Source organism: Pelobates fuscus, chromosome 8 (assembly GCF_036172605.1).
Source record: "Pelobates fuscus isolate aPelFus1 chromosome 8, aPelFus1.pri, whole genome shotgun sequence".
Classification (NCBI taxonomy): domain Eukaryota; kingdom Metazoa; phylum Chordata; class Amphibia; order Anura; family Pelobatidae; genus Pelobates; species Pelobates fuscus.
In genome coordinates, this window is record NC_086324.1 from 8,134,109 (window position 1) to 8,278,287 (window position 144,179).

A 144,179-nucleotide genomic window follows, 5' to 3' on the forward strand; every position below is an offset into this window, starting at 1 on the left:
ACGCCAGCAAGGTGGAGGTGGAGTACTGGTTTGGGCTGGTATCATCAAAGATGAGCTTGTGGGGCCTTTTCGGGTTGAGGATGGAGTCAAGCTCAACTCCCAGTCCTACTGCCAGTTTCTGGAAGACACCTTCTTCAAGCAGTGGTACAGGAAGAAGTCTGCATCCTTCAAGAAAAACATGATTTTCATGCAGGGCAATGCTCCATCACACGCGTCCAAGTACTCCACAGCGTGGCTGGCAAGAAAGGGTATAAAAGAAGAAAATCTAATGACATGGCCTCCTTGTTCACCTGATCTGAACCCCATTGAGAACCTGTGGTCCATCATCAAATGTGAGATTTACAAGGAGGGAAAACAGTACACCTCTCTGAACAGTGTCTGGGAGGTTGTGGTTGCTGATGCACGCAATGTTGATCGTGAACAGATCAAAACACTGACAGAATCCATGGATGGCAGGCTTTTGAGTGTCCTTGCAAAGAAAGGTGGCTATATTGGTCACTGATTTGTTTTTGTTATGTTTTTGAATGTCAGAAATGTATATTTGTGAATGTTGAGATGTTATATTGGTTTCACTGGTAAAAATAAATAATTGAAATGGGTATATATTTGTTTTTTGTTAAGTTGCCTAATAATTATGCACAGTAATAGTCACCTGCACACACAGATATCCCCCTAAAATAGCTATAACTAAAAACAAACTAAAAACTACTTCCAAAAATATTCAGCTTTGATATTAATGAGTTTTTTGGGTTCATTGAGAACATGGTTGTTGTTCAATAATAAAATTAATCCTCAAAAATACAACTTGCCTAATAATTCTGCACTCCCTGTATAAAAAAATAAAAAAAAATAACACTGTGTCGGGGGCGGGGCTTAACATGCAGCAGGGGCGGGGTCCAACTGCGGTGAGGGCGGGGTTAAATGTGCCCGCCTACTTTTGTCCCTGGCGCACCATGTGCCCCCCCTAAAAATGAATCCTAGAGACGCCACTGCTCCTGCTCTGTAAATTGAACTTGAATTACATACAAGAGGCTCATGCAGGGTCTAGAAAGCTATTAACAGAGAAGGAGATATGAAATTCTAAGTGTAAACATTAGATGACTCTTTACAGGAAGTGTTTAGAAAGGCTGTATAAGTCACATGCAGGGAGGTGTGACTGCATAAACAAAGTGATTTAACTCCCAAATGGCAGAGAATTGAGCAGTGAGACTGCAGCGGCATGATCTACACACCAAAACGGCTTAATTGAGCTAAAGTTGTTTTGCTGACTATAATGTCACTTTAACTGAGAAAAGGCTGTGTTATACAAATCTACAGTTTACTATAATAGAAACTCCTAAATGGCAGATAATTGAGCGGTAAGACTGCAGGGGCATGATCTTTACACCAAAACTGCTTCATGAAGCTAAAACTGCTTTGGTGTCTATAGTGTCCCTTTAATTACAACCATAATGCACTGTAAAACTGCCAATGTAGAACTTTCAAACTCCATGACTTCTACAGCTTATTGTATCATTACATGTTATTGTATCATTACAGTTTATTGAATTATAGCAGCTCATTGTATTATTATAGCTCATTTTATTACAGCTCATTGTATTATTACACCTTATTGCGTCATTGTCAGGCTTATAATTGACCCAGCACGCAGAATTGTATCACACCTAGGACTAAGGATAATGTCTAAACGGACCTTCGAATGGCCGGACCTAACGTACCAGAGAATAGTCAAAATACTTGCCGAGGTTAGGAACACAGAACGAGGAACAGCGATAAGGAAAAGCCAAAAGTCAAGGGTACCAGAAATCAGGGAAGTCAAAACGAAGCCAAAGTCAAATACCAGAAAAATGCAATCAGGAACACACTCTCGGATAACCAGCTAGTGGAAACCACGACATGGCACTGACAAAAAGGTAATTTGGGTTTAAATAACCCTCCTTAGGCTTTAATTGGCTGTCTCTGACCTCTGACCCCAAAATATGCGTGCCCGTCTATGATATGACGTCGCACGCACGTCGGCGCCATATTTGATGTGGGCGAAGGTACGTTTATAATAAAAGTCTGGTCCGCAGCGGCTGGCGTTCCTAAGAACGTCACATCCGCTGGGGACTGGAACGGAGGGAGACCGGGTAGCTGCCTGCCGAGCCCCAGATAAGTTGGAAACATTACTGATGGCGTGGCTGCTGTGTTTGAGTGTAGTGACGCCGGCAGAGATGTCGAGAGCCGTGACAGTCATTACAGCTTATTGAATTATTATAGTTTATTGAATTAGTACACCTTATTTTATCATTACATTTTATTGTATTGTTACAGTTTATTGAATTATCACAGCTCAGTGTATTATTACAGCTTATTGTATTATTACACCTTATTGAATTATTACAGCGTATTGAATTATTATAACTCATTGAATTATTACAGCTCGGTGTATTATTACAACTTATTGTATTAGTACACCTTATTGTATCATTACAGCTTTTTGTATTATTACAGTTTATTGAGTTATTACACCTTATTGTATCATTACATGTTATTGTATTATTACAGCTTATTGAATTATCACAGCTCAGTATAATATTACAGCTTATTGTATTATTACACCTTATTGAATTATTACAGCGTATTGAATTATTATAACTCATTGAATTATTACAGCTCATTGTATTATTACAGCTTATTGTATCATTACAGCTTATTGTATTATTACGGTTTATTGAATTATTACACCTTATTGTATCATTACATGTTATTGTATTATTACAGCTTATTGAATTATCACAGCTCAGTATATTATTACAGCTTATTGTATTAGTACACCTTACTGAATTATTACAGCGTATTGAATTATTATAACTCATTGAATTAATACAGCTCATTGTATTATTACAGCTTATTGCATCATCACACCTTATTGTATCATTACAGCTTATTGTATTATTACGGTTTATTGAATTATTACACCTTATTGTATCATTCCATGTTATTGTATAATTACAGCTTATTGAATTATCACAGCTCAGTATATTATTATCACTGAGCTGTGATAATTCAATAAACTGTAACAATACAATAAAATGTAATGATAAAATAAGGTGTACTAATTCAATAAACTATAATAATTCAATAAGCTGTAATGACTGTCACGGCTCTCGACATCTCTGCCGGCGTCACTACACTCAAACACACTCAAACTCTGATCTGTGAGGATCAAGCTGTTTTAGTCAGATAGGGACCAAATACCATCGGTATAGCAATTTCCTGGAGAGCTCCACATGGGAGTTGCACAGGGTCAAGTGTTTGTGAGCTTGGAGTATTGTTCGTCTTTGGGAATCTGTGAATTTTATTTATAAATCCTTTTCCCATTTTCAAAGGTAAGAGATGTCGCAAACATAAAATTTTCCGTTCGCGAACGCGGACCTCCGCAAATGTTCGCGAACGGGCGAACCGCCATAGACTTCAATAGGCAGGCGAATTTTAAAACCCACAGGGACTCTTTCTGGCCACAATAGTGATGGAAAAGTTGTTTCAAGGGAACTAACACCTGGACTGTGGCATGCCGGAGGGGGATCCATGGCAAAACTCCCATGGAAAATTACATAGTTGATGCAGAGTCTGGTTTTAATCCATAAAGGGCATAAATCACCTAACATTCCTAAATTGTTTGGAATAACGTGCTTTAACCCCTTCACGACGGGTGACGGACGAGGTCCGTCATCCTGGGGATGCCCTTAACGACGGGTGACGGACCTCGTCCGTCACGCGGTAAAATTAACCCCAGATCGCCGCAATCGTGGCGATCGTGGGGTTAATGGTGCTCCGGTCTGCCTCTGCATTAGAGGCAGACCGGGAGCACCGGATCGGGCTGTCAGAGTACATGTGCCCGCTCTGACAGCATGCCAGAGCGGGCACATGTGCTCTCTATACTCACCTCCGCCTCCCTGCACTTCCGGGTTCAGTGTGAAGTGCAGGGAGACGGATCTTCAGTGATCCTGCCCCCTGCTGTTAAAAAAAAAAGTTACATTAAAATCCCACCCCCCCTTTACCCATATTAATAAAAAATTAACCCCTTCCCTGCCAATTGATCACTGACTACAGTGATCAATTGGCAGGGATTACATTTTAATATGATCTGATTTTTTTTTTTAACCCCTGAGGTTTAATTCTTTTTTTTTTTAACCCTCAGGGGTTAAATTTATTTTATTAATTAATTTAAATATTTTAAAATTATAAATTTAGCTAGCTGGGGAGGGTGGAAGTTAGTGGGGAATTGGGGGATTTAGTGTTAGGCTAACTAGGGGTTAACGTTAAAAAAAGTTTTAAAATAAGCTTTAAAAAGTTAAAAAATTAAGTAAAAAAAAGTTTTAATAACGTTTAAGTAAAAAATTAAAAATAAATAAACCCTTTACCCAGTCCAAATAAAAATTAACCCCTTGCCTGCCAGTCTATCACTGCCTACAGTGATCAAAATACAGATCACAGTATTATACTGTGATCTAATTTTTTTTTAACCCCTGACGATTAACTTTTATTTATTTTTTAACCCTCAGGGGTTAAATTAATTTAATTAACTAATTTAAATATTGTATAATTAAATATTTTGCTAGCTGGGGTGGGTGGGAGTTATGGGAAAATGGGGAATTTACTGTTAGTGCTGCTTACTGCTAGTTAGGGGTTAACGGTAAAAGAAAAAGCTTAGAAAAATGTTAAATCTGTAAAAAAAAGTTTTACGAAAGTTTAGGAAACTTTAAAAAAATGAATAAGCAAAACAAAAATTTAAAAAATAGTTTTAAAAAGTAAAAAAAGTTTTAAAAAGTAAAAAAATACATTTAATAACGCTCATTACCACTACACCTGGTACAAGCTAGCGGAAAAATGATCCCACGCTAAGGTTCAAAATATGCCTTTTGAAATACCCTGGGATGTCTTCTTTAAGAAATGGTATGGCTTTATGGGGTATTTGGATTATATAGCCTGGTAAAATACTCTAAAATGGGACATGGGCACAGCGTAAAAATTTAAAGTTTGAAAAAAATGGAATGGCTGTGTCCCAAATGTGCCCCTCCGATGTCCACATATACCTGGCAAAGGTACATACGGGGGTATTTTTGTACTCAGCCGACATAGCTGAGCAACATATAAAGTATTATAGAGTGGTGGTACACAAAATGTTTGCAAAATATACTGTGCAAACTCACTTTGTGTGTCAAAAAGGCAGAAAAAACGCTTATTACCACTACACCTGGTACAAGCTAGCGGAAAAATTATCCCACACTAATTTTCAAAATATGCCTTTTGAAATACCCTGGGATGTCTTCTTTAAGAAATGGTATGGCTTTATGGAGTATTTGGATTATATAGCCTGGTAAAATACTCTAAAATGGGACATGGGCACAGCGTAAAAATGTAAAGTTTGAAAAAAAATGGAATGGCTGTGTCCCAAATGTGCCCCTCCGATGTCCACATATACCTGGCAAAGGTACATACGGGGGTATTTTTGTACTCAGCCGACATAGCTGAGCAACATATAAAGTATTATAGAGTGGTGGTACACATAAGGTTTGCAAAATATACTGTGCAAACTCACTTTGTGTGTCAAAAAGGCAGAAAAAACGCTTATTACCACTACACCTGGTACAAGCTAGCGGAAAAATTATCCCACGCTAAGGTTCAAAATATGCCTTTTGAAATACCCTGGGGTGTCTACTTTAAGAAATGGTAGGCCTTTGTGGGGTAGTTTGAATTTAAAACTTACGAAGATGCTTGGAAATTGCACATAGGTCCAGCGTCAAAATTCAAAGTTCTGTAAAAACTGATATGGCTTGGTCTCCAATATGCCACTGTAGCTTCACAAAATAGTGCCAAAGACATTCATTGGGGATGACTTTTTACTCAGAAGACTTAGCTGAGCATAATTTGAAGGTTTTGAACTTAGTGGCACATATGAAATATACAAAATGCCCAGCAAAAATGCAATCCGTATGTCAAAAAATGCACAAAATTATTTTTTACCACATACTTTGGCATATATTGGTGAATAAATGGGGGCATGCTAAGGCACAATATGCACCTTATGATATACCCTGGAGTGTCTACTTTTACAAATGGTAGGCCTTTGTGTTTTTTTTTTTTGAACAGTCAAACTGTTATAATACCCCAAATGGAAGCATAGGCTCATTAAATCCGTCTCTCAAAATTCGACTGTGAATACTGAAAAGGACAGGTCTCCTGTATGGCACTGTAGCTTCACGAAATAGTGCCATAGACATACAATGGGGGTGTCCTTTTACTCAGAAGACTTAGCTGAGCATAATTTGGATGGTTTGAACTTAGTGGCACATATGAAATATACAAAATGCCCAGCAAAAATGCAATCCGTATGTAAAAAATGCACACAATTATTTTTTACCACATACTTTGGCATGTAATGGTAAAAAAATGGGGGCATGTTAAGGCACAATATGCACCTTATGAGATACCCTGGAGTGTCTACTTTTACAAATGGTAGGCCTTTGTGGGGGTTTTTGAACAGTCAAACTGTTATAATATCCCAAATGGAAGCATAGGCTCATTAAATCCGTCTCTCAAAATTCTACTGTGAATACTGAAAAGGACAGGTCTCCTGTATGGCACTGTAGCTTCACGAAATAGTGCCATAGACATACAATGGGGGTGTCCTTTTACTCAGAAGACTTAGCTGAGCATAATTTGGGGGGTTTGAACTTAGTGGCACATATGAAATATACAAAATGCCCAGCAAAAATGCAATCCGTATGTAAAAAATGCACACAATTATTTTTTACCACATACTTTGGCATGTAATGGTAAAAAAATGGGGGCATGTTAAGGCACAATATGCACCTTATGAGATACCCTGGAGTGTCTACTTTTACAAATGGTAGGCCTTTGTGGGGGTTTTTGAACAGTCAAACTGTTATAATACCCCAAATGGAAGCATAGGCTCATTATATCCGTCTCTCAAAATTCTACTGTGAATACTGAAAAGGACAGGTCTCCTATATGGCACTGTAGCTTCACAAAATAGTGCCAAAGACATACAATGGGGGTACCGTTGTACTCAGCAGAAGTAACTGAACACATAATAAAACTTTGTACAGGAATAGCACACAACAACTTTACAAAATACACATGAGAAGTTCTTTGTTATACGTTTGTGTGCGAAAACCCCCCCAAAACACAATTTTACTCCAATATTTAGCAGAGGTTGGCGGTAAAATGGCTACGTAGAAAGTGTCAAAACAACCTTAGGTAAATAGCCTGTGATGTCTACTTTATATAAATATATACTTTTGTGTGGCAATTTTGTTTTATTTTATGGCTATTAGGCTTACAAGACAAACATACCAAATTCTAAAATCGCTCCATATTAAAATTTTATTTTACTCCTTGTGCTTTGTGACCTGTAACTACCAAAAAAAACTTAAAATCCCAGACACATTATATATTCTGTAAATCAGAACAAATAAATGAATTTATTTTTAATTACTTTCCTTAACCTGCACTAATTATGCACACATTATGATTGCAAAAACTGTAAAAAAAAACAATATTTTTCATTTTTTTTGCATTTTTCTGTATTTTTTTTTATAATAAGTAAGCATTTATATATTTATATGTTATATCAAATTAAAGCCCTTTCTGTCCTTTAAAAAACAGTATATAATATGTGTCGGTGCAATAAATGAGAGAGATGCAAATTGCAGTTGAACGCAAACAGCAAGAAAATGCAAAAATTGCTTGTGTCATTAAGCGTAAGTCAAGCTTCTGAAGCTCTGTCCTTAAGGGGTTAAAACATCAGGTATGATGTTGTATCGATCAGGTAGTGTAAGGGTTACGCCCGCTTCACAGTGACAGACCAAACTCCCCGTTTAACGCACCGCAAACAACCGCAAACAGTCCATTTGCACAACCGCAAACTCCCCATTTGCACAAGGTTGGATACCAAGCTAGCCATGTCCCGTTCCTTGTTCTCACTGATGACATCATCATCATCACACCGTACGTCCATGTGTGTAATGCTGCCTGAAAGAGACATATCCCTGTTATCTACATCCTCTGGCAATAATGGTTGTGCATCACTCATTTCTTCCAACTGATGTGTAAATAACTCCTCTGACAGAGCAAGTGAAGCGGCTGTTGTGCTAGTGTTGGTGGCGGCGGCAGGCGGGCGAGTGGTAACTTGAGAGGTGCCCGAAGCTAAGCTGGAGGAGGATGATGCGTCAAGGTTCCGAGCAGAAGCTGTAGAAGATTGGGTGTCCTGTGTTAGCCAGTCAACTATGTCCTCAGAACTTTTCGAGTTCAGGGTACGTGGCCTCTGAACACTGGGCATTATTCTAGGGCCAAAGGCCTGCCTCTGCCTGTCATTTTTTTTTTCAATTAGTGGTACTATGCGTGCAAGCTACTGTGACAACAGATATGAGTGGCACTGTGCACTGGCAGAAGTTGGCAGAGTAGACGCTGTAGGCCTGACACACACGCTTGCAGACAACTAACTGCTATTCAATCTATTACAGTCAAAATTGTACTGTTACACCAGATATGAGTTCCACTGGTGTGACACTGTGCCCTGGCAGGCCCTGAAACGCACACGTGTGAAGGAAACTGACTGCTATTATTTCACAGTCAAATTTCTATTTGTTTTTTTTTAAATGTACACTACTGTTACACCAGATATGAGTTGCACTGGTGTGACACTGTGCCTTGGCAGACCCTGAAACGCACACGTGTGAAGGAAACTGACTGCTATTATATTACAGTCAAAAAAGTTTTTTTTCTTTTAAATGCAAGCTATTGTGATACCAGATATGAGTGGTGGCACTGGGCAAGTGGGCACAGTATACGCTGTGAGCCTGACACACACGCTGGCAAGCAGGCAACTGCAATAAGATTACACAGGAAAAAAAAAAAAAGCAGACCGATGTTCTAGCCCTAAAAAGGGCTTTTTGGGGTGCTGTCCTTACAGCAGAGATCAGATGAGTCCTTCAGGACTGTAGTGGACACTGAATACACTAGCCTAGCTATCGATTTCCCTATTAAATCAGCAGCAGCTACACTGTCCCTCCTCTCACTAAGAATGCTGTCATGGAGGAAAGACGCACTTCGTGTGAGCTCCCTCACAGCTATCAACAAGCGAATTTCACCCCAGAAGGGGATGACCCAGCAATGTTGCTCCTACCTGACCGACCCGACATGCTTAATAGCGGTCAGCAACTCGACAGAGTCTTACCTCCGCGTGGCAAGTGTGGCCTGGTGCTCACCGGGCGGGAGAGGCGGACAATCTCCCGATCCTGGGATGCCCAGGAGCAGCTACCTTCCGGCAGGAGCTCCGTTACCCCCCCCCCTCGGACCGGTGGGGGTTATCCCGGTCCACCCCTGAGAGGCTGTCTGGAGCTAATGGACGCACAGAGCACAGCCGCCCAGGCTGACATACTCATCTGCGACTCTCCCAATATGGCGGCAGCCGTGCGTCCTCCTGGTACCAGCAAAGCATGGCAGGATGTTGAGTCTAAGCTGGACAGACTCTTTAATCAATTTTGGAAGCAAATAACAAGCAGGAAGCCCCAACAAGCTCCACCACAGCCCCAACAAGCTCCACCACAGCTAAGCGAAGCAGTACCCATTAAAATCCACCAACGCAAAAGGCGTCGAAGACGGGACCGGAGTCACAAACAGAAATGCAGAGCCTGTCCCACGTCAAGCACTCGCCTCCACCTTAAGCCACCACAATCCCGCACCAGACGTGAAGCACCACCGGGACATATCCGACCACCCGACAAAACAAGCTTCCACCACCTCAAGCCGCGAAACCGGCACTCAGCCAGAGACTTGCCTTTGTTGTTCCAGGGACTCCCAGGGTCTGCACCTGGCGCCCAGAAGGGATCGGATGAGCACAAGCAGTAAACAGCAGCCTGCCAAGCATGTCCCACTATAGCCGATCCTCCACACCATGCCTTTGATCACATGAACTGCTCTCTGCACATTAACTAATCGTAAAGTAGCAAGCGTTTAAACATGTCATTATTTCACCTCCTAAAGAGTTTATTGTCGTAGTTCCTTTCATGCCTTTACCGTTCATGTATTATGTTATTCACTAGTCTCATCTCATGGGGCGACTCACACTTGATTTATAACTAGTGGTGGAGCTGCTGATATAAATACACAGTTGATAACCTGCAAGCTACACCCTAAACATGACAGCCATCTTTCACAACAATGTACTGCTATATACTCATACCCTGAGTGCAACTAGCCATGATATACGCACGTTCAGCCTAGCATGCTCAAATATAACACACTTCTGTCTAAAAAAAAAAAAGAATGCAGCTTCCGAATGAATCTAAAATGGATGCTGTCCAGGAGGTGGGAGGGTCTGTGAGGGAGGGTCTGCTGCTGATTGGCTGGAATGTGTCTGCTGACTGTGAGGTACAGGGTCAAAGTTTACTCAATGATGACGAATAGGGGGCGGACCGAACATCGCATATGTTCGCCATCCGTGGTGAACGCGAATGTTCGCCAGGAACTATTCGCAACGAACCGTTCGGGACATCTCTATATAGGATGGAGATGAACTTCTTAGGGGGTGTTTGTTTCAGGCATATTTTTTTCTTCGTCCATCAGCTGTCGTCCATGCACAGACACTTTACATTGTTTATAGTTTTTGGAACCACGAGTTTATAGGAAAAGCGAGCAATGTTGGATATTTATTTATTTATTTATTTATTATTGTAATTTATATAGCGCCAACTATATAGCGGATATGTGATATTGTGTTTGCAACATTTCATAATCTTTAAGTTTGCCCTCATGAACTAAGTGATACAGGGAGGTGATGCTGTACCTTTGCCATATTTTGGCATTAAAGCCTGGGATCAAGGATGTGAGTGCTTGGATTGGCAATGCCAACTAAATTTGTTCTGATTTGTCTTTTGTATGTGCTTGTCCCTATGTCTTAGTGTATGTGCTGACGTTGGGTATTTGGTGTTCAAAAATAAGCTAATTTTATCATTTTTATTCTCAGTTCCAGCACCAAAAATGTAGAAAGCTTCCAAAGTTGTTGTTTTTTGCTACTATGGCAAAAAGGTCATCCAACTTACCACTTCCCTCTGATGTCACATGGCTATAATTAGCCTGGCCAGAAAAATATGATTGCATTGAATGTGTGAATTTGTGGAAAAAAAATGTATTAGGTTACCTGCAGATCTCCAGCTGAGGGTTAACTACAATGTGTTGCAATGTCGGTGCTTGATAAATGTCAATAATAATAATAATAATGCAAATGATCCCAAATCACAGTAATTGTAGATTATTTGTGTATTATTGCAGGTTATTTGTCATAGGTTGAGTTTAGCCTTTTTGAAGTATTGTTATATATTTTTGTATCAAGACAATAATAATTTTCTATATATTAATAATATATAATTTATATTTGCAGTCATGTTGCATGCCAACGGCAGTGGGTGGCGAGAACAATTAAGGCTGTGTGCCAATGCTATGGCTTTACAGGTATGTCTCAATGTCGCAATCTTCATTTTATTATTCAGTTTAATCCAATACATTCTCCAAACTTCATCCTTCTATCTTTTTAAGCTTTTTCCTATGGTTTGTTGTAAGTGTCGAGTTGAATCTTAACGAATCTTATTTATTCACATTAATTACATTGTAAAAACAGATGACTTGGCACAATTTGGGATAAAATGGCATCATTTATTTGCTCTGCTTGATGACGTGACGTCTTACATGGTCTCTTTGTGACTTACATAGTTTTTGATTCACCTTAAAAATGTTGATTTGCAAAGTGTGCTTATTTGTCACTTTTTATAATGGTGCAAATCATTGTAGCATAACATAAATTAGTGTATCCCACTCTGTGACGCTGCGTTTTCACATCCTGTCAGACTAGAGGTGTAACCCCTTACCTCGCGGACACATGAAATTCTGTGAACTATAAATCTCAATCACATTGGCTTACAATAATAGGAGTTACAGTTCGTAACGCTTGAAATGCATGTTCCCACTTAGCCCAAGCCTTATTTGACAGTGTTGTACTGACACAGCGCACACAGCACTAATTAAGCATCTCTCGACCAGTGCTCACCATTTTTATGGCAATGTTTTACATTTATAGCAAGGTATACCACCAACATCAAAGCCAAACTGCAGGACACACAGTCTTGCACTGCGCAAAGAATGCCAGTGTTCTGGGGCAAAGTGCTAAAATGGATCAATCAGCAGTAACATTCTCTTGGTTTCCATGGAGACCGCAATTTCGAATTTATCCATAACTATATAATACACATAATAAGAGAGCTATACTGGGAGATATTTATTGAGATCTTCTAATAGTGGAGAAGTGAATAAACATTCCATTTTACAAGGTGACTGCTCCATTTTTAAAACTTTGCCTGTATTTTCTTAGTCTATTAGACTGTCCTTTAATACAAGGGGGCTCATAATTGAGGACATGCTGGAAGCCTGGCAGCCACTGGCCCTCCCTGGCCTCTGGGGGCCACTTCCAGTAGGTGTCAGTGCCATCCTGTCCTGCAGCACTGTGCACAGAGGACACAGAATCAGTTGAAGGGAGCCATGTGTTTGTCACCCATCCCAGGGTAAAGGATCCAGCCAGACCCCTGCTCTAACAGCAGTCCTGCATCTTGCTCACCCCTCTTCCCTCCCCATCTGGAGCAGCAAATGGTTGCAGTCACCAGGGGGAAGCCAGGATTGGGGGGAGGTGCAGGCAGGGGGAGGAGGAGGGGGATTGAAAACAGATCACTCATGGATTGAAGCAATGGGTTCAGATCATCTGACTGCACTCAGCAGCAGGAGCAGGGAGAAGAGACAGGGGGAACACTCCAAACTTTCCTGGGACCCCAAACTGAGTCTGCACTCCCCTCAATACTCAGGAGGAGGGGGAGCACTCCAAACTTTCCTGGGCCCCCAAACTGAGTGTGCACTCCACTCAATACTCAGGAGGAGGGGGAGCACACCAAACTTTCCTGGGACCCCAAACTGAGTGTGCACTCTCCTCAATACTCAGTAGGAGGGGGGGCACACCAAACTTTCCTGGGACCCCAAACTGAGTGTGCACTCTCCTCAATACTCAGGAGGAGGGGGAGCACACCAAACTTTCCTGGGACCCCAAACTGAGTGTGCACTCCCCCCAAAATACTCAGGAGAAGGGGGAGCACTCCAAACTTTCTGGGGCCCCAAGCTAAGTGTGCACTCCCCTAATACTTTTAACTTCCCAAGGACCCCAGGGTGTGTGCGCACTTCTCCCCATACTCGGGAGAAGAAGGGGTTCTCTAAACTTTCCAAGGACCCCAGAGTGTGTGTGCACCCCCACTCCCCCTTCATTCTCGGGAGAAGAAGGGGTTCTCTAAACTTTCCAAGGACCCCGACTGACTGTTCAATCCCCCCATTGGGGGGGAGAGGCACTCCAGATTTCTCCCTCTGTTCGCTATAGTCAGGCGGCGTGGTCCCCCAGAACCCGCGGACCCCCCACCCCCAGCAAGGTTGGGAATATATATTGCGGGGATGGAACCCTGACTCTCCCGCTGGACACATTGTATCCGCTGTGACCTGCCATTCCCAGAGGTAAGTGTCCTGGCCCCTCACTCAGTGTGACCCCCCAGGCTGAACTTTACACTTTAACATGTTATCTATTCCGCCTCCATTCTCTCCCCATCTTCAATAGTTATGGTGTCTATGTGGGGGCCACATGGTGTGTGTGTATGGGGGTGACATGGTGTGTATATGGGGGCCACATGGTGTGTGTGTATGGGGGTTACATGGTGTGTGTGTATGGGGGTTACATGGTGTGTGTATATGGGGGTTACATGGTGTGTGTATATGGGGGTTACATGGTGTGTGTATATGGGGGTGACATGGTGTATGTATATGGGGGTGACATGGTGTGTATATGGGGGCCACATGGTGTGTGTATGGGGGTGACATGGTGTGTATATGGGGGCCACATGGTGTGTGTTTGGGGGTGACATGGTGTGTATATGGGGGCCACATGGTGTGTGTGTATGGGGGTGACATAGTGTGTGTGTATGGGGGCCACATGGTGTGTTTATGGGGGTGACATGGTGTGTGTATGGGGGTGACATGGTGTGTATATGGGGGTGACATGGTGTGTGTGTATATGGAGGTGACATAATGTGTGTGTATATGGGGGTGACATGGTGTGTATATGGGGGTGACATGGTGTGTATATGGTATTAGGGGTGCACAAAGTGAATATGGGGGTGACATGGTGTGTGTGTGTATATGGTATTATGGGAGCACAGAGTGTATATGGGGGTGACATGATATGTATATGGGGGTGACATTGTATGTGTATATGGTATTATGGGAGCACAGAGTGTATATGGAGTTACATTATGTTTATGTGGGGGTATCATGGTGTATATAAGGAATTAGGAGAGTATAGAGTAAATTGGGGTGACATGGTGTGTATATGGTATTAGGGGTGCACAAAGTGTATATGGGGTTGACATGGTGTGTGTGTATATGGTATTATGGGAGCACAGAGTGTATATGGAGTTACATTATGTTTATATGAGGGTGGCATGGTGTATATAAGGAATTAGGGGAGTATAGAGTATATGGGGGTGACATGGTGTGTATGATATTAGGGAAGCATACAGTGTATGTTGTGACATCGTGTCTATGGTATTAGGGAAGCAGAGTGTATATGGGGTCACGTTGTATGTATATGGGGGGGACATGGTGTGTGTGTGTATGGTATTAGGGGAGCACCGAGTATATGGGGTGACATGGTGTTTATATAGTGTTAGGGAAGCACATAGTATGTATGGGGTGACATTGTGTGTATATGGTATTAAGGGAGTGCAGAGTGTATATGGGGTGGCATGGTGTGTATATGGTATTAGGGGAGCACAAAGCATAAATGGGGTGACATGTGTATACGGAGGTCACATGGTATGTGTATATAGTATTAGGGGAGCACACAGTGTATATGGGGGTCACATAATGTTTGTATATAGTATTAGGGGAGCACAGAGCGTAGATGGGGTGACAATGGTTGTATATAGTATTAGGGGAGCACAGAGTGCAGATGGGGTGACAATGTTTGTATATAGTATTAGGGGAGCACAGAGTGCAGATGGGGTGACAATGTTTGTATATAGTATTAGGGGAGCACAGAGTGCAGATGGGGTGACAATGTTTGTATATAGTATTAGGGGAGCACAGAGTGCAGATGAAGTGACAATGTTTGTATATAGTATTAGGGGAGCACAGAGTGCAGATGGGGTGACAATGGTTGTATATAGTATTAGGGGAGCACAGAGTGCAGATGAAGTGACAATGTTTGTATATAGTATTAGGGGAGCACAGAGTGCAGATGGGGTGACAATGTTTGTATATAGTATTAGGGGAGCACAGAGTGCAGATGGGGTGACAATGTTTGTATATAGTATTAGGGGAGCACAGGGTGCAGATGGGGTGACAATGTTTGTATATAGTATTAGGGGAGCACAGAGTGCAGATGGGGTGACAATGTTTGTATATAGTATTAGGGGAGCACAGAGTGCAGATGGGGTGACAATGTTTGTATATAGTATTAGGGGAGCACATAGTGCAGATGGGGTGACAATGTTTGTATATAGTATTAGGGGAGCACAGAGTGCAGATGGGGTGACAATGTTTGTATATAGTATTAGGGTAGCACAGAGTGCAGATGGGGTGACAGTGTTTGTATATAGTATTAGGGGAGCACAGAGTGCAGATGGGGTGACAATGTTTGACTGGTCTTGTGGGAGGGGGACAGTGTGATGTCCCAGTCCCATTCGGTAATGGTTGGTTGGTGAGTACAGTGAGAAATCTGGTTATTGCAGAGTAAAAGTAAATTCACAGCTCCATCATCAGGAGTTTAATAGAGAACTTTAGGTGCCTCTCTTTCTGACTATCATTGTGTCTCCCAAAGCTGTGTTCCCTGTAGACTGTAAGCTCTTGTACTCATGCCCTTGCATGCCAGGTGTCTGCCAGATGTGCCTTTTCTTCAGGTAAAGCAATGTCTGAAGGGGGGGCATTTTTTAATACTTGTGGAGGTATGTGAAGAGAAGGAATGTCATTGTGCCCCTGGCATGGTGTGGGTTAATGCCCAGGCACACGTACGGTGCTGGCCTTCTGTGTGTAAACATGGCATCCAGCAGGGCACAGAAGAGGGCCACATGTTGAGGCTGCCAGGGGAAGAGTCACACAGGGTGAGTCTGTACACAGAGGAATCACTTCCTATTCAGAGCTGTCTGCAGATGTTTTAACTATTTCACCCCAGTGGGAGCCCCCACGCCAGGACTGCACGAAGAACTGTGTGTCTGTGCGAGGCAGGAATCTGCAGATCTAATACTATATAACCGGTTTATTATTATTATTATGTTATTATTTATATAGCGCCGTCAGACTCCGTAGCGCTGTACAATTATCACTATTATTAGGAGCATTTATAAATTCGTACAGCACCAGTTTATTTGTAGTGCTTTACTATTGCACGTTGCGATGTATAACAGGTAAATGACCAGCAAAATAAATGTTGGAAGATACAAGAGGTGAATAGAGCTCTGCTCAAAGAAGCTTACATTCATTGTTCCACTGTTGCGATTTACTGTGTATCATACACATTGCTCTAATGTTGCACATGGGAATGTTTTCAAAATAATTTAATTTCACATTTTCTCTGCTGCAAACCCCCATCACGTTCTGTAACCCACTGAGTTACTCTTCCCTGCAGACCATGTATCCCACTCAGTGTATTTTACCGGCAGAGTTACTCTTCCCTGCAGACCGTCATGTATCACACTCAGTGTATTTTACCTACTAAATTACTCTTCCCTTTAGACGTTTTTATCTCCTGCTATGTAAATTGAACTTTAATCTCACACGGGATTCTCCTGTAGGGTCTAGCAAGCTATTAACAGAGCAGGAGATAAATTATGATATATTAAATAGAATGTGTGATAAAGGAAGTGTAAACATTAGATGTCTTTTTACAGGAAGTGTTTAGGAAAGCTGTGGCAAGAGCTGTGTAAACAAAGTGATTTAACTCCTAAATGGCAGAAAAACAAAAAACAGAATTGACTTAAATACATTTTCTAATTTACATATTTTGGTATAAATGTTAACATTTCCAATGCCTCCCAGTTTAGAGAATTGGCCTGATAGAGTTAAATCTATAAAAAAAAAAAAAATCAGACTAATGCCGTCTTTCTCCTCTCTACACCTACATACAGTAACGCTAGGGAAGAAGATCTATTTGTTTCCAAACTTTTTACGGAGTGCCAAAGGTGAAGGGAGGGGTAGGAATTGAGAGTTTGGGAAAAGGCATAGGTAATTAGCTGCCTCACCCTGTGCTGCACAAACTTGGAATAATTAGTCCTGCAGACCTGGCAAGGACACTACTTTCACTCCAGATGTAGATAGATTTCTGCCTATATCTAAAGATCCCCAGGTCACTGATTTACTACCAGGGCATACATTCAGATACCAGAAATTACTATATTTATCCTGGCTTTATGTACCTTTCACCAGCATCACATATCAACCAAATCAGCCATATTTTGTACTGCTTGTACCGTTACCAATGTGCGCCACCGGTCAGTTTGGTCACAGCTGTTGCCGTCTTGTGCGATAAAACCGGACAGTGTTCAGTGTTAATTACATCTCTCCGGTTTGACATAATCTGTCTCCTCATCTGTGCTCAGTTTTCATTGATTTCTAAACTCCACTTCCTGGATGTAGTTAGTTAGTGACATCCTTATGTCCCTTCAGGACTTGTCCCTGCATCCTTTAAACTACAGCTCCCAGCAAGCAGAGCCAGCAGATCACAGCTGGAAAGCTACCGCTGAATTTAGATATTTCTTTGCCATAGAAACCCAGAGAGGGACGGTACGTATGATGCCTTTGTACAGGTACACTATAGCCACCCGATGTTTCCATCGATACAGACTTCCCCGGTGTTTTCCCCATGTTTTTATCATGCGGTTTCAATGATCGTGCCATTTGATGCACATGGATTGAGGTGTGTTCTGTGTTGGGGTGCACCATTTACTTTTGTAGATTTAAGTACTAAAAATAAATATTACAATACATTTACCTAAAGTTGCCTTATCTAGTTTGCAGCTGTATCATTTTATTGCACTTTGTTGTTGTTTTGCCCAGATTCTAATAAATGGTCCATGTAGCCCGAAGATGTTCGTAGGTTGCGGTCAGTGATCTACAGATTGCGGCAGGATGGGGCGCAGTGCAGTGGGATAGGTGATGGTCTTAAAAACGCAAACTTGTGGCTTTTAGTGAAGCCTCTGTCCCTTAATGCTTCCTGGCCCTGTGATTGCCAATTACTCGTGCCATGCCCGTGTCATATTTCCCAGTGCCCAGCCTTGAAACGCAGAACAATGTAGACATACTGTCAGATAGCCTTCAGTTATCCTTTGTTACTTGCAAAATGAGCTGAGTATGACAGTAAATTATTACACTACTGGCTGAGCTTTTGGTGTTTTTAAACAGGGGTGATGTTTTTTAAGGAGTCATTTTGCTGTGGAATGCTAAAAATCCCCACAGCTGCAACCTGATACGAGTGATGGGGCTGGGGGGCTGGTAGTGCTATGTTACCGTTGCCTTTTTTTTAGCATTCCTGACACTCTGACATCCTCTTACATGGCTCGGCAGCAGCACATCGCACACAATTCTCATATGTTGTTATACATTTAATAGACTCTCCCAAACTATAGGAAATGTTTTTTTTTTGTGTAGACCGTAGAGGCACACAATGCAGAATAGAGCGATTTTTTGAGAATTATATTTTTGTGCGTTTAGGAGGGCTGCATGCAAAATCCTAAGTCATTCTTGAAACAGAGAGACATCTCAATGTATCCTTCCTGGTAAAATATTTTATAAATAAATAAAATAAAATAAATTGACTCTTTGATTGTGCGAGAATCCGGGGGGGGGGGGGATGTTGTTTTTGCACACTGCATGAAAGCGTGTTTAGACAAATATTGTACTGGCATGCTGGCAACTGTTTGTGCCAAAAAAGTTAGTAAGTCTTGAAATCTAATATATACGGCAGTGAGAGAAGAGGCAAGGATTGATTGGTTAGTTTGTTTCAGAGTTCTCCAGAAATGGTAACCTTTATCCTCTGTCTATCAGAATGTAGTGCTTGATCCACGATTAATCAAACATGGCAAGAAGGAACAAAGCTGGCAAGTTTATTAAGGCAGGCCTAGTGAATCATACTAGCCACATATCACGATAACAGTAGCCATTCTTCTGTAGTCTTTTAGAGCACAGGGGAAGTCTGAAGTAAGGGACCCACAGTACATATCGGGACCCACAGTAAATCTTGGGACCCACAGTAAATCTTGGGACCCACAGTAAATCTTGGGACCCACAGTACATCCCGGGACCCACAGTACATCTTGGGATCCACAGTACATCTTGGGATCCACAGAACATCTCAGGTACATCTTTGGACCCACAGTACATCTTGGGTACACCTTGGGACCCACAGTACATCTCGGGTACATCTTGGGATCCACAGTACATCTCAGGTACATCTTGGGACCCACAGTACATCTCGGGTACATCTTGGGATCCACAGTACATCTTGGGATCCACAGTTCATCTCGGGTACATCTCGGGACCCACAGTACATCTTGGGATCCACAGTTCATCTCGGGTACATCTCGGGACCCACAGTACATCTTGGGACCCACAGTACATCTCGGGTGCATCTTGGGACCCACAGTTCATCTCTGGTACATCTTGGGACCCACAGTACATCTCGGGTACATCTTGGGACCCACAGTTCATTTTTTCCCTTGTGCCGATCTCAATACCTGGGCGCTGCCATTTTGTTCTCCTTTGCCCGTTATGTCTTCTGTTAGCCTTCTGTGGGATTCAGTTTACTGTGGGATTGTGGGTGAACCTAATTGACAACTAAAACAGCACTTTGGTTACGTTCTGCCTATTTTGAAGTTCTGTCAGCTTATCTGCTGTACATATGGAAAACCCTTTTATCATGTCGTTTATGGGGGGTTGGGGGGAATCCAGGAATTCCAGGGATTTATGACGTATGACAGAGAGGATCCAGGAATTCCAGGGATTTACGACGTATGACGGAGAGGATCCAGGGATTTATGACGTATGACAGAGAGGATCCAGGAATTCCAGGGATTTACGACGTATGACAGAGAGGATCCAGGAATTCCAGGGATTTACAACGTATGACAGAGAGGATCCAGGAATTCCAGGGATTTACGACGTATGACAGAGAGGATCCAGGAATTCCAGGGATTTACGACGTATGACAGAGAGGATCCAGGAATTCCAGGGATTTACGACGTATGACAGAGAGGATCCAGGAGCTCCAGGGATTTACGACGTATGACAGAGAGGATCCAGGAGTTCCAGGGATTTACATCGTATGACAGAGAGGATCCAGGAATTCCAGGGATTTACAATGTATGACGGAGAGGATCCAGGTATTCCAGGTATTTATGACGTATGATGACAGAGAGGATCCAGGTATTCCAGGGATTTACGACGTATGACAGAGAGGATCCAAAAATTCCAGGGATTTACGATGTGTGACTGAGAGGATCCAGGAATTCCAGGGATTTACGACGTATGACAGAGAAGATCCAGGTATTCCATGGATTTACAACGTATGACAGAGAGGATCCAGGAATTCCAGGGATTTACAACGTATGACAGAGAAGATCCAGGAATTCCAGGGATTTACGATGTGTGACAGAGAGGATCCAAGAATTCCAGGGATTTATGACTTATGACAGAGAGGATCCAGGAATTCCAGGGATTTACGACGTATGACAGAGAGGATCCAGGAATTCCAGGGATTTACAACGTATGACGGAGAGGATCCAGGTATTCTAGGGATTTATGACGTATGATGACAGAGAGGATCCAGGTATTCCAGGGATTTACATTGTATGACAGAGAGGATCCAGGTATTCCAGGGATTTATGATGTATGACAGAGAGGATCCAGGTATTCCAGGGATTTATGATGTATGACAGAGAGGATCCAGGAATTCCAGGGATTTACGACGTATGACAGAGAGGATCCAGGGATTCCAGGGATTTACGATGTATGACAGAAAGGATCCAGGAATTCCAGGGATTTATGATGTATGACAGAGAGGATCCAGGTATTCCAGGGATTTATGATGTATGACAGAGAGGATCCAGGTATTCCAGGGATTTACGATGTATGACAGAGAGGATCCAGGAATTCCAGGGATTTACGATGTATGACAGAGAGGATCCAGGAATTCCAGGGATTTACGACATATGACAGAGAGGATCCAGGTATTCCAGGGATTTATGACGTATGACAGAAAGGATCCAGGAATTCCAGGGCTTTATGACGTATGACAGAGAGGATCCAGGAAATCCAGGGATTTACGGTGTATGACAGAGAGGAACCAGGAATCCCAGGGTTTTACGGCATACATCAGGAAGAAACCAGGAATTCTAGTGTTTCACAGCTTATAATAAAGAGGATCCAGGAATTCCAGGTATTTACGGAGTATAATTCAGAGGATCCAGGAATTCTGGTTTTATACAGCTGGAAGGAACCTGGAATATAGGAGAAAGGAACTAACAAATTCAGGGATATACAGCAGAAATTGACCAGGTATTTAGGGGATATACGGCAGAAAGGAACCAGGTATTCAAAGGATATACAGCAGAAAGAAACCAGGAATTCAGGGGATATAAGACAAAAAAAGAACCAGGCATTCATGGTGTGTAAGGCAGGAAGGAATCAGGAATTCAGGAGATATACGGCAGGAAGGAACCTGGAATTCATGGGCTATATGGCAGGAAGGAACCAGGAATTAAGGGGATATACGGCAGGAAGGAACCAGGAATTCAGGGGTTATACAGCAGGAAGGAACCAGGAATTCAGGGGAAATACTGCAGGAAGGAATCTGGGATTTCTAAAATATAATTCCCTGCTGTATCCTGGGTGTAGGGATATGGGTGTTATTATAGATCATTACTACAGTGTTAAAGTGATTGCTATTTGTTGTGGTGTATCTTTTTAAACTTAGGAAGTCTTGTTGCTGGACAGTCCTATTGATGGATAGTCTTGTTGTTGGAAAGTCTTGTTGCTGCACAGTCTTGTTGCTGGATAGTCTTGTTGCTGGATAGTCTTGTTGATGGATAGTCTTGTTGATGGATAGTCTTGGTGCTGGTTAGTCTTGGTGCTGGATAGTCTTGTTGATGGATAGTCTTGTTGCTGGATAGTCTTGTTGCTGGATAGTCTTGTTGCTGGATAGTCTTGTTGCTGGATAGTCTTGTTGCTGGTTAGTCTTGGTGCTGGTTAGTCTTGGTGCTGGATAGTTTTATAGTTGGAGAGTCTAATAGCTGGATAGTCTTGGTGCTGGATAGTCTTGTTGATGGATAGTCTTGGTGCTGGATAGTCTTGGTGCTGGTTAGTCTTGTTGCTGGATAGTCTTGGTGCAGGTTAGTCTTGGTGCTGGTTAGTCTTGGTGCTGGTTAGTCTTGGTGCTGGTTAGTCTTGGTGCTGGATAGTTTTATAGTTGGAGAGTCTAATAGCTGGATAGTCTTGGTGCTGGATAGTCTTGTTGATGGATAGTCTTGGTGCTGGATAGTCTTGGTGCTGGTTAGTCTTGTTGCTGGATAGTCTTGGTGCTGGTTAGTCTTGGTGCTGGTTAGCCTTGGTGCTGGTTAGTCTTGGTGCTGGTTAGTCTTGTTGCTGGATAGTCTTGTTGCTGGATAGTCTTGTGCTGGATAGTCTTGGTGCTAGTTAGTCTTGTTGCTGGATAGTTTTATAGTTGGAGAGTCTAATTGCTGGATAGTCTTGGTGCTGGATAGACTTGTTGCTGGATAGACTTGTTGCTGGTTAGTCTTGGTGCTGGTTAGTCTTGGTGCTGGTTAGTCTTGTTGCTGGATAGTTTTATAGTTGGAGAGTCTAATTGCTGGATAGTCTAATTGCTGGATAGTCTTGGTGCTGGTTAGTCTTGGTGCTGGATAGACTTGTTGCTGGATAGTCTTGTTGCTGGATAGTTTTATAGTTGGAGAGTCTAATTGCTGGATAGTCTTGTTGCTGGATAGACTTGTTGCTGGTTAGTCTTGTTGCTGGTTAGTCTCGGTGCTGGTTAGTATTGTTGCTGGATAGTTTTATAGTTGGAGAGTCTAATTGCTGGATACTCTTGGTGCTGGTTAGTCTTTTTGCTGGATATTTGTGAAGTAAACCGCATGTCTCGTTCTGCTGTTCCCATTCCATGTAGCTGGGGCTTTGAGAACTAATTCCTTAAATTGGGTGTTGTTAACCACTCTGTTACTGGTGGATTGTCACTTCCCGGAAAATGACAAGTCTACTCCCCCAGATTAGCATTACAAAAAGGCTGGTGACATTTCTATTGTGTTGAATTCAGAGATCCAGCGGTTCTGGAGAAAAGCCTGAGGGCAGTAAAGAAATTACGTTCTATTCACTTCTCCTGGCATTCCCATCCCCTGAACCTGCACTTTCCATGGAGCCTGAGTCACAGGACGCCTCGTTAGCATGTACTCCGATAAGTCAGTCCCGATCGTCCTGTGCGAGAGCTTCGCTAAGAATAGTTTAATGTTTCTCTGTGTTCCCAAACCATAGCGGAGCCAGCAAGCTACCTCTCAGAGATGCAGAGTACTAAAGAGGCAGATTTAACTCTTGTAGCGTCCTTGACATAGTATTTTCCAGCAATGCCACTTTTCTGTTTTTTTGGACACTGCAACTCCTAATAAATTCAGCCAGCATGACTGCAAGATCTTGGTTTCACTGTTGAAGATTTTTTAGATGAGTATTGGAAGTGGTCACTGGAAACGTTGAACTGGAAAAGGTAAAGTGTTTGTAACATATTCAGTGTCCCTTATTTTGTGTAGACTCCCAAGTGTAAGTTCCGTAAGCTTTAAAATGCTAGATATATTATATCTCATTGTGAGTTTTACGTTTCTCCTGTCCTCCATAGACAAATTGGCTTTACTAATGAGCCTCCAGCTTTGTTACAGGATTTACGGTATGTTTTAGGTGGTGATGATACATTCTGGAGAATTGAAAACCAAATTGCAGTATTAAGGCCGAAACGGCTGAACTGATTTGTAGTTTGGCTCAGTTGTATCACATCTTTGTATTTTAGGCCAAACTTTGCAATCTGTTTCTCATACCACAATCACTGTTTAATACAAACAGACAAAAAAAATGCCTGACAGTGGAATCCTTCATTCTAGTTATACACATACATTTATAAAATAATTATTCTGTGCAATATTCTGCAAGTTGTGTTGGCTAAACATCTAATATCACTTTTTATTTTTAGTTTAAAGTTGACATATCTCTGCTTTGTTGGCATTTAGGTAAAGGGTTTTGAAAGCGGTTCAAAGAGAAATTTTGGGGGAAATTGGATCAATGAACTGGAACTATTCTTTAGTTTCCATGGTTACTGCTCACATTTCACACTCTCTCTCAGAATAGCTTTTTTTAAATACCCAGAATGGTGACCGCCATGAGCGGGAACCGCCGTCCACTCAACACAAGGTCTGTCTAGCACATGACAGCACAAATCGTCGGGTTGAATGCCACATTATGGTGCCCATTTAGTCAGTATAATGCTTAAACTGTAGTAGTAGAGTAATTTACGTTTAAATACGCTGATAAATATTCCAGCTTTTTGTCTAGAACCTATATCAGTATAGTCTTCACTTCCTTCTATGTCTCCATGTCCAACTTGTTGCAGCTATTTGTTTGTTAGTCCGCCGATTGTACAGCGCTGCAGAATACGTTGGTGCTTTATTAATAACAATAATAACAGGAGCATAACAAATAACCTATAATAGAGAGACAGATACACACAGCCTAAATGTGTTAACATTGCTTTCCATACTTTGTATAACAATGTGTCACAGTTATACCTGACGCTGTTTACGGGATCACACTTTTTGCACATGGATTTATCATACTCTGGTATCGGCTCTCCTGCGCACTGTGAATGGGATCGCGCTGAGGGAGCCCCAGGTGAAATGAGTTTGTATCAGGTCAGCATAATAAAATGACGTTCTGGAAACACTTCCTATAAATTCCCTGTGCTAGCCATTTCCATGAACTCACAGCGCTGTGCTTCTTATCCACGCTCTGCGGTTTGGAACATGCCGCAGTGTAGCTGGTGTTTCGGAGAGTATCAGCTCTGGCATTTGACGAGGGCTCCTGGGTATTTTGGCCTCTGCTAACGTCGTACTTTAATCCCTGACTGTGATCGCTTTCAGTCAAAGCTTTAGAAACCCACACATTGTGTCTTACAGTCATGTTAACCCTTCGTCGGCATGCTGAAGGAGTTATTATTTGCAAGTTGTGCTAGTATTACCATTTGCCATTTTTCATACATTTCTGGTGCGCATTTTTAGTGTTTTTGGATTTAGGTCTGCTTTAGGGATTGAATGGAGCTTCACATCAAATGTTATAGGAACCAGGAAAGAATCAGCGACACAATTAATAAATTTAATTGTTAGGCTTCCTTACTGAGAGTATTATTATTATTATTGCCATTTATATAGCGCCAACAGATTCCGTAGCGCTTTACAATATTATAAGAGGGGGGATTTGACAATACAAACAATTACAATTACAAAAATCTTACAGGAACGATAGGTTGAAGAGGACCCTGCTCAAACCAGCTTACAGTCTATAGGATTGAGAGTGACAGTCCAACCCACGAACGTCCTGCTAGGAGCCACAAACCTCTCACTATCGCTATGTCCCCTAAACACCAAGTCACCTCAGCTGACCTACCGGATTGTGTGACTGTAACGGTACTGCGCTCCTATCAATGCAGAAGGCATAAAACTCTGAGCACTTCATATTCCACCATCATATCATATATACAGACTGCATGCCAGCGTGATTGCCCACTTTCGCTTTCTGTCATTCATTGAATAAAGGGTAAATGGCGTATAACGCGTTTTGCTGTATTTGCATACCTGGTGTGGTATGTATGCATTGCCGCAGGGGAATCTGCACACACTGTCCGTGACAGTTTAACTCTTCCCTTGCTAGGTAACCGGTGTGAGTAGTATCAGTTCTGATTGCTAGAATGCTTCCCTTGTGTACAGGGGCTCTCCGCAGTGGCCCTTTGTGGGTTAGACAATGCAATAAGTCAAACAGGACTACAGAGAACACATCCAGAGGGGAGATTGAAGATGCCTGGAGTACACTTGTGTAAAGCTGAATTGATTGAAATGTAATGGCTATTAGACGCAATGAATGGCAATGATTTTATGGAGTGTCTGGCTCAGCCTTGACATTCACGACCAGAGAAGGACAAAGTGCTTGCAGCTGTACGGCGATTTTTATGGAGCATTTAGTTTGCTCCTTTTCTCTATTTGTGTTCCGTGCTCTTACAGTCTCAGCGATACTGCTCGTAATGCTATTGATGTCCTGCTTGTTGTCCCTGTACACAAAGACAAACATGATACTGCCGTTTGATTAAAGATCGTGGAACTGTAGTTCACAAACACCAGGGTTGGTACAGTTATCCGTAGCTGCTCTAGGTGGCTCCAGGAGCCATAATTCCTATAACAGGAATTATTAGATACATCTAGGTGTATCAGAGGTGCCTTTACTAATGTGGCCCGGTCCTTTTTTTATTATCCAAAATCCTTTCTAGTTTGGTCTTTTTAATGTTATTGATTGAAGACAGTAGTCCTTTGCTTGGGAAACGTGTGTGGAACTTACTGGTTGAAGGAGGAGGTGGACAGCAAGAGCTGCTAAGTTGGCATGGTAATAAGTCTTTTAAAATGTCCTTTACAATGAATGATTAGGTTGAGCCTCGCCATCTTCAATGGCTTTCTTTCATTAAGAGCTAAATTTAGGAGCTTTTAGAGTCTCCCAGGGTCATGTGAGTGGTGGGTGTTTGGGGTCAAAGGCTAATGTTCATGACATCATATCGTTTTTAAATTCACATTTGGAGACGAGACGCAGACCCCATGATTCATTTTAAAAACTGAGAAACTAACTGGCATTTCACATCACTTTTTATGTCCCGGATGTAGCCAGCCTTTGAAAGAATGAGCATTATTCATCATTTTATTCCTCAAATAAACACATTTTAAGTGTCTACATTTGTTACACTGTGTCTGGAATCCATTGAAGGTTCTGTTACAATGGGTTGAAGTAGATTAAAGGGTAAAGTTTTCTGTATACATATCTTAGAATGGGATGGTGATCCAAAACATTGGGATAATTCTGGGAGGACTTGGAGGCACTCTCTACCTGCATTTTAAGGAAATTTATAAATCAGACCAAAGTAGGAAAACAAAAAAACTGTTTTATTCCTGTCCAGCCCTTTTATCTAGATAGTAAAAAAGGCTCCAGATGTGGCATAAAATGCAGCTTTTAATTTATACCCACAAACAATGAAGTATTTGTATGTAGAAAAGTGCACAGATATAATATAATAATATGGTATAGCCATTCTGGTTTGAAATGGATCCCAGCAAGCGTTTAGTAATCTCACATATTAAATCCCTGCAGATGTGCGCTGCGTTCATTTAAACGTTTTCCTTTCTCAGACAGAGGTAGGGAGAATGGCCCCAGTGGGGGGCTATATACTTAAATGCTAGTGGGAGTGACGTGAGTTCCCGCATGCAAAATGTAGGATTAGATAGTTGGGGGATAAAATGTCAGACTTGGCTGTTTTGCCAAAAAGTTGGATGTTTATTTAGAATTGCCAACAATTTACACTTTAGTAAGTAACACAGACAGTGACTTTCCCAGAGGGCAGATATAAGGAACAAAATATAATTGTCATTGGCAAATGTCCAACCAAAACATAAAGTGCGCTTGTGCCTTTAAAATCGGACATTTTAAATATAAATGTTTTTAAAATATCACAAACTGTTAAAAAGCAGCAAACAGTGCTTATTAATTATTGTGCAAATAACACTTAAAATTATGCTTCAATTAAAGTGCAATTTCAAATTTGTGTATATGTGCAAAAAACATAAATACTGCATCCCACATGGGCATATCAGTAAATACATTACATTCCTAGTAAAACACCTGATAAAATCCCTAATTAAAAATTCATACTTTGTTTTGAATTTATTTGGTTGCTTGGAAAATGTCAATTTTTATATACTTGAATTTGAGAAGCAGCCCCTGATATTGTGTTACTATGTATTTATTATCCTTAGGTGCATAGAAAGCTGCCCACATTCAAATAATTCTAACTTTTATTCTCGTTGAATATTAATATCCGTGGTAGGTCACGGACACGTGGAAGGGTCATCCACCTCGTGACATCCAGGGGAGCATTTATGTTTTATAAAATAAATATTAAACATTTGCAGAGTGTAATATCAGAATAGCAGGGCCCTGGGCAGATATTTAGGGCTGGCCCCACCACCCTTACTGAACACCATCCCATGTTTGGAGACCGTCATTTCTTCTGTATTTACTTATGTGAACAATGGCTGTTGTTTTTTCCTCCACAGATCATATGTAAACTGAGATTAATTGCATTATATTCTGAATGTTCTGTGGTTTCCAAGTTCAAATAGCTGTGATTGCTTATGAAATGAAAAGCAGATAAAGAGAGCTGTGTGCCAGTCCCCCGTCTCCTCTCTAATTCACTGCGAGTTGTGAGTCAACCCATTTAAACCACATGTAATGCGTCCTGCAAGTTACAGTATCACAACCGGCTACAGTTTATTGAAATGGATGAAACTGGATAGGATTTTTATTCCATTTATATTACGTTGTTCCTGCTGCAGAGACGGCTACGTCCCTGTTCTGGGGCTTTTAACAATGCAACCTTGTAAATTCCAGTGCCTCTTGCTTCCTATTGGCTGAGCTGGCAGCCGTGGACAGGTAAAGCTGCAGCAAGTACAATTTCCCAGAGAAAACATTTATAACTTTTTATTTTGTTCGATATGCCAGAAAAATATTATTATCTAAAGGCAGGAAACTGTCCCACTTCTGGAAATGACACCACTGACTTAACGTTAAAAATCACCTATTACTTGTGTTAACCTTTTTTACATGAGATTCTTTATTTTCTATTCAATACATTCTAATGATTAGCAAATTACATCAGAATCCAGTTGAGGCCTGGGCAGCCATAAACACAGTTGTTGGAATTTTTACTTTGATTTAATGTTTCAGACCTCACAAACACATTTGTTAAAGGGACGCTGTAGGGACTGTAACTTCTTCATCTCATTGAAGTGGTTATAGTGTCTGCAGTTCCCTGACGCTGTCTTTCTATTCAGTGTTAATCCGATTTTAATGGTAAACGAGAGTCCCCAGCAGCCCATTACCTCTGTGCTGTATGGACTAATGAGAACGCATTAATCTGCGTAATTGGCTGGGAGTGTCAGCTGACTGCTTTCAGCCTATCATAGTGCCCAGTGCACGTATAAATTAGTGTTAACCCCTTAAGGACCAAACCTCTGGAATAAAAGGGAATGATGACATGTCACATGTCATGTGTTCTTAAGGGGTTAAACTGCTTAAAATTGTTTAATTTGAGATGAAATAGTTATAGTGCCTACAGTGTCCATTTAAATATAGGGAATAAATAAATATCATATTAAAAAATATTGGGAAGGGACAGTCCCTCCTTAAAATTGCTGTGTTTATGTTAGAACAGGTATAATAAATTAAGTGCGTGTAGTTTTTACGAGCCATGCCTGGAAACACTCTGACGCCTTTCCGTTAAAGAAGCAAAAGTAAAAAAAAAAATGCATGCACCATGACAACTTTGCATTAATGTATAGGGCTTAGTGCAAACAGCACCTGGCACCCTGTTGAGAGTGTTTTACAATTTCACCAATTTATAAAAATCTCAAAGCTATAAACCTGCCCCCCATGATCAGTGACGTCAAATGAAGAATTGTATCCACTCTTTTGCCAAAATCTATCCCATTTATGTGTAAAACCACTAATGTGGTTTGTTTGTATTAAAGGTTACTGTCTCTTTAAAGCCCCATTCTCATTCATTGAGAGGTAAGCAAGATATTTTTAAAGGAGGATAAAGTTGCTGATTGTTAATATAAAGCACAAAATGCTTCCCGAGCCAGATCAGTCACTATGGTTCCAGAGATATTTTCTTTTTCCTTTTCAGTACCCCCTGGTGAGTAAAGCACGATAGGGTTTTTTTTTTTTTTTTTTTAAGAATAGCTTTGAGATGTTCACCTTTTCTCCTGGTTTATGGCCAGACTGTTAGTGTCCCTTTAAACATTAATCATTAGAATAAACCTGTCTGATTCCTATTCAGACCGGCATCCAATACCGCTTAACATGTTTCCCATAACACGCTCCTTGGCTTGGGTGCGTAAAACACGTTTCCCTGCATGCACCACACCGCTTTTTTAATTGGCTACTCATTCTGGATACATTTTATAATTTGTTTTAGAATTGGATGGCTTACATATGTGACCTGGTTGCCCCTAGGGCAGAGTTGCAGCGAGGATCACCCAATTAATTACAGTAGATTGATTACTGTTTTAATTAGCTTGAGTATCAACTTACTTAAAACAGCGCACATACGTTTAGTAGTAATAAGACTTTTATCGACTGCATGCAAGTCTAATATCCCTTGTTTTTAGTTATTGACATGCAGTGCAAAATAAAAGTTAGCGCGTTTTGTGTGGGAATGGCTTCATTCTGGGGCAAAATTATAAAAAAAAAAACCTGATGACATTTGACAGTGGAGAGCTAGTGTTGCGCTTTTTAGGAATTTCTGGGACATTGTGAGATTTAGCTGTGACTGATCCTGCAATTAGTTATCGAGCAGGTACTTCGCCAACTGTCCCATGGTCCAGTGCCATTTGAACAGCCATGTTTCATCAGCTTGTGAGTAGTCCCAAAAACCGTGTGCAAGGAAGTGATAGAACATAGATCACAGGACACTGCGGATAATTTGTAACGTTATACGTGCTCCTCCATGTTCCGCGCAAATACTGCTTTATCCCTTCCAGAATCTCACTTAGAAAATAATAATCTAAACAAATCATTTTTGTTGCCTTCTAGTTTTCCTATAGAATCGTTCAGATATCACTGAGCAGCTGCTAGACTTGTTTAATATTATTTTCAATCAAAACACAAATGGTGCAGCACAGTGAACTCAGAATAGGTTTACGTGGCCTGATGCCAACTTTGAAATCAAAAGGGAACAAGCCAAAACGGAGCCATAGTTAAATGCCACTCCCCCTGTAATTTCGTTTTTTCCAGTCTCTGGATATTTCCATGATTTTAACACGCCTTCTACGTGTATTTTTTGCACTGCCTGTGCCAAGAGTATGACTATTTGCTCATTCTTCATGAGCCGCATGCAACATTTACCAATTACTTCTACACCCTGGCGGGTACTCCCCTCGGCATTCACACCTACAAACTACATGAACATAATAACCTTCTCACTGCTGGGAGTTGGCAGAGGTTAACGTCACTTCCTAGGTATCACTAAGATCTAGCGGTGTATTTACATAATCAAGAATTACGGAAAATTCTGTAGATTCATTTCTACCTCAGCTGTCGCTGTTTTAGTTGGAAATTTAAATGTAATTGTCATTTTGCACAGTTTTCAGTTCCGTGTATATTCCCCAGGCTGTGGTCAGGGTGATTTTTATACACGCTGCGGCACTTCCTCCTGGAGAGAGACGAAATCACAGAATATAAGGCGCTTCACCCCAAAATAGTCCACGTGCATCGAAATCACTTGATATTACATCCATGAAAATCCCAGCAGCAGTTGGTTTTGTCTTTTTTAATTAAAGATCTTCACCAATTCTGGCTGTTTGCCCATGTGGCTATCTAGCGCCGCCCAGGTTACTGAGTTTGGGAAGGGCTCGTCCTGGTCACTATACAAAATGGCCGCTAAGTCAGAACCTTTTGTCTTGTGTTTGTAGTTTCTGGGTTTATCATAGAATTAGGTGTCTGAATTAAATAAATAGTAATTTAACCATTTAACCTTGTTTTGTTTTGTACTGCCTGCTTTTTCCTGCATCTCATACATAGCATCCAAATTGCAGGACTGTGACACATCTCCTGTACTGTGTGGATTGCAATATGATGGATCACACCCTGAGCTGGACACCTCATTCTGCAGACAGTTGGATTGAAGGACCCTTCCCTTTTATGGTTACGGAGAGTCTCGGCTGATGGGAGAGTGAATGAGTCAGTGACGAGTTGGATACTGTAATCTGTGCTGTTATGAGTTCAGGAGTTCAGCAGGAGAATCTGCACCCCACACAGTCCTGGACTGCCAGCTGTAGGTCTTTAACTTCGCCAAAGACTTGTCACTAAATCCCGTAAACCTCATGAGAGGCTCATGGCCTCTGCTGTCCCAGGGGGCTACATCTCTTCAAACCCCAAAGCTATTGTGATATGAACCATCCACTCAGACCCTTCTTCTAGAGGAAATTGGTGTCTAGATTAACAGGATCTTCTCCAGAATATTTAGGGGGAAAAAAATCTTCAATATATTCAGGGATTCAAGGCATTCTTTCATATGTTGTTCATTTATTTTATGAGTTTTAAGAGTCCTGACTGCCGTGACCAGACGCACACAATCTTTGATTACCGGCATATTTCTTTTTCGTGATTCTGCGATTCTCGCTTGCTAGCCTGAAGCAGGCAATATCTACTGGCATGTTTCAAAATATTTATATTATCCTAACGTAATGCAGTTAAAATATCTATTGTAAAACTGTTTTCAAGATGGTTAGTTCGTAGGATGGTATGGAGTATAGTGAGACAAAGAACAAACCAAATAAAATGTACGTTACTGTAATACAGAGCTCCAAGTTGTGCTGCAGAGCATCGAAAGAGTTTATTATGACATGGTCCCTTTAAGAGTAGCTAGACTGCGTAGTTTTCGTGAGTACGATTGCCCTGATACAGTTTATTGGAGGCTGTTGGGAGGTGTACATGTTTAACACAGCCTCCTCTCCACCCTAGTTATTAAGTATTAAAACATTTAGCCTCTCTATCTACACTGTGTTAGTAAAATCAAATTGTCTGCATATTTATTATTGTCTACAAAATGCTGCAACGTCCTGCATTATTTGTTATTTTTTGGGGGAGTTTTCCAGAAATTGGCACATTCTCTGGTCCCTGCTTTGGAAACTAAGTTTTAGAGGCACAGAGTCCGTTAAGCCATGACTGCTGACCCATTTCTCCTTTTTCCTGTTGTCCCCCCCCCCAATAAGACACCACACATAATTTCTGTGAATAAGTGCAATGGCCACAGCTTTATTAAATTCAACTCCTTTCAAATAACCTGTCAGCTGTTGGGCGGTTAACCAAACAGACAGTTCTCCACCTCTTTTTCCCAAGAGCCTGCCCTCGTTCGGTCTGCCGTCTCCCCAATTCGTCTCTGTGTCTTCCTCCTTTATTCCCAGTTGTGCTGTCCATGGATTCCTAGTTGCGCTGTCTAGGGATCCTTTGGTTTATTTTGATTGGTTTTATGATTTAACCTTTTAGTAGGAGAGTTAGTACGCGTTCACAGTGAGGCGGTGTATGTAAAATGTGTCCTGGGCTAGGTAAGTGGGTCTTCATTTACCAGCCAGAACACTTAATGACAGCGGTATAGTTTTGGATTGCTCCAAAACCTTTCTTGAGTGGTTCCTTCATCCAGGAACATGGTTTTAATTAAACACTATTTTGAATGGAGTAACCTTTCTGGTAAAACATAACTGCGCTAAGGCCAAGTTCTACTTCCAGCCCGATCCTCGTTCAGTGGCGTCACTTCCTGTAGCTGCAGGGGAGGAAATGTCCTGGGGGCAGGGCAGAGAGAGGAATTAGGACTGCATTGATGGGGGAGCTTACCGCCATTTAGCGTCTGTCACCAGCACGCTATGCGTGGTGACAACAAATGCCTTTTATGCACAGAATTCACATGAGCAATCCAGAACGCTCACGCTGAGGTGGTCATGGTGCTTGGAGTAAATAACTGAATCTCTCTGCCAGTTCCACTGGCTTCTTCCTGTCGTGCCCTCTGTGGACATTGTCCTGTAAGTGACTCTATGTCTAAGCTATCTTATTCACGAAAGAGTGAATTGTAGAGAATTACATTTTTAGGCCAACGTGTAAACTGGAAGCATTGTCCGATTTAGCTGTACTTTTTGTTCAGTTATTTTGACTTCAGATTTGAAATAGATTTTGAAGTACTAACAATTCTCACTTTAGTGAATAATGCTTAGACTCTTGGGAAGTTGTAATTCTATCCACACGAGAGCTAGCGAAGCTCACAACGCCATCTTAGACTGTTACCTTATCATCTCATCATTTTAAGGAAAAAATATCCAAACCATTTGCATAGCAGCTTTACATTTTAAATCCACTTTGAGTTCCCTTAGAATTCTCACTTCAGTGAATAACCCTGTTAGTCTGCCTTCTGAAATGTCGTGGGCTCCTTCCAGAATCTAATATCTATTGACTAAGCTCCCAGCATGCTCAGCCAGCAGTCAGTCAGATTTTCTTTTCCATATAATAATTTGTTTAGATCCAGACTTGCATTCTGTGCGCTCTGTCAATCATCGACAATAAATATTTATTGTGCTTTCTCAAAACACAGGAATTTCAAACAAAAGGAAAACGTTTTAAAAGCCTTATTGGGAAGTAAGTGGTGTGAAAATCCTGCCTGCAAGTGGTTTATTTTTCCCCTTTTGTTCTTGTCCTGTAAAGTAATTAGGAGCACATCGTTAGTCAAACAGATAAACCTAATTACTGATAAGGAAGATCTTAATCCAGGGATTCCGTGATGGGACGTTGGGAAGGCTTTTTGGAATAAACGAGCCGCCATTGTTGGTTATCCTTCTTTTATTCACAGGCTGGGATTTTTTTAATACTAAACAAATTAGATGGTGGTGTATTAATTAAAGCTGACACTTACTTTAAGCGTCATCAATAAAACTACAGAGATAAATGGCAGTGAAAGTCCTGGAGTGACTGGGATTAATGAGCGCTGTGCAGTAGGACTGCACTTCTTCTCTCTATCTTTTTACCTCTAATACCGAGTCTTCCATCATACGCTAAATCCTTTAGGGACAGAGCGCCATTTGGTACGTTGGTGGATACGGGGGACATTTAGCTACGCCAAGTAATGAGTAAATATGCCACTTGTAAAGATTTTATGTATATTATTGTACCATGGTTTGTGGATCGCCTATTAACCCTTCTGCTAGCGAGTACTGGCAACCAGCACCTGGTTGTTGTCTTGGAAAATTATAACCGCCGGTGTTTTTTAAACACAATTCTGGATAGACCGTTGTTTGAAACAACAAAAAAAAGAACTGTAAGTATTTTTTACAGAAAAATATATTTTTTCAATTATTTTTTACACATTGCAGAATTATAAAGCAATTGCCTGGCGAGCAGTGATACCACATACACAGACATGCACAGTTACGCCAAATGCCTCTAAGGCAGTGAGTCACGCAATTGACCAATCCAGTTCTACTCTTAGAGAAGACAAGTAATGATTGACACTAGTTATTGCTATTTGCCCCGATAAATAGGACTGAGAAGTAGTGAACCCTCAACAAGGTGCATTTAAGTCCTTAAGACAGCATTGGGCATCAGTACACTTTGAATGATGATTCTCCAAATTAAATATAGACAAAATTAATTCATCTTTCAGGGTTTAGGGTTTAGTGTTAAGTGTGGCTGTTTGACAGCTGGGGGAGAGTGAGGCTAAAAACTTATTGACAAAGGCTAAAAATTATACAGAGGGAGACTGCGGGGCAAGACATGTGCACCATAACTACGTCAGTGAGCTGAAGTGTTGTTTGGTTTGCTTAGAGTGACCTTTTAGTGTTTCAATAATGATTGTGCAGTTGTTTTTTTAAAGGACAATCTTTAAAAATACATTTTTTATCCATGGATATATATTTTAGCTATGCTGATAACAGTAAAGGTACAGTTTGCTTAACCCATTCAGTGACATTGGATTCAGTCCAGCATTGGATTGAATTGATATGTTAGCACACACGTTTTAAGCCATGTGTCTCTTGCCAAATGGCTTGTGCGCTGTGCCTCTGAAGTGGGAGACAGGAGGTGACACTTTGTCCTTTTAGGAAATTCCAGGACCTCGATCCCTGCTGAGAGCTGGACTCCAATCATTATGACTTCCTCAGGAGTAAAGTGTCACCCTGACAGCTGGTGCTACGCGTGGCTATTAACCCATTCATTGCCTTAAATACGTGGGTTCATACCATGTTTACCACAGACTCAGTTCTTTAAGGAGGGGTCTGAGTTGTCTTGAAAGCTTGCTCTGTAAAACGACATACAGGGTTATTCTGAAAAATTAGAATTAAAGTAAATTTCAATTTTAAGGACAACATTTCCGAAACTTTTGCCTATCAGCTTTGCATTCAATTAGGTGATTTTCTCTTAAAATTTTAAATTCACTGCATTTTAAGTTCACTTGGAATTCTCACTTTAGCAAATAACCTTGGCAGATTGCGGGATGCAGTACAGATTGGGGTACACTGGGCAGATTGTGGGGTGCAGTACAGATTGGGGTACACTGGGCAGATTGAGGGCTGCAGTACAGGTTGGGGTACACACGACAGATTGAGGGCTGCAGTACAGTTTGGGGTACACACGGCAGATTGAGGGCTGCAGTACAGGTTGGGGTACACTGGGCAGATTGTGGGGTGCAGTACAGGTTGGGGTACACACGACAGATTGAGGGCTGCAGTACAGTTTGGGGTACACACGGCAGATTGAGGGCTGCAGTACAGGTTGGGGTACACTGGGCAGATTGTGGGGTGCAGTACAGGTTGAGGTACACTGGGCAGATTGTGGGGTGCAGTACAGGTTGGGGTACACACGGCAGATTGTGGGGTGCAGTACAGGTTGGGGTACACTGGGCAGATTGCGGGCTGCAGTACAGGTTGGGGTACACACGGCAGATTGCGGGATGCAGTACAAGTTGAGGTACACTGGTCAGATTGCAGGATGCAATACAAGTTGGGGTACACTAGGGTGCAGTACAGGATGGGGTACACTGGGCAGATTGCGGGCAACAGTACAGGTTGGGGTACACACGGCAGATTGTGGGGTGCAGTACAGGTTGGGGTACACTGGGCAGATTGTGGGGTGCAGTACAGGTTGGGGTACACTGGGCAGATTGTGGGGTGCAGTACAGGTTGGGGTACACTGGGCAGATTGACGGCTGCAGTACAGGTTGGGGTACACACGACAGATTGAGGGCTGCAGTACAGTTTGGGGTACACACGGCAGATTGAGGGCTGCAGTACAGGTTGGGGTACACTGGGCAGATTGTGGGGTGCAGTACAGGTTGGGGTACACTGGGCAGATTGCAGGCTGCAGTACAGGTTGGGGTACACACGGCAGATTGTGGGGTGCAGTACAGGTTGGGGTACACTGGGCAGATTGCGGGCTGCAGTACAGGTTGGGGTACACACGGCAGATTGCGGGATGCAGTACAAGTTGAGGTACACTGGTCAGATTGCAGGATGCAATACAAGTTGGGGTACACTAGGGTGCAGTACAAGTTGAGGTACACTGGTCAGATTGCAGGATGCAATACAAGTTGGGGTACACTAGGCAGATTGCGGGATGCAGTACAGGTTGGAATAAACTAGGCAGATTGCAGGAAGTAGTACAGGTTGGGGTACACTAGGCAGATTGAGGGATGTAGTACGTGTTGGGGTACACTAGGCAGATTGCAGGATCTAGTACAGGTTGGGGTACACTAGGCAGATTGTGCCATGCAGAACAGGTTGGGGTACACTGGGCAGATTGTGGGGTGCAGTACAGGTTGGGGTACACACGGCAGATTGAGGGCTGCAGTACATGTTGGGGTACACTGGGCAGATTGTGGGCTGCAGTACAGGTTGGGGTACACGGGGCAGATTGTGGGCTGCAGTACAGGTTGGGGTACACGGGGCAGATTGTGGGTGTAAGTACATCTTGGGGTTCAGTAATCTGTATTCAGTGTGTACTCAGCTGTCTCGGCTGGCTCCATCCCCCCCCCCCCTCTCTCTCTCTCTCTCTCTCTCTCTCTCTCTCTCTATATATATATATATATATATATATATATATATATATATATATATAGTGTGTGGACTGCTGGATTTGCTGACATGTGGAGGTTAACTGCCTCTTGAGCTATTTCAAAAGGTGGAAACAACTAAATAAACAGGGAGGGGGGGGGGGGGTGCATTTAATCCTCAGACAGAAAGAAAGGTCAGACCCTGAGGGTGAAATCCTAAATCCAGTGATACAGACCAGAAATAGTGTACGTTTCTTGTTTACTACTTTATTTTTTTTTGTGTGTTTTCATTTTTCTACGTCTGCATGTGTTCGATATGTGTCTTGCTATATTGGGAAACTAAACATAATTTTGATTCACAAAAATATAATACTAAAATCCAGCACAAAGCAAACATAGAAACATAGAATGTGACGGCAGATCAGAACCATTCGGCCCATCTAGTCGGTAAGCAGAGGGTTAATGTAATCTCACAGTCACAAAATCAGATCACATTTTATTTTTGTAGAAAGTATTTTACCAGGAAGACTACAGCCGCATCCAAGCCCCTTCTAATGGTATCCTCACTCAACAGAACTCCAGGACCAACAATATTCTGATAAAGCACTATCCATCTCTATGGATCAGATTAGAAGCTGATTCTCAGATGGGTTTTGCTGCACTGTAGGGTCACACTGCAGATACACTTATTGGCGCCTGCTGGGGAGATAAACCTGTATTAGCCAGGCAAACCCTCTGAAATGCGAATCCTCAGTAGTCGGGTTGTACATGCACTTAGGAAGTCAGAAGACACTGTGCAAATAATGTAAGTTAACTTCCCTTAATGATCTTAATTACCTTGCTGCAGCACAGGGCTGTGTGCACTCTGGGTCTGGTAATCCCTAAAAAGTCAGTATCCCATACCACAGAGTGTAAAGGGAGACAAGCTGTATGTGTAATGGTTTCTGTGCGAGGGAGGCAAGCTATTCATTGCAGGGACTATCACCATTTCATCTCATTGAATTAGTTATAGTACCTGCAGTCTCGTGTGTCTCCAATTAGTGTAAAACCATTTTCGAGCAGTTTAACACTGAATGAGGGTCTCTGGCCACCCACAGCCCTATCCCTACTCCAGGTATGGCTGAGGCTAAGATTATATACTTCCTCCTAGCCATACCAACAATGAGTGTTGTGAGAGGCTGAAAGTGGTATATCACCCCACTTGACAGTGTCTATGAATATACGCTCTACATCCCGCTTGTCTGTGTAACTGTAGGTTCAAAGAGCTAGGTTAGAGGGACGCTACGGATTCCTAAAGTACTTTGTCTTACTGCTTTTCCGTTCTTTATGTGGGGAGGGTATGAGTTTGTCATTTTGCTAAAACTGCAGATTTCAGTAGAAATTGGCACATTTATAAATTAACCTGATTACACCCCCCCTTGCTGTCAATCAGATTACCGGTCCTGTTACTTCCTGGTTTGGTGAGCTCAATGGAGCACCTGCCTTGTAAAGACTTCTCATTGAACTGCATTGGGAAGTCTGTGATTGGACAGCCACAGACAGTCTGGGCGGGGTTAGACGGGGAGGGCCTGCAAAGCCTACAAAGAAGATATATGCAGTTTTTGCAAGCTGTTTTTCGATATACTCCAATGAAAACAAATGTATAATAAGATGCACGCATGTTTTCGTTGGGGTATATTATCTACTAAACAGTGGTTTTTATTTATTTTGGATTGGGGCAGTGGAATATCTTTTTTTTTTTTTTTAATTCTTAATTTTGTTAAGGCATATATGAAGGGTACAGAATAAAGAGAGGGGAAATGCAAGGGTGTTCCACATTTATGGATTAGTACATAGATATTATCATTAATTAAATTTCCGGGTAGTAAGTGCCTCATTTTTCGTTTTATAGGTCATTCAATATTAACAGGAACGTTATTCAAACAGTATAGATCAACGTAAAGCATGATGTCACAAACTAGTGTAATAAACTGGTGAGTGTCATTTTATTGTTTGAGCGTCGACGTTAATACCTTACAAGGAGTAACCCGGTTAGGCTATTGATTTCAGGCAGAGGTATATTATAACGTCTTGTCGTGTGGGGTGTGCGTTAAGGGCTTCCGTGGCGATCGGGGTATGGTAAGTGGGTTCCTGGCGGAGTCGTGCCAGGGGTCGGCTGCCTTCGTGGGTCATACCTTCTGGCCACCTAGTAGGAGTTTAAGGGTGGGTAAGTCAGTGGTACAGTGTGTATGTAAGCGTGTGTCTCTTAGGTAGGTAGTCGGTAAGGGGCAGTGGCAGAGGCCTCTGTCGTTCTTGTGTTCCCCTAACCTATGGGGTGAGGGGGGGGGGGAGGGGGAATATCTTATTAACACTCTATGCCATTGTATAGGGAAAATGTATGATAGCACGTCCTCCGAGAAGTGGATCAGAGCATTGTGTGGTATTCAACTTTAATGATACATGTTCTTTCTCTCTTTACAGATCCTGCCTCTGGAACATGAGTTACTGACATGGAGAATTCTGGAGCAGTGGCTGCAGCACTCAAGAAAGAAACAAAAACCTCCATTCTGGAAGGAAATGGGTTTCCAGAATCCATCAAGAAATCAGTGGGCATGACTGCTTCACAAGGAGGTACAGTGAGCTTTGCTGAAAGAGTAGTAGATTATGGGCCAGTTTACAGCTGAGGTGGTACTGGCTGGCAGTTCCAGGGTTTGCAACTTTGTGATTTAGTTTAAAGGGGGCACCTTTTAGTGTGATTGTGGTTGTGTGGTTTTACCAGGTGAAGATATACTCTGTATGTATTGTCTATAGTCTTGTTGTTTTATTTATATACAGATTGCTCAGCGAGACGATTTCTAGTTTTAATTGTTTCCCGTAGGAATCTCCTGCCCCTAATTCTGTCTCTGCTCCCTGTCTCTGTGCATCCACCTATAGTCCCTGACTGACGTGTCTCATACACTGGGAATTCCAAGTTTCTGTGCTCCTGGCTTAGACTGGCTGAGAATGGGTGACGTGATACAGGGCAGATGGACCACCCTCCTCTAATACGTTATGTTACATACGGTCATGGTTAGAGATATATAGTCAGCGAGAGAATTAACAGAAGCTGAATCCCAGGATCCTTCTTTCTTCTTCTCAGATATATACAGCGTATTCACTAAAGCTAATGGCTGGGAATTCAAAGTGAATTTTAGCTTTTAGGGCGAACCTTTCTCCAGTGATCAGTTTGACTGTTTTGGTGTAAAATTTTGAATTTACTTTGAATTCCCGCTAATTCTCACCCTGGTATTGCTGTCAGTAATGAGCTCTCCTCTTTATATATTGCATGCTGGTGTATTGATGGTGAGTGAGCGGTTTGAGCTGCTGGGATGCTCAGTCGGTGATGAATATTTAGCGTTGGTTGGATGGGTTCTCTTCGTAGACTGCCTAGTGGCGATAGGGACATGGAGGAGGATCTATGTTTTGCTATTAAGGTGGCTGTGTCTGATCATTGGGTTCTGTACCTCTTGTAATGAAGAAACGTATTATGATCTCCTAACATACAGGGCATTTATATCAGTGAATGATAACGTCTTCAAGTCGACTTGAAAGAGCAGACAGACAGTAGGCAGCACAAAGCTCTGCGCAGAACAGCAAGGCAGCACCAGGCTCTGCGCAGAGCAACAAGGCAGCACCAGGCTCTGCGCAGAGCAGCAAGGCAGCACCAGGCTCTGCGTAGAGCAACAAGGCAGCACGAAGCTCTGCGCAGAGCAGCAAGGCAGCACCAGGCTCTGCGTAGAGCAACAAGGCAGCACGAGGCTCTGCGCAGAGCAGCAAGGCAGCACCAGGCTCTGCGTAGAGCAACAAGGCAGCACCAGGCTCTGCGCAGAGCAACAAGGCAGCACGAGGCTCTGCGCAGAGCAACAAGGCAGCACCAGGCTCTGCAGAGAGGAATGGAGGCACAAATGGCTGTGTATTGAAATAGACAGAGCTATTTCTGGGGGCTAATACTATAGGTTCTGGGCCCTAAATAAATCATTGATTACTAAAAGTAAATCCCAGACAAAAAATATAAAAACACCTCTGGTTTTCAAACTTTTCCAGACGATCTAATCTCTCCAAATAAAACTCTAATTCGTGGTGAAAATGTAGCTTAGTTTGTGGAGGAAATCTGGGAGATTCTTTTATATCCCACAAACAGGAAATTTTGAATGTTTAACCCATTCTGGGGCCCCTGAGAGCCGATTGATGGCCAATTATTGGGGAAAGTTACAATCTGAGTGTTAGCGGCAGAGCGGGGGAAGACTAGGCTTTTGAACGCGGCAGGGGTTCCTTTCCTGAGACCTGTAGGGATTTAATTACCTCTGTGACAGATGCCGAGGTGTGATCGCTGGGAGCTTGTTAAACGTTATTGCTGGATGGGGCCTGAGTCTCTAATTGATTGTTTCCAGGTCCTGCATTACCTGCCTTTCCCAGAGCTCCCAGTTTGCTGCGGCTGAGACGACATCATTCACACGCCCCCGGCGGCACGTAAATAACACGCCATTACACGGTGTAAGGAAAGCATTGAGAGCGTCTGTAGATTGAGAGACTGGTCACGGGTGACATTGCCAGATACTTGGTACATAGCAATGTGCCCACAGTATGCACATTAGGAATACTACACGCTTACAGTGTCACCTTTATCTCAGACATTTTTACAGCTCATCTATTTTGGCTAAAATGTACTACTATCTTGACAAATGTTTACCGTTTCTTTGTTTAGTGTCTACACTCCCGTTACTCGCCATGTTGCTTTGCTTTGTGTATACTGTCCACACGTCTGTCTCTGTATAACACAGGCCTCTGAGCTATTGCTCCAAGTCTCTCTCTGTGAATAAACATCTGATTTCTGCAGCCTATTGTCCTGTATCAGTGATGAACAAGATTGGCAGAGCAGATATTTGATATGTATGTGGCCATCACCTTCAAATTCTCCCCTTTACCTATTGTCTCAGCTCCCCCTAATAACCTCTAGATTGTAAGTTCGCAGGCTATCTAGTTAAGTACTTTGTATAAAAGCCCTTTAATCGATAGAACTCAGTTCACGGGTACCATTTACCGTTTTGTGTCGATTTGACGAATTTGTTGGTGCTGTTTAAATGCCAATAATAATAAAATCCCATGATGCTTGTGGACGCGATCTAGATAATGTATAATGGCTGTCAGTTGGTGAGGCCTAAAGCCTATCCACAGACCAATGCTTATTACGTGCCCCCTATTTATTAATGCAGATATAGCTGTTTGCGCCAAGTATTTTCCTCCAGAAGTGTCAAACATTTTTGTCAGGGACCCAAGTTACCTACAAGGGTTTACAGTGTGCCACTATTCAATTTCACAGTTAGCTAATTCTTCAATTATAAAGTAAAAAGAAGACAACATAAATTCTGTGTTTATTAGAGCCTTCCCAGTGTCCGGGCTCTCCTTATCGCTGCAGATTCCTAGGGTCTGTTCCAAGCAATGAAGATAAACTGACTTATTATGGGAGCAAATCACGGTTTCTGATCTAGAGATTCTAAGCCATTGCGATTCAGCGATTCTAAGCCATTGCGACCCAGCGATTCTAAGCCATTGCGATCCATCGATTCTAAGCCATTGCGACCCAGCGATTCTAAGCCATTGCGACCCAGCGATTCTAAGCCATTGCGACCCAGCAATTCTAAGCCATTGCGATCCATCGATTCTAAGCCATTGCGATCCATCGATTCTAAGCCATTGCGACCCAGCGTTTCTAAGCCATTGCGACCCAGCGATTCTAAGCCATTGCAACCCAGCGATTCTAAGCCATTGCGACCCAGTGATTCTAAGCCATTGCGACCCAGTGGTTCTAAGCCACTCCGATTCTAAGCCACTCCGATTTTAAGCCATTGCGATCCAGCTGTTCTAAGCCACTGCGATTCTAAGCCACTGCGATTCTAAGCCATTGCGATTCTAAGCAATTGTGATCCAGCCATTCTAAGCCATTGCGATTCTAAGCCACTGCGATTCTAAGCCACTGCGATTCTAAGCCACTGCGATTCTAAGCCACTGCGATTCTAAGCCATTGCGATCCAGCTATTCTAAACCACTGCGATTCTAAGCCACTGCGATTCTAAGCCATTTCGATCCAGCCATTCTAAGCCATTGCGATCCAGCCATTCTAAGCCATTGCAATCCAGCTATTCTAAGCCACTGCGATTCTAAGCCATTGCAATTCTAAGCCATTGCGATTCTTAGCCATTCTAAGCCATTGCGATTCTAAGCCATTGCAATCCAGCTATTCTAAGCCACTGCGATTCTAAGCCATTGCGATTCTAAGCCACTGCGATTCTAAGCCATTGCGATCCAGCTATTCTAAGCCATTGTGATTCTAAGCCATTGCGATCCAGCTATTCTAAGCCACTGCAATTCTAAGCCATTGCGATCCAGCCATTCTAAGCCATTGCGATCCAGCCATTCTAAGCCATTACGATTCTAAGCCATTGCAATCCAGCTATTCTAAGCCACTGCGATTCTAAGCCATTGCGATTCTAAGCCACTGCGATTCTTAGCCATTCTAAGCCATTGCGATTCTAAGCCACTGCGATTCTAAGCCATTGCGATCCAGCTATTCTAAGCCACTGCGATTCTAAGCAATTGTGATCCAGCCATTCTAAGCCATTGCGATTCTAAGCAATTGTGATCCAGCTATTGCAATCCAGCCATTGTAAGCCATTGAGATTCTTAGCCACTGCGATTCTTAGCCATTCTAAGCCATTGCGGTTCTAAGCCACTGCGATTCTTAGCCATTGCGGTCAAGCGATTCTAAGCCATTGTGATTCTAAGCCATTGCTATTCTAAGCCATTGTGATCCAGCTATTCTAAGCCACTGCGATTCTAAGCCATTGTGATCCAGCGATTCTAAGCCACTGGGATTCTAAGCCACTGGGATTCTAAGCTTGCGGTCCAGCGATTCTAAGCCATTGCTTTATAAATGCTCCTTTTTACGGTTAGTTTGTGCAACGTTCTGCTCATGGAACGCCTTATTGTACAGTGTCTGATGATTAAATAGGACGATACACTCTGTGATTTGAACGGAATCTGAATGATCACATACATGGATGGTCTGGCTGAGAGTAATGATCGTGCCCACCATGTAACATAATACCATTGTAGTCTTCTTTCTTGCCAAGACTCGGTACACCGCCCAGTGCCATGCTTCGGTGGGTCCCCAGATCCAGGAGACAAGGTGTAAATGTCCTTATCTGTAGTGCTGAATGCATGATGAAAGAAAGCTATGGTGTCCTGGCGAGGAGCTGGGCGAGACATTACAGGATTTGTGATGAAAGACTCTTCTAATCACTCGTAAAAAGGCCCTTAAAGGCCGGCTAATAAATTACTTACAGGACCAGCGGGAAAATCAGCCTGACAAGCCTCTTGTTTTGAAGTCGTTTTATGATAAGACGCATTCAGGGTGGAAAATGGAGATTAATTCTCGCTGAATGTGACCAATGTCATGGGACTCAGGAAATGCTTCCGTGGTATCCTTCAATAATGGCACACGATGCCCGAGGCACAGGCCACCAATAGTCAAAAGGTGGGACAATAGAGCAGAACATGCATTCATTCATACAGACATGAGAAAAGAACCTTAATAAATCAGTTATTATTGTTAACATGTATTTAACATGTATTTAGCCTGGAACAATATTATAACACGGTTATTATGTACTCTGTTTAATAGATATAGCGGGGATTATTTCCCTGTATATATAGCGGGGATTATTTCCCTGTATATATAGCTGGGATTATTTCCCTGTATATATAGCTGTGGATTATTGCTCTGTATATATAGCTGGGTTTATATCTCTGTATATATAGCTGTGGATTATTGCTCTGTATATATAGCTGATATTATTGCCCTGTATATATAGCTGGGATTATTGCTCTGTATATATAGCTGGGATTATTTCCCTGTATATATAGCTGGGATTATTTCCCTGTATATATAGCTGGGATTATTGCCCTATATATATAGCTGGAATTATTGCCCTGTATATATAGCTGGGATTATTTCCCTGTATATATAGCTGGGATTATTTCCCTGTATATATAGCTGGGATTATTGCCCTGTATATATAGCTGGGATTATTGCCCTGTATATATAGCTGGGATTATTTCCCTGTATATATAGCTGGGATTATTGCCCTGTATATATAGCGGGGATTATTGCCCTGTATATATAGCTGGGGATTATTTCCCTGTATATATAGCTGGGATTATTGCCCTGTATATATGGCTGGGATTATTGCCCTGTATATATAGCTGGGATTATATCTCTGTATATATAGCTGGGATTATTGCTCTGTATATATAGCTGGGATTATTGCTCTGTATATATAGCTGGGATTATTGCCCTGTATATATAGCTGGGATTATATCTCTGTATATATAGCTGGGATTATTTCCCTGTATATATAGCTGGGATTATTGCCCTGTATATATAGCTGGGGATTATTGCCCTGTATATATAGCGGGGATTATTGCCCTGTATATATAGCTGGGATTATTGCCCTGTATATATAGCTGGGATTATTGCCCTGTATATATAGCGGGGATTATTGCCCTGTATATATAGCTGGGGATTATTGCCCTGTATATATAGCTGTGGATTATTTCCCTGTATATATAGCTGGGATTATTGCTCTGTATATATAGCTGGGATTATTTCCCTGTATATATAGCTGGGATTATTGCCCTGTATATATAGCGGGGATTATTGCCCTGTATATATAGCTGGGATTATTGCTCTGTATATATAGCTGGGATTATTGCCCTGTATATATAGCTGGTATTATTTCCCTGTATATATAGCTGGGATTATTGCCCTGTATATATAGCTGGGATTATTGCCCTGTATATATAGCGGGGATTATTGCTCTGTATATATAGCTGGGATTATTGCCCTGTATATATAGCTGGGATTATTGCCCTGTATATATAGCTGGGATTATTGCTCTGTATATATAGCTGGGATTATTGCCCTGTATATATAGCTGGGATTATTGCCCTGTATATATAGCTGGGATTATTGCCCTGTATATATAGCTGGGATTATTGCCCTGTATATATAGCTGGGATTATTGCTCTGTATATATAGCTGGGATTATTGCCCTGTATATATAGCTGGGATTATTGCCCTGTATATATAGCTGGGATTATTGCCCTGTATATATAGCTGGGATTATTGCCCTGTATATACAGTTGGGGTTATTGTTGATCTGTATATATGACTGGTGATGATTGATCTGTGTATATGGCTGAGTAATATTGCCCTACTGGTTAAATGTATTGCCTTGGTAGGTGAATAGCAATCATATCCTGGAGCTGGTCTTCACACATAACCAGAAATATATTCATACAATACATATAATATAACACCAAATACATGTACCCACAATATACACATTATCTTCAAAGAAATGTACCCCAAAATATACACATTACCTTCAAATAAATGTACCCCCAAATATACACATTACCTTCAAATAAATGTACCCCCAAATATACACATTACCTTCAAATAAATGTACCCCACAATATACACATTACCTTCAAAGAAATGTACCCCAAAATATACACATTATCACAAATATATAACCCCAAATATACATTTAAATACTCTTACATTAAATACCGTAGTTGGACTCTTACTTACAGGGATATTAACCAGGGAATAGCAAGTTCTAGGCCAAAGTAGCCGGACTAATTTACTAATTCAACCATTTGATTTGCAATTCTGGTGAAATCACAAGTCCCTGTATGCATTCAGTGCCTAACGAATCTGCCAACAGGTCTTGTATTTTAGTATAAATATTTCTGCCCTCCTCCTGCTCTCAATGACTCTGCGTCTTATGTCCGGTGCCCAGCCAGTGGCAGCTCCTGTATTTAACCCTTTATGTCCCTGAGCGCACTTATTTAAGGCTTATGTGCTATGGTTTGTCCTGCGTGGTGATTGACTTGAGTAATATTGTCGGTAAACAGCCACAAAATGCAGAGAAGACCATTAAATCTCTGAGCAGTTTCGGCATTCTGTCACATCTAATTTTTCCAGCCAAGCGCAAAATACAGCCTAATCCCAACTTAGTCCGTAAATAGTTTAATATAAAGTGCATTCCGGCTGTGATCATGTTTGTCACATTTAAACACTCTGCGCAGGCTGTATGTTATCACATTCACCCCCTTCCTTTTTTTATTCATATCTTTTTTTTGCCCCTTCTTTTACACGCCTGTCTTAGCTTATTTATTCCTTGTAATTTCCCGGTCTATCGCAGAACACAGCTAATGTGGAGTTTAATGTGTTATTTACACACAAAATAAGCGTGTACAAGCGGGAGGATGAACGAGTCGTGCTCTATGGCTTGTACGCTATCTACTTTAACAATCTGGGCCGCTAATAGAACCATTTATCAAGGCCCCAGTCATTTATTTTATGTGAACTACATTGGTGTCTCTGCCTGTGATATATCGGAAATACTTTGTACGTTGCATAATGAAGTCACTTTACTGGAGCTCGCACTGCAAGTATGATCAGCCGCAGTCAGAGATTTTTAGTAAAAGTTGGTTGGACCAGGCTTTCAACAGTACTCCAGCAATGCAAAAATCACTTTTAGACATCATTCTACCCATAGGCAAATTTGTAATGCAATCCGAAACATCCCTGGGGCGGAACCTGTCCAATGCTCAATTTGTCAAACGTCAACTTCCAGGCTTGGAATACGTGTAGAATAATGTGATGCTTAATATTTCAGTTTTTTTGTTGGTTTTCTTTTACTTTTATATCTAGCATTATACAAAAAAAAATAGTTAGTACATGTGTAAACCCATCAATGTAAGAAGATGCAGAGAAAACTGCATTGTTCCAAAATGTATATTAAGGCACCTTTTTGGTTTAGAAGAATTGTTGGTTATATGCATTTAAGTGCTGAAGCATTTTGAGCTTAAGAAAGCAAATTAGGGCACTTTGGGTGTGGATGTGCATTTTTTTTTGTATACTTGAGCTTTCTGATATCTGGAGATAAAGATTTTAAATAAAAAAAGTTAAAGGATCTATAATCTTCATTATAATTCAGTCTAAGTACCATCACCACTGTATGTTGTTCTCCAAGACATTCCCAGTGCCATGTTCCACTTCCACATCCGCAATATTCATTTTGTCCACATTTGGATGGAATTAATAGGCTGACACAGCCAAACAATGTTGTGCATTTTGCCGGGCTGTGGGTGCAGTAAAATCCTATCACCAGTTTTAATCTACTTTCTCTGGCACAGTTTTGTTTTGAATGCTGTAAAGTTCACTTACAGACAGTTAGAAGAGAGGCTGGTCCTTTAATCCGTATTGGGATGAAACAGCTTTTTTACTGCTTCCATCTCCCTGAGAACAAGGCTTTGGGAGGTTGAATGTCTCAGTAAGTTCTTATAGTACATTATCCAAATAATTCACTTCCTCCAGCACTGCCGACCTGAGCCAAGCAGCACTAGGTCTGTATTTAACGCTGCCAAATTCCACCATTTTTTGTGTGTTTTGTGTTGTTTTATTATTTTATTTTCCATTCTTATATAAATGAATCAAGCACTTTGTTGGCAAAATGTAGTAAAGGACGTTTAAACACCGTATTCTGATAGACCATTCCTGTAAACTGTCACTCTGGGTGACAGAACCCTCTAAAGACCACCTGTCTGTTAATCGGACGATTAATGCTAAGCCAGCAATGTTCTCGTGGATGACCCCGAAGGAGTAAAGCTAACCAGATTCTAAAGGTGGCGACCTCAAAGTACTGACTTGTTCTAACCACACATTCGTCCCTATTTTTTCGAGAAGTGGGAGCTGGGCCTGATCCAGACACATTTTTCCTTTTGATCTGTAAAAAGGTTATGGTTTTCTATTTTTTTTTTTTGCAAGTCGAAAACCACGCATCCTGTGACGAAAGCTGTGGAAATTCTGGGGGCTGTCTCGCTCCACCTTCCTGGTCAGCGAAGACTATCCCTCGTGGGGTAAAAAGCTGGCTGCTCTCTGTGGCATCCCACCAGTATTTGGCAAGGTTTATGGCTGTTGTAAGCGGTGAGTTGGTGTTTGGGGGGATTCAGATTTAAATACAAACTGTATATGTGTTCTCTGCGCCATCAGATCATTCCAACTGTAATCTATTACTAAAACTAAGATTCACACTTCTCTACTGAAATTATGGGTTAAAAGTGTTGTACACACATTCCAAAGCTGAAAGTCCTAAAGTTGTATCTTAGAAATGGTCCACAAAGTCCATCTAAGGGGATTCTGAGGTCTCCCCTGTATCCCCTGATCGTATTCTTTGTAACTATAAACACTGACAGTGGATAGTACTTGTGGACAGTTTGTAAGATATAACTTTAGGACTTCCCCATCAGTTCTGCACCCGTCTTTTAGCTGTATCCCTGGGGCCTGAACCCCTCCTTTTATGTGATAGTTTCCCACTATTTATCTTTCCCCTCTAACCTTATACGATTTGGAGTTTATATCGTTCCTGTCAATGACGCTCCATAGGCAAATATCCACTTAATTTACAGTAAGTGAAGTTACTAAGTGTGTTTTACAACCAGGACTTTTTATCTTAATTATTGTATTTCATTTTTATTAAATTTTTAGCATATTTGTATTAATAAATAGATTACATTTTATACTAAGTCCACAGAAGCCTTTGGGGAAGTGCCAACCTCTTTAGAGTGGCACAAAGCCTACCACCCTAATGCCAGGATTTTAAGGCTCTATAACAGGTGACCATAATACTTATTTAAATTCTAACAGAAATATTTGTCTATACTACATTGACTATACTACACATTGGATGCTACTATTGTTTTTATCTTCCCGGAGGAAAATTTCATCAGGAAATAGTGGTGGGATGCTGCCCTAAAAAGCACACCGGTACAATTTACAGAGCCAAAACATAGGCTCTGGAAAATACCCTGTGAGGTAATTCCTCAACATCTGTAGCGCTCCACTTAAGGTACCGTATATATATATATTATATACCACATTCCTGTGTTTTACAGAGTCTAAGGATTCAGCAGAGACTTTCTTCAAACAGGTCATTATAGAACATGCCGTAAGCTGACAACTAACACTTTACATATTGGGGGACTTATTTGATCTAATTTAGTATTTGCTGAGTGATCTGGACAGTCAGACAGACCGATATTGAAGATCACGGGTAACACAATGAATCTGCATTGCATGGTTTCAGTTTTGTGTGAAATCATTGATAGACAGATGACTGCCATTAGTTTATCATCATCTCTGGATGGTTTGGTCACTGACCATGATTTCAATTTTAACTGAATTATGCCAAAAAACGCAGTGAGCGTGTCAGGATGCATTTCTTTGTGTCTTAAAAAAACGCCCTTTATAGTGGTTATGGTGCTTGTAGTGTCGCTTTAAGAAACTGTTGGACCCAATATAGAATTGTATACTGAAATATACTTCCTAGTCAGTGTATGTTTTAAATTTTCTAGAAATACACATTACCTTCCTGGAACTTACATGTCAAAGATTTCTATGAGACGGACTGTAACCCATGCTGTGCTATATAACGTAGGTAGGTGTGTCTCTTCCCCAGCCTGTAAGTAACCCTGAATTATTACATTAATACTTAGAGCCTGGGTCTGACCCGGCTGTATGTTTAGATGGAGGGCTACGAGATCAAGAACAGACTGGAAGGCATTAATCGTCGGAATTGATTTATTGGGTACAGATTGTACCTTCTAATGAATAGCAGATATGCATTCAGATCAGCAGTGTATTTATTTTAATTAGAAAGTGTTTTGGCTCGAGGAATGCATTGAGATTCTGTTTGTCTTTGGGTACGTACAGGGACGCTCAAACAATACATTAAAACCATAGTTACATGTGTAAATATACAGAAAGCAGACAGTTAATCACAGACATGGTTGGATTGGAGCAGAAATGATGTAGGATTGCTGGGGATGTTGGGATCTCCGGAAGGGATATCCGCCCTGTGTGAGAGTTCTTTATTGTACTGAGAGAGTGAATCAGAGTTTACTAGGACTGTGGAGAGCTGGACTCCTAAAAATCTATTTACGTATCTATTGGTCAATCCAATGCTGTGAGTCAACAAAGGGTTAAACTGCGTCTCTGACGGTTCTTTGTCTTTCTGTAGATTCTCATTGTTTTTGTTATTTTGTGTCTTATTTATAGGTTATTGCATCTTTTTAAAATCCGTTACCTACGTGATACATTAAGAGTGGCGGCCTGTGGCAGCCTGGGGTGTTCTGTAAAATCAGGTTTTAACCCCAAACCACTACGAATATAGGTATAGAATTCCCATGCATAGGAAATCATTGTCCTATTATAATTACTCTATCAGCACTCCTCGCTCCATGCACCGCCATATGTGAAATGATGGCCTTATCGCTGCACAGTGGTCCCCCAGCACACGATAGGTTAATCTGCCTGGTACCGAAAGAATCGTGTCCTAATTAGGCTATTTTGTCATCTTGCTCCAACTCGTGGAGTTTGCAGTTATTTATCTTCCTGTTGCTTTGATATCGCCAGCGTCTGTGACAGATCCGAGTCTATTAGAAAACATTGGGGCTTATTATTACCGCAGGTATTTGGGACCCATCTGCCAGCACAGGCATTTGGCTCCAGCATGAGATAACATGTTGGATGGGGAAATGTCATTTTTTTTTCTCTGGTTCTAATGCAGGCACATACTTTTCACATTTCCTAAAAGGAGAGATTACTTGGTTTTGGCAGAGCTTCTAAAACCACTCTCAGCCCACACAGAAGTTACCACGTAAGCAGACGACATCCTTCTCTTAAGCCTTGATGGTCAGAAAATCGATTTAGAAAACACACACTTTAAAACCACCTAGCAAAATAGTTTCTGGGATACGGAAAGCTGGTCAGGAACTGGCCATTCACAATGCACAGCCAGTCTGGGTCCCAAGAGATCTAGGAAGGTTTGTGGGGTGAATGATTATAGTTTGCAGCGCTCTTGTGTAAGTTGGCGATATGATCTATATTTTTTAGAGTGCCACGTGTTAATGGTAAGATTGTATCTAGAAATAAAATAGTTTATTTTTTTTAAATAAAGCACATTGAGTACATTTTTAATATGTTAATCCTTTGACCAGATCTGGATAATTCGTGACATTAAGGGCCCAGGCTGTTTTAGGAGCCAGTCAGTGTTTAATGCAGTCAATAATAGGAATAATCTGTTTTAGGAGCCAGTCACCGATACGATGCAGTTAGTTTTAGGAGCCAGTCACCGATACGATGCAGTTAGTTTTAGGAGCCAGTCACCGATACGATGCAGTTAGTTTTAGGAGCCAGTCACCGATACGATGCAGTTAGTTTTAGGAGCCAGTCACCGATACGATGCAGTTAGTTTTAGGAGCCAGTCACTGATACCATGCAGTTAGTTTTAGGAGCCAGTCACCGATACGATGCAGTTAGTTTTAGGAGCCAGTCACCGATACGATGCAGTTAGTTTTAGGAGCCAGTCACTGATACCATGCAGTTAGTTTTAGGAGCCAGTCACCGATACGATGCAGTTAGTTTTAGGAGCCAGTCACCGATACGATGCAGTTAGTTTTAGGAGCCCGTCACTGATACCATGCAGTTAGTTTTAGGAGCCAGTCACTGATACGATGCAGTTAGTTTTAGGAGCCAGTCACTGATACCATGCAGTTAGTTTTAGGAGCCAGTCGCTGATACGATGCAGTTAGTTTTAGGAGCCAGTCACTGATACCATTCAGTTAGTTTTAGGAGCCAGTCACTGATACCATGCAGTTAGTTTTAGGAGCCAGTCACTGATACCATGCAGTTAGTTTTAGGAGCCAGTCACCGATACGATGCAGTTAGTTTTAGGAGCAAGTCGCTGATACGATGCAGTTAGTTTTAGGAACCAGTCACTGATACGATGCAGTTAGTTTTAGGAGCCAGTCACTGATACCATGCAGTTAGTTTTAGGAGCCAGTCACCGATACGATGCAGTTAGTTTTAGGAGCAAGTCGCTGATACCATGCAGTTAGTTTTAGGAGCCAGTCACTGATACCATTCAGTTAGTTTTAGGAGCCAGTCACTGATACCATGCAGTTAGTTTTAGGAGCCAGTCACTGATACGATGCAGTTAGTTTTAGGAGCCAGTCACTGATACCATGCAGTTAGTTTTAGGAGCCAGTCGCTGATACGATGCAGTTAGTTTTAGGAGCCAGTCACTGATACCATTCAGTTAGTTTTAGGAGCCAGTCACTGATACCATGCAGTTAGTTTTAGGAGCCAGTCACTGATACCATGCAGTTAGTTTTAGGAGCCAGTCACTGATACCATGCAGTTAGTTTTAGGAGCCAGTCACCGATACGATGCAGTTAGTTTTAGGAGCAAGTCGCTGATACGATGCAGTTAGTTTTAGGAACCAGTCACTGATACGATGCAGTTAGTTTTAGGAGCCAGTCACTGATACCATGCAGTTAGTTTTAGGAGCCAGTCACCGATACGATGCAGTTAGTTTTAGGAGCAAGTCGCTGATACCATGCAGTTAGTTTTAGGAGCCAGTCACTGATACCATCCAGTTAGTTTTAGGAGCCAGTCACTGATACCATGCAGTTAGTTTTAGGAGCCAATCATTGATACCATGCAGTTAGTTTTAGGAGCAAGTCGCTGATACCATGCAGTTAGTTTTAGGAGCCAGTCACTGACACCATGCAGTTAGTTTTAGGAGCCAATCACTGATACCATGCAGTTAGTTTTAGGAGCCAGTCACTGATACCATGCAGTTAGTTTTAGGAGCCAATCATTGATACCATGCAGTTAGTTTTAGGAGCCAGTCACTGATTCCATGCAGTTAGTTTTAGGAGCCAGTCACTGATACCATGCAGTTAGTTTTAGGAGCCCGTCACTGATACCATGCAGTTAGTTTTAGGAGCCAGTCACCGATACGATTCAGTTAGTTTTAGGAGCCAGTCACTGATACCATGTAGTACGTTTTAGGAGCCAGTCACCGATACGATGCAGTTAGTTTTAGGAGCCAGTCACTGATACCATGCAGTTAGTTTTAGGAGCCAGTCACTGATACGATGCAGTTAGTTTTAGGAGCCAGTCACTGATACCATGCAGTTAGTTTTAGGAGCCAGTCACCGATATGATTCAGTTAGTTTTAGGAGCCAGTCACTGATACCATGCAGTTAGTTTTAGGAGCCAGTCACTGATTCCATGCAGTTAGTTTTAGGAGCCAGTCACTGATACCATGCAGTCCTTCTTTGGGCTTTGCAAAGGATTGTAGGTGATGGAAGATGTCAGCCAGTGCCCATGGTACGCCATGTGTACCTAGTGTACTAGAGGGTTTGCTTAGCATGTGCCCTCATTGCACCTGGTGAGAATGGTAGAATCCAGCGCTGATTCCCCCAGTAACAAGCCAAATCTAATCTATAACATCCATTGCATTGTGACCCCAAGCCCTGGATACAGACAGGAAACCTGGAAGGAGACTGAGAGGAATTATATTTGGGTTAGACTCCTGCAAGCACTGCCCCAAATGGGAAAGATCACTGTCCCGTGTGTAATCTCTAACTTTAATATCCCGCATTAAAGCGTTTTTTCAGGCGTTTGCTCTTTTAATCCTGGCAGCTCCAGGTCTTAGCCGTGCAGGTTGTACAGACGCCAGAGAGTCTCGTACGGAGGGCGAGGCTGCAGAGCCAGGAATTACCTGCAGCTATGTCTAGAACAGCAGATAATGTGCTGTCACTCACACGGGAACGTCAGGATTTAAAGACGTTATCAACTTACTCCTCACAGGAAACGTACAGGACATTGTGCCTTTCACGCCACGGCTTTCGGTATAGGTTACATTGACTATAACGGGAAACTTACGAAAAATTAACTCTTCATATGTGGTAGAACATATTAATATCTCTTTATTTGGAGAGGTGTAAAAGGTGTAATAAAAATTAAAATGAAACATATTAAGGTTTAGTAAGCAGTGCATATCAGGCTGCTGTCACTGATCCAAACACCCCAATATACTTTATACTAAAGGGATATATGGACATTACAATGTAACTGCTGTCTGTAGAATACTCACACTGGAGGGGGCAATTAACAACCCCCCCCCCAATATACTTTAAATTAAAGGGATATATGGACATTACAATGTAACCGCCGTCTGTAGAATAGTCACACTGGAGGGGGGCAATTAACAAACCCCCCCAATATACTTTATATTAAAGGGATATATGAACATTACAATGTAACTGCTGTCTGTAGACTACTCACACTGGAGGGGGGCAATTAACAACCCCCCCCAATATACTTTATATTAAAGGGATATATGGACATTACAATGTAACTGCTGTCTGTAGAATACACACTGGAGGGGGGGAATTCACCAAAACCCTGATTTATTTTACATGAAAGGGATCTGGATATATCTCCTGTGTATTCGTCAGCAATGCCCAGAGATAGCATTACAGGATAATTAACATTCAGTCCACATTATACAGAATAAAAGTGGGTGTCTTGCTTGTCTGAGCTTACAATGTAAAGGGACTAGGCTAACGGGCCGATCTCTCAGTGGCCAGCACTCACACCTGGGACCTTCAAGTGCACCTCTCCATCAGTTCAGTCCTGGCACAGCCAAGGGCACCTATTGCATTGGAGGATAAGAAATACAAACCCTTCTAACAATGATTGACACACACTCAAAACTTTATACTTTATTTGGAGAGGTGTAAGGGCCACAACCCTTCGGTACAGGGGTGAATACAGCAGTGTGCTTTCTGCCTATTTTCTCAGTTCACTAATGAATATTTGCTAAATATAAGCGATATGTTGTGTTTCTCCTTTTACACAATATCGTGCTTAGAAACAGTTTGGGGTGTAAGAGTAATCCGACACGCAGTGCATGAGTGGCTGACAAACACAGACTGCGTTCATCACTAAAATGGGAATTGTAGGTTAAGGAAAACAAATTCTAAGTGAATGTCATGTTCCAGCAAAATAGTGGAACTAAAAACCAAGCTGAGATTTTAAAGACTGAATTCAGCTGGAATTACCGTTCAGTGAATAACCCTGTGTATCACAATGCAGTTTGCGGTGGGAAGGAAGGAGTTGGGACAGATTTCCTGGTATTCACCTTCTTTCCCAAACTGATCCACTTATCCTTACTGATTGCATTGATACCTGGCAATGAAAGAGTTAAATAGCAGGAAATGTGCCAAGTGTGTGGTGACGGCAGAGTTTACTCTACTGAGGGGTTTTTACTCCAGGATAATCCCCACTTTCCCTGCGGTTGGAGAGACGGTCTGTGTAACTGATACTCTGTGCTTGCTGTTCAGCTGCAGTAATCTCTAAATCCGTCCAAAGTACACCTGCAGCACCGCGGGCCTTCGCAGCTTTACTGCTAGGGATGTGGGAACCGCATATCATAGAGATCTGGGAACCCCATATCAGAGGGATCTGGGATTCGCATATCAGAGGGATCTGGGAACCGCATATCAGAGGGATCTGGGATTCGCATATCATAGAGATCTGGGAACCTCATATCAGAGGGATCTGGGAACCCCATATCAGAGGGATCTGGGAACCGCATATCAGAGGGATCTGGGAACCGCATATCAGAAGGATCTGGGATTCGCATATCAGAGGGATCTGTGAACCGCATATCACAGGGATGTGGGAACCGCATATCATAGAGATCTGGGAACCTCATATCAGAGGGATCTGGGATTCGCATATCAGAGGGATCTGAGAACCGCATATCACAGGGATGTGGGAACCGCATATCACAGGGATGTGGGAACCGCATATCAGAGGGATCTGGGAACCCCATATCATAGAGATCTGGGAACCGCATATCAGAGGGATCTGGGAACCGCATATCAGAGGGATGTAGGAACCGCATATCAGAGGGATCTGGGAACCGCATATCAGAGGGATCTGGGAACCCCATATCACAGGGATGTGGGAACCGCATATCAGAGGGATCTGGGAACCCCATATCATAGAGATCTGGGAACCGCATATCAGAGGGATCTGGGAACCGCATATCAGAGGGATGTAGGAACCGCATATCAGAGGGATCTGGGAACCGCATATCAGAGGGATCTGGGAACCCCATATCAGAGGGATCTGAGAACCGCATATCACAGGGATCTGAGAACCGCATATCACAGGGATGTGGGAACCCCATATCAGAGGGATCTGGGAACCGCATATCAGAGGGATCTGGGAGCCCCATATCAGAGGGATCTGGGAACCGCATATCACAGGGATCTGAGAACCGCATATCACAGGGATGTGGGAACCCCATATCAGAGGGATCTGGGAACCGCATATCAGAGGGATCTGGGAACCCCATATCAGAGGGATCTGGGAACCCCATATCAGAGGGATCTGGGAACCGCATATCACAGGGATGTGGGAACCGCATATCACAGGGATGTGGGAACCGCATATCAGAGGGATCTGGGAACCCCATATCAGAGGGATGTGGGAACCCCATATCAGAGGGATGTGGGAACCGCATATCACAGGGATCTGAGAACCGCATATCAGAGGGATGTGGGAACTGCATATCAGAGGGATGTGGGAACTGCATATCAGAGGCATCTGTGAACCGCATATCAGAGGGATCTGGAACAAAGGGGATCTGGGAACTGCTCAAAGTGGGACAAAGAGGATCTGGAAACTGTTTACGGTGAGTCAAAAGGGGATCTGGGAACAGCGAGTCAAAGGGAATCTGGGAAAAAGCGAGTCAAAGGGGATCTGGGAACTAATTACAGTGAGTCAAAATGATTCTGGGAACAGCGAGTCAAAGGGGAGGTAAATACAGCTCACAGCGAGTCAAAAGGGATATATGAGCAGCTAACAGCAGATCAGAGGGTTCTGGGAATCGCTCACAGCGACTCGGGGGATCTGGAAACAGCGAGTCAAAGTCAAGTCAAAGGGGATCGGGGAACAGTTCACAGCGACTCAGAGGGGATCGTGGAAAAGCTTGCGGCAAGTGAATGTCATATGGGAACAGCTTGTGTCAACATTGAGGAGATCTGGGTACAGTTAGCTGCGTATCAGCGGATCTGGGAACATCTCGCGGTGGGTGAAAGCGTTTTCGGAACAGCTTGTGTCAAGATTGAGGAAATCTAGGAACAACTTGCGGCAAGTTAGAGGAGATCTGACAACAGTTTGCGACAAGAGAGAGGAGATCTGACAACAACTTGCGGCGAGTCAGAGGAGATATGTCCATCACATTTCTTTTTTTGCACTTTTCTTTGGGGGGTTTTATTCACACTGACACTGGAAATGCTAAATTGGGCTATGTCTAAGGATTTTAATCTGAAAGCAGGTACTTTTTAAGGGAGATTTGAGACTATTTCTGAAGACCTTCAGGATCCTTCCTTCTCGAAAAGTGGGCTAATGTTGAAACAGTAAAATTTAAGACAAATTGGTTTAGATTTGCATCTCTCAGAAGAGATTGCAGCTGTTCTGATTTTGGTAATTAGAGCATCACAATCCTAGAATCAGATTTTGCCATATCTCCATCCTGATGAACCTTCTTTTCTACTATCTATACAAAGCATATGTTTATGGTTTTGGGGGGACAGTATTTCATTTCTCAGTTTGTTTAATGCCCCCTCTGCACACTGGCCGTCATAATGACACATAGCTTTCCCAGAATCTGTTATTCTCTCCTCGGATTGCTGTCTCTTGGGTAGCACTTACTGCAGGGGACGCCATACATGTTCATTGAGGCAATTTGTCTCTTTACGCTAATATCATAGTAAATGAAGTGCCGCAGACCAGGCCAGTTCGTTATTCATTATTCTGTCAGTGATTGTTCTTGCATTTGTCTAATCAACTACTTATGGTATTGTTGCTGCAGATCCAGATGAGGCTGTTATCTCTTTTTACTGCTAAGAACAAGAGCGAGCAATGAATGCAGGAAGAAGCCATGATTATTAAATCAATATTTTATTAGTAGTATGATATTACAAATTGTTGATCTAGAATTTTGTCATCAGAATATAATTGACAAAAAGTGACGGGGTGAAGATCTCTTTGAATCACTGAACAATCTGTTTTTGTTTTTAATAATAAACAAATATCCTTACTTACTGGATGTTATGTCATCATGAGAAAGGCATGAAAACTCTGCTTTTAGCATAGTTTGTTCCAAGGTTGAGTAAAATATGCTTTCCTGTACAAACCATATCTATTGTCCCAAAGTATGGACATTTTTACACTCCAAAGCAAGAGCGAAAAAACAGGGATTAAAACCTCTAAATGCAATTCCATTTGTCATGTTAACACCGTTACCCAGATCCCCAAGAAGACACAACAATAGCCAACAACAGCCAACAATAGCGAATGGTACATGGCAACCCCCAAAATACCTGCATTCTGTTCAGGTGAGAAGATTCAATAATAATAATTAATACTCTGTGCTAATAATTTAAATCCAGCGAGTGCCAGGAATATATCAAACCCATTTACATATGTCCCAGTAAGTAATTACCAGCTACAATCTGGATCAGCAGATGTAAATTAAGTGTTAAGCAGCGACACAGCTCTTTTCTCAAAGGGTTCAATAAATAAATGCAATACTTAACATGAACTTGTACAGAGGGGGAAACACAGACCCCCTGCTGCTGTTGAACTATAAATCCCATAATTTAAAGACCACCATAGGATGGCAGGGATTTATGGATAATGGTCAATAATGGTTTGGGAATGGGTATTTATCACAGATTTCTGATGGAACGTATATGTGTCCTCCATGATTTAAAGCAATACACGAGGCTAGCCTGGCTGTGAGTGCTGTGTGATCTAAGTTGGTGAACCCAATCAGACCAGTAATATATGTGGTTACCTTTTCTATTCTCTGAAACACGTCCACATCATTATATAGCGAGGAGGGGTTTTTGCAGTTATTTTATCAGCAATGTTAAAGGAGGTGCCTCATCAAAATGCCTCAATTTTAGACTCTTGGTAGTTGGCCTACAACATTCTTCAACATTGATAACTTCCCATGATAGGAAGAAAATACAGTATTGATTTTAATATTGTAAATATTTCTGGCATCTTGTTGGTCAGTTTAGAAGATGTTTTTCATTATGTTTCTGAGTTGAAGTATTTTGTGTTCCTAATGTTACCGGAAAATTGCAATCTCTTACGCGCTAATTGTCAAAGCAATCGCAATCCCATAATTTACAGTCATCAGGTTGGTTAAAAAGGACTCTACACTTTCTATAAAGCTCTCAGGTTTTAGCCATCACAATCCCTTATTTATCAACACTTTAACAGGACCATCCGATGCCTAACAGAACTTGAAGAAGACTTGAAAACCCTTTTTTTTAAAAAAAAAAACAAATGAACACTCCAGCTACCAATAACTATTATTGTGTTGCTAACCTAAAATATCATCCTCTAGAGCTAACAACTAAATCATTAGATAGCCCTGGTTTTAGGACGGTAACATGTTCTGACTGGTGATGTCACCAGAAGAAAAAAGGTCAGTGAAATTTGGATCGAGATCACTTTGATAGCTGTCAAGTAATATGATCAGAAAGTCTAAAAACTTTATGGATGCAGTGTACCCCACTGTTTGTTATGTGGGTGCAGCTCTTTTTTTGTGATTCTAAAAGAGGACTGAGAGCAACAATGCTAGGTTGTGTGTGTGAATACTGAATAAATAATCAACTTAGCATTGTTAAAAACCAAGGACTACACTTCTGTCGATATTAGAATTTTCTTTAAGAGATCTTGGAAAACGTTTTGAAAACATGTCTATGAAGGAAGATATGTGTTCCATCTCTTCCAATATCAGGCAGCTACTTGTATAATATCAGTAATATGTGGGCATGGTTGGAAGGTGTAATTGTCCTAATCAAACATCAAGTGCTTTCCATCATCTTGGACTGCAGAGGTAGCAATGTGTGACGAAACGGCACACAGAGTCCCTTTAAATCCGTCCTCTTGCCCATAAACAGCCCAGCATTTATGTCTTTTCCTTTAATATTCCAGTGGAGATAATGACAAAACCTGGACTGTTCTGGACCATAAGGACTGGTTTAGGAACCACTGCTTTAAACCTTTTGTAAATTTCTCCCATTAATGCTATCTTAACTGTATTCAGTCAGCTCTGGGGAGAGGGATATCTGTGATCTGAAAGTCGCAATAACGATGATTCAGATAACGATGTTGGATTGCAGAGTACCCCAATGTTTCTTATATGGGTGCTAGACTCTACGCCAGACAAAACTGTTGTGCATGTTGAGACTGGGTGCAGTTCAGCTCGATTGGACATTATGTAATATCTTTATAGTAATAATGTTATCTGATAATATATAATAATCAATATAGCATCAATAATAAATCGGTTCTACCTTTATCAGTTCTAAAGAGAAGCATTTTTTGTTTGATACAGGAAATATCTCCCTTTATTTTTATTTTTTTTCTCTCCAAAATTCTGTTGGTCTAATAAAAAAGGCATTAAAGGAGTCTGCAATACTGTTACTGGGCTTGTACATCTAAAATCCTATATAAGAAAACTGTGAAGGGTTAATAATCTGCCTACATCATTCAAATCTTGCATCTCATTCATTAGCTATGACCTGAAAACAGCATGGACGTGTCTGGCGGTGCAGCGTTCACAGTGTGGACGTCTGCTTTATTAATGAGCTCGTACGTATGTCTGTGTAGATGATCCCATTCACTCCGTGAAAGATGTTGGGGTAATTCTGCGCCTAGTTTGTCAACGCCTCCTGTATTTGGCAGGTGTCGTCCCGTAAGAGCAGGGTACGGAAAGCATTCCATCTATATTTCATCCCACGTCAAATTACAGGATGCGCTCGGGGAACAGTACAAAAAAATAACAACCCTGTGTTATTTTAATGTCACAGCAACCAAATGGCATAGAATTAACGTTTTAACGTTCTAATCCTGTCTGTGGCTTGGGGATCTCCCAAACTCATGTTTTTTCCAATAGACCTTCTGTCATTTATTGTGAAATGATTCTTTAATCAAACTGGTGCTCTGACTCGGCTATTTTAGCAGCTTGATTTGTTTTTGGAATTTGCTGGTCATTTGTCCACAATTAGCAGTTCAGTGAATTCCCTCTGTGCTGGCCTGCATCCATGCCTTCGGTTTGAAAGGGGGAGCCGGCTGTGTTCGCTAAACCAGTCACTGAGATTCATTATTTTAGTGGAAGGTGGGTGTCTGTAGGTTGTATCGAACCCCAGAGTGTGGTCAGTCCATACCATTCTAGAATAGTAAATACCAACAAACAACGTAGCTCAGAAAATAGTACACACAGAGTCCTATACTACCAACATACAACTGATTGAATGAATATTTAATATTAACATAAATCACCAGCATGTACTTTAGCCTTTTACAAGGAGTATTCAATCATATAAACCATAAAATGAACAAGTTCAGCTGATAAGAAACAAAACAAGGTGTGATTGTGGAGGCCAGCTCGAGTGAGCGCAGTGAGGCGTGGGGGCCAATATACAACATTTAGTGGGGTGCAGACAGATTGGCAGGTGTGTACCACTAACTAGATCACGGGATCAGTTGCGGCCCATAATATGGAGCAGAACCTGGGTAGGAGTCGTGTTTCCCAAGAATCATAGTGGGGGGGGAAAAAAGAGACAAGTGAATTTTAGAAAATATGGGATATATGAGACAGATAATGGGGCACACAGACCTGATGAACGATTTAGAGGCCTGAAATATTTTTGTTAATGTCACAAACATCCAAATATTTTAACTTTTAAAGAGTTAAGTACAGCAGATACCGAGATGGTGGATAGAAGCGTCCTTGTATGTCTTGCAGTTATTGGTTACATGATGTCCAGAAAAACGGAGTCTGATCATTGTAAAGTACTAATAAGAATTTCAAAATGTTATTTAAATATATTGCATTTTCCTCTTTATATCGTTCTACAACTCTGAAAAAACCTACTCTCCACCACTGTGTTATCTGTGAGGGCAAAAAGCCACCACTGGAAGTTAGTTTAACCCTACGAGTAGCAGATGGGAGTCACTGCTATGGGTTAATGCCATATTGCCAGCAGCTGGCCCATCGGGATGGTGGGGGTCACCCCCTAAATAGAACACTGGATAAACAGGGGCGCTTATTGAATCCTCTCTCGGGTGGATGTTTGTCCAGATTACTCATCAGCTTCTTATTAGCTTCTTGTTCCAGGGAAATCCCAGAAGACTTTCCCCAGAGTCAGATTTGGGTAATCGGTGACCCCTGTTAATATGCCAGTAGCCATCTCCATAATGCAGACCATTGTCCTGCACACATTGCACACAGGGCTATAGGGAGACAGATCATTAGGAAGTTAATCATGGCTTCCATTTATTTTTTTGGATACGCTTTTCAAATAATCACAATCTGTTAGAAGAACGTTTTAAAGAAGTCATTAATAGAGTCTACGGGAATGTTTGTAGACAAATCATTTGGAAAGTTTTCTAACAGATCGTGATCATTTAAAAAAATGTTTCCAAGTGAATAAAATCAGGCCGATGTTGGATCCCCATCCCCAGCCTGGACATTTACCATTTCCTTATTGCTAGAAAAGGAAAACTATGCTGCTATATTAGATTGTAAAAGGGCATCTAGGGCTCTGTATGACAGAAACACGCACCAACAAAAAGTACGCACAAACAGCCACTGATTGCATTATTGTGACGTAACCAGGCTGCTTCCTGCGGATGTTCATGTTCCGGATTATTTTAGAATCAGACCAAAGCCTTGCGTTGGTAATTTAATTAAGGAAATACAAGGTGTTCATGATACAAGGTGTTCATGTACTTTGCCTTACAGCAATAATTTACCAAACCATCTGGTCTGATTAATAAAATCCCAGGCCATGGCTGTGGGCACCCTGGTCTGATTAATAAAATGCCATGCCACCACTGCAGGCACCCTGGTCTGATTAATAAAATCCCATGCCCCCGCTGCGGGCATCTTGGTCTGATTAGTAAAATCCCATGCCCCCGCTGCGGGCATCTTGGTCTGATTAGTAAAATCCCATGCCATCACTGCAGGCAGCCTGGTCTGATTAGTAAAATCCTATGCCCCCGCTGCGGGCATTTTGGTCTGATTAGTAAAATCCCATGCCCCCGCTGCGGGCATCTTGGTCTGATTAGTAAAATCCCATGCCATCACTGCAGGCAGCCTGGTCTGATTAGTAAAATCCTATACCCCCGCTGCGGGCATTTTGGTCTGATTAGTAAAACCCCATGCTCCCACTGCGGGCACCCTGGTCTGATTAGTAAAATCCCATGCCCCCGCTGCGGGCATCTTGGTCTGATTAGTAAAATCCCATGCCATCACTGCAGGCAGCCCGGTCTGATTAGTAAAATCCTATGCCCCCGCTGCGGGCATTTTGGTCTGATTAGTAAAACCCCATGCCATCACTGTGGGTACCCTGGTCTGATTAATAAAATCCCATGCCACCGCTGTGGGCACCCTGGCGTGATTAAAAACATCCCGTGCTATCGCTGCAGGCACCCTGATCTGATTAATAAATCCCATGCCATCGCTGTGGGCACCCTGGTCTGATTAATAAAATCCCATGCCATCACTGCGGGCACCCTGGTCTGATTAATAAATCCCATGCCATCACTGCGGGCACCCTGGTCTGATTAATAAAATCCCATGCCACCGCTGTGGGCACCCTGGTCTGATTAATAAAATCCCATGCCACCGCTGTGGGCACCCTGGTGTGATTAAAAACATCCCGTGCCATCGCTGTGGGCACCCTGGTCTGATTAATAAAATCCCATGCCATCACTGCGGGCACCCTGGTCTGATTAATAATCCCATGCCATCACTGCGGGCACCCTGGTCTGATTAATAAAATCCCATGCCACCGCTGTGGGCACCCTGGTCTGATTAATAAAATCCCATGCCATCGCTACGGGCACCCTGGTCTGATTAATAAAATCCCATGCCATCGCTACGGGCACCCTGGTCTGATTAATAAAATCCCATGCCATCGCTACGGGCACCCTGGTCTGATTTAAAAAGTCTGAATTGCAGATATGAGCTCTGACCAGGGAGTGACTTAATTCTGCCATAACTAAGGAGAAGCTGAGCTCATCCAATAAATTGCTGTATAGCGGAGACTTATGTAGAAAACTGGTAACTGAACTACAATAAACTTATTTTCATAATATTTTTATTTGGATTCTTTCAGGGAAAGGATCACACAGTTTGATGTGACGCGTGTTGTAATTTGCACCGTTTGTCTGTGAGCTGCGTATATATGTGCGCAGTTTGAGGCCCGAGCCATGTCTGCGGGGATCCCTGGCAGGGCTGGGGGTGTTTATTCTGAGTGTGTACACTGCAATCATTGTGTGTCTGCGCACATTATTGTCAAGCGGTTTTGCTGTTTGCCTGCCTTTGTTCAAGCCCCCAATTTGCATTCTCTTGATAGATTGCCAGGGTCGGAGGTGCATGACTTGGAAAACACTGAAGTGCAGTCTCCGCAAAGTCTTTAAACGAAGGAAACACTAACAGGCGGGCTGCCCTCACCGAATCTGTGCCACATTCCCTAGCCTGCCCTACATCAATATGACAGTTTGCTTAGAAGCCTAGGACATGCGTTAAAACCTCTTCACAACCCTCTTGTCACTTATATTTACTGAAGAAGGTACTTGGCTTTAACAAGCCTGCGGATGGATCTATCACTCTCTTTCTGTGTGTGTTAAGCCATTAGAAGAAAAACAAGGAAACTAAACATCATTAAAGGGACACTCCAGGCACCAAAACTACAAGAATGAAGGCGATAGATCAGTGTGCTGGGAATCTATTGGAGATTTGCTTTTTAAGACAGAGGTATAATTTTTAAGAAGAAAAAAAATCTGCACAATAGAAAAGTCAGACTTTTCTTTGTTTTGTTTGTTATTTTGTATGTACTGTATGTGGTATGCGACAGACATCTGGGTGATAAAGCTCATATATTTTAGCTTGGGAACGGGCGCTGAGTATTAACCTCAATGGTCACATTGCTTAACATGTCCCTTCCTTTTATGTTCAGGTGCAATCCAAACAGAATTAAATACATCATGGGAACATCAAGGAAACAGAGCACAAATGGAAGATTTATTAAAGGGACACTAGTTACCCAGACCATTTCAGCTCAATGAAGTGGTCTGGGTGCCAGGTCCCCCAGGTTTTAACCCTTCAGATGTAAACATAGCAGTTTGAGAGAAATGCTTTCCTATGGACTGTTTGAATGCGCGCGCGGCTTTTGCCATGCACGCGCATTCCGCTTAACTCGGGAACCAACGTCAGAGTGGGAGGAGAGGTGACCAGCGCAGAGGGAGCCCAGCGCTGGATTAAAGTAAGTAACAGAAGGGGTTTAACCCCTTCAACGCCAAGGGAGGGGGGCCCTGAGGGCGAGGGGGCCTAAGGGTTGTATAGTGTCAGGAAAGCGAGTTTGTTTCCCTGACACTTTAGTGATTCTTTAAGAAAACTGGGTCAATTCTGGGATAAAATGCAAAATAAGGAGCAATCACCTTGGCAGCCAACAGAGCACCAGATTCAGCAATAAGTCTTTGGTGAACTGCTGGGTTTAGTGCTCAGTCTATGGAGAGCTGCAGGGTTCAGTCTATGGAGAGCTGCAGGGCTCAGCGCTCAGTCTATGGAGAGCTGCAGGGTTCATTATTCAGTCTATGGAGAGCTGCAGGGCTCAGTGCTCAGTCTATGGAGAGCTGCAGGGTTCAGAGCTCAGTCTATGGAGAGCTGCAGGGTTCAGTGCTCAGTGTATGGAGAGCTGCAGGGTTCAGTGCTCAGTGTATGGAGAGCTGCAGGGTTCAGTATTCAGTCAATGGAGAGCTGCAGGGTTCAGTGCTCAGTCTATGGAGAGCTGCAGGGTTCAGAGCTCAGTCTATGGAGAGCTGCAGGGTTCAGTATTCAGTCAATGGAGAGCTGCAGGGTTCAGTATTCAGTCAATGGAGAGCTGCAGGGTTCAGTGCTCAGTCTATGGAGAGCTGCAGGGTTCAGAGCTCAGTCTATGGAGAGCTGCAGGGTTCAGTATTCAGTATATGGAGAGCTGCAGGGTTCAGTATTCAGTCGATGGAGAGCTGCAGGGTTCAGTGTTCAGTCTATGGAGAGCTGCAGGGTTCAGTATTCAGTCTATGGAGAGCTGCAGGGTTCAGTGTTCAGTCTATGGAGAGCTGCAGGGTTCAGTATTCAGTATATGGAGATCTGCTGGGTTCAGTATTCAGTCTATGGAGAGCTACAGGGTTCAGTGTTCAGTCTATGGAGAGCTGCTGGGTTCAGTATTCAGTCTATGGAGAGCTGCAGTGTTCATTATTCAGTCTATGGAGAGCTGCAGTGTTCATTATTCAGTCTATGGAGAGCTGCAGGGTTCAGTGTTCAGTCTATGGAGAGCTGCAGGGTTCAGTATTCAGTCTATGAGAGCTGCAGGGTTCAGTATTCAGTCTATGGAGAGCTGCAGGGTTCAGTGTTCAGTCTATGGAGAGCTGCAGGGTTCATTATTCAGTATATGGAGAGCTGCAGGGTTCAGTGCTCAGTGTATGCAGAGCTGCAGGGTTCAGTGCTCAGTGTATGGAGAGCTGCAGGGTTCAGTATTCAGTCAATGGAGAGCTGCAGGGTTCAGTGCTCAGTCTATGGAGAGCTGCAGGGTTCAGAGCTCAGTCTATGGAGAGCTGCAGGGTTCAGTATTCAGTCTATGGAGAGCTGCAGGGTTCAGTGTTCAGTCTATGGAGAGCTGCAGGGTTCAGTATTCAGTCTATGGAGAACTGCAGGGTTCAGTGTTCAGTCTATGGAGAGCTGCAGGGTTCAGTATTCAGTATATGGAGAGCTGCAGGGTTCAGTATTCAGTCTATGGAGAGCTGCAGGGTTCAGTATTCAGTCTATGGAGAGCTGCAGGCTTCAGTGTTCAGTCTATGGAGAGCTGCAGGGTTCAGTATTCAGTCTGTGGATAGCTGCAGGCTTCAGTGTTCAGTCTATGGAGAGCTGCAGGGTTCAGTATTCAGTCTATGGAGAGCTGCAGGGTTCAGTGTTCAGTCTATGGAGAGCTGCAGGGTTCAGTATTCAGTCTGTGGATAGCTGCAGGGTTCAGTATTCAGTCTATGGAGAGCTGCAGGGTTCAGTGCTCAGTCTATGGAGAGTTGCAGGGTTCAGTGCTCAGTCTATGGAGAGCTGCAGGGTTTAGTGCTCAGTCTATGGAGAGCTGCAGGGTTCAGTGCTCAGTGTATGGAGAGCTGCAGGGTTCAGTATTCAGTCTGTGGAGAGCTGCAGGGTTCAGTATTCAGTCTATGGAGAGCTGCAGGGTTCAGTGCTCAGTCTATGGAGAGCTGCAGGGTTTAGTGCTCAGTCTATGGAGAGCTGCAGTTTTCAGGGTTCATTCTATAATAATCTAATGCATGTAATTTGGCAGTTTAAAAAAAATCGTCAAATTCAGCTTGAGTATTTTTTTTAGAAATAATTGATGGCGTATTTCTAGAAAACTGGCGACTTCCTCAGCTTCCCGGCAGTAATAATGGGCAGAATGTAACACTATTGATTTCCAGGTACCCCTTTAACAACCAAATATCTCTGGCTAAAAACGACAGGCAGATTATTCATGTACAAATATTATTTACAAGTGGGAATGAATCTGAGCTGGAGGTTTTATGCGCGCAGCATTGGTTACTACCTGGAATTTGTGGGAATTAGATTTTATTAAGCTGTTGCAGCTTGAAGTCTGGCAAGTCTATAAACTTTCCACAGCTCTGAGATTATTTCACAGTTATCACCGGCTGATATGGCGCCATTTATCATGGCTGCCGATGGCGACTGCTCGTTATATCTGGATAGGAGGAAAAAACATCCCTGGTGCCATTTACTTAAAGGGACACTATTGACATCAGAACAACTATAGCTTATTGCATAATATACAGCTTATTGTATTTGTTCTGGTGAGTATAATTATTCCCTTCAGGCTTTTTGCAGTAAACACTGTATTTTCTGAAAAAAAAGGCAATGCTTACATTACAGCCTACGGATACCTCCATTGGCCACTCCTTAGAAGACTGGTAGAGGTGCTTCTTGGGGCAGTGCTGCACAGTGTGACTGATATTCAGTGTCTCCGCGCTCTGCATGGAGACCCTGAACATTGCTCATTGAGATGCATTAATTCAATGTATCTCTATGAGGAGATGCTGATTGGCCAGGGCTGTGTTTGACTTGTGCTGGCTCTGCCCCTGATCTGCCTCCTTGACAGTCTAAGCCAATCCTATGCTTTCTTATGGGAATTTTGATTAACTTTGATAAACACTTCTGATGATATCAGCCAAGCAGGCAGATCAGGGGTAGAGCCAGCACCAGCAGACTGGAGTAAAGGGTAAAGGTACAGTTCTACTATATTTAGGGGGGCAGTGGGCTAGATGGTGTTTTTAATACTATAGGGCCAGGAATACATGTTTGTCTTCCCGACTCTATGGTGTTCCTTTAAGCTAGGCCAATGGGGATTTGTAAATCTTATGTTCTTTAATGTCAATAATGCATTTAATGCAGAGTCGGTAGTGTGTAAGGGCAATTAGTTCTGTAAATGCGGTGGAAAGTGAAGGAAGCCATGAAAGTCTCGAGTCTCCCCTACGCATTTCAAAGTAAAGGAAGAACACACAGATTAGGCATAGAATAGTGTTTGTGGCACCAATTAACACCCAATTCTGCTGCATGTTTTCTGGCCAGCGTCTCTAAAAATATTCTTTGACGAGGACAGCCAATCTCTTTACAATAATATAGTAGTAATCGGTGAAGCCAGATATTGCCACAGGGAAATAAAGTATTACACATTAAATATAATATGTAAATAACTAAAAGCAGGCTCGTACATGTAGTACTTTACATTATTAAAAGAAGCACTATAACTCGTTTTCCTGGCACTATAGGGTCATTAGGTCCCCACACACCCTCACAGCTCCCCTCCTGCTGCCTTTCTCCAGTGCCGAGCTTCCTCTGTGCTGGGGATCTCTCCTCCCCCTGCCGACGTCAGATCCGAATGCGCATGCACAGCATGTGCTGCGCGCGCATTCAAACATCCCATAGAAAAGCATTACTCAATGCTTTCCTATGGACGTCAGCGTCTTCTCACTGATTTTCACTCGCGAAATCGCGAAAGCATCAGGGAGACAGCCACTAGAGGCTGGATTAACCCTCAGTGTAAACAAAGCAGTTTCTCTATGTTTTCAGCTGCCGGGTTAAAACTAGAGGGACCTGGCACCCAGATCACTTCATTGAGCTGAAGTGGTCTGGGTGCCTATAGTGGTCCTTTAATATTCAAGTGATATTTTTTGATAGGTAAACTGGTTGGTTTCTTACGTTTTTACATTTGCGAATTTTCTTTCCTGCAGAAGCTGTTTAGATTTGGCCCATTGTTTATTTAAAATGCTAAGCGTTGATTTAGAGTATAAAGGCCATGGCTCTTATATGAGTTTTTTACGTCATACATGTTATTTTTCCTGTTATTTATTTTTTCAAAAAGTGACCCCTTATAAAGTTAATGCTTAGGTCAAAAAGGGGGAGTTTTATTGTTTTTCTGAGGGCTTTGTTTACTAAACTGAGCAGGATCGTGAATTTAACGTGAATTTCAAGTTCAAGGCAAAAATAACCCAACTATAAGCATTATCAAAGTCCATTACTTTGAGCATCCCTATGCCTAAATACAAAAATAAAACCCACTGTTTAGTAGCTATACCCCCAATGAAAATATGCATACATTTAATTAAGCATTTCTCATTGGGGCTATATCTAAAAGTAATTTGCAGAAGCTGTAGACTTCTTGTCTGCAGCCTTTGTAAGCGCTCCCCTTCTAACCCCGCCCAGACTTTCTGTGGCTGTCCAATCACAGACTTCCCAATGCAGCTCAATGAGAAGTCTTTGCAAGGCAGGTGCTCTGGGCAGTTGCTGCCTCTTGAGCTAATGAAACCAGGAAGTAACATGACCGGTTGTCTGATTGACAGCCAAGGGAGTGTAGCAAGGTTTATTTATAAAAGTAACAATTTCTATCAAAATCTGCACTTTTTGTAAAAGAGAACACACTCTTCAAACATAAAGCACTTTAACAAGCTATTGCACTTTAGGGTTCTGGAGTGTCCATTTAAATTTTAAATTCACTTTATTTTCCAGTCAGTTCTCACTTTGCTGTGTAACCCTGGGAGTGTTTAAGGCTTTCTTAAGGGAAGATATTTTTGTACTGTTCACAGCTTCTGTCCTACAGAAAACCCCTGTAAGTGCTCTCAAATTGAACCCTAAGAGTCCCCACTAGACCATGCGTACTGAGGCCTTAATTTAATCAGCTTTCAAAATCATCCATCAATACTGTTAGAAAAACGTAGGATTTAAGTACAGTCAAAGTCATCATTAAATTCTATGAGAATGTTTGTAGGTAAATCACTTGGAAAGTTTTTGTAACAGTATTGAATCATTCCGAAAGCATATTAAGTCGAGACCAGTGTTAGAAACGGAACACCGAAGCACTGAGTAAAAATGGGGGCCGGCCTGATTTATAAGGCTTTACTCTTCCTTTTAATTTAGCCTCTTCAGCAAGCTTTGTTGTGATTTTACTTTTCATTCTCAGCCCTGATCTCTATCTGTCCTCCCCTGGGTCAGGCGGATTTAGTCCCAAGACAGGGAAGGAGTATTCAAAAGGGTAAGTGAGCCATGAGAAATCTATTACACATACCCTCCAGGAATGCGAGTTCTCGGCTTTAGTTAACCCCTCGGGCTCCGTAGCTGGAGCCATCAGTTTACAATTATGTCTGTATAATGAGCTCACTTACGGTACTCCTTCTAATCAGCCAAGAGGTAACATGTTACTAGACATTGTCTTTACTGGAAGACATTTATATCGCAGAGAACTTCCTGCTCCTTCTAATCAGCCAAGAGGTAACATGTTACTAGACATTGTCTCTACTCGAAGACATTTATATCGCAGAGAACCTGCTACTCCTTCTAATCAGCCAAGAGGTAACATGTTACTAGACATTGTCTCTACTCGGAGACGTTTATATCGCAGAGAACTTCCTGCTCCTTCTAATCAGCCAAGAGGTAACCTGTTACTAGACATTGTCTCTACTCGGAGACATTTATATCGCAGAGAACTTGCTACTCCTTCTAATCAGCCAAGAGGTAACATGTTACTAGACATTGTCTCTACTCTGAGACATTTATATCGCAGAGAACTTGCTACTCCTTCTAATCAGCCAAGAGGTAACCTGTTACTAGACATTGTCTCTACTCGGAGACATTTATATCGCAGAGAACTTGCTGTACAATATGAGTCTATTGAATATAGTTTTGTTCCGTGGGTTTGTAGCATTGCAGACTGTCCCAGCTGTATATATGTTATAATTTCACGCTGGGCAGCTCGGTGGAATATTATTATTTAGTTAATGGCGGTTTTGTAAAAAGATAAGAAGATAAAGGTATTATAAAATGTTTGATATGTCAGTATTGGATAGACCCCAATTAGAGAAATCTCTACGTATAATCTGTGTTCACGTGTGATAAAATATTACAAAATGTGTAAATCATTGTATACCTTCTGGCTATTCACTGATTGAGAAATCATGAATGTCAGGTGTAGCTTAACTCAATGGAAGTAAATACTAAGAAAAATAAAACGAGCTTTGCTAATGTTGGGTGTTTATGTTAGTGAGTGTCTAATGCACACAAAAAATGCCCATATATTGTGCCGAGTGTTGATTGTATCTTATCTTGGTATCTAGAGCGACAGGCGAAGGTTTAGGGATCATGAGGCCGGGCCAATTAATAAATCCCCTGCTGGGCTATTAAATAAAGGCCTGGCGGGAGTATTGTACCAGGCAGAGACGTCTTACAAGCCAGCTGTTTAGAAAGCTGGACAGTTTAGAAAGAAGCTGAGATTTTAGTATTCTACCCAAGTAGGCTGTGTGTGCATTTAGGGACCGCTGGACAAAAACTGGGTACGCCAGAAGGGCAGCAGGATACAGGCAGAATCCCACTCTTTAAACTAGCGGGAAAGAGAGCCAAGGGGACTCACAGACTAAACCGTCCCAGCTAGCCGTCTGCGACAAGATATCCCTGAAATCATTAAATATGACAAGCAGAAAACAGTCCTGCGTATAATTTCCAGCACAATGCAAGAGTCGTATTATACATAGTATTCCATTTAATAATAGTAAACCTTGATTTGTGATGGCTGTATCGCCAACAATGGCGCCAATTTAGGCTCTGCTGTGTAAACTATACATAATATGGAGGTTTATGGTTTGCTCCATGTTGGCGGCCCTGTCCTACTCACTGGTTAGTAAATGAGCCCCGTAATGATCTGTGCCCTTGCGTTCAGAAACTGGAGCTCAGTGCACGTTTTGAGGTTTAACAGATCTCTAATAAAAGGCCTCTATTTTTTAGCAAATAAGATCTCTCTGTGATGGTGTGAGCCGTTACCCTCTGGACAGTTTCACCAAGCACTCAGCTATGTGAGCTCTGAGTGTTTGATTAATAAAACCTTCTGTTAAACTTGGGGAATCTTGACTCAGACGAGCACTGGAACTGCTCAGCGAGAAAAATGTCTAAATAATGGCGTAGTTTCTAATGAGCCCCTCGTTGCTTTTAGAAACGCTGATGTCTGAGTGGTTTCCTTCTTAAAAATACCTTTTTTTCTGTCCAACCACAATTAAAAATCACACATGTATCAAAAATGTCTCCAGTTGTTACTTAAAGTATCTTATTTTTTTGTGTTTTACAGTAATATCACGCAAGAACTTCTCCCCCGTACAGCTTTGCTGTTATGTCCAGCTCCCCCACTTTTATTTTGACCCATGGAGGACGTTTCCCTCTAAATGTTAGTGCATTGGGATCTCCGGGTCCTTTCTACCATTAACATTTATCTACACTTTCTGAGCTGCAGCTATTCTGCACAGTCATTCCACGAACCCCATGACAGATAAGCCCATATTCCATATGAATCAATATGTAACCTCCTACAGACCGAATACTGAGAAATGATATCAAATCCAAGGCGCTCTCCTAGGTCCAGATCTCAGTAAAACATTTTTTTTATCAGACATTTGATATAGACACGCTGTGAGTTTTGGATTAGGATTAGGAGGAGTACAAGACGGGTGACCATATTCTGTGTATACAGTGGCCTATTTCTCCACAATGAGGGCATTTGTGTTGATTCTATTGATCGCTAACATCGCGTGTATCACTTGGCTTTGTGTAGGGCTGACTTTATGTCCCTTGTTTGGTACGTGCAATCCTATAAAGCTACTCATCGTGTTTTAACTCTGTCAGTCTTACTTTACTGTGCAGCAAAGCAGAGCTTATTATTGGAAGTCCAATGTGACTTGGGCTCTACACATTGGACTTTATTCTTTTTTCTTTTTAGAAGTCAAAGCAGCCAGTATTTTTCCAAGAGGTGTGTAAATGTGTAAGACCTTGCCGTGTAGGAAAAAAAAACTTCATATGAAAACAAATTCTCTTTGGATTTTTTTCTGTAAAGCAGCGTTTTCTCCCATGAACCCCTATTCCTGCATTAAATCTTGCTTTTTTGTTTTTTATTTTCCTTTATATTTAAAGCACTTTGCTGTTAGCCTTCATTTAAGGGCTTCTCTCCCTGTACGTCAAACTTGTCTTGTTGCAACTACTTGTTTGCTAGTTTTACCTATTGTACACATTAGCTCTTAGTTGAACTACTTTGTTAGTGGGTGGGTGGGGGGCACACTTGCAGAGTAGCTCAGCTTCGTTTTTATGAAAATCTGCAATCATACTTCTGGCCATATTTATCCTCTCTTAATCCCATATTTTTTTTGGATTAGGGGGGGGGGGGGGGGAGGAGGGGGAGTATTTCTGTCTGTTAGTTGCCTTCCTTTTTATTTATTTATTTGGAGACAGCAGCCTCTACATCCCAGAAGCAGGCTGGATGCCATGATGTGGAAGCTCGAGAAACTGCCACAGACATGAGCCTGAATGAACAGTAAAGCTGGGGGTGTCTGGTGCCCCATTACAGAGCGCTGCAGGGGGCCTAGAGCCTTGGAAAAGTCTGAACTGCATTTGGCTTCAGTTTCCGTTAAAATTAAAGCCAAATGTGTTACTGACTAAGTTACCCTGGTTGTTAAATTGTTTTTCTTTTCCCCACGCCGCAAGAAATAATTAAATAGCCTGACAAGAGCAGAGAGGAGCTGGAATGCTCTGTGACATTAATTGCCGAGGGCCGACGCGGCCGCCCCCAGACCGCTCTGCTATTAATTCCACCTGGAGATCGCCAAGTGGAACTTATTGTGAGGTTTTCCTAACCCGCCTGGTACACATTGTATGTTAATCTTTCCTCACTACTAGCAGACACGCCACCCAGCGCTGAAAGGGTTAAATGGACTCTGTGATTACAGAACATAGGGTTTGACCAATATTACACAAACTGTAGGGCGTTTTAGAAAGCAATGTATTTATTTTGTTTATATAATGCATTTCTGTTTGTTTGGGGCATAATTCATCAGTCTCATTTTTTTTGGACCATCATTTATATAGAATTTCATGTTTCTATTAGCTTTCTATTCATTACAACAAAGCTACAAGATCTAGGGATCAACCGATACCATCTTTCAATTGTCAATACCAATTATCAGTCGTACCGATATTCTGTACATTTAAAGTTTTATAAAAGTAACACAATTTCTACACAAATCTGGCATTAACTGAACATAACAGCAATCACACCTCCATCACTCTCAGGAAGCCAGTGCTGTTAGTGATAGGAGTATGACTGCTGTCAGATTACTTACCAAGTATTATTTCTCCCACACATCTCTATATTGGTTTTAATGGCCAGTTAATTAGGACACACAATAAAGGTTTCTTAGCTTAAATAATAATGAACCATACACTACTCATGGCAAAACAGAAAATCATGAGTTGTACACAGGGTCTGCTCTGTGTAGGCACTCAGCGGCAACAAACTGACAGTCACTCGTGTAGCTGTAAGTCAAAGTGTAAAGAACATTGACACTGGTTGTAGCTCTGACTGATATCAGAAACAGTTCATTTTACAGTCTCACCTTCTGTGTCTAGTCATGTTCCTCGCGTTCCGCAGCTCACAGCAGGGAGGGGTGACGTTAGGTCACGTGGCGCCTCACTGGCGGCTGGACGAGGAAGATGGTGTGCTGTGAAGGTAAGTAGCAAGTATCTCAATGTATCCTTCCTGGTAAAATATTTTATAAATAAATAAAAATACTGCGTGTTTATTATCGGCAATATCAGTAACATTTTAAACCGATTCCGAACGATAATCGGTCGATCCCTAGTTGTTACACATATAATAGACACAGTATAATTATAGATACATCGTTACACATATAATAGACATATACAGTACAGTTATAGATACATCGTTACACATATAATAGACACATACAGTATATAGATACATTGGTACACATATAATAGACACATACAGTATATAGATACATTGTTACACATATAATAGACACATACAGTACAGTTATAGATACATCGTTACACATATAATAGACACATACAGCGCAGTTATAGATACATTGTTACACATATAATAGACACATACAGTACAGTTATAGATACATCGTTACACATATAATAGATACATACAGTACAGTTATAGATACATTGTTACACATATAAGACACATACAGTACAGTTATAGATACATTGTTATACATATAATAGACACATACAGTATATAGATACATCGTTACACATATAATAGACACATACAGCACAGTTATAGATACATCGTTACACATATAATAGATACATACAGTATATAGATACATTGTTACACATATAATAGACACATACAGTATATAGATACATTGTTACACATATAATAGACACATACAGTACAGTTATAGATACATCGTTACTCATATAATAGACACATACAGTTATAGATACATTGTTACACATATAATAGACCCATACAGTTATAGATACATTGTTACACATATAATAGACACAGCACAGTTATAGATACATCGTTACACATATAATAGATACATACAGTACAGCTATAGATACATTGTTACACATATAGTAGACACATACAGTACAGTTATAGATACAGTGTTACACATATATTAGACACGTACAGTTATAGATACATTGTTACACATATAATAGACACAGCACAGTTATAGATACATTGTTACACATATAATAGATACATACAGTATATAGATACATTGTTACACATATAATAGACACATACAGTATATAGATACATTGTTACACATATAATAGACACATACAGTACAGTTATAGATACATCGTTACACATAATACACATACAGTACAGTTATAGATACATCGTTACACATATAATAGACACATACAGTTATAGATACATTGTTACACATATAATAGACACATACAGTTATAGATACATTGTTACACATATAATAGACACAGCACAGTTATAGATACATCGTTACACGTATAATAGATACATACAGTACAGCTATAGATACATTGTTACACATATAGTAGACACATACAGTACAGTTATAGATACAGTGTTACACATATATTAGACACATACAGTACAGCTATAGATACATTGTTACACATATAGTAGACACATACAGTACCGTTATTGATACATTGTTACACATATAATAGACACATACAGTATATAGATACATTGTTACACATATAATAGACACATACAGTACAGTTATAGATACAGTGTTACACATATAATAGACACATACAGTACAGTTATAGATACATTGTTACACATATAATAGACACAGTTATAGATACATTGTTACACATATAATAGACACATACAGCACAGTTATAGATACATTGTTACACATATAATAGACACATACAGTGCAGTTATAGATACAGTGTTACACATATAATAGACACAGTACAGTTATAGATACAGTGTTACACATATAATAGACACATACAGTATAGTTATAGATACATTGTTACACATATAATAGACACATACAGTATATAGATACATTGTTACACATATAATAGACACATACAGTACAGTTATAGATACATTGTTACACATATAATAGACACATACAGTATATAGATACATTGTTACGCATATAATAAACACATACAGTACAGTTATAGATACATTGTTACACATATAATAGACACATACAGTACAGTTATAGATACAGTGTTACACATATAATAGACACATACAGTACAGTTATAGATACATTGTTACACATATAATAGACACATACAGTTATAGATACATTGTTACACATATAATAGACACATACAGCACAGTTATAGATACATTGTTACACATATAATAGACACATACAGTGCAGTTATAGATACAGTGTTACACAAATAATAGACACATACAGTACAGTTATAGATACAGTGTTACACATATAATAGACACATACAGTACAGTTATAGATACATTGTTACACATATAATAGACACATACAGTATAGTTATAGATACATTGTTACACATATAATAGACACATACAGTATATAGATACATTGTTACACATATAATAGACACATACAGTACAGTTATAGATACATTGTTACACATATAATAGACACATACAGTTATAGATACATCGTTACACATATAACAGACACATACAGTTATAGATACATTGTTACACATATAATAGACACGTACAGTTATAGATACATTGTTACACATATAATAGACACATACAGTACAGTTATAGATACAGTGTTACACATATAATAGACACATACAGTACAGTTATAGATACAGTGTTACACATATAATAGACACATACAGTACAGTTATAGATACATTGTTACACATATAATAGACACATACAGTTATAGATACATTGTTACACATATAATAGACACATACAGCACAGTTATAGATACATTGTTACACATATAATAGACACATACAGTTATAGATACATTGTTACACATATAATAGACACATACAGCACAGTTATAGATACATTGTTACACATATAATAGACACATACAGTGCAGTTATAGATACAGTGTTACACATATAATAGACACATACAGTACAGTTATAAATACAGTGTTACACATATAATAGACACATACAGTACAGTTATAGATACAGTGTTACACATATAATAGACACATACAGTACAGTTATAGATACATTGTTACACATATAATAGACACATACAGTTATAGATACACTGTTACACATATAATAGACACATACAGTTATAGATACATTGTTACACATATAATAGACACATACAGCACAGTTATAGATACATTGTTACACATATAATAGACACATACAGTTATAAATACAGTGTTACACATATAATAGACACATACAGTACAGTTATAGATACAGTGTTACAGATATAATAGACACATACAGTTATAGATACATTGTTATACATATAATAGACGCATACAGTACAGTTATAGATACATTGTTACACATATAATAGACACATACAGTACATAGCCGTACATACCGTAAATAATAAATGTGTTTAGAAATCAGTCTATAAATAAGATACATTGTTATTCTAAATGACAATTTAGTTGGAGAATGTGTTATTAGTAAGCAGGTACAGCTCCACCCCTGGCCATACCCCAGTCACACCCTCAAAATGAAAGTGTCCCCCTTTCTCTATTTGAAATGTTGGGGGGTATGCACAAAATGAGGTTATTTCTCTAAACAACAAAAAGAAAGTGCACTGAGAAAGAATGGCAATGTGTAAAGGCTAAAGGAGAACTTTGTGGCCTATATCTTACAGCTGGCTTTTCATTTCACTACTGCTGATTGTTTAGTGAATAATGCTCTGCCATTCTCCCATTCCCGGAGTGTCGCCCCCTGCAGGCAGGCCGTTAGAAGGAGAGGATTTTAGAACATGATTTGTCTGTGCCTGCAGAAATCAAACTAATTTCGGCATTGTCCCATTTCCACGTGCGGAGGGGTGAGTTCTCATCACAGGTGCACAAACCCAGCCAGCGCTGACCCAATTAACTGTGAAATATAGCCGCCTCACTTAAAGCTGGCACTTGGATGGCCCTGTTTATTTGGGAGCTCTCAGAATATGTTCTATTCCTATTCTGTCTTCAGCATTGTTAGGGTTAAATCTCCTACATTCCTACAAAAGCAAACACAACTTATCCGTCCCTTTCCACTCAAGTGGTTGTAAGAAAAAGCTTCCCTAATAAACAAAGCTGGGGTTTCTTCCTAAATTCTTTTGTTCCTCTCCCTTAGCTCTCTGAAGGGTGATGATGGGTCCAGCGAGGCAGAGGTTAAACACTGCAGCACGAAGATCAGAACTAATACTGGACCCGTGTTCTGCCCATTACCAATAATACTCTGGCAGTGCAGAGGTTAACTATTTCTTTGGGGCAGGCATCGATCCCACTGTTATTGGAGTGATGGGATTAATAGTGTCTTGGCACTGTTATAACGTGCTATAATGACAGAGAATTGTTAGTGAAAACATTTTGGATCCAGTCGATTATGCCAGCAGGATTTCATTATAGATCAGTTGTGTGGCAGTGCAGGGGTTAATTAGAGCATGCAGGGATTGTATCTGTCATTTAGGAGGCGCAGAACTTAATTGGTGTGTGAGGGCAATGTTTGCTATGGCAATGCACACATTTACACTTGGATATGTTAATCTGGCAGTGTTGGGGTTATTTATTTCAAAAGACTGGTGTCCGCTATTCTGCATGGGGTTAGTGAATGTGGCAGTGAAGGAGTTAATCAATGCAAAGAGTTTGGTTCTGTTATTCTGGTAAAGCAGGGGTTAAGTAGTAAGTGATATGTGGGTCTGTTATTATGGCAGTTGAGGGGTTAATTAGTACTGGATACCAGGCTAGTATTGTGTTTATTTAGTACCAAATACTCAGGCCTATTATTTTGGCAATGCAGGGGTTATTGAGTACTAGTTACCTGGTTGTGGCATTAATGCAGGCAGCTATGGTCTGTTCTGGTAGCGCAGGGGTTATTTAGTGCAGGAATTCTGGTCTGTTATGCTAGGAACATAGGCTAATTCATGTAGGTTAATTGTATCCCTCATTTTGACAGCAAAAGGGTTAATTAGTCCACTTTACTTTGGTTTCCTATACTGCCAGTCGAAAGATTATGAAGTACCAGGTACTTTGCTCTGTTTATCAGGCAGTGCAGAGGTTAAGTAATGCATGTTAGTCTTTTACTCTAGCAATGCAGGGGTTGTTTAGTGCAAATATTCAGTTCTGTTCTGGCAGTGCAGGGGTTAATCAGTGCAGGGCTCTCAGCTATGTCCTTCTGGCAGTGCAGGAGTTAATCAGTGCAGGGCTCTCAGCTCTGTCTTTCTGGCAGTGCAGGGGTTAATCAGTGCAGGGCTCTCAGCTATGTCCTTCTGGCAGTGCAGGGGTTAATGAGTGCAGGTCTCTCGGCTCTGTCTTTCTGGCAGCGCAGGGGTTAATCAGTGCAGGTCTCTCAGCTCTGTTTCTGGCAGTGCAGGGGTTAATCAGTGCAGGGCTCTCAGCTCTGTCTTTCTGGCAGTGCAGGGGTTAATCAGTGCAGGTCTCTCGGCTCTGTCTTTCTGGCAGCGCAGGGGTTAATCAGTGCAGGTCTCTCAGCTCTGTTTCTGGCAGTGCATGGGGTTACTCAGTGCAGGGCTCTCAGCTCTGTCTTTCTGGCAGTGCAGGGGTTAATCAGTGCAGGGCTCTCGGCTCTGTCTTTCTGGCAGCGCAGGGGTTAATCAGTGCAGGGCTCTCGGCTCTGTCTTTCTTGCAGCGCAGGGGTTAATCAGTGCAGGTCTCTCGGCTCTGTCTTTCTGGCAGCGCAGGGGTTAGTCAGTGCAGGTCTCTCGGCTCTGTCTTTCTGGCAGTGCAGGGGTTAATGAGTGCAGGGCTCTCAGCTCCGTCTTTCTGGCAGTGCAGGGGTTAATCAGTGCAGGTCTCTCGGCTCTGTCTTTCTGGCAGTGCAGGAGTTAATCAGTGCAGGGCTCTCAGCTCTGTCTTTCTGGCAGTGCAGGAGTTAATCAGTGCAGGGCTCTCAGCTCTGTTTCTGGCAGTGCAGGGGTTAATCAGTGCAGGTCTCAGCTCTGTTTCTGGCAGTGCAGGGGTTAATCAGTGCAGGGCTCTCAGCTCTGTCTTTCTGGCAGTGCAGGAGTTAATCAGTGCAGGGCTCTCAGCTCTGTTTCTGGCAGTGCAGGGGTTAATCAGTGCAGGTCTCAGCTCTGTTTCTGGCAGTGCAGGGGTTAATCAGTGCAGGGCTCTCAGCTCTGTTTCTGGCAGTGCAGGGGTTAATCAGTGCAGGTCTCTCGGCTCTGTCTTTCTGGCAGTGCAGGGGTTAATGAGTGCAGGGCTCTCAGCTCTGTCTTTCTGGCAGTGCAGGGGTTAATCAGTGCAGGTCTCTCGGCTCTGTCTTTCTGGCAGTGCAGGAGTTAATCAGTGCAGGTCTCTCGGCTCTGTCTTTCTGGCAGTGCAGGAGTTAATCAGTGCAGGGCTCTCAGCTCTGTTTCTGGCAGTGCAGGGGTTAATCAGTGCAGGTCTCAGCTCTGTTTCTGGCAGTGCAGGGGTTAATCAGTGCAGGGCTCTCAGCTCTGTTTCTGGCAGTGCAGGGGTTAATCAGTGCAGGTCTCTCGGCTCTGTCTTTCTGGCAGCGCAGGGGTTAATCAGTGCAGGTCTCTCGGCTCTGTCTTTCTGGCAGCGCAGGGGTTAATCAGTGCAGGTCTCTCGGCTCTGTCTTTCTGGCAGTGCAGGGCTTAATCAGTGCAGGTCTCTCGGCTCTGTCTTTCTGGCAATGCAGGGCTTAATCAGTGCAGGTCTCTCGGCTCTGTCTTTCTGGCAGTGCAGGAGTTAATCAGTGCAGGGCTCTCAGCTCTGTCTTTCTGGCAGTGCAGGGGTTAATCAGTGCAGGTCTCTCGGCTCTGTCTTTCTGGCAGTGCAGGGGTTAATCAGTGCAGGTCTCTCAGCTCTGTCTTTCTGGCAGTGCAGGGGTTAATCAGTGCAGGTCTCTCGGCTCTGTCTTTCTGGCAGTGCTGGGGTTAATGAGTGCGTAGGACTTGGATGGGTTCTGTTATTAGGACCCCAGCCAGCGTCTCCAGCAGGAATTTCCTGCCTGATTCTAATTTCCTCTCACTTGTGTTTTTTTCTTGCGCTTTTAAATTGAAACAGAAAATCTTTTTTTAATTCCAGGCCCCTGGGTCAGCTCTCAGGAATAGTATTAGTATTTATTCCTCTGTGCTTCCTGTGCAGGGAAAGTCAGCAACTTTCACTGATAGCTGCTCCAGGCCTCCTGCCTACAAAGGGTTAAGCAGACATGTTTGCCGCAGTACAGTAAGCAATTTGCTGGATTTTTATCTATTTATTTCTTTAGAGATTTCTGCTAAATATTCTGTAACCCCGTGTGTTGATTTTTATTGACACACTCTAGAACTGAGTGCTGTATGGCTGAGCATTTATATGGAGCGTATTAAATAAATTGGGAAATGTGCAGAATACACTAAATAATTGCACCTTTTTCACTGAATTAGCCAAACTGGAGAAATTGTAGAGTTTGGAGAATGTGTGCAATGTATTTTCAGTTTGTATTACAGTTCTCAATTTTAGACCAATATACTGCTTTGAATGCACTTTAGTGACTATCCCCTTTGAGTGAATAAACCATGTCTGGGTGCATTTTAATTATGGTGAGTGCATACTCTGGTTGTACACATTGCATTCTGCCAATCTAAATATAAGTTATAGTGAGTGTGTGCAGTGGCAAGTGCGTCCTTTTAAACCTTCCAGATTTACCCTCGTAGGATTCAAGACCCTCGGTGGCGGAGCTATGTGTGTATTAGTACTGCACTAACTGCAATGGCTCACTATTGCACTCACAGCTGGCTAAATTGATTTTAGGTTCAGTATCATTTTTTTGGGGCTAATCTCAAGGTAATTTTTCATCATGTCTCCCAGACATACCACCTTTGTGGAGGGGGCACTATTGATTGACTTTCCCATTAGGCCCACACGGTGTTGAAAGCCATGCTAAGGTCTCTAGCCAGTTGGGCACATTTTGTCCCAGTTCTATAATATAACCAAAGTGATCACATGTTAGGGCATCTTTGGCCAATCTCATATTTAGTGAATAAGCCCCTCTGCGATAAGCCCACTCTTGGATTGCACAGATGAGATTTGGCATTTGCGGTGACGTTATTGTATCTGAATTTCTGTTCTCTTGGCCAGCACTGACCATTAGGTCCAGCTGGTTCCCTCTGCTGTGCGCCCTATCCTGGCACCAGTTACACAGCTGGCAGTAGACCCTTGGTTCTCTTTCTCAGTGCCATCGTCAGTACGGGAAGAATGTGAGACAGGTGGTGAAATGAGATTGTAGCCAACCGTTAAATCCTTGTATTGTTCTCCGCTGCTCACACTGTGAGCGGGGAATGTTTGGGAATCCGATATACTGCCCACACAATCCCTGTAACCCTTTCACTGCCGCACATTCTAATTAATTAGCGAGTTAGTGGGTCTCGTTCAGAGAAAGCCAAGTGCCAGGAGGGCGTTATAACAAAGCACATGTTTGGACAGTATGTTATATGGAGGAGCCATTCAGGGAGCGGGTACGAATACAGGTGGAGATTTAGGATCTGTCTGGTCTTGTGTCAAGAGAATTTCGTGTATTATTTTGGGAGAAATAAGTACTTTAAAACCGTGCACCACACGTAATCAGACAGGGGTTAAATGAGGGCACGTTAATTGAGGCCTAAATGACACAGACTGGCAAAGGATCATGGGAAATAGAATTACAAAAAGTTAGGAAATTCTCTCTGAGTCTCCAGATTTCTCTTCATGCTGAGTAACAGAAAGTCCTGCCGGCACTGTTTGGGTTTGGATCCTGAATTGACATTTTAGATGCTGGATCTTACATTACAGCGACAGATCCCCAGCTCTTATACACATCCAGCGGCGTTTAGGCTGGCAAAGCATCATGGGAAAAGGCTGTTAGCCACCCCTGCATTAGAATGGTTATCACTCTATTAGCTTGTATTTTATGTTTGCTAAATATTACATGTCCGGGTGATTCCATAATGTGCGAATTTTTAGAAATTCCAAGTGAATTTTGCCATTTTACTGCGTGGCAGTAAAGTTGCGTCCCTACCTCCTCCATGCACATTGCATTAAAGACTTGCATTATGTGAGCCCGAGGGAAGCAATGGGCAAGCAAGCATTGTGGGAAAGTTAGTGTCGACATGCGTAGTGGAGCGTGCCTTAAGCCCTGCCAATTTTGTTAACTATAGTAACATATACAAGGAAAAGTAGTCCATACCTTTCCTTACGTATTTTAAGAAAAATAAAACAGAAAAGAAGAAAGAGCTGAGATACATTAAGACAAGAAATATTGATTGAGGAAAGTCTTGTGTAATCCTGAACTGGCTGTGATTGGCTGAGAGTGCTATTATGAATACGTATGGCTGGAGTATGGTGTGTGATCTCTGCCTAAAGCCATAACTCCAGTAGGCCAGGGACCCTCATTAAGTATGGCAGACTCTGGGTCGTGCGACACACTGGATGGCACACTGGTTGTATTTTTCCCCGGTTGTCTCTCAAATACCTTCAGTCGGTGAGGCACGTCCTCTGATAGCGAGATTCCTGGCATGGGATCTTTACTGCTCCACGTACCGTTTCTAACGAAGAATCTGCCTGTTTATTTACATCCCCTTCGCGTGCAACAAAGCCATACTTCACACAACATGTGGCCAACAAAGATCTGTGCCCCTCCGTCTCAGTTAAAGGACCGCTCCATGTTTTATTTATTCAATGTGGCGTAAGCATGAAGTACCGCAGGGTTAATGCATTTACTGTGAATTAAACATTTTTAAAAACTTAGAATAAATATTTAGGATTGGACATGTTATTGATCTGACAGAAAGATATTCAGTATTGGTAACACACTAAAATGGTTTGTGGTACTAAAAGAGACACGACAGTATAGAACACACTTGGATATTTGCGGAACCATATATTTTTAAAAGAAAATATAAAATATACCCGGAACATTTGTATTGATAGTTTCAGGAAATGTTTCAGAGAAACAATTACTTTTCAACAGTTCTATAGAGTTAGAATTGTTTTCTTAATTTTATTTGTTCTATATAACTCTATGTTATACTGCCTTGGTTCTATAAATCTCTATATTGTAGCACCGTGGTTATATATGTCTTTCGATTTACTGCTTTGGTTCTCTATAGCTGTATGTTCTAGCACCATGGCACTATGGTCTAGCTCTGTGGTTCTATATACCTGTATGTTCTAGCACTATGGTTCTATATATCTCTATGGTCTAGCTCTGTGGTTCTCTATATCTGTATGTTTTAGCACCATGATTCTATATATCTCTATGGTCTAGCTCTGTGGTTCTATATATCTGTATGTTCTAGCACCATGGTTCTATATAGCTCCATGTTCTAGCAGCTCAGTTAATTTTTCCTTTAAATACATTGAGTGTGAGTAACATGTTCAATGAAATGAGTATCATTAAGTTGGGTAATAATAACATTGATAATGGTGTTTTAAGTTACATGTATCGGCCCTGATTAAATACTTTGCTATTATATGTGTGTTCAGGCTTTTTCTCTTGATTACTGGTTATTGGACCTCTTCTATAGGTTAGGGGTTCTGTGAGGTTGTCATTTTGGGATATAGATTGTTACGGAAATGCGTTTACCAGATCTGTTCTGTGTTTCCACAGCCCAAGCTCACCTCTTTCCTGCGTTCCATGCGCCTTTCCCGATCGATGTTCGGCACCAGGAGGGGAGATATCATTATGAGGCTCATGGGATACACGCCATTCACGGGTGAGTTTAATGTCATGTCTGTAACAGCGAGTTTTTCCTTGGCTGTTTTCACATTCTATTATTGAGATTATTGAGCTGTGTTTGTAAACTGTACAAATATAAAGTCGATTTAAGAAGAGCCTCATTTATTTTGTTACTGAATGTAGCTGGTCAGTGTGTGTCCTGTATTTTTTGACTAGTCTGCCTGCTCCCCCCAGTGGTTTAGGATTGCAGGATTTCACTCCCCTGTTTCAGTGATAGAAATAATTCCCATTGTGGGAGCAGTAGGACTAGTTTACGAAGTTCCAATGTAATTAACGCTTTCATTGCTGGAGCTGCTTTGATTGGACTCATACTGCGCCCTAAGGCATAATTGTCTGAGCTGGGCCCCCTGGCTATTCCATGCACACTGTAGCAGAACAGGATGTGATTTATCAAAGCTGCAGTCCTAGGTAATGTTTGCAAGAAAAATAACATGCATGCTCTTTAGCTCTGGTGATTAATGTGATGTGAATGTGACACAGGACCTCTCATATATCAAGCCCACATCCCAGCTGTCTGCGTCTGCCCAGGTTCCACATACACCTAATTACATGAACACTGCACAGCGTGCAAAGGGTGGATACGCTCTGTGCCAACTATAGGGGCGGATTATCTGCCTGCCACGACATGTCACAGGGCTGTGTCCTAAGCTGTCCCGTGTGGCAGTCCCTCTGAATCATCAAGGGAAACATTTTGTCCTCCCGCAGTGATTATCCTAGGTTTGTTCTAGATTCTCTGTGTGGGATCACTGGTTGTCCTGTCCACCCCCCTCACCCCCTTTACCCCCTCCCGAAAGCATTCCCTGCCAAATGGTAAAATAATTCTCCAAATTCTTCAACACTCCACCCTATGTAATTCTATATCTCTCCCATGTGAGAGTGCTGCTGAAGATATAACCTGGGATATCACAGTTTAGTTATTGTGCCAAAAAGCTTACACTTTGGATTGTTGCATTTTATTTATCTTCTTGTGATTTCCTGGTACTGCGTGAGCTTGGACCAAGAGCTTAATTACATGCTGTTATAGTGTCATTCAGGAGACCGCAGACAGCAATAAACCGCTCACAGTAATTAGTGTGTGTTCGCGTGTTCAATAATGGAATTAAAAGCCATGGTGAGATTATATACCGGTAACTCGAAACATGGAAGAAGGAGCAGCGATACCATCTCCAGGATAACGAGAACGTACAGTAATAAGGAGAGCTGCTGGCACAGGGAGAGCTGTTAGTAGAGAGTTCTGTTACTCATCATTTAGGAATGCGTTGACGCTTACCTTTGCATGTCGTACTCCTGTAGCCTTCCGGTCTGAGCTGGTCTGATAGTTCATACTTTGAACTAGCTCATGCCAGATTTAGGCCATTTTCATTGATTGAGAGCTTTGGCAGATTGAAGTGGACGGCAGAGAGGGGACACCTGGCAACATTACCACTATAATGCCTGTAGTTGTTATGGTACCTAGAGTGCCATTTTAAGGATCCTGCTTGCTGCTCAGGATGCACAGTTAAAGCGAATGTGAGTGCAGATAATACATATACAGAGCTGTGTTTATTAGTGACAATAAGGAGTCCAGCCTTTTATTTACAAACCCTGAAAGGGTTATTAGAAGCCTGTGTTTCTTTCCTTTACATTCCCACCTGATGTTTACCCCATGAGGTGAGTAAAATGCGGTTTGTCATGCGAAATGGATAAAGCTCGCTAGCTAGCAGCAGATTGCGCTAGTCTGAGCCAAGTCAGCGCAGGAGAAAGGTGTCAGAGACACGAGCAGGATCAGGAACCAACAATGACGCTTTTCACCAGCAATGTGAGCGTCAGACTCCGTGCTACACCTGCACTTTAATTAATAGAACGTGGTTTATAGCACTGAGCTCTTTAAGTAAAATATGGCAGAGGCTGACAGGTCAAATGGGATCCAACACACCCCGCTGCTACATGCTTTTAGCAGTAATTATTTTCCATGGAAATGATTCAGCTTACTTTTATAGTTTTATGTATATATAATATTTTTTTCCAACATAACAGCCTGTCGTCATTGTATCGATTAATATTATGATTATTGCCATTTATATAGCGCCAACAGATTCCGCAGCTCTTTACAATATTATGAGAGGGGGGTTTAGCTATAAATAGGACAATTACAAGAAAACTTACAGGAACAATAGATTGAAGAGGACTCTGCTCAAACAAGCTTACAGTCTATAGGTAAGGAGCTCCCCTGTCTGCCTGCACGCTGTTTCTCCAACTCCTTGGCTGCCACTCTCCATGTACAAAGTGTGCAGTGTGCGCAGGCAGGATGGGTGCACATTGAGCAGGTCCCTACTTTAACCTGAGTTACAGCTGCGTCCATTCCATATAACCGTAATAAGTATAATAAACGCATGCGGAGAGTCCACGCTCTCCGTGGAAATAATTCCGTTACTGTGCAAATTAAATGTGAGGTTTCGGCAATGGCTGCAGCTATACCTGTATTTGTAGAGCTGTATATTAATAAATATTACACAATAACTGTGTGAGTGCTTGAATAAAGAGCCATGATTGATAAGGCACTCCATACACCCCTTCCAGCAGTTTTGTGGTTAATGTTCCCTGGTTTGGCGCTGTCTGTTGCAGCTGCCATGAAGGATTTAGGGAAAGCTCTTACCGTTCTGAGCATCATTATACCCAATCAATTGGCCACATTTCACCTGGTAAGAGGGTCTTAAATATCTCTCCTGAAAGGTGGAATCCTTTTGGGGGTCATATATCTGCCTATACTACAACCTCCCAACGTCCCCTTGTCTTACAAAAGCACTTTCAACATTTCTTCCAAGTTACTCAATCCTGATTACTGTCATATGTACCCAATGCATTGCCTAATTCATACACCCCATCTATCACCGTACCCCTCCGCTACACCTTCCTGACATGTGAACTAACCTGTGTAACACAATGCCGAATACCCCAATAGATGATATTTAGCTTTATTAACTAGACCCGGCGTTTTAGAGAATATACAAGGATTGAACCAAATAAGCTGAATTCAGACTATTCTCCATTTCTTAGATTTATTTATCCAGTTCCCTTATTTTAGCCTAAAATGTGTGTTTCCCTTGTCTGTTCTTCACCGTTTGCTGGTGATTTGAATACGTCAGAGGAAATGGCATCTAGAGAGGATTCCAGGTATAAAAAAACCAACAACTACACACGTGATAGAGAAGCTTTAGAAAGTATGTGAGCTGCAGAAAAAGCCACCCAGCAGAGGTGGTAGAAGCTGGTGATAGTTTTAGAAATGTGTAAAGTGATTGCTATTGTCATGGTTTAGAATGGAGAGGTTTAGAGTTTCCTTGCAGTATGTTAATGTGATTTGTGTTTTATTCTCAGCCCCCCAGGTCTCAGCGGCAGCCCCGTCATTTCGGACATCTCGCTAATCCGCCTGTCTCCTCACTCCATGGCAAGCACAGAATTCAGCCACGCTCACCATTATGTAAGCCCACACATCGAGCATTACCTGCGCTCCGTCCACAGCAGCCCACCGCTTTCTATGGTCTCTGCAGCTCGGGGACTTAGCCCAGCGGAAGGTAAGCAGAGCAATGCATCTACTTTATACCTGCCTCCGTAATGGATCGCCTACACGCACAACGATTGGCTGATTAGACTAAATGTACATTTTTTACCTGAAACAGTGACTTAGAAATGTATAGATTAATATAACCCTCCTCTTACGTTGCTTCTTCCTTAAAGACTGGAGGGGATGTGTGTGCCGGCTCAGAGGTAGAAAACTCCAACTCCCATTATGCTTTTCACCCTTTAAGCCTGGCTGAGCATTATGGCATTTGTAGATCCAGAAGATCCACATAACTGACTGTATAATTTGCAGTAGTAGTATAAAATGATACCAACTGCAGTCTGCTAAAAAAGTAAAACCTGCGCTTCCCGCATCTGGGCTTAGCTTTTTATAACGTTATAGTAGAATAGCGTTTCGAAACGCATCAAAGACACGGTAATTAGAAGACTTTACATAACTTGTTACAGAGTCTCTTTTCCCACAAGTACAATATTTTCTTCTAAAACAGACATTTATAAATAGATTTCATTTGCAGAATTAGCAGAAAAGGAGCTCTCTGTGCTTACTGACTTAGCGTTCAGATATCTTGATTCTAAAACCAGCAAAATGATTTTATTTAGAATTTTTTTTCGCCCTGTTTGATTTCGGACAGCGGTTTACTGTGTATTTATTTTTTCTTCTCGCACGATGGATCCGCCTCTCCCTCCGCGGTGTTCTGGGTGTAGCATTGAGGACTTGCAGCTGTGAGAGAGCTGCTGTGATTGACTCTGGCAAACGAAAGGGTTTTAGGAAGCCAGTCGCGGAGACTCATTCCTTTCAACAGATTTCCCAGCTCCACTGCAGACATTAATAAAACGGTTTATTCTGCAAGAAGGTGCCTTACATCAGACCTTTCTAACCTCCTCTACAACTCTCAATACCCTCATCCAGGAGGACAGGGGGGGCTAGATGAGTTTTCTCTTTCCCTAGTAGAAGTTTCAGCAGTCTATTTCCGTTGCCTGTTAATGAGATCCGTAGGGTCTTTATACAGCCCGTTTCCCAACTCTATGCAGGAAACTTGTAAATGTGCAGCAATAACAAATCGTTCTGGGATCTCTTGGTTCCATAGTGAATGCTTCATTTTTTGAACTTTGCCTAAATTTTATTTCAAGCCGTTTTTTTCCCAAATCTTCCCAATGAGTTCTTTTGTACACATACAACAGAGTTATTTACTAAAGGGTTAATTGTTAGTACTCCAGAACTGGGCCAAAGCAGTTCAACGGAAAACCTAGAATTGTCTTGGAAAATGATTGCAGTTTGGATAATTCAGCCTTTAATTTGAAAACAAACAATTCACACATTGGTGAATAACTTTACATGTGTTCAAGTTAAACCCATGGGATTTGTGTTGTCAGGAGGTCAATTCATGGAGTGATGTCAGTAAGTGGAAGGTCCACAGTCCATCCGGCATCTATGTACGAAAATCAGCAGAAAATGAGTATTAAAAATAAACACATCATCGATTTACTGAATGAAACATTTTATATCTTCCACTTTCACACAGAACATGTTTGGTTTCTTGGCGTTGTGTTGTATTTTTCCTACAGCTAGTTTAGCCGTTGTACTTTTACATGAGCAATATTTATAAGAAGACGTCCTGCAGACACTCGTTATGAATCAGATGCAGCCAAGAAACTTGCATTTTTTATAAACACTCCTTCTTAAAGCTGCAGTACATCATCCTGATGTGAGAATTATTGTTCTCCTTGTTTCTTTTATGTGACTTACGATGAGAGAAGAGGCACATCAGTCTGGGGGAAGGGGGCCGACTGTGAGTGCCAAGTTCTTACAGAGAGGAAAGCTAAAGATAGGCAGAGATTAACATTTCACTGATGAAAATGGTCAAATTATCCAGCATCCTGCTGTCTTTTGTCTGTCTGTGTAAACACGCCTGAACTAACCTCATTAACTCCACTAAACTCTTCCAAATGGGAGGAGAGGAGGAGACCTGGCACTCTGACATAAACCTTATCTTCTCCTTTCTCACAGTGGCTCACGAGCACTTAAAAGAAAGGGGTATCTTTGGCTTACCACCCCCACCGCCGGGTACCAGTCCAGCCGACTACTACCACCAGATGACCCTGCTGGCAGGCCACCCCAGTCCCTACGGAGAACTCTTCATGCAGAGCAGCGCGGCGACAGCAGCCACCCACTTGCATGATTACCTCGCACCCATGGATGGTAAGTTCAGATCTGCCAAATTAATCCAGACTTGCTTGTGTTTTATCCAAAACATTCTTTCCTATTTATGACTTAGCTCTTCAATGACTGTCTGGAACCACGCTTGCGGTGTCAGCCATTTTCTGGCCCAGAAGCTGCAGGCGCTGTTTGTGTTATATCAGCTGGTGGTAACGTGCCGGTGAGTCACAGCTTGTGGTCTGGACAGATTGACCGTATTAGTGGAGGTTGCTGACTGCGTGAATCACAACAACCCTGTTTACAGTCGGTTTATAGTTAAGGTGGACCGCTCACATAAAATGATACTTCACATTAATCGGACCAGTGGAACTTACAGAAATGGTTATAGCAGCACCCATCACATCAAAACTTCTCCTCTGTCTACTGAGTCCTGCACCAGTCCCAACACCAGTTTAGGAATGGCCGTAATGAGCAACCAATCAGAAATAAGAGAGTATAAAAGGTCACAGAGCATTGAAATACATTATTTGTAGTTCTGTGTATCCAGTACTGCTTGTATATCAGCATCCCAGGATGCACCTCTCGTGTGAGGAACTGCTGGCTGACGATGGATGGAATTGGGGAGAACAGCGTTCCTATCTCCCCCACACGGCACTGTCCTTCTGTCCTTATGTTTAGTTTATTAGTCAGCTAGCTCTAATGGCTCACACTGGGACTGTGTGCAGCATTTTCATTAGCTATTGAATTCAATATTTAACCTATTCTCTAATTCTCATAGTGCTGCCTGCTACTCTCTATGTAAATGCCTCTTTGCTGCTCCCATGACCTACAATGGTCCCATACGCTTGTCAGCTTTGTCCAGAAACATTATATTTTTAGCCTGAGAAACTGGTGTTTCCCTTGTGGTTACGTTACAGCCGCACTCCAGTAAGTGAACCTCCGACGCACACAATGTGTTGTATTGTTCTCAGACCGCACCAATTGCTTCCTTGTGTTCTCCTGTATAGGGTTACCTCTGACCAGGGCAGGCACTGCTGTTTTTATAAAGTCCTCTCAAATTACCCCTCGGCCGCTCACCCAATCATCATCTGATTGCACTAATCAATCTCAATGACTGGGTTCCCTTCAAACCAAGACAAACAGGGAAATAGGTGGAATTCCTGATTTGCAGCAAGATATTGGCGTTAATACCCCCGGGTTTGGAAGCTTCACATACATTCACTAAATATAGAATTGTTGGGAATCTACCTGGGAATTTATAATTTTGGGCGAAAAGAAAAAAATGAGGGGGGAAAATCCAGTGCAGCTTTTTCCAGCTTATGATGTTCGATTTTTCTGTGAATTCATTGTTTAATCGTACTAGTGCGCAGTCAGTAAAGTGTGTGAGTTTAGCGTCGTCTTTGCCAGATTCCTTCTCTTCCTGTTTCTATCAAGCAATAGACACATATAAAGTCTGAATCCTTTACTCTGGTTTTGTTCCTTACTAGCCAGACGCTCGGCTGCTGTTGGAGTTGCCCGATGTTTTGGTGATCAGTATGTTAATAGATTTTAGATAACACATACACCCTCTTCCTTTCACCTTCCCTGAGGAATTGGTGCCATGATGTCCTACCAGCGATGGGAAACGTAGATGTGTGAGTCAGGTCTATACAGCGCGGCACATAGATGATTTGTTATATGTGTGTATTTATTAAAGATAGTTTTAACTCGATCTGTTTACATTTTATGTTATGTCTTGTTACATTGTAATATGACATGCTTCCTCAATAAGTATATGTGCTGTCTTGCTTTACCCAGCAGTAAAGCTCTGTAGGTTTAATATAACATTATGAGGTTATTCAATAAACACAGAATCAAAACTCGAATTGCTAAAATAACTGATTCACAAACATTCTCCAACTCCACTCTACTTCCCATCTGACAATATTATGCTCAATTCCGCTATTCAGGTTTCAATTCACTTCAAATATAATGATCAGTGTGATAATATGTAAGAAATGCTTAACTCTACGAGTGCCAGAGGGTCAAGCATTGCTGTGTATTGCTCATCCAACGTACACTAAAGTTTCATTCCTGGGGCGTCTTGCTAGTGAAGATCCACAACTTTAAAACACACCATCCTGATATGAGCAGACCCACGCCATCACATATTGGTGGTCTTCCCGTTTATCGACTATAGTGGCATCGAATGCGTACAGCCAGATTGCAAAAACCAAAGCGATTTAAAGTGAAGATCATACTTTGCAAATGTCAGCAGAAACCCTTGTGCATTGCCTTTTGTCTTTAAGTTATACTTAACCCATAAGTTGCAGTTGGTGTTCTAAATAAATCCCTGTGTGGTTTCACTTTACCTTGGCAAATCTTGCAGGCCTGTCCTGGATTAATCTGTGATCCTCATGGCCTCGTGTGACCTCTTCCTCTGTGCAACTACCATGTGTGCGCGGCGAATCCTGGCAAAACAGCAGATACGCCACAGTTTATCCTCACTGTCGCATCAATCATTATTTACAATAACATCCCAGCCACGGCATTACTGAACATAAATCCCAGATCAAGGGCACTTGGAAAATATGAGCTCAGAGCCTAACCTCCTGGCGCTTCTGCCTAATGTTTTCCATTAAACCTCCTCCTGTCACCTCAATATTTTGTTACTTTAGCAATGCCACTGTTTCCTATATATCTCATAATGCACAGCCAGCTATTGCAGCATTGCTGGTAGAGTATAAAAGTGGCTGTTCCACTGACCATCTCGGAATGTAGGTGAACCTTTACTGTCAGATTCCTAAGGGTGCCAAGACCTCCACACATTAATGGGAATGCACCAGGAAATAGAACAATTTAGTGCTTGGAGGAGCCTGCTGGCTAGCCTCCTGCCCAAGGACTATGGGCCATGCAAAGACTTGGTTTGTGTGGTTTCCCTTTCTAGTTCGGGAACCGAACAACCACACAAATTGCAGACCACTTCTGGGTTCATTAACTCCTATTGACCTCTCCTGACACCTCAACATTCTAAGTGTTTGGCTGGGTGGCTGCCATTCTTATGCATGAGCACGTTGGGAACGGAGTTGGCAGCCATCTTGTCGCACGAACGCAGGCGTCGGTGTTTGGTCGTCGAGTGCATGGAACTAAAATCGGACACTCTAACTTGCGAGCACCACTGAACTTTGACGAACACCTGCTTCTTTTATATATGTCAGGAGAGCGCCATTCGGTAGGATTTTTCGCATGAACTATGTTCCCCCTGCTCACAGGGTTAATGTTTCCATTTGCTTTTTGCTAAACGTTGGGTTTTCAATGACAGGCAGTCAGATCAGATTTTATATTCTACCTTTTACTAATCTGCCGTCTACTAATTAAAACGGATCCGCAATTACACAAAACAAATGGTTAATTGGTTAATTGCAGTGAAACTGTGACTAAAAACCTTTATATAAAAATGACCAGAGCATTAAAATTAAAGAATGAAAAAAAATAAAAGAATTTGTGACTTAATATGAGCTTGGACTGTTTATGGTTAACAGAACTGGACTTAAAGTTCACACAAGGACGCGTCCAAGTTATAGGATAATAGTTTATATTAAAGGTTTGTGTGTTTCACTATGTGCACAGATTTACAGACACATTAATAAGTCTATAAACCATTTAGGCGGGTATAAGTATTTAAGAGAATTTTTGAAATCTTACCCAGGAATTCCCGGTGAGGTTTGGAACGTGTTTTTGGAACTGTCAGCCGCTCAGTAAATGTGCGCTAATTTTATTATTGTAAATAGGAATCTGTCAGAAAACACGAGTCCTCGCCTGTCACCAGTAAGTATATTTCTGAACGAACGCCTAAGTGCTGTCCGTAGCAGAGATCAGACCTTGTTCCGGGAATATAAAACAAGCATTACTCTAACTAAACCCAGTTTACCAGAACACAACTAGCCTGCAGCCTGAGCTTATCTCATGATGACCTCTCAATATCTCAGACATATCCACTTGGGTATAGAGCTCCTTATATCGGTGTGGGCGCTCCTTGCGCTGTTTATGGTACTGCGTGGATTGGTTATAGTCCTTCCATTACGTTTCATGATCCATTCATTGTTTATGGTAGATTGACATGTTTCATGAAACCACAAAATGAGTGATTACTACACTGAAAACAGCCTTGCTGGAACTGCCGTCAGCTTGGGCAGTATTTTCATTACATTGCTTGAATTAAACTGTGGATGGATGTCTGCTACTTCCTAATCTTGACAGAGCTCACTGCAGAAGCTTCAAAACTTGGGGAATGGCAGCAAAGTTACTGTAAAAGTAAGCATCATGTTTATATTTTAATGTATGTTTTGCATATAACACAGTAACAAAATGGGGGCAAGTTCAGCTCGGAGGGCCCCTTTAATGAAATTAAGTAGATTTTTACTTTTTATTTTGTTCCCAGAAACGTGTTGTGGGATATTTGGGCAGTTTACAAATGCATTGCTACCACTAATAACCAGTGTCCGTGTGAACTGTGCCAGGTTATTTGTACTTTAATATACTCTGTTGCTTTCCTTCATCCTACAGGGAATTTGGTGAGATCCCAGAATTATAAATCCCAAGCAGTCACTGACAGAAGGCCTCAGGGACAGAGCCAGTGCCTAGCTCACAGTTTGTATGCACATTATATTATACACCTATCCCATGCCTTATAATGGAGAGGCGCAATGCCTTAAGAATGAAAAAAAAACTCTCCTTATTAATTTTTACTTAAAAAAATAGGGAGTGGAGCTGTCCTGTGTGTGTGTGTTCTCTGCTTTGCATCATGCTCCATATTATTTGTTTTTTGGGGAGTTTGGACATTTCCAACTCTGCCCTTCTTAGGGTAACAGCCAAATCAAATTGTGCCGCTGTTTGTGTTGGAGGAGAAATGTCTCCAGCAGGACAGAGCCGCTGTGTAATCGCCATTAACGCGTCAGCTACCAGGCTGCCCATTCCCTCCGTGGATGGATTGCAAAGCGTATTGACTAATAGTAAGTGGATAGTGGAATTATTGCAGTGTGTAACATACAGGATACCTCCTGTGTAGTTCATAGTTCTACATTGCTGAGCCCTTGGGTATTCAGGGATTTAATGCTCCTTGCAGTGTCCTATATAACCCAGTGGCTCTAACATAAACAACTTATATTTGTGCATGCTTTGCCCCTTTTTGGCTTCCAAATGTAATAGTTCAAAAGATCATTTCTACGGTGGTTAAGTAGTTAAGGGAAAGCAGTTAACAGCGTTTGCAGGAGAGGCCCAGTAAAGCTGCACAGTGTGTGACTGCGAGGGAATGGACTGCAGCGCACAGCGAGCTTTGGACGGGTGCCTGGATGCGGACTTGCACAGTGGGCAATTGATAAGGACCAGCCAGCTGCAGACTCTACGTTCTCACTGACTATAATCCTTTCTTCAGCTAGGCCAGACGGACAGCTTGTGGACATATGCTCTGGCACGGACAGTCCAGGGGCATAACATGCGCGCCGCAGACCAAGCACATTCTAACACTTCGGGGAACCTTCCTGTGGCACACAGTGTATTTTTCGTTTGATACTTGGTTTCTTGGTGGATTACACAAACAAAACAATTTGCCGTAAATATGCTGTTTGCTGACAACAAACCTCCCCACAACCCTTCCATAACCAATCATTATGGCTGTAAAATTCTCAGAACATAGCGCCCAATGGACTAATAGTTCACAGTTACACAGTGACATACAAACTGTCCCAGAATGTCACCAGACAGATCTCCTACTGTTGGAACTTCTCCTGGCCTCCTGGAGGTCCATCTCAGCTTGTCAAAGTAAATTAAATGTATCAATATTGCTCCCTCTGACAAGCATAGTGAGACGACTAGACTCCTTGTCTATTTGTGGTGCTTATTTCTACATTATGTTATATTTCAGTAACAGATTTTTTTGTGAAGATTGGAGATTTATCTTTTTGGTGAACTACTAATTCCTTGGTTAAGTATCTATCTGTTGCACCTTTTGATAAACTGACCTCTCTCTGACTAGGTTTTTTATATATTTTTTTTTTGGGGGGTGGCAGGGGTTTTGAAGCATTTTGTAGTTCTGTTTTCCTATTGCTATTGCCTTGTGGACATGGTTCAAATAAATTTAGGTTCATATTAATCACGTTGGTCATGCGTTGGTTCACCTTGTAAAATTCTAGAATTTTATTTAATATTCATGGTGGGTCTGTCTTTGGATCCAATGTGTTTTTGCTGCCTGTTCGTGGCTACTTCTGTAAACAATAAAGATTTACTAAACATTGCATGATGAAACCCAGACAGGATGGCCTTCTGTACATCCCAGTGTTCTACAGGATGGCCTTCTGTACATCCCAGTGTACTACAGGATGGCCTTCTGTACATCCCAGTGTTCTACAGGATGGCCTTCTGTACATCCCAGTGTTCTACAGGATGGCCTTCTGTACATCCCAGTGTTCTACAGGATGGCCTTCTGTACATCCCAGTGTTCTACAGGATGGCCTTCTGTACATCCCAGTGTTCTACAGGATGGCCTTCTGTACATCCCAGTGTTCTACAGGATGGCCTTCTGTACATCCCAGTGCCCAGTGTTCTATAGGATGGCCTTCTGTACATCCCAGTGTTCTACAGGATGGCCTTCTGTACATCCCAGTGTACTACAGGATGGCCTTCTGTACATCCCAGTGTACTACAGGATGGCCTTCTGTACATCCCAGTGTTCTATAGGATGGCCTTCTGTACATCCCAGTGTTCTATAGGATGGCCTTCTGTACATCCCAGTGTACTACAGGATGGCCTTCTGTACATTCCAGTGTTCTACAGGATGGCCTTCTGTACATCCCAGTGTTCTATAGGATGGCCTTCCGTACATCCCAGTGTACTACAGGATGGCCTTCTGTACATCCCAGTGTTCTACAGGATGGCCTTCTGTACATCCCAGTGTACTACAGGATGGCCTTCTGTACATCCCAGTGTTCTACAGGATGGCCTTCTGTACATCCCAGTGTTCTACAGGATGGCCTTCTGTACATCCCAGTGTTCTACAGGATGGCCTTCTGTACATCCCAGTGTTCTACAGGATGGCCTTCTGTACATCCCAGTGTTCTATAGGATGGCCTTCCGTACATCCCAGTGTACTACAGGATGGCCTTCTGTACATCCCAGTGTTCTACAGGATGGCCTTCTGTACATCCCAGTGTACTACAGGATGGCCTTCTGTACATCCCAGTGTACTACAGGATGACATTCTGTACATCCCAGTGTTCTATAGGATGGCCTTCTGTACATCCCAGCGTTCTACAGGATGGCCTTCTGTACATCCCAGTGTTCTACAGGATGGCCTTCTGTACATCCCAGTGTTCTATAGGATGGCCTTCCGTACATCCCAGTGTTCTATAGGATGGCCTTCTGTACATCCCAGTGTTCTATAGGATGGCCTTCTGTACATCCCAGTGTTCTATAGGATGGCCTTCTGTACATCCCAGTGTTCTATAGGATGGCCTTCTGTACATCCCAGTGTTCTACAGGATGGCCTTCTGTACATCCCAGTGTTCTACAGGATGACATTCTGTACATCCCAGTGTACTACAGGATGGCCTTCTGTACATCCCAGTGTTCTATAGGATGGCCTTCTGTACATCCCAGTGTTCTACAGGATGGCCTTCTGTACATCCCAGTGTTCTATAGGATGGCCTTCTGTACATCCCAGTGTTCTATAGGATGGCCTTCCGTACATCCCAGTGTTCTATAGGATGGCCTTCCGTACATCCCAGTGTTCTATAGGATGGCCTTCTGTACATCCCAGTGTTCTACAGGATGGCCTTCTGTACATCCCAGTGTACTACAGGATGGCCTTCTGTACATCCCAGTGTTCTACAGGATGGCCTTCTGTACATCCCAGTGTTCTACAGGATGACATTCTGTACATCCCAGTGTACTACAGGATGGCCTTCTGTACATCCCAGTGTTCTATAGGATGGCCTTCTGTACATCCCAGTGTTCTATAGGATGGCCTTCTCTACATCCCAGTGTTCTATAGGATGGCCTTCCGTACATCCCAGTGTTCTATAGGATGGCCTTCCGTACATCCCAGTGTTCTATAGGATGGCCTTCTGTACATCCCAGTGTTCTATAGGATGGCCTTCTGTACATCCCAGTGTTCTACAGGATGGCCTTCTGTACATCCCAGTGTTCTACAGGATGACATTCTGTACATCCCAGTGTACTACAGGATGGCCTTCTGTACATCCCAGTGTTCTATAGGATGGCCTTCTGTACATCCCAGTGTTCTATAGGATGGCCTTCTGTACATCCCAGTGTTCTACAGGATGGCCTTCTGTACATCCCAGTGTTCTATAGGATGGCCTTCTGTACATCCCAGTGTTCTACAGGATGACATTCTGTACATCCCAGTGTTCTACAGGATGGCCTTCTGTACATCCCAGTGTTCTACAGGATGGCCTTCTGTACATCCCAGTGTTCTATAGGATGGCCTTCTCTACATCCCAGTGTTCTACAGGATGGCCTTCTGTACATCCCAGTGTTCTATAGGATGGCCTTCTCTACATCCCAGTGTTCTACAGGATGGCCTTCTGTACATCCCAGTGTTCTACAGGATGGCCTTCTGTACATCCCAGTGTTCTATAGGATGGCCTTCCGTACATCCCAGTGTTCTATAGGATGGCCTTCTGTACATCCCAGTGTTCTATAGGATGGCCTTCTGTACAGTATCCTAAATGGTATCAATTACTTGTGTGTTTGTGGGGCGGACAATACTGTCATTTGTGGAAATCTGTAAGATGCGTTAGGGCTATTTATATTAATAATTAAACATGTAATAATTATTTAATAATGTAACCTATGAGCATGCTGCCTGTCAGGAAGCAGTGACACGTATGCCCATGGCACGGTGACCCTTTTCAGCCTGTCGTCCTGTACATATTAATGGAACAGCCACTAAATGCAGAATGTGGATATAAATCACTACAAAAGAGGAGAGAAAAATGAGAGCGTGGTTTTTCTTTGTGTTTAATAATTTGTCAGGGGAAGCGGTACATTAATAAACAGGTTTCCCCAGAGGTGGGTGGCTAACGGAGATAAATATGGCTGCCAGACCTGGCCTGCTTTTCCCAGCTAATGGAGCAAAAGATTGGGGGAAATGCAAATACGAAAAAACACACTGAGATACTTTGTTTCCAAATCTAGTGTCATTTTTCATCCCGCCTCGTATAATTATAGCTGCGGCAGAGATTCCTCTGTGTTCATTACACACGCTCAGACACGGCCAAGAGAAGCACTTTCCTTCAATTTCAACATCAGAGTTTATTCAATAAACACAGAGAGAATCGCAAGTTAGGCTGAAAAAAATCAACTCTCCTATTCTACGTTAAAATATGCAATAAACAACTTTGTAAATAGAAGCTTTGATCCTCTATTTAGGAACAAACACAAAGTGCCCCGGTAATTTCGGTGATGGTGCCGTTATAAATGGTAAATAATTATCTGTCCACCTCGTTACATTTTCTATTATTTTTAGTTTACACATATCTTTAATGTTAATTACAATGAATCCTTAACCAACTGTGGCGATCAACACATTTACAAAAAAAAAGACGCTTTATTTATAAAATAAGTGGAGAAAATTAACATTTTTCCATGGGCCTCAATGTGTGTAATTCCTCTCTTTCACCTTAATCACTGTCACCAAGCTCATTACACAGAGACACAAATCCTGATCTTTATCCCCAAATCACCAGTGTTCACAGGGGTGCAGCCGATCCTGCCCATTTGATAAGTGGGATGTTTGGGGCGCATGATACGGACTCAGGTCTCACTACACACTGCTACTTACAGCATCCGTTCTGCATGGTTGGTGGTAAACCGCTCTGACAAGGCCACTCGTTCGACCTCAGACATAAATCCATCCAGTGTTATGGGGTTTTAGTTATGATATTGTTTTTGCAGACAAATAAAAATCTCTTTTATGCAGTTTCCTTTGGAAGTTCTACGAATCTATTGTACAGAATTACATATTATTTCACAATATTAAATATTATTTTATTTTATATATCACTATAACATTAAGTAATGATATATTTAAAGGGCCATTTCCATAGCATTGCATATTATGAAATGAACTTTAGCGCAAGATTTAAAACCTTAATAATGTGTCTATATTTTGCATGTAATAATTGTCCAGTTAAGCTTATTTCCTATAATCCCATCTAACCTCTTCTGTTTTTTTTGCTATGAATAGTGTCACGATTTTCAAGCCCTCGGTTGACGCCAAGGTTAAGTAGAAAACGCGCTCTTTCGATCTCCCCACTCTCCGATGCCAGTATTGACTTGCAGACAATGATCCGCACCTCACCAAATTCGCTGGTAGCGTACATCAACAATTCCAGGAGCAGCTCTGCGGCCAGTGGATCCTATGGGCACTTATCAGCTGGAGCAATAAGGTAAAGAGAATCTAGCTGGCGCTGTAACACTCTGATCGAGTATCCAGGTTAGAATATAGTAACGAAACTCTGGCACTGGGATGGAGATGTCCTCTTACAGTTTGTTTTGTACACTTAATGGTTATTGGGGATCTATAGATTTATGTAGGGGACTTAATGATAGTACCTATCTCAGCTAAGATCTAGGAGACCTAGACTCACTATGTCCATGCTGTGTTAAATCTACCACTATTTAAAACTGTACAACAATATCGGGAGTTTCTAACCTAAAGCCAGGTCATTAGAAAAGAGCCACATATAACAGAGCTCCACAGCAATAATACTCCCAGTAATGTGCCTGAGTGTATAACAGAGCTCCACAGCAATAATACTCCCAGTAATGTGTCTGAGTGTATAAAAGAGCTCCACAGCAATAATACTCCCAGTAATGTGTCTGAGTGTATAACAGAGCTCCACAGCAATAACACTCCCAGTAATGTGTCTGAGTGTATAACAGAGCTCCACAGCAATAATACTCCCAGTAATGTGTCTGAGTGTATAACAGAGCTCCACAGCAATAATACTCCCAGTAATGTGTCTGAACATACAACAGAGCTCCACAGCAATAGTACTCCCAGTAATGTGTCTGAGTGTATAACAGAGCTCCACAGCAATAATACTCCCAGTAATGTGTCTGAGTGTATAACAGAGCTCCACAGCAATAATACTCCCAGTAATGTGTCTGAGTGTATAACAGAGCTCCACAGCAATAATACTCCCAGTAATGTGTCTGAGTGTATAACAGAGCTCCACAGCAATAATACTCCCAGTAATGTGTCTGAGTGTATAACAGAGCTCCACAGCAATAATACTCCCAGTAATGTGTCTGTGTATAACAGAGCTCCCCAGTAATAATACTCCCAGTAATGTGTCTGAGTGTATAACAGAGCTCCACAGCAATAATACTCCCAGTAATGTGTCTGAGTGTATAACAGAGCTCCACAGCAATAATACTCCCAGTAATGTGTCTGAGTGTATAACAGAGCTCCACAGCAATAATACTCCCAGTAATGTGTCTGAGTGTGTAACAGAGCTCCACCGCAATAATACTCCCAGTAATGTGTCTGAGTGTATAACAGAGCTCCACAGCGATAATACTCCCAGTAATGTGTCTGAGTGTATAACAGAGCCCCACAGCAATAATACTTCCAGTAATGTGTCCCAGTGTATAACAGAGCCCCACAGCAATAATACTCCCAGTAATGTGTCTGAGTGTATAACAGAGCCCCACAGCAATAATACTTCCAGTAATGTGTCCCAGTGTATAACAGAGCCCCACAGCAATAATACTCCCAGTAATGTGTCTGAGTGTATAACAGAGCCCCACAGCAATAATACTTCCAGTAATGTGTCTGAGTGTATAACAGAGCTCCACAGCAATAAGACTCCCAGTAATGTGTCTGAGTGTATAACAGAGCCCCACAGCAATAATACTCCCAGTAATGTGTCTGAGTGTATAACAGAGCTCCACAGCAATAAGACTCCCAGTAATGTGTCTGAGTGTATAACAGAGCCCCACAGCAATAATACTTCCAGTAATGTGTCCCAGTGTATAACAGAGCCCCACAGCAATAATACTCCCAGTAATGTGTCTGAGTGTATAACAGAGCCCCACAGCAATAATACTTCCAGTAATGTGTCTGAGTGTATAACAGAGCTCCACAGCAATAAGACTCCCAGTAATGTGTCTGAGTGTATAACAGAGCCCCACAGCAATAATACTCCCAGTAATGTGTCTGAGTGTATAACAGAGCCCCACAGCAATAATACTCCCAGTAATGTGTCTGAGTGTATAACAGAGCTCCACAGCAATAAGACTCCCAGTAATGTGTCTGAGTGTATAACAGAGCCCCACAGCAATAATACTTCCAGTAATGTGTCCCAGTGTATAACAGAGCCCCACAGCAATAATACTCCCAGTAATGTGTCTGAGTGTATAACAGAGCCCCACAGCAATAATACTTCCAGTAATGTGTCCCAGTGTATAACAGAGCCCCACAGCAATAATACTCCCAGTAATGTGTCTTTATACTACAATGAATGTGTTTAGAAATCAGTCTGTGTAAATAAGATACCGTATATACTCGAGTATAAGTAGAGTTTTTCAGCAAATTTTTTGTGCTGAAATCCCCAACTCGGCTTATACTCAAGTCACTGTCTGTATTATGGCAATTTACATTGCCATAATACAGACTGGGGGCTGTGTGCGGTTACTTACCTCTCCTTCAGCTCCTGTCAGCTCTCTCCTCCTCCGCGGCGGTCCGTTAAGCACCTCTGTCAGCTCCCAGTGTAAGTCCTGCGAGAGCCGCGGGGTCATAGTGCGGCTCTCGCGAGACTTACAGTGTGAGCTGACAGAAGAGCTGCATGGACCGTCGCAGAGGAGAAGGGAGCTGACAGGAACTGCAGGAGAGGTAAGTGCTCTCTGCCAGCCCCCTCCCCCCCCACTGAACTGCCAATGCCACTGGACCACCAGGGAGTGAGAGCCCCCCTCCCTGCCATGTATCAAGCAGGGAGGGGGGACGAAAAAAAAATTAATAATAATAATAAAATAATAATAAAAATAAATAAATAATAATATAACATTTTTTTTTTAAAATAATAAAAAACATAAAAAATGCCCACCCCCCACCAAGGCTCTGCATCACACACACACACACTGCACTCATACACACACACACTGCATTCATACACACACACTGCATTCAAACACACACACTGCACTCATACACACACACACTGCACTCATACACACACACTGCATTCATACACACACACACACACACACTGTAAATAAATATTCAATTATTATAATGTTTTTAGGATTTAATTTTATTTAGACATTTACCAGTATCTGCTGCATTTCCCACCCCAGGCTTATACTCGAGTCAATACGTTTTCCCAGTTTTTTGGGGTAAAATTAGGGGCCTCGGCTTATATTCGGGTCGGCTTATACTCGAGTATATACGGTACATTGTTCTTGTTATAAATTACATTTTCATCAGTAGGTCAGGGAATCACCTAAAATGTCCTGGAATAACCCCCCAATCCCTTCGTCCCCCCCTCACAAAATAACCCGGAATAGTTCAAACTCTAACCTTGTGTTTAGATATATAATATATCATTAACTGTAAATTTCCGGGAACAGGTTTGGCTCCCATTGATCTGTCCGCTAAAGTTTATTTGGTAAAATATTTGTTTCACCCTGCTGTCAGAGACTAAACTATAGTATGCTCCTAATCTATGTGTGATGTGTCTTTTTTCAGCCCTGCTTTTAGTTTTCCCCATCCCATTAACCCTGTGGCGTACCAGCAACTCCTGAGCCAGCAGCGCAGTCTTAGCTCCTCCTTTGGACACACCCCTCTGATTCATCCATCACCCACTTTCGCTTCTCGCCAGCATGGTGCGCTCCCATCGACCAGTTCAGCTCCTGCCGCTGCCAATAACAGCAACTCTGTAACAGACTCCGGCTTAGTGAGTAAATAAGCTAACATACCGAAGAATCTGTCCATTCACCCTGAGAATCTATCCATTCACCCTGAGAATCTATCCATTCACCCTGAGAATCTACCCATTCATCCTGAGAATCTACCCATTCATCCTGAGAATCTATCCATTTACCCTGAGAATCTATCCATTTACCCTGAGAATCTATCCATTTACCCTGCGAATCTACCCATTTACCCTGCGAATCTACCCATTCACCCTGAGAATCTACCCATTCACCCTGAGAATCTACCCATTCACCCTGAGAATCTACCCATTTACCCTGAGAATCTACCCATTAACCCTGATAATCTGTCCATTCACCCTGAGAATCTACCCATTCATCTTGAAAATCTATCCATTCACCCTGAGCATCTATCCATTCACCCTGAGCATCTATCCATTCACCCTGAGAATCTATCCATTCACCCTGAGAATCTACCCATTCATCCTGAGAATCTGTCCATTCAACCTGAGAATCTACCCATTCATCCTGAGAATCTACCCATTCACCCTGAGAATCTACTCATTCATCCTGAGAATCTACCCATTCATCCTTAGAATGTATCCATTCATCCTGAGAATCTACCCATTCATCCTGAGAATCTACCCATTCATCCTGAGAATCTATCCATTTACCCTAAGAATCTATCCATTCACCCTGAGAATCTATCCATCCACTCTGGGAATCTATCCATTCACCCTGAGAATCTTTCAATTCACCCCGAAATGTTTTCCTTCCCCTGAGAATCTGTCCATTCCCCGGAGAATCTATCCATTCCCCTGAGAGTCTCTCTGCTCACTCGAAGAACCTGTCCCCTGTCTATTCACCCTGAGAATCTGTCCATTCAGTCTAACAACCATGAGAATCTATCCATTCACCCTGAGAATCTGTCTCTATCACTCTGAGAATCTGTCTCTATCACTCTGAGAATCTATCCATTCACCCTGAGAATCTGTCTCTATCACTCTGAGAATCTATCCATTCACCCTGAGAATCTGGCCACTCATTCTGAGAATCTGTCTATTCATTCTGAGAATTTCCCCATTCGCCTTAAGAATCTGTCCATTCACCCTGAGAATTTGCCATGATACCCTAATATTGGAGTTACCCCGTGTAAGTTCCCCCATATTGACAACCATTGAGATGATTCTCCCACTGACTTTTCCTGCAGATTAAGGCAAGCAGTGAGTCAGTTGTCACCAGCACTGTTAACCAAGTGATCCAAAAACGAAACAAAATCAAGACTGAAGAAGAAATGGATCGGCGAGACTCTCCCAGTCCTCCGGTACGTGTCAGGGCATGTGGTCTATTCACCAGTGTGGTAGATTTGTCAGATGCTGAATGCAGCGGGCCGGAGTTGTCAGTTCGGATGATGGTGGTTTTACCTTTTACCCCCTTGCTGTGAATGCTGGGCCTGAACACCACCGTAGCGCCATGAAAACGCAGGTCTCTATTAACATGAAACATAATATTTTGTGTTAAGACCTGATGAGGGGCCAGAACGTGCAGATTAAGGCAGAAGCGGAAGCTTTGGTTATGGGGCAGTATGTTAAACCAGTGCACTGATCTCACACAATGTGATGGGGTTTGGTCGAGCTTTTTTCTGTTGTGACTGTAGAAGATGCAAAGTGCAAAGTTTGTAGGAAATGTTAGAAGTTTGTGAAAGGCTAAAAACATGACCCTTTAGAGATACCTGCCATTTTATCCCACGCCAGGAAGTCTCCATATGTTCGTGTGAATGTATAAGCACTGCGCTACAGAAGTTGCTGGCGCTATATAAAAATGAAAACAATAATAATAAGCTGGTGTGCTGTGCCTCGCTGCTGCCTGTATGGAGTACCTCATTAATAGGGTGTGTACGCCGGTACCCCAAATATTAACACCTCCAGCTCTCTCTCTACCCTCTGAAATGGTGTGTTTCTGTTAATTTACCCCCAAATAATCTCCAGGTAGTACTTTTATTTAATTAGTATCCCTACTGTTAACAAATCCTGTTATAAAGAGAGGTCAGATATAAAACAAGCTTGAGTAAATAAAGAGGCTATTTACTAAACCGTGAGGTGAGAATTTGTTCTACTTCAGCCTCTTTGTTTTCACCTTATCTCACCATTTAGTTGAGTAAGTTCCTCAGAGCAGAAATCGGGGTGTAATAGTTTTAGGTTCCCTTGCCCCGGTCTGAAATAATTCCGTTACGTGTTCCAGGACCAGCTAAATGAGGTGAAAGAGGACCTGGATAAGGACGAATGCAAGCAGGAGCCGGAGATCTGTTATGAGACCAACTGTCACTGGGACGACTGCACCGAGGAGTTTGACACACCGGATCAGCTTGTCCATGTAAGTCCTTAATGGCAATGAATGGGTTAATGCTATGGTCAGCAACTCTGACACTTTTAATCCTTCGCTGGCACAAAATTAAACCGAAAACTAACAAGCAGACAGAGAGGGCTGAGCAGGTGCATTCTGGGAGTTATCATATCATGTAAGTGAAAATGTATTTTAAAAATACCTTGTATACTGCTGAGGGGTGTTTAGATATATTAAAGGGACACTCCACGGCTCAAATACAAAATAAATAAAAATCACTGTTTAATAGATACACCCCAAATAAAAACTTACATGCAGTTAATTTTACATTATTGATGCTATATCTAAAAACAGCTTGTAATAGCTGCAGATCTCCTGTCTGCAGCCTTTCCAAGCCCTCCCCTTCTAACCCCGCCCAGACTTTCTGTGGCTGTCCAATCACAGACTTCCAAAGCAGCTCAATGAGAAGTCTTCACAAGGCAGGTGCTCTGAACAATCACTGCCTCTTGAGTTTATTGCCACTGAGATCAAATTCTATTGGAATCTGCCCTTTTTGCAAAATGAAAAAAATAGGACAATCTTCACCCATAAAGCTTTTCAAGAAGCTAAATTGCTTTAGGGGTCTGGGGTCTGGAGTAACCCTTTAACATGACACGTGGAGGTGCAGCACTTGCGTTTATGGGCAAGAGATTCACTTTAATGTAAAGAGAATTATTTTTTTAGTTTAAACTGCTAGCAGATAGTAGTGTGTTTCTCTTGCTTGATCTCATACGAAATCATTCTTTTTTTCCCATATGATGTTCAGTTTGTTAAATCACTGTGAGTGGCTGGGAGACCTATGTTCCCACTGCTACCTGAGTGGGAAACACTACATTTCACTGCTGTGTTTTCCTCTACTTCAGCACTGAAGGAGTTAATGTAACGATGCCATACAGTTTGCGCCTGTGTAGTGAAGGTTTTCTGTGGGTAGAAGTCTTGGGGGTAGGGGGGACCTGGTATATAAATAGATATAGATGTGACGTGCCATATATACAAATATGTTTCTGCATTTTATAGACTGACCAAGGCCAAGGCTTAATTCACATTTCATCGTCTGCCATAACAAATAATAAAAGTCTGCGGTCTGGCGATTTTTTGTGTCTATTTATCGTTCTCCATGTATTTTCCTTTGTAGCACATCAATAATGAACACATCCACGGGGAAAAGAAAGAGTTTGTATGTCGCTGGCAGGACTGCACGCGGGAACAAAAGCCTTTCAAAGCTCAGTACATGCTGGTAGTGCACATGAGAAGGCACACGGGGGAAAAGCCACATAAATGCACCGTAAGCTACTCCAAACAGCAAACTGCCGCACTCAGCAACTGTCAGAATCTGCCCCATAAATATATCCTCGCCAGCAGCTGCTGACACTGCCAGGGAATTTACTAGGCCTGGTGAATTTAGTGAGCCGGCCTCCTGAAGTAATCAAACCAGATACATTGCATTAACTACTGCCCTGATATAGTCATTAGTAAGCCCTCCCCCTGCAGCTTTTTGGTGAGGGATATTACAATCCTAACTTACACTATGTCATTCGCCCATTCTTACTAGGGTAACATTGAACTAAGTTTGGAGGAAAATCTTGCTTTATATTTTCAGTATATGCATTGCAATGGTCTCTGTAAGGATTGACACAATGTAACCACAGATTGTCAGCCGTATTGACCCATTAGAATAGCAAGGTGTACCGCTAGTTATTCACCCCGTCACCAGATTCAAGGCATCTTCCACCTTCTGATTTAACATCGATAGCTGGCGCATTAATCACACTGTCTGTCCATGGCTATTAACTCTCCCCAGTCATATTATATTAATCCATTTTTAATTTGTATTCCAATCACAGACCTCCCTCCCCTTTCCACTTTCTGTCTGTTCTGCTCAGTGCTATGTTGTATGTTTGTGCTACATAAATACGTCTAGCCTAAGTAGTTACAATATTGTGTTTTTATCCAAATGCTGATCTATATAAAACAGTGTCATATAATAATACCTGGCAGTCTGATTGGTAGTAGATTCATGTTCTTGCCTTTCAGAGCAGGTGATGTGCTTGAATTAAAAAGCACATGTTTTGTTTTGTGTTTACTGAACTCCCGTGGCTGCTGCTTTAACCTTGCTCCTGTTACTTACAGTTTGAGGGGTGCTACAAAGCGTACTCCAGACTGGAGAACCTCAAAACTCACCTTCGGTCGCACACGGGGGAGAAGCCGTATGTGTGTGAGCAAGAGGGATGCAATAAGGCATTTTCCAATGCGTCTGATCGCGCCAAGCACCAGAATCGGACACATTCCAATGAGGTGAGATTCTGTCTATTAATACATTTTCTATGGAGACCATGTTCTTGCTGTGATACAACACTCAGCATCATATAAAACTGCAGCAAATCCTGTTACTTGAATGACAAAGTAATCAGCAAGAGCCAAACCCACATTAAAGGGACACTATAGTCAACAAAACAACTTTATCTTAATGAAACCGTTTTTGTGTACAGATCGTGTCTCACTGCTCAATTCTCTGCCATTTACGACTTGAATCCTTTTTAGTTTATGCTGCCCTAGCCACACCTCCCCTGGCTGTGACTGACAGACTGCATGAAAACAACATGGTTTACATTTCATTTAGATGCAGCTTTTATCTCCTGCTCTGTAATTACAAATTTACTTACATACAGGCTCCTACAGGGTTTAGCAAGCTATTAGCAGAGCAGGAGATAATGAATTCTAGATTAAACAGCATTTGCAATAACATTTAAACATTAGATGACTCTTTACAGGAAGTGTTAAGGAAGGCTGTGTAAGTCACATGCAGGGAGGTGTGACTAGGACTGTATAAACACAGTGATTTAACTCCTAAATGGCAGAGAATTGAGCAGTGAAACTGCAGGGATATGATCTATACACTAAAACTGCTTCATTAACTAAATTAAGCATTGCCTTTCCTGTTCCGTGTTTGCAGCCTGTACGATGTAGGTTTTGTATATCAACCAATTCAGTCGAAGCATTAGGTGTAATTTTACAGATATATAAGCTAAAAGCATAATTGTGTCTCTTGTTATAGTAGTTTCGCACATTATGAGTGAAGAATCAAATTTTCATTCCAAATCACTGTAGGAGATCTGTTTAACGTCCCTTAAACTGAGCCAGAAATGTCAGATTTGTGTTGGTCTATCAAAGGGTCCGAGTATGTCTGAATGTACCATATAAGCTGATGGAATACCTCAGTGATTAATGCACCAACTAGAACCAGTTTAAACTAGACCAGCTTCTCACTGTGGTTTTAGACAGTCACTATAGAGCTTGTACAGTAATAGATCATTATCACACCAGGGGCAGAAATCCTTTTACATCAGGTGGATAAGAGATACCGTGAGTGTTAAATGTGAGTTATGGTTCCTGAATTTACTGCATTTATGATGATAAACAGATAAGTAAATAATACGAACCATCAGGTTATAGCTGCTGTGAAATCAAAGGCTTTCTGGTAAAATCTGAATTTTATTCTCACCATTGACATTTGTCATACATGTTTTTGGCAGAAACCATATATATGTAAAATTCCTGGATGTACCAAGAGGTACACGGACCCGAGCTCTCTCAGGAAGCATGTAAAAACCGTGCACGGGCCGGAGGCCCACGTCACAAAGAAACAACGCAATGACATCATGCCTAGACCCGCCCACAAGGAAAATGGAGACGGTGACGCAAACACTAAGCTGAACAACAGGTACTCTGCGGACACAGACAGCACCTCTAGAGTCCGGGAGGACTGCTTCCATGGCAGGACTATCAAGACAGAAGACAGTATGGTAAATCACCATGTGGCCTCATTAAACTCACACTCTCTATATAAATGACTCATCACTAGCTGGAGCGCAGATACAAACTGTTTGCAAACGGCTGCTTTTAAAGCTGTCACACAGTGAGGCTGTTAAATTGAGATGAAATGTGTATTTATTGGAAGCGTTCTCTGCTGTTGTAAAGTAAGGTTTTTATGACGGGTATAGAGAAGATTAAATCAGGAAATATAGCTGGAGCTGCCTCTAACATGCATCCTACCATTAACCCATCAGCTGCTGGATGGCCCATACGTGATTATTTTTTATTCTGAAGAATAGAATCCTTATTTCTCGGCATAATTAGCACAGCTCCACTTATACTGATAGCCTGTCTGTCATTGTGGATTTTCTCTTAATTGCATCTAATCGGGTTTGTGTTTTTCTGTATTTGCATTGTGTATATTTGTTTAGACGTGTTTAGTATCGCTGCTTGTTTTGCACAATAGATGTGTGTGTTTCTGTGTAATCATTATTTTTGTGATAAATCCTCATGTTGTGTTTGGCTAGTGGACTCCTAATTTACTGAGCTGGGGAGACTGTAACATTGGAGTGCCTGTGTCATCATTCCACCTGAGAGTGTCCGCTATAGAATACTGTCTCTTTTAACCACTTCTGCTCTGTCTTTACTAACAATCTCTCTCATTCTTCCTGTCTTTCTAACACACTTCCTAAGGACAGGCCATTCCAAGGTGAGATATTCTGCGTGTAAGGAATTTACCCGACATTACGTCCGTCATATTTACAGGAATCGGTGGGAAGGTTTCCAGTGACACACTGTGCCGCTATCTTGCAAAACACTGAATCATCAAAAAACACATTGGGTTTGCAAATAATTGCCTGTAATTAGCTATGTATTGTGATAATAACACCTAGCAGACATGGGGAGAACCAGGGACTTGGGATATGATGTGCATCAGGTGATTGTATCAGCAGGTTTAAATATCTGCCTGTGTGAAAGTCCCCAGCCTGGGTAAAGTATAACTCTTGGTTGTTTTTCTGCCCCTAGGTTCATCAGTCCAGTCCTGGAGGGCAATCGTCCTGCAGTAGTGAGCCATCACCACTTGGCAATGCCAACCATACTGACAGCGGAGTAGAGTTGCAGGGAGAAGATGGCCTGGGAGACATCTTTGGTTTGGAAGACACCAACCCTATGGTAGACTCCACGGTATCATCTGGTACTGCTGGGGTCAGTCTGCAGCTCAGGAAACATGGTGGAACGGCGGTACAGAGACTTGAACAGCTCAAGAAAGAGAAACTGAAGACTATGAAGCAATCCTGCTCCTTCATGAACCCAGCATCACCTGCACGGAACACCAAGCTCCCAGCCATTCCAGGCCATGGTAAGCACTGAGATCTACAGCTGATTTACTCCAATACTGTCTGGAAGTGACCTCATTTTAATAAAGTAATAGGATGGAGGGGGGGATGTTACCACTAAACCTTTTATTCCTGGAATTCTGCACTTCCTGCAGGTAATAGGGAGGGGTTGTGAATTGTTAGCCAGTCCTAGCCTAGCCTAGCCTGCAGCGTACCCTATTAAGATTATTATTATTATTGCCATTTATATTGTGCCAACAGATTCCGTAGCGAAAGATGCGTGACTGTTGTGACTGCAAATATTTACACTCAGTATTACTCAACAAAAACACATCAAATTATGTGAACACTCCTGGTGATTTGTTTAAATGTACAAATTGCAAAGACTTGTCGGTTAGTATCAGACATTAGAGGGTTAATGTTACTGAGGCTGGCTTGTGAAATATGGTTCATAATTTCCTCTGCTTACTGCGCAAAACGCTTCATCTTCATATTATGCTATTTCATTAAAGGTACATTCAGGGCACCATAACAACTTCATCAGCACCAGCTTACCTTAGGGGTTACACTATTCATGAAACTGGTGCCTGCTACAGTCCAAGGCACGAATCAGGAGCTTGGATCTCCCCATTCACAAAATGGAAAAACATACTTTTTTTCTCAATCAGTTTTGTGAATGGGGTTCTAGATTAACAACTAGTAAGGTAAGCTTGCACGATAACAACGTCATTCCAATAAATAAATGTGTAATGGTGCCCCGAGTGTTCCTTTAGAGTGGCCTTTGTGGATCTGTTTTTTTTTTTTTTCTATGAATGGTAAAATGTTTATTCTCTCCTTTTTTCCACTTTTTTTCAGGTTCTTTAATTGATAATGTTGGTGTCCCGAGCAGTGTGATTTCAAACCACAGAATCATGGATTTGTCAATGAACGAAGTTACAGTTCTCAACCAGCTAAACGAGCGCCGTGATAGCTCCACCAGTACCAACAGCTCTGCCTATACTAGCCGCAGGTCTTCTGGAATCTCTCCATATTTCTCTAGTCGTCGGTCAAGTGAAACATCGCAGTTTGGGGGACGACCAAACAACATCAGCTCTGCCGATTCCTATGATCCCATCTCTACTGACGCATCCAGGAGATCTAGTAATGACAGTGGGTTACCTGCCCTTTTCAACCTCACACCTACTCAACAGTACAGATTAAAAGCCAAATATGCAGCTGCCACTGGTGGTCCACCACCAACTCCTCTTCCCAACATGGAAAGGATGAGCTTGAGGACCAAGATGTCTCTGATAGAAGGCCCAGACTTTGCTATTCCTCCTTTTCGACACCTTCCTGGCACTAGACGATGTAGTGATGTAGGTGGAAATAATGCAGTAACAATGTATCCCCATGAAATACCAGGAAATAACTCCAGGCGAGCCAGTGATCCTGTGAGGAGGCCAGATGGGTTTGATGGCCAGCTTCTTCCGAGGCCGCAGCGTTTCCACAGCATGAATAGCATGAACACCGTACAACCGCCTCCAGCTATGGAAAGAAGAAATGCTGGCCTTCAACAGTACACGCGTTCTGAGGGCAGCCTCCACAGACACCTTTATTCACCACGGCCACCTAGCATCAGTGAAAATGTAATTATGGAAGCCATGTCAGCCGATGTGGACATCCCAGCTGGAGAAGAGGACCTGGTGCTCCCAGATGATGTTGTTCAGTACATCAAATCTCAGTACCAAGTAGTACCACCAGAGCAGAATCCATTCCCAGATTTTAGTAATTTAGTTCCAAATTTCCAGAATAATCAAAAACCATGTTACCTTAGCACACACGCTCAAAGCAGGCTCTCCTGTAAAGACCCAGGAACCAGGAACCTTCCAAATTTTACAGAAAATCCTGGGTCAACATCCAACACACAGAAGAATAATATGCCTGTGCAGTGGAACGAGGTCAGCTCAGGGACGGTTGATGTTGCAGCAGATATTCCAAAGCAGCCATTTAGTCAAAATAATTTAACCGTGATGCAGCAAAAGCAAAACTTTGGCCAGTATCAAAACTTTAACCAGCAAACCATCCCGTCAACACAAAACCATCTGAATGTGGCACAGCAAGAGATTGTACATAGAAATTCCAGTATTAATGGTCAGAGATTTAGTTATGGGCAACAGCAGATTAACCAGTGCCAAAATGCCAATAGCAACTTCAATGCCCAACAAAGGTATCAATCTCAGCAAATGCAGAATCCAAGAATGGCCAACAATGACCAATGCCAGTTGGCACCATCCTGTCACAATATTACAGACAAGTCTGGGCTTCACATGAACGTTGCTCAAAGTAACAGTCATCAGACAATGCAGAACGGGAGCCGGGAGATGCATGGGTTTAACAGTCAGAACTATTTGTCAATGAACCATGAAGGTCACAGCCTGCCGAACGCATGCACTGTGCAGAACCAGCAGAACATGTTTGTTCCACATCAGATTAACATGGCAGTTACTGGCCAAATGTTTCAGCCAAGACCTCCTGCTGCCCCACATCCACCAAACAGACCCAGGAACACGCAGGCAAGACCTCAAAGCATGTACATGGGGAGTCCTCACTCTGCAAATGAGATGAGTCCCAATCAGCAAACTGCAGAGGCAACCCCAAAAAGAAGTAATGAAGACAGTGAGCCCCAGCCATATATGAATACCAAGGAGAACAATTTGCTATATTATACCGGCCAGATACAGATGTACGAGCAGAATGGGGATTTTAGTGCAAACCTGGACTGTGCCGTAAGGCAGGTCCCCACCATGCCTTCTCCAGGGGTCAATCAGGTTACCAGCACTGTGGACTCCCATGGCCTGGAGCAGCCTCCATCTATAGATTTTGATGCCATGATGGATGATGGTGACCATTCAAGCCTCATGTCGGGTACTCTGAGTCCCGGCCTCCTTCATAGTCTCTCTCAGAACTCGTCTCGCCTTACAACCCCAAGAAACTCTGTGACCCTTCCCTCTATCCCAGCAGGGATAAGCAATATGGCAATAGGAGACATGACCTCAATGCTCACCACTCTGGCGGAAGAGAGCAAGTTTCTCAACCTGATGTCCTAACCGGAAGCTCGAGACTAGATGGCCAAACCAGCTGTCCTCTGACGGACTTACATCTAGCTGGGTCTGTATACAGATTACAACTGCAATCTCCTAATAATCTGCAGATAAATGAAAGGGAATCAGCTGCAGGCCATGTTGCATGATGCTGTCCCCAATATCCCCCCAAATATAACAGAAGAAAAATGTGTAATGCAGCCATGAGTCACTGGTTCCTGGATCCCTTCCAGGTCATTGGGGAGCCACATGCTGTGTGTTCTCATGGGATCCAATAATGGGGATTTATGCCAATTGTAAACTAATACAAAAAGTTACTCCCCATTAACCCTTCAAGTTCATACACAGCTTTAATAGTTTACTATGTCTGCTCCTGCACGCAAACCTTTAATATTTATAATTTATAGCAGGGGATGGGACAGTGATTTTATTAGCAGGATGCAATATTGGCATGATGTCTCTTGGACGTTTACAAGCCTCATCACAGTACTGTGGACCCTGTCATTGAGAGAGATATATTTTTATTTCACTTTTTTCCACTTGCCATTTGGAACCAGAAATTTAAGTATTTCGTGCCAAGTTCGAAGCTTTTGTTTTACCGTCTAATGCTGCTCAGAATCCATATTAATGTTGTAGGAATTGATGACTTGGGGTGAGAAGGATTTAGGGAGTTTTGAAGATTGTGTTCTAAAATGGAGCAGAAAGCATCTACTCAAATCTTATATGGAATGTATTCACCAAATAGGCGGCTGTGGGATTTGACAAGAAATTGCACATTTTAAATCAAAATAACTGAACTGGGAAGTGTCATCAATTTGGGTATTTTTTCCTGAACTGTGCAATGCCGTGGGGATTCTCCACAATTCCTGGGTTACTGAATAGATCACAGAATAATGAGGATCTGTAATATAAGTGTACTTTCACATGTTATCCATTCAGTCTGTTACTGGCCCCTTCTACAGGTACTATTCTATAAATATAATGTGTATAAGCCAGGTACCAGGTACCATTCTATAAATATAATGTGTATAAGCCTGCAGTGTTCCTATGATGTCACTCAGTATCCTCTGTCAAGCACAGATCAGATACTGAGGATTAATCTTTAGCTAATTGTTTACTTTAAATGTAATCTCCCCAAATTCCACTTCTGAACAAAATATCGGTTTTTATTTGGTAAAATTGGTCCGCCCTTTACCTCCGCACTCACTGACTAACATTATGGGGATCGACAGATAAACTGGCAAAACGGAGTTCCAATTAAAGTCTGTGTTGGAATGAGAGTTCGAATAAATGGTTTAACCATGATAAACAATATGAATGGATCCTTTGATAAAATGATTCAGCAGGCGATGGAATGCATTGTACGCTGTGTAAATGTAAAAGGCCCTGCCCTGCATCATTGTGAATTAAAGAAGTAGAACATCAAACCAGAAAGCTAAAGAAACGAGAAAAAACTTTCATTAGTTCCCACCTTACACAAAAATAACTTTAAGATGGAGCACATTACACAGAAAAACCAAAAGGGAACAGGCTTTAATATGAGTCAAACGTATGCGTTACCGATCAACAGCCTATAGGAGTAACATTGCAATGCAACAAAATGCTGCATTGCATCCATGGAATAGAGGACGGGGAACAGTGATATCCGAGTAATAGAATAACTGCATCATTTAACTGTACAAAAATATATATATATATTTATTATTATTTTGAACTTTGATATTTTCCTAAATCCCAAAGTTGAGACATAGAACATGTCATTAGCACTGGGAGAAAATGATACAATGTTGATTCACTAAACGGTAAGATCACAGTCCGTGCATTATTTAAACCAAAAGAAATGAGGTCATAAACGAGTTATCAAACAGTGCCTCATTGGTACTGGGCAGAGAATAAAATCCTGTCTCTATAGTGTGCTAACGGCATAATTATCAAATTATACATTTCGTTTTACTCTATTTTGTTTATGATTACATAATGCAATCTTCTCCCCGGACAAGTGTCATTTTTATATCTACAATTAAAGCACAATGTCTATTAAATGTACAGCTACCTACGATCTCGTCAATCCAGGGCCGTGTGAGAATAAATATGTTGTTTTTTTTAAAAGGGAGATTTGATTCTGATTACTTCTAAGAGCACAGTCCAGACTATCATTACAGCTCAGCTTGGGAATGTAGCGGAATTTACACCTAAAAATACCCAAACTTTATGTGAGATACAATGTGTCTCATTAAAACGTGTTAGAATTGTATAACAATTAACTTATAAACAAGTGTTAAACATGTATCTTAGAAAGAGATAAAGCCAGAGGTCTATGCAGTTTATGGGTGGGAATCTCATGCTGTTTTGTTCTGACGGGTGCTTGATATGTGAAGTTATTAACATGTTTAGAAAATAAAACGCTTTTGTTTATGATAAAAGACTAACTAGAATTACCTGTGAGTAAATGATTTGCATGGTGGTCCCTTATTTCCTGGATAACTTCTTGTTTTCTGGCATTTCTTTCATACTTCAGAATCGATACATAGAGCGTTCATGCTCAGACCTCAGGGGCGGGACTAGTTCAGTGTGATGTCACTAATTTCCAAAACGTCACTGCATGTTGGGTTTTGTGCAGTGGGTCACGCTTTGGAGGCTTGGCCCTGCACACACTGAGGATTCTGGGAAAGGAAACACTCACATTACGATAAAAATCGCTTGTAGAGTTGTGTATTACAGTTGGATAAAAACCTACTGCACTGTTTACATATGAAGTATGTGCTCAATACACACGTGATAATAAAGGAGAGGAAGAAGAGGTTTTCTTTCAACTCAATAATTGACAGTTTGAGACCACAGTTTCTTCAATATAGATATCATAACCCACAAAGACATGACCAGGACTAAGAAATTGCATTATTTTCTACCTCTCCCGCAGTGCATCCCGCCGAAGGGACCCCTTCATTGTAATGATTGTCCTTCATGTATAAGATCTGCCTGGATATTGTGTTAAATCCTTTGCTGCCGTGTATATATTCTGTATAAAGGGACATTAATGTACGCAGTGCCCAATGAAGTTTAGATCTTAAGAGCATCTGTAGCTTTTTTTTTTTGTTTGTTTGTTTTTTTATTGTAATTAGGCGTTTGACCTAATATGTAAATACATGTTTTGTATATTAAAATACTTTTTACATTTCTTCTGTTGTCCTTTATTTTGCAAATAGTGGGAATGGGTGTGGGCTCAGTAATTAAGTATTTTGTGTAAAAAGACAAAAAGCAGGATACCTTCCTTTACCCCTGATTGCCTGCTCTGCCAGGTATGAATTACAAATAATTCAGTCAGATGAGGCATGGCATGCTTTTACATAAAGGGACATTATAGTCACCAGAACCGCTATAGATTTATGTAGTGGTTTTGGTGGCTATGGCCTGTCCCTCAGAATAATATCCCAACGCTTCCCTTTGTACCTCCCACTTTCTTCTGTTTTTAACTTTGTCTCATTCATAGTTTAAATACACTTGCCTCTAACTCTTTGCATATGTTTTATTTCCCTATATATTTTATATCTTAATTGATTTATTGGTCACATGATTCATAAATGTCACTTGACCGTTACGTTTGAGTTTGTATGCTATTTAAACAGGACAGGTCCATACTCTGTAACACTTTAAGAAAGCCTGCATTTTTATGGCAAAATGCGTTGGTGTCATTTTTTTTGCTTTTATAATTTAGTTTTTGTTTTTTTATTGGGATACATTTATTCCATTGATGGATGAAAAAAAAGGACAGGGCAGGGGAACTTTGTAATAGGTCAGTTCAGGAATTGAGTGTCAATACATACAAGGTTAGAGTCCAAATGTTTTAGTTCACAATTGGAACGAATGGGCAGTTCATAGGGCGAGGGGGATTTATAAGAGAACTAAAGGGAAGATTATAGATTACAGTAGGAATGGGATGATGGGGATGGTAGTCTCGGAACTTCTTCAAGTACAGTGCAATGTTTTCCTTTGGTCCAAATTATGAATCTAACCGAGGTGAAGAGAGCAACAGGAACACACTGGGTCATGATAGAAAATCCAATCCAAGAGACAACCTCACATTAGTAGTTTGGACAGGAAACTAGCAGGAACAGCCAGGTAAACGCGTTCCACATTGGAAAATAATCTTAACTGGAAGATGTCGAAAATAGAGAGCCAGGAATTACAAAATTGCTATGCTGGCCTTTGGATGTTCAAATGGAAATTGGGGGAAATGGATTTGGAATTATACATTGAACAAAATAATTACATTCTTCAACTCTTAGGTGTAATAATACTTTATACAAAGTATTTCAACTCTCAGGCACTCTATACTCTGTATTTACCCTTCCACATTTAAATTACAATGAAACTTTATTACCCCCCTCCAATCAGAGTCCCTCTGTGGGGGTAGGGGCTCTTGCAAGACTTTTCTCAAATCAGCAGAGGATTTACTGGTTACCAGCAAGACTTGTTCAGAATGCGGTAATGATGTTACAGCGCCTCCTGTTGGCATATGGAGAGAGATAATGTTTAACTGTGTTCAACTGTGTATTATTATTCGCATTTCTATAGCACCAACATATTCTGTAGCAATGTATAATTACAAAAAAGGGACATAAAGTAATAAGTACTGATCTACAAAGTTATAAGAAAATTTCATCCACAGCATCTGGAAACATCTCAATAAGGCAGGAGACAGATAACCCCTCGTACAGCATTGCGTTCTGGCCACTAGATTATAACGTGATTCCACTAACTCAGTGTACCGTGAATTTACCCCTCAACAATCTCTCACTGTGCACACAACCAGCAATAACGGGAGAATGCCAACGTCCTAAATACTTGGGAAATTATAAGTTTTTGCAAAGCTCACTCCTACTTGGATTCAAAAGTTTCTGCAAAACCAAACCAAACATCATTGCCCGGGGTTCACAAATCACGTACATGGCAGAGAGTGTCACAGTTAGTGCTTATGGTGAGGAACACTATAGTCACCTATATTACTTTAGCTAAATAAAGCAGGTTTAGTGTATAGATCATTCCCCTGCAATTTCACTGCTCAATTAGGAGTTAAATCACTTTGTTTCTGTTTATGCAGCCCTAGCCACACCTCCCCTGGCTATGATTGACAGAGCCTGCATGAAAAGAAAACTGGTTTCACTTTCAAACAGATGTAGTTTACCTTAAATCATTGTATCTCAATCTCTAAATTGAACTTTAATCACATACAGGAGGCTCTTGCAGGGTCTAGCAAGCTATTAACATAGCAGGGGATAAGAATTTGTAATAGAGAAAGCCTAAATGGGGCTCTCTTTACAGGAAGTGTTTATGGAAGGCTGTGCAAGTCACATGCAGGGAGGTGTGACTAGGGTTCATAAACAAAGGGATTTAACCCCTAAATGGCAGAGGATTGAGCAGTGAGGCTGCAGGGGCATGTTCTATACACCAAAACTGCTTCATTGAGCTAAAGTTGTTCAGGTGACTATAGTGTCCCTTTAACTCCAAATTAGAATTGCTAAATTGTGGCTTAAATATCCCAATTGAGACTACAGCCAAAATGGAGACTGTTTCCAGACCTGTTGGCATTGTTTCCAATATAGTACAATTATAGGTTTATTGCATTCATTCGTACAGTGCATGCGTTGAGCTATTTTACTAAACACGCAGCATTGCCCCTGCATACACTCATACATTACCGCTGTATTACAATGTTTTCCTGATTGGTTTCTTTCTCACTAGTTAAAAAACCTGGGAAAATTGTACAACCTTGGGGGTGTCCCGTGTAATGTTATCATATTCACTGTTTAGTTCCGCGCCTGTTCCCTAGTGACAGAGTTAAATCTCTGGACACCTTTATAGGACAGACACTTGTTAAATCCTACACCAAGGTCGCATTGCATTCACATAACAGATGCCGCGACTTGATCGCTTCTTGAACCACTGGCTTGCAGCCTGATTTCCTAGAGCTTAAAATGAACATACCCCTCTACCACAGTGACACCTCTGAATAACTCTGAGTGTTCCCTGTATAAAACAACCTACCACTGACTGCCCTGTATAAAACAACCTACCACTGACTGTGTCCTGGCTAAAACAACCTACCACTGACTGTGTCCTGGCTAAAACAACCTACCACTGACTGTGCCCTGGATAAAACAACCTACCACTGATTGTGCCCTGGATAAAACAACTTACCACTGATTGTGCCCTGGATAAAACAACTTACCACTGATTGTGCCCTGGATAACAACTTACCACTGACTGTGACCTGGATATACCTACCTACCACTGACTACCCTGGATAAAACAACCAACCACTGACTACCCTGGGTACACCAACCTACCACTGACTGTGCCCTGGATAAAACAACCTACCACTGACTGTGCCCTGGCACAACTCTACCTGGAGTATTAAATATAATTTAAGATTTGTAAAATGTATAATGTTATTGCCTGGAAGTTGGTTTGTGCCATCCGAAGGTGTCCCTTAGAGAGGGAGTTCTGTCTCACCACGGATCTCCCTTACTGGCCCGGAGTGCTGGCTGAGGGCTCAGAGAACTTCAGGTCTGCACTTGGCGATGATGCACTGGCAGAGACCGCTAGGCCACCAGCGATCAATATTGCTGCTCCCTGGCTAAAGGAATGTAAGACTTTTTGGTATTTAATTAATTAAAATTAATGATAAAACCAACACTAAATTGCTCCCCCACCCCTTCATTCTGATCAATTAAAGCCCTGTCTCTCCCATACATGACTGTAAAATGCATCTTCACCTGAGTAGCCAAAAATCCTTGCCCCAGCCCGGGATTTCCTTGATTTTACTCATTAAGTACCTTTTAGGACGCTCTGGCCTTTAATCTGTGACCGCTACATCATTGTTTATTCCATTCCAAGACTCTGATCACTGGCTAAAGTTTACATATAGTATACATGTATAGCATCCTCTTTTTGGGTCCTGGGATATTCCGTATTTCCTTTACTCAGAATCTGGTGTTCAGTATACTCTGCACCCCACATAACGGCAGAGTTTACTCAATGTGTTAACCATAGAGCGGCTCTGAAACGTTAAATGTCCTGATTAACTGTATTCCATTAATAGAGCCTCCTATTCAATCCTTCCCCGTGTATAAATCCACCCGTACCAGGTACATATTGTAATCAGTGTAATAATAATGCATATTCATGATTCTGTGATCATTAAATATTAACATCTGTTTTTAAACATCTGCAATCTGTTCCCTGTTTAAGCCAATTAAGGCTAACAAAGTATTATTAGGGCTAATGATAATGAAGGATACAGGTTTATTAACTGGCAAGCCGATTTCAAGTCTTTATTAGGCCCGCAGACTAGGCGGCTGACTTTAACCCTTTCTCTGACAATTTGCTGTAATACTCATCGTGTTAAACCAGCATCGGAGGTGAACACAATGCTCTGGATAGCCAGGGGTTAAATATTGACCCTGGGGTTACCGGGAAAGGACAGTGAATTTACAGCCATGTTGGGAAATAAAGGCCACCATTATAGATATATAAACCTCAAGAAACTCAGTTGGAATAATTTTCCATTCTTGACCAAGTCTCACTATTTAGTAAAGGGACTCTTAAATGGTAATTGCTGTATTTTGTTGCTACATGGGGGTTATTGGGAGTAATTCCAGTATGTCGGCCACAATACTGTAAATGTCACAATTCCCCACAATGCACTGCTCAGTTCCGCTAGGGGAGTTATATTCTAACAGAATGTATTTACTAAACAACGAACCCCGTCTAGCCGAGCCAGGACAAGGTGGAATGTGGGTATTTTTTGTTGCGTTTTAGCCGGTTCAGGTTCCAGTTCTGCACAGTACATCGTTTAGTGATCCCGAAAGGTTTTGTCCCTTTCATTCTGTGCATTCCTTCACTGTCTGCGTTATAATCAGGCAGAGCGTAGACACAATAAATTGCTTTCCCTTATTTTTCTTTATGTCTTTGATTACGGTCCGTGATAAGGCACCCCTAAAAGCAACGGTGACACGGTTTAATCATCCCGCAGACGCGGCAATGTCTGCGACACAGCCAGCCATTAATACACATTTATGCAAAAGAGGGCAGCGTCTGTCACCAGCTAATCCTTAAAACGATGATAAATGATGTTTATTTTCCATGATGGGATGAAATATTCGAGCTGACAAGAATTGGAATAAAAGGGACAGATCAGCTCAATACGCTGACTGGATTAGCAATTGATGACATTAAAATCTGATCACAGCTGCCCTAAGCGGGGATGGAATCTTAATGTCGACTGATTATCTTCACTGTCCGACCCTACACAGGCCCCAATGCCAGACTCACTTGCACAGCCCTGTTATCACATTATATGGGCCCTAATGACTGACATCATATGTGCCAAGCGTCCCTATTTAGGAGGGACCGTCCCTATTTTGGGCCCAAATCCTAATGTTCCACTTTTCTAAGAGCTCCACAGCAATAATACTCCCAGTAATGTGTCTGGGTGTATAACAGCGCTCCACAGCGATAATACTCCCAGTAATGTGTCTGAGTGTATCACAGAGCTCCACAGTAATAATACTCCCAGTAATGTGTCTGAGTGTATAACAGAGCTCCACAACAATAATACTCCCAGTAATGTCTGAGTGTATAACAGAGCTCCACAGTAATAATACTCCCAGTAATGTGTCTGAGTGTATAACAGAGCTCCACAGCAATAATACTCCCAGTAATGTGTCTGGGTGTATAACAGAGCTTCACAGTAATAATACTCCCAGTAATGTGTCTGAGTGTATAACAGAGCCCCACAGTAATAATACTCCCAGTAATGTGTCTGAGTGTATAACAGAGCTTCACAGCAATAATACTCTCAGTAATGTGTCTGAGTGTATAACAGAGCCCCACAGCAATAATACTCCCAGTAATGTGTCTGAGTGTATAACAGAGCCCCACAGTAATAATACTCCCAGTAATGTGTCTGAGTGTATAACAGAGCTCCACAGCAATAATACTCCCAGTAATGTGTCTGAATGTATAACAGAGCCCCACAGCGATAATACTCCCAGTAATGTGTCTGAGTGTATAACAGAGCTCCCAGCAATAATACTCCCAGTAATGTGTCTGAGTGTTTAACAGAGCTCCACAACAATAATACTCCCAGTAATGTGTCTGAGTGTATAACACAGCTCCACAGCAATAATACTCTCAGTAATGTGTCTGAGTGTATAACAGAGCCCCACAGTAATAATACTCCCAGTAATGTGTCTGAGTGTATAACAGAGCTCCACAGCAATAATACTCCCAGTAATGTGTCTGAGTGTATAACAGAGCTTCACAGCAATAATACTCCCAGTAATGTGTCTGAGTGTATAACAGAGCTCCACAGTAATAATACTCCCAGTAATGTGTCTGAGTGTATAACAGAGCTCCACAGTAATAATACTCCTAGTAATGTGTCTGAGTGTATAACAGAGCTCCACAGTAATAATACTCCCAGTAATGTGACTTTAACCCCTTAACACCATGTCACACGTCATGTGTCCTTAAGGGGTTAAACTCAATAAATGTGTTTAGAAATCAGTCTCAGTCAATAAGAGAGATTGTTCTTCTAAATAAAATTTTAGTTAGATAAGTTATTAGTAAGCCCCGCCCTGTTCACCCCTCCCCCCCTGCTTACACCCCTATAATTAAAGTGTCCCCCTTTGTCTATGTAAAATATTGGAAGCTATGTGTTATATGGCCCTCACTGACAGACATCGAACACATGACCCCGTCCCGTTGGCAGTCACAGGTACTGGCAGTCCCGGTAAGACATGTCAATCTTTCTGTAATAAGAAATACAGAAAATGTTATCATACTTACCGTAATTTTCTTTTCCTGGCTATTATTCATGGCAGCATTTAACATATGGGTAGCTCCGCCCCAATCAGGAACAGGACAGGAGAAATTCAATTAATCTGGACCAGACTGGGGTATAAAAGGTCCCTCCTCCTTCCATCCCACAGTCGAGTTCCAAAGCCTAAAATAATCTTAAAGGGAAACTCCAGTGCCAGGAAAACGATCCGTTTTCCTGGCACTGGAGGGTCCCTCTCCCTCCCACCCCCCAATCCCCAGTTGCTGAAGGGGTGAAAACCCCTTCAGTCACTTACCAGGGGCAGCGACAGGTCCCACGTCGCTGCTTCCTCCTCCCCCGCCGCTCCTCCTTCTGGTTACGTCGGCCAGTGGGCGAGACTGATCTCGCCGGCCGGCCGAGGAGACCTAATGCGCATGCGCGGCAATGCCGCGCATGCGCATTAGCGCACCCCATAGGAAAGCATTGAAAATGAATTTCAATGCTTCCCTATGGGGAATAGAGCGACGCTGGAGGTCCTCACACAGCGTGAGGACGTCCAGCGACGCTCTAGCACAGAAAACCTGTGCTATGAAGCAGGAAGTGTCCTCTAGTGGCTGTCTAATAGACAGCCACTAGGGGAGGACTTAACCCTGCAAGGTAATTATTGCAGTTTAAAAAAAACTGCAATAATTACACTTGCAGGGTTAAGGGTAGTGGGAGTTGGCACCCAGACCACTCCAATGAGCCGAAGTGGTCTGGGTGCCTGGAGTGTCCCTTTAAGGGGGGGTTGCTGATGCTGCCATGAATAATAGCCAGGGGAAAAAATTACGGTAAGTATGATAACATTTTCTGTATTCCTGGCTAATCATGGCAGCATCACTTATGGGTAATACCCAAGCTTCACCATAGCTTCACCATAGGGAGGGAAAATCATAAATAACAAAGACTCCAAACCAGATTATGCTGAAAAAGTTGAATTTAGTTAGATTCCACAGAGGACAGAACGCCTCTACCAAAAGCCGTAGAGGAAGATGCCAAATCCAGTTTGTAGTGTTTGATGAAAGTTAGAGGAGAAGACCACGTAGCTGCCTTACAGATGTCGTCAGATGGAACTTCTGCCCAATTTGCCCATGATGTTGCTAAAGCCCTTGTAGAGTGTGATTTGATCTTACTAGGAGGAGTAGCAAGGTCTTTCAACCGATAAGCCTTGATTATAGTATTGGAGATCCAACCATTGGCGGATCCGGGGGGGGGCAACGGGGCAATTGCCCCCCCCCCCCCCCCCCCGAGATTCCCCCCTGGCATTGTCCAAGCGCCAGCCCTGCAATGTGCCTGCGGACCGGGGAGGGTGATCAGTGATCTCCCTCCCCGGTCCGCAAACACTGTGCTGACAGCCGGCAGGGGAGGGAGAGGGAGGAGAGAGGACCTGGGAGCTCAGCTCCTCTGGGTCCTCCTCTCGCGAGAATTGGAGCATTGCCGCGGTTACCATGGCAACGCTCCAATTCTTGCGAGAGTGAACTCTAGCCCTGGAGCGCGGGCTAGAGTTCACTGTAACCACTGGACCACCAGGGATTCCCCACTGGGACCACCAGGGATCCAGAAATGTCCCCCCTCCTCCTCAATAAAGGTAAGAAGGAAGGGGGGACATAAATATATTTATTTTATTAAATACATTTTTTTATTTATTTATTAAAAAGCCTCCCTTCCTTCCCCCCCATACACACACTGCCCCATATACAAACACTGACCCCTTACACACACTGACCCCATACACACACTGACCCCATACACACACTGTCCCACAAACACTGCCCCACATACAAACACTGCCCCCATACACACACTGCCCCCACACACACACTGCCCCCACACACAAACACTGCCCCCATACACACACTGCCCCCACACACACACTGCCCCCACATACAAACACTGCCCCCATACACACAAACACTGCCCCACAAACACTGCCCCCATACACACACTAAACACTTTTCCCCCATACACACACTGCCCCACAAACACTGCCTCCATACACACACTCCCCCCATACACACACTACACACACTTCCCCATACACACACTGCCCCCACACACACACTGCCCCCACACACAAACACTGCCCCCATACACACACTGCCCCCACACACACACTGCCCCCCCATACAAACACTGCCCCCATACACACAAACACTGCCCCACAAACACTGCCCCCATACACACACTACACACACTTCCCCCATACACACACTGTCCCCATACACACACTCCCCCACAAACACTGTCCCCATACACACACTACCCCCATACACACACTCCCCCCATACACTCAATACACACACTGCCCCCATACACACACTGACCACATACACACACTGCCCCCATACACACACTGTCCCTATACACACACTGCCCCACAAACACTGCCCCTTATACACACACTGTCCCACAAACACTGTCCCCATACACACACTGCCCCACAAACACTGCCCCCATACACACACTGCCCCACAAACACTGCCCCATACACACACTGCCCCACAAACACTGCCTCCATACACACACTCCCCCCATACACACACTACACACACTTCCCCATACACACACTGCCCCCATACACACACTGTCCCCATACACACACTGCCCCACAAACACTGCCCCTTATACACACACTGTCCCACAAACACTGCCCCATACACACACTGTCCCACAAACACTGTCCCCATACACACACTGTCCCACAAACACTGCCCCCATACACACACTGCCCCACAAACACTGCCCCCATACACACACTCCCCCCATACACACACTACACACACTTACCCCATACACACACTGTCCCCATACACACACTGCCCCCATACACACACTGCCCCACAAACACTGCCCCTTATACACACACTGTCCCACAAACACTGCCCCATACACACAGTGTCCCACAAACACTGTCCCCATACACACACTGTCCCACAAACACTGCCCCCATACACACACTGCCCCACAAACACTGCCCCCATACACACACTCCCCCCATACACACACTACACACACTTACCCCATACACACACTGTCCCCATACACACACTGCCCCCATATACACACTGCCCCACAAACACTGACCCCATACACACACTCCCCCCATACACACACTACACACACTCCCCCCATACACACACTACACACACTTACCCCATACACACACTGTCCCCATACACACACTACCCCCATACACACACTCCCCCATACACACAATACACACACTTCCCCCATACACACACTGACCACATACACACACTGCCCCCATCCACACACTGTCCCTATACACACACTGCCCCACAAACACTGCCCCTTATACACACACTGTCCCACAAACACTGTCCCCATACACACACTGCCCCACAAACACTGCCCCCATACACACACTGCCCCACAAACACTGCCCCATACACACACTGCCCCACAAACACTGCCTCCATACACACACTCCCCCCATACACACACTACACACACTTCCCCATACACACACTGCCCCCATACACACACTGTCCCCATACACACACTGCCCCACAAACACTGCCCCTTATACACACACTGTCCCACAAACACTGCCCCATACACACACTGTCCCACAAACACTGTCCCCATACACACACTGTCCCACAAACACTGCCCCCATACACACACTGCCCCACAAACACTGCCCCCATACACACACTCCCCCCATACACACACTACACACACTTACCCCATACACACACTGTCCCCATACACACACTGCCCCCATACACACACTGCCCCACAAACACTGCCCCCATACACATACTGTCCCACAAACACTGCCCCCATACAGACACTGTCCCACAAACACTGTGCCCATACACACACTGTCCCACAAACACTGTCCCCATACACACACTGCCCCACAAACACTGCCCCCATACACACACTGCCCCACAAACACTGCCCCCATACACACACTCCCCCATACACACACTACACACACTTCCCCCATACACACTGCCCCCATACACACACTGCCCCATACACACACTGTCCCACAAACACTGTCCCCATACACACACTGCCCCCATACACACACTGCCCCACAAACACTATCCCATACACACACTGTCCCACAAACACTGTCCCCATACACACACTGCCCCACAAACACTGTCCCCATACACACACTGCACACCCATACACACACTGCCCCACAAACACTGCCCCATACACATACTGCCCCGCACACACTGCACACCCATACACACACTGCAAACACACACACACACAGACACATACAGTGCCCTACACACACTGCTGCCCTACACACACTACACACACTTACCCCATACACACACTGTCCCCATACACACACTGCCCCCATACACACACTGCCCCACAAACACTGCCCCCATACACATACTGTCCCACAAACACTGCCCCCATACAGACACTGTCCCACAAACACTGTGCCCATACACACACTGTCCCACAAACACTGTCCCCATACACACACTGCCCCACAAACACTGCCCCCATACACACACTGCCCCACAAACACTGTCCCCATACACACACTGCCCCCATACACACACTGCCCCACAAACACTATCCCATACACACACTGTCCCACAAACACTGTCCCCATACACACACTGCCCCACAAACACTGTCCCCATACACACACTGCACACCCATACACACACTGCCCCACAAACACTGCCCCATACACATACTGCCCCGCACACACTGCACACCCATACACACACTGCAAACACACACACACACAGACACATACAGTGCCCTACACACAGTGCCCCCATACACACACTCCCCCCATACACACACTACACACACTTCCCCCATACACACTGCCCCATACACACACTGCCCCATACACACACTGTCCCACAAACACTGTCCCCATACACACACTGCCCCCATACACACACTGCCCCACAAACACTATCCCATACACACACTGTCCCACAAACACTGTCCCCATACACACACTGCCCCACAAACACTGTCCCCATACACACACTGCACACCCATACACACACTGCCCCATACACATACTGCCCCGCACACACTGCACACCCATACACACACTGCAAACACACACACACACAGACACATACAGTGCCCTACACACACTGCTGCCCCCCATACACACATTGCCCCACACACACACGACTCCCCCATACACACAGTGCCCCCCCATACACACACTGCCCCACACATACATACAGTGCCCCCCCATACACACACTGCCCCACACAGACATACAGTGCCCCCATACACACACTGCCACCCTCACACACACACTGCCCCCTAACACACACTGCCGCCATACACACACTACACACACTTCCCCCATACACACTGCCCCATACACACACTGCCCCATACACACACTGTCCCACAAACACTGTCCCCATACACACACTGCCCCCATACACACACTGCCCCACAAACACTATCCCATACACACACTGTCCCACAAACACTGTCCCCATACACACACTGCCCCACAAACACTGTCCCCATACACACACTGCACACCCATACACACACTGCCCCATACACATACTGCCCCGCACACACTGCACACCCATACACACACTGCAAACACACACACACACAGACACATACAGTGCCCTACACACACTGCTGCCCCCCATACACACATTGCCCCACACACACACGACTCCCCCATACACACAGTGCCCCCCCATACACACACTGCCCCACACATACATACAGTGCCCCCCCATACACACACTGCCCCACACAGACATACAGTGCCCCCATACACACACTGCCACCCTCACACACACACTGCCCCCTAACACACACTGCCGCCCTTACGCGCTCACACTCACTTCACCGCTCACACACACACACTGCACCTTTCACACACACTGCACCCCTAACACACACCACTTCTCCTATGCCCTATCTCCCAGCAGACCCCAGGTAAGTTGTCAGACTGTTCTTAAACGGTATGACTACTTACTCTGGGGTGGGCACTACTGTCACCATAACTACTACACTGAGCTGTAGTGGTTATTGTGCCAGGATTATTTATTTAAATAATCTACAAGTGCCCCTCCCGAGATCAGGCTCTGGATCCGCCACTGGATCCAACGTCTCAAAGTGGAAGTAGAAGCTGCCTCCCCTCTTCTGGGACCTATCGGAAGAACAAGCAGCTGTTGAGACTTCCAAAATTGATTAGAAACCTCTACGTACTTGAGTAGGCACTGTCTGACATCCAATTGATGAAGTTTCACTTCCTCTGGAGTAGAAGGAGATGGATAAAAGGAAGGAATAACAATTTCCTGTAAGATGTGGAAATTCGAGACTACTTTCGGCAGAAACTCTTGTCTAGGTCTCAAGATCACCCTGTCGTGGAACACCTGAAAGTGATTTTCATCGCAGGAAAATGCATGAATTTCAGACATGCGTTTTGCAGTAGTTATAGCCACCAGAAACAAGGTCTTATATGTTAGTAAGACAATACCCAGCTCATCTAATGGAGCAAAGGGGTTTTCAGACAATACCTCCAGTACCATCGGTAAATTCCACGGAGGAGAGTAATTCCTATTTGGAGGTCTTATACAGATGGTTGCTTTAAAGAATCTAGCAATTAGAGGATCTGATGCCCATGACTTGTTGCAGAGAGCAGATAAAGCCGATGATTGGACTTTCAGAGTACTAAGTCTCAGCCCCTTCTCCAGACCTGTATGAAGAAAATTTAGAATGTTGACGTTAGATGGCTGAAGAAAATTCACAACAGCTTCTGAGATCCCTTGAGCTAGTAGTCTCTTCTTTTCAAGAGCCATGCCCCCAATTTCAGCTGGCTGGGGTTGGGATGAACAGCCGGTCCCTGAGTCAAGATGTCTGGTCTGTGAGGAAGAGGCCAAGGAGGTTCCAGCTCATTTTGTTCAGAAGGGGAAACCAAGGTATGCAAGGCCAATTTGGGATGATGGCAATGACCTTGAGACCTTCCTTCCATATCTTTCTCAGCAGTCGGTAAATCATTGGTAGGGGAGGGAATGCATACCCCAGATACTGTCCTTCTGCTCGATGATCCGCATGTAGAGAGTAAAACCTTTTTACCTGAGAATTGTTGTATGATGTCATCAGATCGATCTGAGGTACTCCCCACCTTAGGGTGATCAAGTGAAATAAATCTGGGTGTAGTTTCCATTCTCCTTGGAGAATCCTTGTTTTGCTGAGATAGTCTGCCAATAAATTTTCTGGCCCCGGAAGATAAACCGCTTTCACGCCTTGTAAATGTAGTTGCGCAAACCTCATTATCGGAGACAATTCCATCAGAAGAGAATAGCTTTGAGTGCCTCCCTGATGATTTATGTAAGAAGCCAGTGCTCTGTTGTCTGTATGTATTTTCACCCAGGCATCCCTCAAGAGAGGACGGAACCCCTTTAATGCTCTGAGAACCGCTCTCATTTCTCTCAAATTTGAATGAAGTTTTGACTCCTTCCATGACCATGTTCCTTGATTCCATGAGTTGTTCAAGTGTGCTCCCCATCCCAGGAGGCTGGCATCTGTTGTTATAGTCATCCAAGCCGGTTCTTCCAGGGGAAAGCCACGAAAGAGGTTTTCTTCTTTTGTCCACCAATACAGATCTTTCAAAATCCTTGGGAGTAAATTGCCGGGTTTTGCCTTGAACTGTAAGAGAAACTGCCTCTGAATAGGTCACATCCTCCACTGGGCCCATTTCACTAGGCCTATCGTGGAAGTAAGAGACCCTAATAGGCTCATAAAGTCTCTTGCTGAGATGTAGGATTTCTGACGCAGGCTTCTGATTTTCTTCACAATTCGTTCTTTCCTTTCTGCAGACAGCGATACCAGGCCATTCACCGAGTCTATATTTGCTCCCAGGAATATCATCCTCTGAGAAGGCACCAATGAACTCTTTTAGGGATTTATCAGCCAACCATGTTCTTGAAGGTATTTGATGGTTATAGACGTGTGGAGATTCACTATCTGACTGGATGGACCTATGATCAGAAAATCGTCCAGATAATGATAAAGCTCGATGTTCTTTGTCCTTATAAAGGCCACAAGTGAAATTAGAATCTTTGAGAACGTTCTGGGGGCCACACTTAAGCCGAAGGGAAGTCCCTTGAACTGGTAGTGATTCCTCGAAATCCAAAACCTCAGAAACCGGCAATAACTGATGTGAATAGGTATCTGATAGTAGGCGTCTTTGAGATCGATAGAAGTCATCCAGTTCCCTGTCTTTATATTGGGCAGGATTGTGGTAATAGACATCTTGAACGTTCTTGGAATCAAATATGTATTCAGACCTTTTAGGTCCAGAATTAGACGCCATTTCCCCTGAGGCTTTGGGGCCAAAAATATCGTAGAATAGTGGCCTCTGTAACGTTCTCCGTAAGGTACTTTCTCTATGACCTGGTTCTGCAGAAGTTGAGAAATAATGTCGTTCAGAGCAACTTATTTTTTTCCTTTTGCAACTCTTGAACAGATAAAGGTGTTTTGAGAAGGGAATTCTTTGAATTCTATCTTGTATCCTTGCATAAGGATAGAAAGAACCCAAGTATCTTGAATACTTTTGGCCCAAACCGGATAAAAGAAGCGAAGTCTGCCTCCTATAACATCTGGCTGGGCCAGCAAACGTTCAGAAGTTTTTATTTGCTGGTCTAGATCCTCTTCCTCTAACCGGTTTTGATGTAGTAGACTGATAGCTTCTCCAGTTAGAATTCCTGGAATATTCTCTTGCAAGTCTGTATGCTCTGCTATCTCGAAAGGATCGATCTCTGAATTTTTTATCCTTCCAGTAAGAAGCACTAAATCTTCTTTTCCCTTGTGGAAGAAAAGCCTTTCTTCCATCAGCTGCTTTATGGATTGCATCTTCCAGGATTTTGCCAAACAGCAGGTCACCTTGAAAAGGGAGCGCACATAGAGTGTCACGATTCGGGGAACCCAACACGCTAACACACACACAGACACACACACAGAAAGTGTGCAGTACCGGACCTTAGGGTGGCCGGGCTAAGCACACACAGAATAGTCAGGAGATAAGCCGAGTAAGGGGAACCAGAAAACAGAATAACGAGAAACAAGCCGAGGTCAAAGGGTAGGAGAAAGTCACAAAGTCAGTATAACAAGCCAGAGAGTACGTAACCAGAAAGCACACGTTCAGTATCAATACATAAAGCAAAGACCACAACAGGGCACTGAGAGGCAGGAAAGGTAAGTATAAATATCCTAGCCTTAATTCTGATTGGATAACTTCCAATCAGAATTAACAAACATTTTTGTACTGTGATTTTTGTACTGTCGCTTTAACGCCGGGTCACGTGAGTGACCCCGGCGTACTGATATGGGTGCCGGCTCCCAGCGTGCAGCGTTAGACATGCTGCCGCTGGGGGAGGAGTAGGAGAGGACGCGAGCGGCGTGTCAAGAGGAGAGGACGCCGCTCGCCGAACGGTAAGAGGAGGGGGGACCGCGGGCAGCGACGGACCGAGGGTGAGTGCTGCGAGCGGATTGCAGCCTCCCCTCACCGCTGCCCGCGGAGCCCTGACATAACCCCCCCCTCGAGGACCGCCCGGAGGGCGGGAAGACGAAGGCTTCAAAGGAAACCGCGCATGAAAGGAGCGGATCAAAGAGGGCGCGTCCAAGTCAGAGACAGAAACCCACGACCGCTCCTCCGGGCCGTAACCCTTCCAATCAACCAGATACTGCAACCGACCTCGAGAGAAACGAGAATCAAGGAGAGCAGCCACCTCATATACGTCACTAGAGAGGGCATCGGAACGCCTGAGAGACCCAGAGAACCGATTACAGAGCAAGGGCTTCAAAAGGGAGGTGTGAAAGGTGTTAGGTATGCGCATGGAAGGGGGCAAGGCCAGGGAGTAGGATACAGGATTCACCCTACGCAACACCTTATAGGGACCAAGGAACTTGGGCGCGAACTTCATCGAGGGAACCCTAAGGCGGAGATTCCTAGAGGACAACCAAACCCTATCACCCGAAGCATAAGAAGGAGCCGCACACCTACGACGATCAGCAAACCTCTTTTGAGTAGCAGCAGCACGACAAAGAGCAGCTTGGACCTGATCCCACATCTTCCGTAAGGAGGCGAGGTGCTCGTCCAAAGCGGGCATTCCCTTGTCGGAGAACACACCGGGAAGGACAGTGGGTTGGAACCCATAAGCCACCATAAAAGGACTTACGCCAGTAGAAGAATGAGACACAGTGTTCCTGGCAAACTCAGCCCAGGGAAGGAGACGGGACCAGTTGTCCTGGTGTGCATTCGTGAAACAGCGTAAATACAACTCCACAGACTGATTTGCTCGTTCGGCAGCTCCATTAGATTGCGGATGATAGGAGGAAGTAAACGATAAGGAGACCCCCATCTCAGCACAAAAGCCTCTCCAAAACCGAGCGACAAACTGAGGGCCCCTGTCAGATACGATATCTTGTGGTATACCATGCAAGCGGAACATTTCTTTGGCAAACACCTGAGCCAACTGAACCGCAGAAGGTAGCTTCTTAAACGGAATGAAGTGCGCCATTTTGGAGAACCTATCCGTTACAGTCAAAATTACTGTCTGCCCATCAGATGAAGGAAGATCCACAATAAAGTCCATGGATAAGTGTGTCCACGGTTTCTTGGGTACAGATAGGGGCATAAGGAGTCCCAGGGGTTTAACATTAGGGGACTTACACTGTGTACAGACACGGCAAGCCTGCACATAATCTACCACGTCTTTTTTGAGTGAGGGCCACCAAAACTGTTGGAAAAGACCCTTGTAAGTCTTGGTAACCCCTGGATGACCAGCCGTTTTGGCGGTGTGAAATAAAGTTAACAACTTCTTTCTGTCTTTTACTTTCACGTACAGCTTACCAATAGGAGTCTCAGAGGGTGCTTGGGATTGGTATGACTTGATACCCTCAAGAAAAAGAGACGAGATAACCAAACGGGTAGTAGCTATTATATTAGTTGTGGGTACAATGGGCTCAGGAGTGGAGGTAACAGAATCTACAGGTTCGTACTGGCGGGAGATAGCATCAGCCTTGACATTTCGATAACCAGGCCTGTATGTGATTATGTACTGAAAACGTGAGAGAAATAAAGACCATCTAGCCTGACGGGAGGATTAGCATCTGCGATATAGGATAGATTTTTATGATCGGTTATAACCAGAATCTTGTGTCTAGCTCCTTCTAACAAGTACCTCCATTCCTTAAATGCCATCACTATAGCCAATAATTCCCTGTTCCCGACGTCGTAATTATTTTCAGACTCTGACAAGCGTTTAGAAAAGTAACCACAGGGAAGGAGGGGTTCGTCATATGATTGTCTTTGTGACAACACTGCTCCTATACCTGATTCAGAGGCGTCTACTTCCAGTACAAAGGGAAGGGAAGGATCAGGATGGTGTAACACAGGGGCAGTGGCAAATGCCTTTTTTAAAATCTCGAAGGCCACAATAGCATTAGGATTCCAAACCCTGGGGTGTAAACCCTTTTTTGTCAGTTTAGTGATAGGGGAAATAATGGATGAGAAGTTTTTAACGAACTTTCTATAATAATTGGCAAACCCTATAAATCGCTGTATTGCCTTAAGACCTTGGGGAAGGGGCCAGGACAATATGGCTTCCAATTTAGAAGGATCCATGCTGAATCCTTGTTCAGAAATAACATAACCCAGGAATTATATAGAAGTTTGGTCGAATAAGCATTTTTCTAATTTACAATAAAGACCGTTCTGCAACAACCTCTTAAGCACCATCCTAACATGAGTATGATGTGTCTTCAAATCTGGAGAATATACAAGTATGTCATCGAGGTAGACTACAGCACAGACATGCAGTAGATCTCTAAGGACATCGTTAATGAGATCCTGAAAAACGGCAGGAGCATTACACAATCCAAAAGGCATGACCAGATACTCGTAATGCCCACTACGCGTATTGAACGCCGTTTTCCATTCATCGTTCTCCTTGATACGAACAAGGTTATAAGCCCCCCTGAGGTCTAGTTTAGTAAAATATCTAGAACCTTTGACACGATCAAACAATTCAGTAATGAGGGGGATCGGATAGGCATTTTTAATCGTTATATTGTTTAGGGCTCTGTAGTCTATACACGGTCTCAAATCGCCCTCCTTTTTTGCCACAAAAAAGAAACCAGCCCCGGCAGGAGAGGAGGACCTTCTAATAAAACCTTTACTTAAGGCCTCCCGTATGTACTCCTCCATGACCTGGTTTTCTTTCTCAGAAAGAGGGTAGACATTACCCCTAGGAGGCATAGTACCCGGTAATAGGTTTATGGCACAGTCATACTCACGGTGTGGGGGTAGCTTATCTGCCTCCCTTTTTTCGAAAACCAAAGCAAGGTCTGCATACACAGAAGGGACAGAAACAGAAAGCGGTTTAGCCGTGGGCACGTTAAGTAAACAAACGGGACGTACTTGGGTCATACAGTCTCGTTGACAGGATTCCCCCCAGGAGAGTATGTCTAAACAACCCCAATCAAGTACTGGGTTGTGTTTCACTAACCAGGGAAAACCCAGAACAATGGAAGCATTAGGGAAGTCAATTATTTGGAAGGTTAACCTTTCCTTGTGTAAAGCACCCACAGACATAACTATATCTTGGGTTTCATGGGTCACCAGAGGTCTCTCAAGTGGTCTACAATCTATGGCCTCAACGGCCAAGGGTGTGGCCTTTTGGATCAAAGTCAAGGCTGCGGTTCTGGCAAAGGTCTCATCCATAAGGTTGTCAGCCGCACCTGAATCGATCAAGGCTTTAGTTGTTATGGTGGTTTTATTGACCAAAAGAGAGACCGTAATAAATGGTCTGGAGATGGACACATGAGGGGACAAAGTCATAACACCCGAGGCCGACCCCTCTCTAGGCCTTAGGTGCTGGAGTTTCCCTGTAATTTAGGGCATGTATTACAGTGGTGCCCCCTCTTTCCACAATAAAGACATAACCCCTCCCTTCTACGATACATTCTTTCAGCCTCAGTTAACCCCGTAGCACCCAATTGCATGGGTTCGGGGGATGGTTGCCTAGGAGCGGGTAACGCTAGTAATGCAGTACTGGGTAGAGCAGGTAGCACCCGTGTATCCAGCCGTCTTTGACTACGTCTCTCTCTAATGCGGTTATCAATAAGGATTACATAGTCTATAATATCATCTAGAAGGACAGGCAGTTCCCTGGATGCTATCTCATCCAGTATGTAAGCGGCCAAACCCTCCTGAAAGGCTGTTACGAGGGCGTCGTTATTCCAAACCACTTCAGCTGCTAGAGTGCGGAATTCGATAGTATAATCCGCTACAGATCTGTTACCCTGTCGAACCCTACGCAGAGCTTTGCCAGCAGAGGCAACCCTACCGGGTTGATCAAACGTGCGTTTGAATGCTGACAAAAAATCTGCAAAGGACATAGGAGACATATTCTCCCACATGGGGTTTGCCCATGCTAAAGCTCTCCCAGACAGGTGGTTTATCAAAAAGGCAATTTTGGATCTGTCGGTGGGATAGGAACGTGGATTCATCACCAAATGGATGTCAATTTGATTGAGGAAACCACGACACAATGCTGGGTCACCACTATAGCGCTGTGGTGGTGTCATATGGACTACATGAGCAGGAACGGGTGCTGGAGTGGCAATGGGTTCGGGCACAGCAGCAACCGCCTCCTGGACGGCAGGCTGCAGGTGTGCAGTACGAGCCAGTATGGTCTGCAAAGCTTGAGCAAACTGATCCATACGGTGGTCCAAGCCATCCATTCTAGCCTCCTGATTAACTAGGAGCTGTGGTATGTCAGCAGGTTCCATTATGGCCCTGTTGTAATGTCACGATTCGGGGAACCCAACACGCTAACACACACACAGACACACACACAGAAAGTGTGCAGTACCGGACCTTAGGGTGGCCGGGCTAAGCACACACAGAATAGTCAGGAGATAAGCCGAGTAAGGGGAACCAGAAAACAGAATAATGAGAAACAAGCCGAGGTCAAAGGGTAGGAGAAAGTCACAAAGTCAGTATAACAAGCCAGAGAGTACGTAACCAGAAAGCACACGTTCAGTATCAATACATAAAGCAAAGACCACAACAGGGCACTGAGAGGCAGGAAAGGTAAGTATAAATATCCTAGCCTTAATTCTGATTGGATAACTTCCAATCAGAATTAACAAACACACGTGGGGGGTATCTATACCCCCCACTGTGATTTTTGTACTGTTGCTTTAACGCCGGGTCACGTGAGTGACCCTGGCGTACTGATATGGGTGCCGGCTCCCAGCGTGCAGCGTTAGACATGCTGCCGCTGGGGGGAGGAGGAGGAGAGGATGCGAGCGGCGTGTCAAGAGGAGAGGACGCCGTTCGCCGAACGGTAAGAGGAGGGGGGACCGCGGGCAGCGACGGACCGAGGGTGAGTGCTGCGAGCGGATTGCAGCCTCCCCTCACCGCTGCCTGCGGAGCCCTGACATAGAGAAGCCTTAGAGGCGTAATCTGCACCCCAAGAGTGAAGCCATAATGCTCTCCTAGAGGCTACAGACAGCGCCATACTTTTTGCTACCATCTTGGTAACATCCAGGGAAGCTTCAGAACAGAATTCTGTGGCTAGTTTTAAATCTTTAAGGCCCTTCATCAGATGTTCTCTATGGACTCCTCTAGTAATATCCTCTTCTAGATTATCAATCCATATTTTAAGAGCTCTGGACAAGGTGGTTAGGGCAATGGCTGGATGTAATGCTGGTACGCCTTGATAAGGTTAGCGTCCAATCGCTTTTCCATTGGCTCTCCTAAATATGCCATTGAGTCTGTGGGAAGAGTCGTTCTTTTCGCCATATGAATGACTGCTGCATCAATTTTAGGAACAGAAATCCATGATTTGCAGTCTTCAGGTGCATACGGATATAATCTGGGAGTTTTACTTTTTAAAGTAACCTTTCTCTCAGGTCTATTCCATTCTTCATGTATGACCTCCTTGATAGCCGAATGAACTGGAAAAGTGGGTCTGTTAGACTTCAGATCTTCAAAATATGTCAGACTCCTTCCTTTCCCTGCTCTCTTCAGGAATTCTTAAGGTTTCTCTGATAAGATAAACCAATTTATCCACAGACCTGGAATCCAGGGATTTTGAGTCACTCTCATCATCTTCTTCCTCTGAATATTCTTCCATCATATCAGATTCTTCCTCCAATTCTACATAGCTTTTCACTCTGGGACGCTTAGAAATAGTCATCTTACTTGAGGATTTGAAGCCTTCTGCAATTGCTTCTGATATCCATTTCTTTAAGTCAGCCTGTGGGGAACTTTTCCTATCCCATTCATTCGCTGCTTCCGCCAGGCAAGCTCGGCACAAATTATTTCCAGGAGGAGCCACTTGGTTGCAGTTTGCACATCTATTCGATTTCTCTCTATATTTTCTGGGAGAATTCTCTTGAGATTTTTCTGGGCTAAAATAGAGGCCAATATACAATATATTAAAGGCCTGTCATGGCACTCTTTTCCCCCCTTCTAAATTATAAAGAATTTATGCGGCTCACCTATGTCTTCTAGAGCGAGATCTTGAGGCAGAGGGAGAAGCCATCTAGAATAATAAAATGTACTTAATACTGAAAGATTTAAGAAAAAGAAAGAAGAGAGAAAACATTTTTTTTTTTACAATATTGAATAGGAAATTTAGCTTTAAAACAGAATCTGGAAGTAAAAGGCAGCTCTCCTTATCACCAGATGACCAGGTAAGAAGATAGAATCAATTCCGATTGAAATTTAGAATTTTTATTTTTTGGCGCGATATACCTTTAAGCGCGAACTAGTTGGGGCATGCGCAGATTGCCCGCCGGGCACCGCCGTTACTGCGCATGCGCCGGAATTCCGAATTTTTAAGGCAACAGCCGCCCCCACATCATAATATAGAACTTTAAGTATAATTTCTCCCATAATAGTACAGATGGACTAAAGAAGTTAGTCCTGCCTGTGCAGGCTGTTTACTGAGTTCTTCAGATGAAGAGAGGCTGAACTTCATCTGGAGGCCCATGGTACACATGGGAAGGTGGCCCAAAATAAAATATCATGTGTGTCCTGAAAGGACAGGAAAAAAGACTGTGGGATGGTAGGAGGAGGGACCTTT

General features: G+C 42.7%; 1 protein-coding gene across 2 annotated transcripts; it reads left to right on the forward strand.

Moving 5' to 3' along the window:
* The first annotated feature begins 23,763 nt into the window (after positions 1–23,763).
* On the forward strand, positions 23,764–119,830 carry GLI2 (GLI family zinc finger 2). 2 transcript variants are annotated; one of them, XM_063429202.1, is made up of 14 exons: positions 23,764–23,902; positions 40,541–40,690; positions 87,814–87,919; positions 91,297–91,493; positions 93,509–93,700; positions 103,902–104,103; positions 107,406–107,613; positions 108,801–108,914; positions 109,832–109,963; positions 111,108–111,257; positions 112,103–112,267; positions 113,506–113,775; positions 114,812–115,145; positions 115,978–119,830. In XM_063429202.1, exons 2-14 carry the CDS (start codon positions 40,570–40,572, stop codon positions 118,206–118,208), a joined length of 4,422 nt encoding a protein of 1,473 aa, XP_063285272.1. In that variant the 5' UTR covers positions 23,764–23,902; positions 40,541–40,569; the 3' UTR covers positions 118,209–119,830. The 2 variants fall into 2 exon arrangements, 1 of the variants encoding a protein (XP_063285272.1); XR_010085188.1 differs by lacking the exon at positions 23,764–23,902 and having other exon boundaries at positions 40,537–40,690; positions 115,978–119,164; positions 119,206–119,830.
* The last annotated feature ends 24,349 nt before the right edge of the window (positions 119,831–144,179 follow it).

Coding starts and splice junctions, on each gene's coding strand:
- GLI2 (XM_063429202.1), top strand. CDS start 40,570: ATGGAGAATTCTGGAGCAGTGGCTGCAGCACTCAAGAAAGAAACAAAA. Junction 107,614..108,800: donor CTGTAACAGACTCCGGCTTA/GTGAGTAAATAA, acceptor CTTTTCCTGCAG/ATTAAGGCAAGCAGTGAGTC. Junction 108,915..109,831: donor GAGACTCTCCCAGTCCTCCG/GTACGTGTCAGG, acceptor TACGTGTTCCAG/GACCAGCTAAATGAGGTGAA.